The sequence below is a fragment of the Dermacentor variabilis genome, chromosome 3 (assembly GCF_050947875.1).
Source record: "Dermacentor variabilis isolate Ectoservices chromosome 3, ASM5094787v1, whole genome shotgun sequence".
In the NCBI taxonomy this organism is placed as follows: domain Eukaryota; kingdom Metazoa; phylum Arthropoda; class Arachnida; order Ixodida; family Ixodidae; genus Dermacentor; species Dermacentor variabilis.
Window position 1 is genome coordinate 157,297,068 of NC_134570.1, and position 144,179 is coordinate 157,441,246.

At 46.9% G+C, this 144,179-nt stretch overlaps 1 protein-coding gene and 3 pseudogenes across 2 annotated transcripts; 2 read left to right on the plus strand and 2 right to left on the minus strand.

Annotated features, from left to right (window-relative positions):
- Positions 1-23,646: 23,646 nt before the first annotated feature.
- On the minus strand, positions 23,647-80,284 carry dtn (transmembrane protein 132C dtn). Of its 2 annotated transcripts, XR_012826849.1 has the most exons (15): positions 80,064-80,284; positions 76,951-77,300; positions 72,131-72,309; positions 69,821-70,090; positions 65,795-65,941; positions 62,105-62,330; positions 61,228-61,371; positions 56,431-56,633; positions 55,782-55,869; positions 49,450-49,701; positions 45,139-45,330; positions 37,415-37,618; positions 34,562-34,888; positions 31,846-33,090; positions 23,647-31,503 (listed from the first exon to the last, which is right to left on the minus strand). XR_012826849.1 is itself a non-coding variant. In XM_075686594.1 (14 exons), exons 1-14 carry the CDS (start codon positions 80,101-80,103, stop codon positions 32,299-32,301), a joined length of 3,414 nt encoding a protein of 1,137 aa, XP_075542709.1. In that variant the 5' UTR covers positions 80,104-80,284; the 3' UTR covers positions 23,647-32,298. The 2 variants fall into 2 exon arrangements, 1 of the variants encoding a protein (XP_075542709.1); XM_075686594.1 differs by having other exon boundaries at positions 23,647-33,090.
- A 6,624-nt stretch (positions 80,285-86,908) lies between these two features.
- LOC142576860 (U5 spliceosomal RNA) lies at positions 86,909-87,037 on the plus strand (annotated as a pseudogene).
- A 9,022-nt stretch (positions 87,038-96,059) lies between these two features.
- Positions 96,060-96,189, minus strand: LOC142576855 (U5 spliceosomal RNA; annotated as a pseudogene).
- Positions 96,190-139,247: 43,058 nt separating this feature from the next.
- On the plus strand, positions 139,248-139,380 carry LOC142576908 (U5 spliceosomal RNA; annotated as a pseudogene).
- Positions 139,381-144,179: the final 4,799 nt, after the last annotated feature.

The window sequence follows — 144,179 nt, forward strand, 5'->3', positions numbered from 1 at the left end:
TTTGCGTTTGCGTACGCAAGGAGAAACACGTTATAGGTTAGCGGCCCCTAACGCAAGCTACAGTGAGGCCGCATGCGCTCGCAGCGCTATCAACGTCTGATTTTTGCTGCGTATAATCATTTTTTAAAACATGAAATCAAGCATATGAAGTGAAGCACATAAAACTATTCTTATTAAAAGCAGTTAGTAGAGAGGTTTAGCGTGTCCGGTATTCGGGTAAACGCAGGCTGGGGCGTTGGGGCGGAGCCATGAACGGGAGCGACCTGCACGGTGAGGCCACCTGCTGGCGCAAAGCTCGAACAGACAAAAACAGCTAATATTGCAGTAAACAAGTGTATTTTACTTCGCTGTGGGTATAAATTTTTGGCAGCAATACAATTACGCCAGTGCCGAAAATTTGCACCAGCAGCGAAGTAGAATATACTTGGTTACAGCAATATTAGCTGCTTTTTACCGTTTGAGCTTTGCGCCGCCAGGTGGATGCACCATGCAGGCCGCTCCCGTTCATGGCTCCGCCCCAACGCCCCAGCCTGCGTTTATCCGAGCACCGGACACGCGAAACCTCTCTAATATATATATATATATATATATATATATATATATATATATATATATATATATATATATATATATATATATATATATATATATATATATATATATATATATATATATATATATATATATATATATTTATATATATTTATATATATATATATATATATATATATGTGTGTGTGTGACGACGTCTGTCGACACTTGGCGAAAGATTTATTAGATTATCTACTCGCTAGCTACTCGCCAGTTCTCCTACACCGCGAGAGTCACGTGGGTAACGTGACCACTTAGGGGCAGCGATGTTTTCGGCCGGCCAGACAACCCAAGGACGCAAGTAGACGTAGCGGTCTGCGCATGCGCAGTACCGTCGCCCCTAGTTTCTGCGTACGCAAGCCGCTTGCGTCCCCTAAACTAAAGCTCTCTAATAACAGACTGCGGCAGCATCACTACAATGTGACAGAAACGAGAGGGGGGTTATTGGATGGCCACTGTAGAATTTGTATGCGTAATCAGGCTGACGCCACAAATACCGTCACGTGTTAAGAGGTTATAGTGCATGCTGAATTGTCAGAAAAAAATCTAATCAGTTAACCCGATACATCATCGAAGTGAAACTGATTGACAGGTGTGATGAGAGCTGTGTGTCAAAACCGTCTATAGCCCTTTCCAGTAAGAATTCTATCCTTCTTGCGTAGATATAGGAATTTTGTGCGGTCGGCGCACACGTGATGTGTCACAGATTCTGCTATATGTGTGGTCACTTCCTTCAAAATAAAACATTGTTGTAAGTGCGCGCTTGTGTGTCTCAGGCTCTCTTTGTCCTCGTCTTGTGCGCAAAAAGCTGCATTCCGGTATAGAACAACGCATAGCGCTATGCGTTGTTCTCTCTCTCTCTCTCTCTAGATATATATATATATATATATATATATATATATATATATATATATATATATATATATATATATATATATATATATATATGATATCGTTAAAGTGAGTGAGTGAGTGAGTGAACAAACATTTACTTGGTCCAGCAAAACGCGATAAAACGCGCAACCGGCTAATCCATGACGGGACTGACAGGTCTAGTCTGCCGGCCGGATCGCGGGCTCGCCGGACGGCCAGGATTTGGTCCTCAAAGACGGGACTTTGCAGGAGCGCGTCCCACTCTTCCTTGGTGAACTTCGGGCCCAGCGACCCGCACTCCCAGAGCATATGAGGCAATAGTAGCAACCTCACCACAGGCCACGCAAGAACAAGTCGGATAAATCTCAGGATATAGCTGTTAAGGGATGCCGGATTTGGATAGGAATTCGTTTGCAGGAGTCTGAGTGTGACCGCCTGCGGCCTGCTTAGCTTGGAGTGAGGCGGCAGGAAAACCCTTCTAAGTAAAATAATTTAGTAAGTTCATTGTGCGTTATAGGAGCGTCTCTGTGTCCGGGGAGAGAGTCGCCCGATCCGAGGGCCGCGCGGTCGGTAAAGCTACGCGCAGCCTCGTGGGCAGACTCGTTGAGGTTCAGAGGAACCCCCTCAATCGCCCCGACGTGGGCAGGGAACCAAAGGATGGAGTGTATGGAGGTGTCGTCGTGTTTTGCGCCTTTCAGAATTTGAATTGCCTGCCGGGCTACCCAGCCTTTCTGGAATGCACTGACGGCCACTTTTGAATCGCTATACACCCTTTCTCTCCGACCGTCTTGAATGGCCAGTGCAATGACCACTTGATCGGCCACCTCGGGATTCGTCGTCCGGACGGAAGCACAGTTGATGACTTTGCCCCGCGCGTCCACGACGGAAACAGCAAAAGCCTTGCCGTCTCGGTATGCAGCTGCGTCCACAAAACTTGCTTTGATCTTGTCCTTGTTTATTTGCTTCAGCATATTCAATGCTTTTGCCTTGCGACGACCCGCGTTGTGAACGGTATGAACGTTGCGGGCCAAAGGGGGGACCACGACCTTCTCCCCTATTTCTCTGGGTGTTTTCAGCCAAGTTCTTAGTGGGTGCGAGTCCGATCTCCTCGATGATACGCCTGCCAGCCGGCGTGGTGGACAGCCGAGTTAGCTGGGCCCATTCCTGAGCTTCGGCTATCTCCTCCATAGTGTTGTGTATGCCGAGCAGAAGGAGGTCCTCGGTATGCGTTAAGACGGGCAGCCCGAGGGCTCTCTTTACAAATTTTCTAATGAGGGCATGAAGCTTTTCCCGGTCGGCTCTGAGCCAGTTGTGCATGGCCACCGTGTAGGTGAAGTGACACATCACAAAGGCGTTGATGAGCCGAAGCAGGTTGTCCTCCTTGAGGCCACGATGTCTGTTCGTGACCCTTCGAACGAGGCGAAAAGCATTGTCGGTTTTCGCAATTATCTTGCGTAACGCAGTGCCGTTGCCGCCGCGTGATTCGATGAACATACCCAGGACTCTGATGGTGTCGACCCTGGGTATCGGGTCACCGCTCCTAGTGAACAAGTGAATGTCACTTTCCGAGACCGGTTTCCAGCCCTTAGGTCTGCGGCCTTTTCCTTTTCTATAAAGCAGAAGCTCAGATTTGGTCGGGGAGCATCCGAGTCCGGTGGGTAGCAGGTACTGCTCCGTGACGTCTACCGCCTCTTGCATGGCGCTTTCCACTTGCCCTTCGCTACTGCCGGTGCACCCGATCGTGATGTCGTCGGCGTAGATGGTGTGTTTGACACCTTCAACTCGGGCCAGATTGCTCGAGAGGCCGATCATGCAGATGTTGAAGAGAGCAGGCAAAATGACCGAGCCTTGCGGCGTGCCCCGTGGGCCCAGGAGCACCCCGTCGGAGACAAAGTCGCCGATCTGAAGCTTCGCTTTCCTCCCCGTCAGGAACAAACGGACGTAGTTATATAGTCTGGGGCCCAGCTCGGAGGTCTGCGACGGAGGCCAGGACGTATTCATGGAGAACGCTGTCAAACGCTTTCTCGAGGTCGAGTCCGAGCAGCGCCCTGGTGTCCCTGGTGCTGCCGTCGATGATCTGATGTTTGATCATCTTCATGGCGCCCTGCGACGAGAGGCCGGCACGGAAGCCAATCATGTTGTGAGTATAGATGTTCTCTTAGAGATTTCTGTTTAGTCTGTTGAGGACGACGTGCTCCGCCACTTTCCCGACGCAGGAGGTGAGAGAGATGGGTCGGAGGTTGTCCACGTTCGGAGCCTTGCCGGGTTTGGAGATCAGAACGACGTCGGCGGTCTTCCATTGCTCTGGGACGCTGCCGTTTTTCCACGTCTCGTTGATCTTCTCGGTGAGGTATCCGATCGAACGGTCGTCAAGGTTCCGCAGTATCTTGTTGGTGATTCTGTCGGCACCTGGCGCACACTTCCCCTTGAGCGCAAAAATTGCTTGTCTAATTTCCCCCACGGTGAAGTCTTCGCCCAATTCCGGACGGGCTGGGCCGAGGTAGTCGGGAAACCGGTCTTCCTCGTCTCCGTGCTTTACGGGAATGTACTTCTCCATGAGCTTGGCAGCCAGCTTCATCGGCCATCCCATGAAGCGCTGATAAAATAAAAGGCAAACGAGAAACGAAGCAGCAATTAACAACAGCGTGGAAACGCATTGCTGGCCTGGCGGGATTTCTGTAACCAGCGAAACCCAAACGGGCACACGGAAGGGCCATACAATGGGGGTGAGCTGTACGTGCGCATGTGTGCACCTCTGCAATAGTCACAGATAAAAGAAATGCCCGTCCGTAAGATGACGGGACATGCATGTATCGCAATTTCTATCTGGCGACGGCTAAACCGTACAGCATATTTCATTCTGGCGTCATAAATAGTACAAGTACAATACAAATACAATACAAATAGTAGTACAATTCTGCTTCGTTAGCTTCCTTAATTGCGATATGTATATTCCGTGCTAGAACCATGTCGTGGTTTAGTCGTAATCGTGTCGTCCCATTGGAAGTTCAAATGATGTGCGGCTTCCTTCAACCATCAACTGGACATGCCAGGAGGATTGGAGCTATTCTTTTGGCTGAATCATGGCGCCAAGTTAGGTTCTACCAGGAGTGTCTAAGGGTCCGTTGCGCGGCCCTGGGAGACGGTCGGCATTGGAACCGACCCTATGCCGAGTGGAATAAGTTAGCCGTGCAACACGCGGACTTCCTCTGGAGAATGAAACTTCCGGAGCTTCAACAAAGTAAGAGGAAACACCTTTCTAATATTTCACCATCTAATAACGTACTGGTTCTTGGAGACGCCATTGTAAGTGATAACTATAGAAAAACCCTTGTCTTAGGTCCTAAGCACTGTTTTAGGCCGGACATAAAACCCATTGACGTTTTAAGCATACCGCGCTGCATAACCAGGTTCGTCCCGGAAGAAGAGCGCTGTTACGTTTCGCCTACGACGCGCGGTTTAGCCGGCGCGGCTGCAACAAAGCGGCAGACATTTTGGCCCGTTCGGCGCCGCCGCTACGCCTCCCCGCCAAGCGCGTCCAGGCATGTTCCGATGCCACGTGTCTTCATGTGCGTGTGTGAGTGTATGTGCATATTGGTGCCCACGCTTGTCGAAGCGCGGCAGCCGGGGAGAGGAGCTCCCAACAACTGTGAAGCGAGGGGGTCTGACAGGCGGCGACACGACAGTGCGAGCCACCTTCTCCTCCCCATTGTGCCCGACCGGCGGCGACACGACAGTATGAGCCACCTTCTCCTCCCCATTGTGCCCGACCGGCGGCGACACGACAGTGTGAGCCACCTTCTCCTCCCCATTGTGCCCGACCGGCGGCGACACGACAGTGTGAGCCACCTTCTCCTCCCCATTGTGCCCGACCGGCGGCGACACGACAGTATGAGCCACCTTCTCCTCCCCATTGTGCCCGACCGGCGGCGACACGACAGTGTGAGCCACCTTCTCCTCCCCATTGTGCCCGACCGGCGGCGACACGACAGTGTGAGCCACCTTCTCCTCCCCATTGTGCCCGACCGGCGGCGACACGACAGTATGCGTCACCTTATCCCTTTGTGCCCGAGCGGCACAGTCACGTGCTCGTCTATAGAGGGGTTCCTTCTTGCCCTCAACTGCGAGAGTATAAAAGCAGCTGCCCCCGGAAGCCAAGAAGACGGCTCCGATTTCTTCTGTTGAGTAACGTGCACTCCCGTCTCTCTACTTCGGTCAACCTGACCGCCAACTCTTTGCGATGTTAGAATAAACAAGTTGTTTTGTTGTTACCTGTCGACTCATGCTTTGCCGGGACCTTCGGATGCTTCCAGTTGTACCCCAGGCCGCCAGGCCAACGCTACCCTTGGGGCTTGCGACCCAGGTGCAACAACGGGCGTCAGCGCCGAGTTCCCAACAAATCGCACCAGTGGCGCGACCACAACAACTGTCTGCCAGCGGTGAGATCGCGACAACGGAGGCCAGCAGCGAAGAGATGCAGTTGACTGTATGCTGAGCAGCTCAACGACCATCCGGGAGCAGTGCAACGAGCCCTGTGTGATGACTGGTTGCCTGCAGCGGAACGACTGCGCTGAATTATTGGCTGCGAGGTTTGGTGAGTGCGGGACTTTCTTCTTCTGAGCTTTGCCAGGCTTTTGTTAGTGTCAGAAACAGAGCTGGTAATTGTGGTTGTCGTTGCTGCCGGGTTAGTTTGCGGCAAGACAATAGTAGGCAGTAGAGAAAGCAGCATTCAGAGCAGCCATGGATTTGAAGTCGTTGCGCAAACCGAAATTGCTGGAGCTTGCAAGAGAGTTGGGTCTGGATGTCTCAGACAAACTCAGAAAACCAGAACTGCTAAAGGCTATTCTTGAGTTAGAGGCTGAGGATGACGAGCTGTCGGAATGCCTTGAGACTATTGAGGAGAGGTCAAAAAGACATGAGCGCGAACTTAGAGAGCAAAAAGAGAGACAGGAGCGCGAACTTAAAGAGCAGAAAGAAAAAGAAGAGCGCGAACACGCTTTGGAAATGAAGCGTCTCGAGGTAGAGATGGAACGCGCTCGTAATGGAAGTCAGGCACACGGTGCAGGAGAACGCGTATTGTTCAAAATGACTGACCTGATGCGGCCGTTTAAGCTTGGAGAGGACATTGGTTTGTTCCTGTTCAACTTTGAGCGAACGTGCGAGAAGCAGGGGTTCTCTCGGGAAACGTGGCCACAGCGCTTGCTCACTTTGTTACCCGGCGAGGCGGCCGACGTAGTCGCTCGCTTGGATAGAGAGGAGGCAGAGGATTTCGACAAAGTGAAATCGAGTCTGCTAAAGAAGTACAGGCTGTCAGCAGAGGCTTTCCGTCGGAAGTTTCGGGAAAATGAGAAAGGCAGAAGTGAGTCATACACAGAGTTTGCGTACAGGCTTATGTCAAACATGCAGGAGTGGCTCAAAGAAGAGAAAGCGTTTGGTGACCACGATAAAGTTCTGCAGTGCTTCGGGCTGGAACAGTTTTATAGTCGGTTACCTGAGAACGTGCGGTACTGGGTCTTGGATAGGCCTGACGTTTGTACGGTGGCTAAAGCCGCTGAGCTAGCCGAGGAGTTTGTGACGCGTCGGGCTCGCGGAGCTAAGGACGGTCAAAAGGGTGAATTTGGCTCGAAGTTTGAGAGGCCGAGGTTCACGCCCATGAGATTAAAGGGGGACACGCGTAGTGAGGATGCGAGTGAAAGCAGTCCGACCGAACCTAAGGAGACGGCGGCAGCCGAAGCCGAACGCAGAAAGCGGTTCGAGATGAGGCAAGCGCGCGTTTGTTATACGTGCCAGAAGCCGGGTCACTTTTCGGCGCAGTGTCCGGAAACAACACCAAAAGTTGTGTTTTTTTCATTATGCAGCACTGACGAGAACATGAAGCTTCTCGAGCCTTACATGCGAGACCTCCTCGTGAACGGGAAAGAGTGCCGAGTGCTTCGCGATTCCGCAGCTACAATGGATGTAGTTCACCCCTCTTACGTAGAACCCCATATGTTCACGGGCGAGTGCGCATGGATCAAGCAAGCCGTGGAAGCTCATAGCGTGTGTCTGCCGGTAGCAAAAGTGCTTATTGAAGGACCTTTCGGAGCACTTGAAACGGAGGCCGCAGTGTCATCTATGCTGCCCCCTCAGTACCCGTACCTATTTTCGAACAGGTCCGATCACCTCCTGCGCGAGAAGGGGCTTTTGTTTGGTGAGGCTAGCGTTCAGGCCTTAACCAGATCGAAGGTTCGGGAGCTCGCTGCAAAGGCGGTAGTTGCGGGGCCGACGTTATCAAACAATGAAAAAGGGTCAGAGGCGCAGCAAGCTGATATTCAGAGCACGCCCGAACTGAATAAAATTGAGTCTGTAGCGTTGAAGGCGCCAGATATTGGAGAGGAAATGCCCGACACGGGAAAGTTAGAAGAGCTATCTACAGATTTGCTCATCGCGCCTACGTCAGACGGACTTAATAGGTTGCTAAAAGTCAGCCGGTCGGCTTTGATAGCCGAGCAAAAAAAGGATGGCAGCCTAGAAAACATACGCTGCAATGTCAAGGAAGGTATCGCCAGGAAAAATGCGCGTTTTGTGGAAAGAGGTGGAGTCCTGTACCGGAAGTATCTAGACCGCAGGGGAGTGGAGTTCGATCAGCTGATCGTGCCTCAATGCTATCGTCAGGATCTGTTGCGCTTGTCGCACGGGGGTTCGTGGTCCGGACACCTAGGAGTTAAGAAAACTAAGGACCGTCTCTTGCAAGAGTACTATTGGCCAGGGTGTTTTCGGGACGCAGACCATTTCGTAAGGTCATGTGACACCTGTCAGCGGGTGGGCAAACCAGGGGACAAATCGAGGGCGCCGTTGAGATTGGTACCTATCATTACGGAGCCTTTTAGACGGCTCGTTATTGATACAGTGGGACCTCTGCCGGTAACAGCCACGGGGTACAGACACATTTTGACTGTGATCTGCCCAGCGACAAAGTTCCCTGAAGCAGTGCCGCTTAAAGAACTCAGCTCAGTTGAGATAGTCAATGCACTACTGTCCATATTTGCGCGAGTTGGTTTTCCTGCGGAAATCCAATCAGATCAGGGCACAGTGTTTACTAGCGCTTTGACGACAACTTTTCTCGAAAGGTGTGGGGTAAAGCTGTTACACAGCTCAGTGTACCACCCACAGTCGAATTCCGTTGAGAAGCTCCACTCCGTCATGAAGCGCGTGTTGAGAGCATTGTGTTTTGAACATCAAACTGACTGGGAGCTGTGTCTGCCTGGGGTGATGTTTGCATTACGGACCGCGCCGCATGCGGCTACGGGGTTTTCGCCAGCTGAGCTGGTGTACGGTCGCTCGCTTCGGTCTCCGCTTCGCATGCTTCGAGAATCGTGGGAAGGCAGGGGCGACGACCCAGTCGTGGTGGAGTACGTGCTTAAGCTCCTCGAACGCTTAAGAAGGGCACAGGAGTTGTCAGGTGAAGCAATGGCAAAGGCCCAGCAGAGGGCCAAGGTTTATTATGATCGGACCGCCAGGGCCCGTCGTTTTGAGGCGGGCGATGAGGTCATGATATTGCGCACATCGCTAAACAACAAACTAGACGTGCAGTGGGAGGGCCCTGCACGAATTGTTCAGAAACTGTCGGACGTTAACTACGTGGTGAGTCTGCCAGGAAAGCGGAAAGCACAGCAAGTTTACCACTGTAATCTGCTCAAACCTTATAAACAAAGGGAAGCAGTGGTGTGCATGATGGTAAACGTTCCTGAAGAGCTTCCGGTCGAGCTTCCGGGACTAGGCTCAGTGACGAACAGGGAAGACACCGGTCAAGTCATTAGTGACTTAATCAGTAAAGCATCGCTGTCGCCTGAGCAGAAAACCGAACTACACCAGCTTTTTCAAGAGTTTCAAGGTCTGTTCTCTGAGAGGCCTGGTAGGACTTCTGTCCTTACTCATGACATAGAACTTACCTCCCCAGAGCCAGTACGATCCAAGGCGTATCGGGTGTCACCCCGCCAGATCGATATTATGGAGGCTGAGGTAAAGAAAATGCTACAGCTCGGTGTTATTGAGGCAGGTGAGAGTGATTATACCTCCCCTTTGATTTTAGTTGAGGTACCGGGCAAGGAACCTCATCCTTGCGTCGACTACCGCAGGCTTAATTCCATCACTAAGGATCAAATTTATCCGATCCCTAACATCGAGGAGCGCCTTGAGAAAGTTAGTAGCGCTCAGTTTATTTCCACCCTAGATCTTGTCAGGGGTTATTGGCAGGTTCCACTTACAGAAGAGGCTAGTAGGTATGCGGCGTTCATTTCACCAATGGGAACATTCCGTCCTAAAGTGTTGAGTTTTGGTTTGAAGAACGCGCCATACTGTTTTTCAAGCCTCATGGATAAAGTGTTGCGGGGACAGCAAGAATTCGCTTTACCGTATCTAGACGACGTAGCGATATTCTCCGCATCCTGGTCTGAGCATATGGCACACTTGCGGGCAGTGCTAACCCGCCTGCGCGAAGCGGGCTTGACAGTCAAGGCTCCTAAGTGCCAGTTAGCACAGGCCGAGGTTGTCTACCTCGGTCACGTGATTGGTCAGGGTCGTCGCCGCCCCTCTGAAATAAAGGTGGCCGCTGTGCGAGACTTCCCGCAACCGCGCACGAAGACCGATATTCGGTCGTTCTTAGGTGTCGCCGGCTACTATCAGAGGTACATCCCCAGGTACTCTGATATCGCGGCTCCCCTGACGGATGCTCTAAGAAAAACAGAGCCTCAAACAGTCGTCTGGGACGAGACAAAGGAAAGAGCTTTTAGCGCCCTAAAGAGTGCCCTAACAAGCCAGGCTGTGCTACGATCGCCAGACTATACAAAAGGGTTCGTTGTTCAGTGCGATGCTAGTGAGCGAGGCATGGGCGTTGTACTGTGCCAACGGGAAAATGGAGAAGTAGAACACCCCGTCCTGTATGCTAGTCGTAAGCTGACCAGTCGTGAGCAGGCGTATAGCGCCACCGAGAAATAGTGTGCATGTCTCGTGTGGGCCGTTCAGAAATTGTCATGCTATTTAGCCGGCTCGAGGTTTATCATTGAGACGGATCACTGCCCTCTCCAATGGCTGCAGACCATCTCTCCCAAAAATGGCCGCCTCCTGCGCTGGAGCCTCGCTTTGCAATAATATTCCTTTGAGGTGCGTTACAAAAAGGGGAGTCTCAACGGTAACGCCGATGGCTTAAGTCGAAGCCCCTAACGTAGGAATCAGCCTCAAAATTGTTTGTTACTGATGTTTTTCTTCCTGAGGCAGGATTTTTAACATATTGCTTTTGTTTAGTGTTTCAAAGTGATGACATGCTTTCTAGTGCAATTTTCCAATTTGTGGACGCGTTCTAAGTGCTGCTAGACTACTGTAAGGAACTAGGCAGTGGTATAGAAGGGGAAAGAGCCTGGCAGGGCTTATTGAGGGTTGTGCCGTGCTTGCTGACTGAGCGGTTGAGTTTCAGCGTAGTTCTAACGCTTGCCGGGAACGAGAACAAAAATGTGAACTCTCCCGAAGTCACTTTGCAGTGTCCTGTGCGAACCTGAACGAGAGAACGAGGCCTTCTCTGTGCGCTGCGCTCAAGAAACGTCGAGGGACGCCCGACTTCGGTTATGAGCATCATCGAGCGACATCCCTCCGGACAGCGGATGCAGTCCCCTGACCATCGGGATCTCCTTCCCCCGGCGGGGCGGTCTGTTACGTTTCGCCTACGACGCGCGGTTTAGCCGGCGCGGCTGCAACAAAGCGGCAGACATTTTGGCCCGTTCGGCGCCGCCGCTACGCCTCCCCGCCAAGCGCGTCCAGGCATGTTCCGATGCCACGTGTCTTCATGTGCGTGTGTGAGTGTATGTGCATATTGGTGCCCACGCTTGTCGAAGCGCGGCAGCCGGGAGAGGAGCTCCCAACAACTGTGAAGCGAGGGGGTCTGACAGGCGGCGACACGACAGTGTGAGCCACCTTCTCCTCCCCGTTGTGCCCGACCGGCGGCGACACGACAGTATGAGCCACCTTCTCCTCCCCATTGTGCCCGACCGGCGGCGACACGACAGTGTGAGCCACCTTCTCCTCCCCATTGTGCCCGACCGGCGGCGACACGACAGTATGCGTCACCTTATCCCTTTGTGCCCGAGCGGCACAGTCACGTGCTCGTCTATAGAGGGGTTCCTTCTTGCCCTTAACTGCGAGAGTATAAAAGCAGCTGCCCCCGGACGCCAAAGAGGGGCTCCGATTTCTTCTGTTGAGTAAAGTGCACTCCCGTCTCTCTACTTCGGTCAACCTGACCGCCAACTCTTTGCGATGTTAGAATAAACAAGTTGTTTTATTGTTACCAGTCGACTCATGCTTTGCCGGGACCTTCGGATGCTTCCAGTTGTACCCCAGGCCGCCAGGCCAACGCTACCCTTGGGGCTTGCGACCCAGGTGCAACAACGGGCGTCAGCGCCGAGTTCCCAACAAATCGCACCAGCGGTGCGATTACAACAGCGCTCACGCTGTATTTCGGATTGCATTGCTAGCATTAAACAATCAAATGCTCATTTTAAGACGCCTGACCCTGTCCGACCGTTAGTTGATTACCTTGTCGAGCATAAACTTAGACCAGTAATATCTGACAAGGAAGGTTATTTCGCAATTATGTCAGATGACATGTTTTCAGAAAAAGCGATTTCTGCCATAGACAAGAATTTACAGCCAGTAAAACTCAAGCCTTCCGTAGTTAAGCAACGTGCGGTTGACCTCTTGTCAAGGCATAATCTTGATAGGCTTGTCTAATGTCAAGAAAGCTAAATCCCTCACCTTAGAACTGTTTTTCTCGGCCAAGACCCATAAACAAGAAATTCCTTTTCGTGCTATAGTGTCAGAGAAAGGGACGTGGCAGGTCTGTGTCGCCAGTTAACTACCGAACTGCTTAGCTTCACTAGTTTTTTCAGACCCCTTTTGCTTACGTAATTCTCAGGCACTAGTTCAGTATTTGAGAGAGGAAAATCCTGGTTATTGTACATCTTTTAGTGTGGATATCGAAGACCTGTATTATTCCTTGCCGCATGACGGGTTACTAAATTCCGTAAATGAGTGCATTAAAGAACAAGTGCAAGAATCGGCTTTTATTGACAGATGCGGTGTTTCCACGGCAGCTTTTCTAGAAATTCTTTCAATGTACTTGAAGTCGACGCTGATTGGATGGAGAGATGGCGTTTGTCTGCAGAAATCAGGCATTTGTATTGGCTCAAAGGTTGCCCCTATTCTTAGCAATATTTACCTGAGGAAGGTTGACAACTGCTTAGAGAAAGCCTTAGATGCTAGCGTTATCAAGATATTTCGGTACGTTGATGATTACCTGATTTTCTGCAATAGGGAAGAATTCGATTCCGCTGCTACCTCAGTAAGTGATCAATTTAAACTTTATGGGGGAGGATTAAAGTTTACCAAGGAATTTCCTCAGCGACGCGTAATTCAGTTTCTTGACATTTCCTTGATCTTCGAACAAAACCATGTTTCTTGGCAGTACTCCCCAAGATCTTCGAAGCCGTTGCTATAAACTTTCAATCCAAGCATTCTAAATTAGTAAAAAACGGAATTGCCATGTCGTGCCTTAAGTCTTCCCTCACCAGATCCTGCATGCATAAAATGAGCGCCAGTTTTAATGCGCAGGTCCGGCGCCTATTAGAAGCAGGTTATCCTAGTGTAGCGGTGGCCACTGTGGCTGAGCGCCTAAAGAAGTCGGTTTCGAGAGGGACGGACGTGGTTACGGAAAGCAGTAGTAGCAAAAAAAAAAGAGTAGTGGCTATTCCGTACATTCATTCAGTGTCGCACAGGCTTAAAAAAGTTGCAAGTAGATATGATGTTAATGTTGCTTTCATTGCTCCCAATAAGCTAGGTAAGATATGTGCTGCCGTACAGAATAAGAAGGAGCGGGTAAAAGGCAAAAAACGAACAGATATTTGTCCAGTGAAGCACAATAAGAACAACAGTTTTACTGACTGTCGTATGGGTGTGGTGTATAAAATTCCCCTTAGCTGTGGCCAGTTCTACGTAGGGCAAACGGGACGGTCTATCAATCGGAGGCTAATGGAACATAAAAGGTCGTTAACTGGTGGGTCGCCTTCTAATCTTTCGCTACATTGCCGAGATTGTAACCGCACGCCAGAGTTAGGTGAATGCGCGATATTGTACAGGCATAAGAATGAAGATACGCGTCTTATGGTAGAGGCATGGCATATCTTTAATGGTGGAAGTGCGTGCGTGAGTCAGCCTTCGATTACTTTACATAAGGAAGAGATTAAGTGTCTTAACAGTTATCTCTCACGTAGACCGGCACGTGTACCCGACTGACACGTGGTGTTACCATTCCTGAGCATGCGCAGATGAGTTTTGTGTCTTCTTTTTTCGCCTCAGTGCTCCCTTCAGTTGATAGTCGGCGTTCGTGTTGTCCACTTCTCTACTCTTGTGTCCTGTCTGCACGTCTCACTTCTTTTTTGCATAATACAACCGAGCCGTTCACCATCAAGCCAGGGAATCTAGAGATCATTTAATAACATATAATGACATTACCAAACATACTATTTAGGACGCAGGCAATTCCCATTGCCACATTCAAAACTGAACAGGGCTCAGGCAGTCTCACTGCGCTTATTGCAAACAGGTACATATCCCACACCGTACACCATTAATAAAATATATCCAGAGAGGGAGATTAAGATGGACTGCAACGATTGTAATGGCATCACTGGAATCAGACATATGTTGGCGGGGTGCCCCGCGATTCTCCCCAACCTCGTTGAAGAATGGACACAGTGGGAGAAAAGGATTCAAAGCCCATTGTTTCAGGACCAACTAAGGGCCGTCCAGAGGGCCCATGATGTCGCTGAAAGGCTTGGCCTGACAGTGCCAACGTGGGAGCGGCCCGCCTTGACTTAAGAAATCGAGCCTCCGGACCTCATTCCAATAAATGTTTTCACACACACACACACTGCTTTCACCAGAACTTCCCCACTTTTTGGTCCTAGTTCATTTATCAGCCTAACGGGAACCTCGTCTAGCCCTGTGGCTGTGCGCTTAGGAATTCTCTCTTCCGCTTTCGTCCAGTTGAAATTTGTCAGCACCAGCTCCTTTTTTCACTTGGGTCTCTTTCATGCTCTTTTTTTTTCTTCAAATACAAGCTCGTCATTGCCTTCTAAAGATTAGGCTGTTACTTTTTGGATGTAATTTATTGCCGCTTCCCCTTCCAGTCTGTTTTCATCTTCGTCTAGGATTTGTTGTTGTATTGTTGTTGACTTCCTGCCTAATAACTTTATGTGGTTCTGAAATATTCTAGGTGCGGCCTTCTTTTTCTCACGTATTTCTGACAACCAACGTTCACTTTCACGTTTTAATTTTGCTTGCACCAGTAGTTGAACCATAGACTTTTTCTCCCGGTATATTTCCCATTTACTGGTTACTTCATGCTGCGGCAACTGCACCTTTGCCTACCTGTGCTCTCAGGATGCTTTCTGTCGTTCGGCGATCGCTTCCTGTTCCACCAGCTTTTCGGTTTCTTTTTTCGTTTCCAACGAACATGTTGTTTTTCTTTCCGCATTTCTGTTGTTATTACACTGAGAAGCTCACTATATTCCCACCCCTTATTTGGCCATTTGCTAAGTACTGCCTCGACTCTAGTGACTATACGATGGTGCGCGTTAAACGCCCCCTTCACGCAGCATCTTTGGTATGAACGATCGATTCAAGTACATGGCAAGCCTGTAATTTATAAAAATTAAATTATGGGGTTTTATGCGCCAGAACCACGATCTGATTATGAGGCACGCCATAGTGGGCACTCCGTGAATCCGGACCACCTGAGCTAGGTTCTTTAACGTGCATATAAATCTAAGTACACGGGTGTTTTCCACTTTCGCCCCCCATCAAAATGCGGCTGCGGTCGCCGGAATTCGATCCCGCGACCTCGTGCTTAGCATCCCAACACCATAGCAGCCTGTAAACATATACAAAAATACCGTTTGTCTTACGATAAAGTAAATTCCCCATGGCTTATGGCACTGATAGGTTACTTATTCTGCTGGATTAGACGAAGACGCAGACGGTACTTACACTGAAAATCAAAATGGATAATTAACTCATTAACAAAAGTTCCATAAGCACATTTCGAATAAATGCTTTAGCGCACATGCTCCAATACACGAACCGAAGCGAGTGATCTCACAAGGCACATACACTTCGAGCAAATTTTGAAGCTAGCAGCAGTTCTGAGATGCGCGTTGTCACACTAGAAGTAAAAAGGCGCTGTTGTTCCGCTTATCTTTTTAAGAAAACCCATTTTATATGTAGAAGAAAAATAATTTACGGAACAGCAATGCATTTCTTTGAAAACACTGGGAACGCATATCTCTAAATTGGGTCATCCTCAGAACTCGTTTAAAGTGGATATTACATTCAGAGTGAAAAAAAAAAAAAGGAATCATGGGGTCTTATCAGGCAAAAACCACGGTCAGACTATGAGCCACGCCGTAGTGAGGCACTCCGGAAATTTCGACTACCTTGGGTTCTTTAACGTGCACCTACATCTAAAGTGCACGGGTGTTTCCGCCCCCATCGAAAAGTGGCTTTCGCGGTCTGGATTCGATCTTGCGACATCGTGCTTAGCAGCCCAGCACCATATCCCCTTAGCAACCACGGCTGGTAGCATTCAAGGACACCGGCTAGCACTTGTAAATTGCGACATGTGTCATAAGGTATGCTGCTTAAATTGTAATTAAAATGTTAATTAGTCAATATTTCGATTTCTCATACAAATAATGTCGGCCACAGAGTACCTGAGCTCAAGAAGCAGAATTGTGCTACATGCCGCAAGTGATTGAAAAAAAAAGAAAAGAAAGAATAGCACGCCGCATATTACGCACGAGAGCTCGCACGTCGGCACGGCACCATTAACACGCATTTCGTGAGAAGAAGCCGCTGTACAGAACAGCAGCCCTGTAACTGATCCTACTACGAGGTCGCCTATACGAGGTCGTCTAGAAGATGCAGGATCAAATTCCCGCCACGGCAACTGTATTCAGTGGGGGCGAAATGCGAAAACGCCCGTGTGCTGTGCATTAGGTGCACGTTAGAGAGCCCCAGGTGGTGAAAATGTCCCCCAATTATGCGTACCTTAAAATCATATCGTGATCCCGGCACGTGAAACCCCACATTTTCATTAACTACGAGTTCGCCTGAAGTTTCATTATATCATGAGCCCGCGAGATTGAGCAGATTAAGATTCATGACTTGCTGTACGAACGCCGATGCCGATTAACGTAGGCCAACCACGTTTAGCGGGCACAAATGGTGGCACCAAAAAAAAAAAAAATCATGGGCTAAGTGGCGTGCTCTCATCTTCCTCCCGAGAATGCAAACATGAGCAGAGAGAGTGAGAGAGAGAGAGAGAGAGAAACAACTTCATTGAGCCGAGCTCGACATTTTCTTAGACGCCGTCGATGGAAGTGGTTCCCTCTTCACGGGACCCATATGCTTCCCTAGCCGCCTGGCCCCTGGAGATCAGGACGAGCTCGTCTTCCAGGGCGGGGCTGGTTAGCAAGGTCCCCCATCGCTCGGCAAGGGTGGATGAGGGATGGGGTAGGGTAGTGGGGCAGGTGAGCAGTCAGCCACGAAGATCGCAATATTTTAGTAATGCTGACCAGTAGTAGATAGTGCGATGCCGGGCAGACCTGTGGCGGAGGTGAAGCAGGCGTGTCTTTGTTCCTGACTCGTAGCAGTTACCAGACGGTATTGAGAAGAGCTTCTTGTCTTTGCTGGAACTATATTGGCATACGAAGGCGCAGCAGGTTATGGTGATAGAGAATGCTTTGAAGCGACGTCGCACTTGCCAGAAAAGTTCAAGGCGTTCGCAAACCGAAACAACACAGAAGAGCAACGGCGCCGACATGCGCTCATCGCCACTCTGTAGACGTTTCTCAAGCGAAAATGGCGCTGAAGTGCGACTGTCAAAGGCAAAGCTGGCGCGAGGGCCCACTCGATGCCATTAGGCGAATAGCAACGTGGCGTCGGCCTCGGCCAGAGTGCGCGAGGAGGAGGCGGCATTCTTCAAAGCGTGGCAGTACCTTACTAAGGGGTTTTAACTTGCAGCCCATAAAGGGGTAGTGCAATTTAAGATCAACATAAAGAGCGAGTAAAAAATAAAATCTATTCTGTTCAAAAAACATGGTTTGCATGAAAGTTGATTTAAAGTGAATATATGTAAGCATCAGAAAAAATTAGACAGCTTTTTTTCAAGCGCACCGGCAGCAGCGAAGGTGGCGTCACATGCAACGGTGACGCTTCGCGTCATGGAGCGCTGCAATATGATAGTGCACAAGTGCAGTCACGTGGTTTTATTTTACATTTCGCCGGCTTCTTTAAACACTGAAAGAAATTGCCACACAGGATGTACGTTGCCACAAGAAATTGGATAAGTCATTTTCGTATGCCCGCTACGAAGTAACGAAACGCACCGAGCCCTAAAGTGAATATTAAAGAATTTTCATAATTGAGCTTATTTAACTAATTAACTAATTAAGTACAATATAAAAATACTATAAGAAGTGCCACAGGACAGCAAACCATATGCCGTTGGATTCATTAATTCATCTGTGGCTAACCACATTTTTAAAATTCTTGGTTCAAGTTACATGAAACACCCTGTATATGACACAGGAAGTTGTAACAGCCTAAGTTATATACACCTATTATTTACACTTCACAGAGTTTAGTGCTGGGATTTAGTTCCAATTCTTAGTGATGTATCACTGGCACAACAAGCTTTGTGTGGAGTGCAACACTTATAGGAAGGATAATCTCGCTTCAAAATTGAACTTCTTACAGTCCTTACAGTTTAACTTTTTCTTTTAAATGCAGGTGACATCATCAAATTCAATGCAGTGGTTGCAGAGAAAACAACTTCTCCTTTCACATGTATTAAGATAGGAGCGCCAAGCTAAAGCTTCCTCTTTAGAGTTAAAGTGTAGAATTAAGAGCAATTGCACCAATAGAGCATTAGTGCATAGGAAAATATATAAAAACACAATATCAAGTAAATGAAACTCTTAATTGTGCACTACTAGGTGTGAATTAAGCAGGCAGTACGGGCTGTGCGCGCCGGTAAAATTAGCGCTTTCAGGAATATTTCGGTTAGGTACAGGGAACAACTCAGCAAAAAAAAGTTATTTTCAACTTTGCATTAATAGGACCACCTGCCACTCATGACTTGTCTGTGGATTGTGGTGGGAGTGAGAAAATTGTTGTCACATTGACGGAAATGACAGGCGCTTGAAAATGAAACAGTGTAAACGAAACTGTAAGCTCGATCATGTGACCTAAAACTCGCAGGGAGAGTGATCTTACATAGATAGATACACTGATGCATTGGTTAAAATTGTATTTTATGTGCTTCTGCTAACTTTGCATCATATGGTCATTTCTTATTTTCAGGTAGCTTGCGTTGGAAAAGGGGCACTGCCTTCAAGCAGGCGAACACAGTGATGTATCAACGGGTCCTAAGTGCGCCTCCCTGACATGGTGATATGTGTCAGGCGCGCGTTGCATTATGGGAGTGGTGTGAAAGTTGCTTTCATATGCAGGATGTCGAAAATGCGTTCTGACATCAACACAACGCCAGTGTAGGCATTCCTTGCCACAATGTGCCTGCTGGATTGTCACACAAAAGGCTTGAATTTTGGCAGCAGTGCCAAACACAACTAGACTACACAGGTGTGCCTGTAAGAAACGTGAGATTTTAGTTGACTAACAAGAAGAGAGTGATTTAGGCAACTGATTGCATGCTGAGGAGGGCTATTAGGGTCACAACTGCGGTGTTTAACACAAAGTAACCATTCCTGCAGAAACCATACACACTTCCAGTTTCTTGCTTTTACCAGCATGGCATTGTCATCATGTTCAGTAATCAGTGTTAGGGACGACCATACATAGTTTTAAGGAGAGACTACACAGATCACAAAGTTATGTTTTAAAAATTTCTACTTGCTTTCTAAAAAAACCACTGCACATTCAGAACTTCATATGGTAGACTATTTTTCACTACAATATAGAACGTCCTTGAAAAACGGTAGACAGTCCTTTGTGTGTGCTGGAACTGTTGGCTTCAGCTCTGCAAGCTTTTCTGCTTTCCAGCCCTACACTCTTGCATTATTCAACATCGTGATTTTTGTTTTATAATGTTTGCTTTATCATGGGAACACTGTTCTGTTTACCTTATAACATTTCGATAGTGCACAGTTCATCAAGGTTGATTTAGCTTTTCTTGCTTTTACATACAAGCTGTCTTCTACTGTTGGTTTTTTAATGATACCTGTGAAAATAATGTGTCTCAATTATAATGTGCATATTTTCTAAATGAAGTGTATGTGCAATAAAGAATACATTTCAAAAGTGTAACTGTGGCACACTTTTAATGTGTAGTGCACTGCTCAACATTAAATTGGTGCCTTACACTTCCGAGAAATCCAAAAACACCAAAAATGTTTCGAAAAATTCATTTTTTGTCTATGCATTTCTAGACTTTATTCACCTTCAGGAAACTCCATTATATGCACTGCACTTGTCCCATCGCCTTTTCTATTACTCATTGCTGTTCTAGAATTGTTACAGGATGATGGCCTTAAGTGCACTTGTCATTTGTGTCTACCTGCTCCTCCTCCTGAAAGCATTTTCAAATTCTTGCTTCAGGCTTGGAATTGAATCATGGAGAGCAAGATTCATTGTTGCCTCATTTTAAGTTAGGAACTGCCAGAAACCCAGTGCTGTGTTAGGTAGCTGTGTGTTCCCGCCATCACAGCACTGTTTCCAGTGCTTCCAAGATTACGTAGATATACATATAAAGAGGAAAACGCTAGAAGCACTGAAGGCCACGAGCTTGTAGATGGGAAAATCCAGGAAGACAAGTGAATTGCATCTCGGGTAGAGCCTGTTAGGGTGATTAAACTTTGCAAATGAATGAAGAAATGTAAAAATTTTAAAAAGACAATTCTTTCGATCTATGGGTATGTGCCTTAAAATGCTGCATGCACCACTAATATCTTAAAAGAGTAGAATATGTAATGTCCAAATATGATCCCAGAATCTCCTGGAGAGGACATTTCATGTACACCTGGCCACAAAATATTACGAACCATCAAATCTGAGAAAAAGCTGAATATCTCCGCAACCTCACAACGCAGCCTGGGCCTCGACAAGAATATGATACCAACATTGTCGTATACAGTTTTACTAGCTACTACTACAGGCTGCTCGGGAATCGAATGTTTTCCGAGATGCCGTGGTGCGTAAACTCTTCTGCCTGGGTGTACACCCAGCGTATACAATTTTTCTTTCCTCATTTGGAAGGATTTGGGGATTTCTACATGACATTCCACACCTCCTAAGCGGGACATCCGAAGGATGTCAGTGCATTGTCTGGGGCCTTTTTATTAAAAAATCTGTTGTCTAAAAAAAAAAGAACACCCTGTGCCTTGGACCAGCGGTGATACACATGTCAAGTGGCCGGACTTTAGCTGTTTCGTTTGATGGCAGAAACAGTGTGATGCTTTTCAGTTCCAAACTCGCATCATGTGCCGACTACCCATCCAAACTCACATTATGTGCCGACTATCCAGAATTGGAGTTATAAATCTGCCAGAAGAAAAAGAGACTGCTTCAGAGTGGTCCGTCACATTCACAAAGTGCAAGCAATAAAAAAAAAAAAATTTGGAAGGCAATCAAAGACAATGTGTTCTTGAGTGAGATGGGAGTGAGAATTGGGTGGAATCACTGCGCACGGCACTCGATTGCGTCACCCCTCATGTGAGGCGAGTAGGAGGGGAGTCGGACTACTTAAATTGTTTTACTGCACTATCTTCGGGACCAGCCCACATTTTTATACTTTACTACATTCGAGATCTGTCCTCGAAAAAGGCTAGAAACTTGGACACCCGATAATGAAAAGCAGGAGTAACATGCTAAGGAAGACATTGTCTTCAAAAGGAAAAGAAAAACTATTGCTGAAGCATGTTTGCAAGCCAAAAAGACAGAAAAGGTAGTGATGTGCCATGCTTCAATGATTTACTGCATCGTATGGCATGTGCCGTCGAGGCTTCCTTGCTGATTCGCAAGATGCTGCCGTGCTACAGTTCATTCTGTTTGTTGTAAACTAAATGAACAGGCCACCAGCCCCCGGGTCGTTATAAGCGGTTGGGTCTCTCGTAGATTCTTTGCGAAATGTTTTGGTTGTCGACTGTTGGGAAGCTGTTTGTAAGAGCCAAAAGGTTTTACTAAGTGAGATGGTTATGCAGCCTTGAACTTAACGATACCACGAAATCGAGATGTCCGGCTATCTGAAGCAGCCCACTTAATTTACAGGGCAAGAGCTAGATCGACGGGCCTTTGCTTCGAAATTAGCTTTATAGATGCTTTGCGGTGCCATGGCATGGGCGCGTCCATATTGAATCATGTGATCATGCCCAAGCTTTATAAACGGTGGTCATGCCTGCATGAGTGGCTTTGTGTTTGGAAAAGCCAGCCACAGAACAACGCATGGCCACCAACACTGAGCCTTTTTGGAGGCTCCAGGGAATGGACGTTCCTTGCGTTGATGGCATATGCATCGATTAGGTACAAACATGCAGACATTTCGTTAATTATTTGTAATTCTATAAGGCTGACACCATTTATTAGCATGCTTGCACTACGTCATCTCGCATACAGTTAAATCTCAATATGACGAAGTTGGTAAAATCTGCAATTTGCTTCGTTATATCGAAATTTAATTGTATGAAATTCGACCTTTTATGCAAATTAGTAAAGTCGTCGATCTATTTTTCTTACACGGAAAGGGGCCGCAGAATTTTTCAAATTATCGGGCAATTGAAAAAAGCAAATTTGAAAGGGAAAACAATTTATTTTGATAAATTTGGGAGTCGGCCACTAACGATACGGTTTCATGCCACGTACGTCGACAATATCTTTTCAGTGGTAAGAATGAAATGAAGCCTGCCACGCTTTCATGTGCAGTCCGCCCCTGCGGCTGATAGCATCGCCCGCACTGGGATGACGCTATCGGGAAAAGCGCCGACAGCGGGGAGCGAATGCGTCATTTGCCTCACGCTCCAACGGGTCACCAAAACTCGAGATTACGCACCCTCCAATACTAAACGCGTGGTAAGACAGCTTACATGGTGCCACGCTGTTTCGGCCCACTCTTTACAGACGCGGCAGATGTCTGCGGCTGCGTATGCACTCAGCCGAGCTTACAGCCATGCGCAGCCATGGCCTAGATGCGTGCCAACTTACTCCCATTCCCCCCCAACCCCGCCCACTATTGATCGTGTTACTGCGAGTGAGCTCCCCTCTTTCCCTTTGCTCGCGCGGAAAGGGGGTACTCGTCAAGCCACCATCTTTCTTCTCTCACAATTGCACATTTTCAATCGCACCTAAAACACAATGTGCATGTGATAGCATCTTATCGCACTTGTACTTTATACGGAACATGATGCGGCTAGCTCTATTTCGGCGGTCACTCTTGTCGTGCTGTGTGCAATTAGATAGGTGTGCTTGCAAACAGCTGCTTGTAATTGAATCATTTGACCATCTGTGTCTGCGGAAGTTTCATTTACCGTCTCAGCATCCCTTTGTGGTGGCAGTGAAATTTCGTTATATTGAAATGGCGTACAAACACACTTTGCTATATTGAGGTTCTAAATACATGGTGTTCTATGGACAAGAGATTATTAAAAGTTAAATACTTTGTTATATTGAAAATTTCCTTATATTGAAGTTTGCTATATCGAGGTTTAACTGTATATGCATCCAAGCATTCCGTCAAGGTTAAGAGTACAGACTTTTGGGCTAGTTGGTTGGATACAATTGCTGTGACCATAGCACTAATGTGTCATTGATAAAATGGAATGGCAGGTATGGTGCACCATCACACTGGCCAACAAAGTTGCACCAAGGTTCTTGTGTTTAAAACACACCGCCTCTTAGCCAGAACCGTATAGTGTAATAGCATGACAACGCTAGAGCCATGTGCTATGTGGCTGGGGGTCAGCCAGATTTATCATTTATTTAAGCCCCACACACAAGAAATGGATGTTGAAGACCACCACACGAACACACAAACTTCCATGGTAGCTAGCAAATGTGCATGTACGAGAAACTGTACACATGAAGGCATCAAGGGGTTTCACATTTATTGGCTGGCTCAAAACAAGTACAAAAGAAACACTAAGGACATTAATGTTCCCCTCGTGACTAGAGGTGCCTACACGAGAGCTCTTCCTACCTATACAGCATCAAGGTCGTCTATATGCACTGCATGCAGCTGCTGGCTGCCGCAGCTGTCGAGTATAGTTTACGTGTACCATCGGCATAGTCACACAAACAATACCTTAAGTAGTGCATATATGTACACATTTCTGTATTATGCAAAGACTGTACAAACATGTAAAATAAATTAATGTCACCATCTGACTGAAACAGGAAGAAGGGGTGAAAGAGGGCGAGGAAGGCAACCGCGTTAGATGCAGCGCACAAGTGCTGGCGTATGAAATGTGGCTGAAATGGGAAACACTTCATGCAAAGGAGCATTTGTGTAGATGAAGAATATTGATAGTAAAAAAAAAAAGAAAAAGCAGGATAAATTTAAAAAATTTCCCTTTCCTTCAAGGCTGCCTGCAAAATTATACACACCTGCAGGTTTAGGTGTGGATCGCATGCACAAATGTTCAAGCGGACATCACTAAAAACAGCAGCAATATGAAGAAGTAGAGTGTGTGTCTGTCATTTGTGTAGGTGTTGCGAAGTATAGGCATATATGGTACAATGCACGGTGCATCTTGTTGTTGGTACGAGTAACACTCGAGTCACAGGGGCACGTTTCAAAGGCCCTTGAGTCAAGGGCCGTTGAAAGTGACAAACTCTGTTGGAACTTGAAGGAGTTGGGTTGCTGCCACACGGCAGCTTTCAATGGCCTTTGAGAGTTTCACTTGTTTCACATTATGATTGAGTGGCACAACGATTACCACACCAAAGCCACACAAAAAACAAAAAGAAAAACCAGAATGACTATGTATAGCACTATTGGCAATTATATAAATTATTTTGAACTCAATGCTGATAATCTTTGCTGATAGCGTTTAGAGAATGTTTTGGTGGCAGATATATACATATCTTTTTCGTGTTGGTTCGAAAACACTGCTAAGAGAGGGCCGCACGGCTGCCACTTGATGGCCTATGAAATTTCATGGGAGTTCCATGGAGCTCTTTGAATTCAGTGGACTTGTGACTCGACGACCATCGAATCTGCCTGTGTAGCAGCACCCAATTCGCCGTTGAGTTGCAAGACCATCAGTTTGAAGTGTCTGTGGTGACACTGGTATAACTGCTGCTCAGTCACATGCTGAACACAACGCAAGCATCAAAGGCATTTACAACTGCGGCACATGAACCAGCGCACACTGTCCGGCATGTCCACTGCACAGGTGATGACACGCAAAACATGACAAAAGCCACTTCTCATTCTCACTTCCTAGGTGTACACTTGCTGCTATCAGAGAGTTTGAGGTAACATTTACAGGCACGGAACAATCGCACTGCCCAGATAAAATCACAAGATCCAGTTACTGTGTGCTCAGAACGAGATAGCCAAGCAGTGCATTTCAAGTATTGCATTTCCATGCCAGATTGCCTGTGGCTATGCGTCCTTTTCCAATTAAACCTGCTCAACTGCTATCTTGCATCACCTGCCACCATATGAAACATGTTTTCGATATACCTGCTGCATGCCCAGCTTCACAGCCTCTAAACTTGGCATGAAGTGCTCAGAAACCTATGAAATGCACCCAGTGTTCCTCAGTTAACAATTTGTCATTCACTTGAAAGGAAATTCAGTTTAGTTACACTATGCAATGTATAACTGAGTAAATGCACATTTTTTTTAAACATGAAAAAGAAGCGACTTTCACTGGTTCACCAGCACATATCAAACCTGCACTGCCCTAATACAATTAGTGGCCCTTAATTAGTACAGCACACTTCGAACTCTAAGAAAATTAACATGCTAAGCAATGACAAAGATAGTAGTGTTGGAGCTATTTTTGTGTGAGCAGCATATCTAATTACGTACTGAACCAAGAAAACAATGCAGAATGCTTAGTTAAATAGAAGATGGACAAGGTTCATTCGGGCAGTTGAAGAGCACGAAGAAAGAATATCAGCGACTTTCTAAAAATAGCGCATTCTGAAAATCTCGGCTTAAGGTTTACAATAAGCTAACAATACACTTTGCTTAGTACACAAGCTGAGCAACAACGAATTTCATTTTTTTCACTTTAATTTGCAACAGACTGTTATGCTGAAGTTTTTGGAGCAGCAAGGAGACTTCATTGAAAGCACAATTTCATTAAATGTGGAGTGGAATAGGAAAGCTGCACCAGTAAAAAAAGCTATGCAGTTGAATTTTGTTAGGTTTGGTTAGATGCATATCAGTGACAATGTGCTGGCATTGTTTAAATGCCCAACCCCACATCCTGCCGTAGAAAAAAAGAATAGCTGGGATGGTTCTCACAAGCCAGCCATGTAAATTTTCAGGGGTCTTGCAAAGCTCCTAAAATTGTGTTTGACACCACTAAAATCTCGTTTTATACAAAACAAATAATGTTACAAGTATTCTATATCATTAAAATATCTCAATGTTGCTTGAACACCCATCACTCATGCTTTTACAATGTTTTCCCAGGGTAGCTGCTGCCTGCCTTATCTTTAACACAAGCTTGGTAGTCAACCCTAATGCCTGTGGTCGGTTCCCCACTCATACACATACAGTGAACAGGATATTTATTCAAACAACCTTAAAAGAACATCCTGCATTTGCCACTAATTTCTTCTCATTTAAATTAAGCGACACCATTGAATTGTTTGGTCCATATTGTTCAATGATGTATTTGGGATCTTGAGCTTGTCTGGTTTATCCGGAAAAATGAAATAATAAGAAAAAATACTGTTGTATATGTGCATATCACCACCAAAGGTTATCTGTTCTAGTTTAAAAATTATATTCCTGGGCAAATATAATTTTCCTGTCCATCACTCGCATTGTCCTTAGCTTCCCTGAGAATTAGGGCCTAAGAAGCATTAGTACATTAGATGAGGGATAGCTGCAGCTCTATCTGCCTTATGCAAATAAAATAAATCGAAACGAGAACCACCTGTGAGAGACTTTAGAATTTTGCTAATTATCTCTTTTAGTTAGCAGAGTAAACCATAGCCCCGTTAAAACGAAACCACCTTCACAACAAAGATTTACAGTACTTGACCACATTATGCTGACAAACCAGTGAACTAACTGGAAGGATGTGTGTGGCAGTTCACGTTTGCATAATGAGGACATGAACACTGCCAGTGAGAATATGCAGCAAGCAAAAATTAGTGCTTTATCATATGCAAATGTGATAACAACACTGCAGAAAGAAACCATGGAAGAATGCCAGATGAAATTTTAGCATCTCGCACACTCTTTAAGTAAACATGTAGGCATACCTATAATATTAGCCCGCCCGCAAAAAGACATTGCTCCTTAATAAACAGCTGCTATGATAGCCATGCTAACCTATACAGAACCTGACTACAGACAAATATGAGGTTAATAAGTGATGAGAAATGTATGCCTCTGCTAAATAACGATGCGTGATACTCAAGACCTTGCCTTTATAGCTGAGCAATGAATGATACAGAAGACCTATTGTTTCTGAGCCTTTGTTCAGCAAGCAAGAAATATAGTAGGCAAGCTAGAGTAACATGCTCTTTATGGATGTGTATTATGTCAAACTAATACAGAAATATAAAAAAAAGCTAATGTATTGTGCAAATATTTGAAATGGAGGTCCCCCGAGCAAATCTAGTAGCTGCTGCTTTTTCATAAGCAGATGAGATATAGTACTCGTACGACATGAAGACTGCTTTTGCAACTATGTGTGCTATCCTAAAATGACAGCAGAGAAAAGAGCCTGAAGCTTCTATGGAAAGGTAAATAAGAGTCAATAAATAATGAATTCAAGGATGTCAGCTGTGATATGCGCCACCATTCGGCATTGGTATCTACAAATAATGCAAAACCTAACTAGACAAACAACGTTTGATAAAACGACTGAGCAAATGTCAAGTGAGCAGACAAAAAGGTGCAACATTACAGCAAGAAAACACTTGGCAAAAAAGCTGATGCTCGCCACGTTGTTAGTTTTGCTAAGCAGCCCGTAACATGTATGTAAGAAAGGAAAGAAATAAATATACATGCACATTCCCAGAAAGTTATAACGCACTATACGGTCATGTGCTGGCACCATGCTGACACGTGTCTGCCAGCGGCATCACATGGATGAGTTACCAGTCTTTGTACTTGGTCTTTCAGAAAACTCCAGGATTCACTAAGTTCATTCATCCCTGCGAAGCTGGACACAGAAACTATGAAAAGTTTTCGCAACCTTTAAAAATTAAGGAACTCGAAACACTTCTCGACCCTGCATAATAAGTAAGTAATAATAAATAAAGCCGTCTCACAAGCAGTAACAGGTTTTCTTCCAACTTGAATTTGCCTTAGATGGTTTTGTTATTGACACTTGGTGAGATGCTAGGATGCAGAGATTTCTTTGGCATATATCACACGTCTCAAGCCTGTCATTTTCAATGCGGTAACTGCCATCTATCTCTGGAGCCCACTCCTTCAAGGACATTGCTCACACAAACTAAGAGGATGTCAGAGATATGCAAGGTCAGACTTGAAATGAAAGCAATGTATCAGAAAATATTTGTTCAGTGTTTCGTGTACATTGCAAAAATGGCAGTACAATGCAGCAAATGCCCAATGCTAATGTAAGATATTTCATACTCACCAAGAAGAATACAAAATAACAGTTTCATTTAGCTAAGTGGTAAAGTGAACAATGCTGAAATCACGGGTAGCTTTATCGATGTCGACAACTTTTTCATATCAGAATCTTGAGCTTGCGTTACTTGGTCGCTGCTGCAGCCCACGTAAGTGGTTCTGAAGAACAATTACAGGCTTGAAGAGCAAATATCTCACTATTGTATAGGCAATCAAAAGATCCCTTGGATAAGGTATGATGAAACAACTGCCTTCCCTTGGTATGAGGGATCATTCAGTGCTGCATCCTAATTAATACACAAGCAAAAACTGCCCTTGAACACACAACCACCAAGAGCATGCATGCTGCTGCCTTGGCAGTCAAGTTGGAGCAGGTGCAAAAGCGGGGCAACAACATGTTTTTTGCTTACTCGCAATGGAAAATTGTGTTTTATGAATGAGATTCCTATGACCATTACACGCTCTGTTCACTTTCAAAAGCAGCAGCTCGGACAATGTTTGACAGAGGAACCGGAAGAGTGAAACCAAGAGGTTTGGCTCAGTACATTGTATATACAGTTCAAAAAGCACCGCAAGCGGCAATATATATCTATATTGTACAATCTGGTTCAGGCTTATTTCAAATACTGAACATTTCAGGATGCAGCCGCCTGGGTGAAAGTGACATGTATGCGGCAAAAAGTTCTTCTGCTTGGAATTCTCAAAGTACAACCTTGGTCCGTAAACAAAAAAATTCCTCTCAAAAGATGGCAGAAAGCACAGATGCAATCATATGGTTAACAGAAATGCATCTCACAAAAGTAGGGCAGCCCGTAAAAAATTGCACAACTTGAGATGCAATGTTCTCAAGACTTCCCAAATTGTAATGACTACAAAGCTGCAACAGTGCTCTGCAAAACGTGCAAAACAATGATGAAGCAGCTGCTACAGTGGCATGGGACACAGTAGGGGAAGTGGGGTGCAGTTATGGGGAGGTGGTGAGGCAGTCACCCCTAGATTTCTAACTATACTTGCGGACAATGTTCTGTGGCAATGACGGGAGAGCTACAGGCATGGAGCTGATACATGTGTGTCACTACACCAAGCATACAGCAGGGTTTGACAGCGCTCTTGGTTTCTTAGAACAGATGCCGAATCAGCACAGCTTCTACACGTGACAGTTTTGCATTTGGCCAACGGCACAAGAAAAAGGCAGTAAAATAAGTCCAATTTAACAATCACTGGTGTCTTATTTTGCTGTTGTAAGTAAGATGTTTTATGTTTTCTCTTCCCTAGCCTTAGCTAATGCTGATGAGAGCGCAGGACTTCTATTAGGAGCACCCTTACTTGCGCATGCTTTGCCTCCGTAGCTTTTCCTTCATTGTCCCAGAAAGTTGTCCACAAGTGTACCACTGCAGATCACAGGCACGCGAAGGGTCTCACATGGGCGGGTGCCAAATATTTCCACAGTGCACCCCCCTTGGCATGTTCTCAACCATTTAACCCGAGAAAGCGCGAAGTATCATGTTTGATGCTAAGTTAAATACCTCAAAGCTCTGATTTAAGCATGGGGAACTTAATGCAAAGCCCATGGTAGCATTTTTGATATGCCGGAGCGAAGCTTCGGTTGTGGACAGTTCAGAAAACCAATTACTACTTAATTACAATACTAATTAATTTTAACTAAAATGACACGTGTTTTTGGGTATAAATGTAATCTCCATGGCCTGAAATAAAGGTAAACAAGTTATTTTAACTTTCCTTCACGTGGAATAGTGTTCGGGCTTAGCAGAACTAATGTTCATTCCATGCCAATTAGCTGTAAAACTGCCTAGCCTCCCAAACAGCAGCTGTATGCCACCTAATCAACCTGATGCAAGGCATATTTTGTGCTTGCAATTTGACGCTGTCAAATTCAACAATGCATATGAAACTCTTCCAAGTTATCTTTCACAGTTCTCTATGGGATATCGAAAGCTGTAGGGCAAACTTGTGCCCCAGCAGCCTAGGGAGTGCTATTGTCCCCCTTGCCCCCACTGAGCTGCTCACTGAAGAGAAGGTGACTGCTCTGCAATCCCCCACCCTTTCACACCCCTCCCCCCCTCCCTCCTGTCCTAATGCCAAGGACTTCCCATTGTTCTTTATCAGCTTATGCCTCAGGGGGAAGTGCAAATGCAGATGTCTTCCTGAGATCTTTGGTGCACAGATGTAAATAAGTGTGAAATATTTAAAAATGGTGCAAATAATCTAGTATACACTATAGACAACTATAAAACTAACATATGGCACATAATAAGAGATGCACTGGCCTTCGAAGTGCCTAAAACAAACAAAAATATTAACGTCCAAGCGTACAGGCATGGCTAGAAAACATGGCCAACGACAACACCTGCTGCAAGCACAACACATGGCAACTGGAATGAGCAGCAACACATTCTTCCCATTGTTGTGTTTGTACAAAAATATGCTTAAAGAAAGCATACTGACTATTGCCTTAAGCCACGAACGATTTCCGGTGTGTGCCAGCTCACATCTATGAGCCCACGCAGCAGCCATGCCTCCTGAGCAACGGTGGTTAGCATGTACAAAAGATGCACGCTCACTCCTGGCTAGGCGCCATGGTGGACGTTGTTTCAGATTGAGCTTAATTGATGGCGCTTCGAAAGGCTTCAATTCCGTCGAACATATTCATTTTCTTTCTTTTTTTTGTCAAATGAACGTAAATGGAAAAACGCTTCCTCACATTACATAATTTCAGCAGATGGAGGAGTAGGGTAGTCTGCACCACATCACAGCTGCTGTGATCACCTTACTGCTGCGTGCTTGGACAGCGTCTTCTGATTGGTCTCTATCTCTAGGTGCGTGGCAATGTGAGCCAGCACGGGCACCCATATTTGACTGGTGTAGATGTTTGTGCCTGCATGTAGATTAACATAGGCATGTAGACACGAGCTGGCACGCAACCAGCAAGCATACATGAAGCCTGGGCTTTGTATGTATGAAAAGCACGAGAACAATAGTCAGTTCCATATTTTTCTGGCATAATAACAACATGCTTTCAAATCATGATGAAAACTGACAAACATACCTTGCCACAGCTGTAGGATTTGGTCACAACAAGGATACTGCCCAGCATTCTATAGTTCCCCACGCATCAAAACTTCAGAGAGTTCCTGCAAATTGACTACATTTGTATATGCTTCAATCATTGTATACTGCTCTTATAACAGGGGCAATAGTCAGTACACAGCAGCAAGAGCGGCCACCAGCGAAAAAAAATCACTTTGAATGATACTGTGGGGCTCATACTGCTGCGATAATTAGTGTCACAACGCCTTGAACACCATGGCACTGCAATGCAGCGGCACTGCCAAACACAGTAAGCATAACGTACAGGCAGCGCATAGTACCCCAACTCAATCTCGCGCAAACCAGTGCAGCGGGGCACGTAAAAGAAAATATCTTGCAGAACCGAGGAGCAAGAAGATACAGAGGGCACTGCAGGCTTCACTCACCCGTTTGCGACTGCACGTGCTCAGAGCAGGAAGCTGACAGCACCCTGTCACACAGCAGCACACCTCCCTTTCCCCAGGCACAAACAAGGCAGCTGTCACAAAGGTGCTTGTCAGACAAGTCCACCGAAAACGGCCTGCAAGAACTACCCCCCACATCTGAGAAATGAGTGAGCCCACTGCTGCCGGCTGGCTGCATAAGAAGCGCTGACACTCGGCCAGAAAAGGAACCATACGGGAGGCAAAGGATGGTTGATTGTAGCTCCATGCAAAAAGCTGGTGGTGGCGTGGCGGCGAACAGAACACCAACCCGTCGCCAAAGCATGCAGAAGTAAGTCACTGCTCAGAGTTCACGCAGGCACTGCCTTGAGGCAACCTTTGCCAGCTCTAGCAAGGTTGCGTATCAGCTGGTGTGCATCGCACTCAGACGGCAGTCAAGGCTTCCTCCGCTGCTTTCTAGGCGCTCGACTCCTTCAGCGAGTCAAAATATTCAACCAGCTGGTCATAGTTCATGCCTTTGGTGACGTCTTCCCACTCCAAGGTGCTCCCTGCTACTGCCTTCCCGTTGGCCCGTGCTTTCACAACCTTGCAGATGGGTGGCAGAACACTCCTGTTGCTGGGAGACATAGACTTGGATTCGGGTGAGGTTGTCTTGGATCCACCCGGTGACGTGGACTTTGTGTCTGGCGATGTCCGAGATCCCGGAGACGTTGTCTTGGAGTCGGGTGAAGTAGTCTTCGATCCGGAAGAAGCCATCTTGGAGCCAGGTGACTGAATTCGAACGTGTGGAGACAATGCCCTCTGGTGGTGGATGTTGCCATTAACGTGACCCAGAAGTGGCACGTTCTGCAGTGAGTCGGTGGCGGGACTGGTGCGTGACGTGGTTCGGTGTGGAGGCACCGGGGGTGGTCTGGTGAACGTAAGCATGGGGTTGGTGCGAATGCGGGGCTGGGGTCCAGCCTTCTTGGCACCAGCGGTGTCATCGCCAGTGCTCTGCAGCGGGTTGTTGTCGACAGTTGTGATGCGGCCTGTGGTGGCAGGATAAGGCAGGGAGGTGGGAGGGCTCTTGGAGTGGTCCTCGGGGGCCACCAGCGCTTGGGAGCAGCGCGTGTTGACGGAGCTGCGTTCGAGCGTGGCCCGCCCCAGCCAGACCCAGTCATGGGCACTTGACACTGGGCGGCGAGGGTGCGAGGGGGGAGCAGCAGCAGCAGCAGCAGGTTGCACAGAGACAGTGGTGTTGTTCACGTCCTGTCGAGAAAAGCACCAGATCAGAGGTGCCAACCACAAGATGGCATTGAGAAAGCAGAGCTTGCTAATGAGATATTTCTTTCGAGAAGGACTTTGAATCCACCAGCAGCCCTTCCAGATTCCGTAAGAAGACAGAAATAGAAATTAGTTACTCAAGCTAGAACAAAACGAGCAAACAATGGGACTTGCCTCAAGAGTGGTAAAATGTGGTGCGAAAGTTAGCAAGTAGGTGTGGCTCCACCAAACCCAACATATCATTTTTCATACGCTAAGTTTGATACCTCAAAGTTTCAGTTACGAATCGCTCAGAAAACCATCACTACTAATTACTTTTTCCCTACTATCACTGCTAATAACTATCATATTTACTGATAATGGTCGCACTTTTCTGCCAAAAATATTGATGCAAATTCAGGGATGCGATCATTATGTGGGTTAACTTTTGAGCGAAAAGAAAAACAATTTTTTTTCATCCGGCGTTTGCTGCGGGATGACAACAGGTCAACAAACAAGCTGCTGCCGCTGGAACAGTGCAGGACACGAAAACAAGAATGGCGGCCAGAGGAGCAAGCCAAACGCGCTGAACGTGTTTTTCTTCTCCCGAGTACATTACTTTGAGGGGACAGAAACAGAGATGGGCGCGCTCAGCTGCCAGTGACATAGAAACACATGGAGGGCATGCTGCAAAAACTGCAGCATTTGTCTTCACTACTATCCTAATATGGCACGTTTCTGCTAAGGGCGGGTGAATGTTAGCTGTGTAACAAGCGTCAGCGCATGAATAGGGTACACTTTTAACGTATCAGTGCAAATGTGGCTACTATTGTTGCCGCTCGAGATTTGTTGTGTGCCCACGAGTGTGCTTCGAAAGGTGCCTTTTTTTATTGTTGTTGTTGACCACAACCATTATAAGGCCTACAAATAATAAAGCCAAGGCAAGTTTGGTTGTAGCTTTTCTTTTTTCATGGAAGTGTGGAAAGTGATGAAAGGAATGACATGAGGCCTCTGCTTAAGAACGTTTGGCATGTGCACACAGCTTGAAATGTCTTGAAGAGTCGTTTGCGTGGCATTCGACAGTTGGTAAGCTCTCGTGATCATCATTAGCTATACTTGGCACACTACACATCGCTGCGGCAAGTTCGGGGTGCAATCATTATACGAGAAATAAAAAAAATTGAATGTTGATGACAAAATTCAAGGGTGCGATCATTACGCAAGTAAGTACGGTACTTAATTACTGAACTATGTCTAACTAAAATACCATTTAAACGTTTTTTTGTACAAATATATTCTCCATGGCCAGAAACAAACGTGCACAATTTGTTCTAATTTTTCTTGATGTGGAATGGTGTTATGGCTTTGTGGGATCAAATTGCCTGTAACGCATCAATTACCACGTGACCGCCCACACTCCTAAAAAATTCTTGAGGCACAATAGGCCGGAGAGCAGACGACACGGTGGCACACTCACTGCATGCTTCTGGTATTTCACTGCGAGCACGGTGCAGCCCGTGACCATGACAGCGGCAGCCAGGCCCAGCACACCAAGAAGGGCATACAGGCCCAGCTCCAGCGGTGAGGCCATGAGTGAACGTGATCCATCGGCTGAGAGGGCGGCCCGGTTCTGGTGTGCCTGCACCGACGGCTCCAGGTGTCGTGCACCGTCCTGGTATGGCACTGCATCCAGGCTTCCACCGGCACCAGCCGAGCTGAACCGGGCATTGACCCTGGCACGTGCCCAGGCCAAAGGGGCACCTCGGCGCCGCCGCTGACAAGCTTCGCCCAGCTCCAGGCTCAGCTGATAGAGTGACAAGAAAATGCAAAGATGTGCAAATCATGCAGTGCAGAGGAACCCTGGTAAACAGCTGATGATTGGGTGAAAATGCTGGCTCGATAAAACAAGTCTTGAGATTCGGTCAGTCTACTATTCAGGCAACGCACATAGCTCAATAAAACACGTTGGCAAGTTGGTGCATGAATTTTTGCCAGAATTTTGACGCAGCAAAAGACCAGGGATGACAGAACCAACATGGAGAGGTGCAACAATGCAAATAGACTTCCAATCATCAAAACCTAATTTATCACACCTAAAATGAAGCTAGAATGAGAATGGATTGACAGCAATAGTCTAAGGTCATCATGGTATGGACCACTGTCTAGCTTGTTCAGTCTTTACACACCATATGACCACAGAGTTGCCCAGTCACTTTCTTTTGCACTTAATGATGCATCGGCTTGAAACATAAAGTGTGCTTACCTATAAACTGTTGAGTTCGTATTTTGACCACTGTCATTCTGTCACTACAGATAGGCAAAAATACAATCATGCATCATGCACTGAATCTCTATCCCCTGGCAACAGAGGTCGATCATGCTCTGGTAGCTGAATGATTGAGGGGTTTTTTCGTAACAGTCATCGTCCACCACTTTCCTCACTCATTTGTTGCAGACTTTCAGGGTGGAGCTGGTGTCACTTGAAGCTACCCGACGATTCTGAGCAACGAAAATTCGTAATGACAATAAATGAAGCTACCCAGGATTGGTACTATTCAACATGTGAAGAAAAAAAATGCTGGATGTGCGGAACTCGCATGACAAATCACAAATGCAGCCTCTACAATTTAGCCACTTGGCTTGGCGTGTCCTGTCGTTTGGTTGCGGATAGCAACTAGCGGATCGACTAAGTTTTGCTAGCTTCAGTTTTAGGGAGGTGCCAGTGACATGGCCAGCAATGTACCAAAACAAGGATATCGCTCTCTCTGCTTGACTCGGAGCCCAAATTAGCTCACAGTCGTGCAGGCGGTGTTCGAATTATTGAGCGGGATGCTGTAAGATGTCCGAAATTTCAGTTGTCCTTATACATTAAGTTTATGAGGCCAGTGGCGGTGTCATGAAGCTGTTCGAACAATCGAGCATGCCCGAGTTACTGACATTTTAACCCTTTGTATCCCATGCTCCTTGTAGTCAAAGAACTAGATATGTAGCAGTACTTGTAGCTGGGCTTCTTGGTACATATTCAGTAAATATAAAGAACATACTTTCTAGATACTTGTCTTTAGGCACGTGTCAGTTTCAGTTGGTCCCTTTGCGCATGAGTAGAGATGTATGTACATAAGCGGCCATCATCAAATAAATCTGGTTGACAGCACAGCGCTCGTCCCGTCCTCTTTCTTCATCTGTGTTCCAGGTTGCGCTCCTTTATGTTTACTTACGTGAATATTTGAGGGTTGACTTTGCATTAGACAGTGCCAGGTGATACAGAAAAAGAAAAGACAAACCTCCTTCAATGAACCTGAATTATTCAATAAAGTAAGTGTCCACATATGTACACACTAGGAATACAGGGTCACTCTTTGTGGAACCTTTCGAAGCAGTTTGTCGGCTCATTCTTCACTGCAGAGATACACCTTGCAGGTTTCGCACCGAAGCCTTGTTCTGCGTGTGCACCCACATGTATTTATGTAGTATAAATAATCCACACCTGCCAAATGATATCATGTTGCACTTATAACAAAAGCACGATTACATCTTGTTGCATATCGTTATACAGTGTGATGAAAAATGTACCTGGACAATGCTACCTGTGGAGTTTGGGAACCCTGCTCTCCTGAGAGTAACATGTATGTGGACGCAACATGATGCATGGGGCAAAAAAATACTTCTAGTTGTCTCTTCCCTAGAAGTTTTACGTAAAAATGATCCTTGTGTAATACTCCTTCATACAAGAAATATCACAAAGGAATAAACAAAAAATACATCACGACAGGTTGGAAGCAAGTTAAGGTATAAATTGAGTCGTGGTACGTCGAGGAGGATGCCATCTTTCTTTATCTTGCCGAGTGAGGACAGGTGGTGCAACCAGTTATGTATATTTTTAAATGTCGAAGTGCCACAAAAAAAAAAAAAGAAGAAAGAAAGTGGTATTTGAAAGTCCAGTGGCCTGCACATGACTCTCAGCATTACTTTACATTATGGCAACATCTGTTTACATAGGGATACAAAGGGTTAATATCATTTGGTGCCTGTATCACTATGTCATCACTTCATTCTCCTCTCAAATCCAAACAGAGATCACTGTGAATAATGCAAGAATGTTTCTGCAATTATTAACCTTAGTAGCATGGATACGGGGTTAAGACACATCAAAACAAAACAAAAAAGAAAGCAAAGAAAGAAAGACAACCACGAAGTTGATGTCGGGGGTCCTTCAAGCTTATAAACAGTTATGTTTATAGCTATCTACAGGGAAGAAACATTTCTCCTTAGCTAAATTGAGAAATTCACAAAACGGATTTTTTTTTAAAATCATGGTTTAGTGAAGTACCTGTAGTAAGCTTCCCTGCCCTTGGCCAATGGCCACGATACGTGGTCGTGCCGTCAGACCGCCCGACGAGGGCGCCACAGGTGCCAGAGCAACCACCCCCGGATCCAGGCTTTCCGTGACGAGGCTGAAGTCGGACTCCGGCACGTCTATCAGTGGAGTCCACGTGCCGTCCGAGAACCTCAGAGTCACATCCAGCAAGCCTTCCTGCTCAGGACCAAAAAAGAAAGAATAATAATAAATTACGGGGTTTCATGTGCCGAAACCAAGATCTGATTAAGATGCACGCCGTAGTGGAAGACTCCTGCAATTTGGACCACCTGGGGTTCTTTAACGTGCACCTAAGTCTAAGTGTGCGGGTGCTTTTGCGTTTAGCCCCCATCGAAATGCGGCCGTCATGGCCGGGATTCGATCCCACAACCTTGTGCACAGCAGCCCAACACCATGGCCAGTGAGCCACCACGGCGGGTTGCTCAGGACACAAGACATACCTTTTAATGCTTGAACATTAGGAGTGTCAAAGTGTAAAAAAAGTGTATGTGTGCGAAGTGTGGGAAGCCGGTCACATGGTAGAGTTAGAGGGAGGACGGAAGAGCTTAGAAGAGCGTCTTATGTGTGTATGTGAATATGTCTGCATGTGCATATGTGTGTGCATAAACGTGCGTGTGTGTGTGTGCAAAGCAACTGATGGTGACCTGCTCCGGACCATTGTACATCGCTCCTTGAAGAGGTAGGACATATGGAGCGAGCTCCTAAATGACACTTTGCAAAGTGGTGAATGTGGTTTAAATCGTGGATCTGGGACCTCAAAGGGGTGCGTCATAATGCCCCCAAATGCATTTCTCTCACATTTAGCGCCAAATTGCCACTGAATTTTCATATGCACCAGGCACTCTTCCTCCATCGAAAAGGTGAAAAAATCAACTGCCTCTGTCAGAAAGCACAATTCTGCCTCTCCAAGCGAATTCCTGTGTGACCTAGACATTACTTGCACAGATCAATTAGCAAAGCTGCAAAAAGTGTATGTGTGCGAAGTGTGGGAAGCCGGTCACATGGTAGAGTTAGAGGGAGGACGGAAGAGCTTAGAAGAGCATCTTATGTGTGTATGTGTGTGTGTTCACTAATTATTTCTCCAATTATTAATTTGAGGCAGACCTGTATGTAATGAATTACCATATTTACCCAATTCTAACGCGCACCCTTTTTCGAGGAAAATGGTCCAATAATCACATGCATGTTAGAATCGAGTACAAACCGAAAACTACCCCATGACTTCCCATCACCATCGCCATTACAAGGCGGTGGCGGTTTACTTGTTGCTGGTAACGGAAGGTTTCCTTGTCATTTTTCGCAGTTGCAGCAGCCATTTTTGATCGTGGAGTGCTGCCTTTGTTACAGCAAGTTGTACGTATCAGTGACATCTACTCGCATATTCACTCGGCAGGCTATCGTGCTTGATAAATTTCAGGCAAATGAATGCAGCTGCCATGAAGACGCGTTGTTTCCACTATGAAAATGACTTTAAGCGGAAAGTGATCCTACGCGCAGAGTAGAGCGGGAACAGAGCTGCAGCACGCAATTTCGGCATACGGGAGACTTGCGTTCGTGACTGCCAAAAACTGAAGAAATCCATTTGCAGCAGTAAAACACCAAGGAAAGGCCACCACGGTCCACGAACAGGGAGGTTCCCGGACCTTGAAGACGAGCTGGCCGACTTTGTCAGGAAGCTCCGAGTGGACATGCTTGTGACCATAGAGGCGCTAACTTGCGGCCCTTGAACTTGCCAGGAGTTGAGGCATTCCGAGAAGCCAGTTTAAAGCAAGCCGCAACTAGACTAGTAGATTTATAAAGCGCAAAGGATATTCTTTGTGAAGGCGGACTGGCATGGTGCTAGAAATCGCCACAAGAATTTGAAGATAAGCTGTTTTTTTTTTCAGCGGTATGTTTTATCATTGCGACACAGCAAAGCTTAGCAACATCAACTCGGCCAGATCGGTAATGCCGACCAGACTCTGATGTACTTTGATATGCCGGCCAACTCAACAATGGAGTTCACAAACAAATCCAATGCTGGCCTGTACAGCAGATGACCACAAGTTGGCACCCTTTCTTGTTTTTAAGTGCAAGACTCTCCCAAAGGCTGTAAACCTTCCCAGAGGTGTTGTAGCGCACACCAATGAAAGGTTGGATAGACACTGACCTCATCCTTGACTGGATAACTGTGTGTGGCACAAGAGGCCCGGCGCTAGCTTAAAAGCTCTGCTTGATGCTTGCGCATGATACCTTCAAGTTCCACCTGGACCAGTATGTCAAGGACAAGCTTGCAGCTTGCCGCACAGACCTGGTGGTATTACCGGGCAGGATGATTTTCCAGCTCCAGCCACTAGACGTGTGCATTAACAAGTCTGTCAAGGACTTCGTTCACGCACTTTATTATGAGTGGCTGATGAATGAAGCCCCAAATTCACAGCCAGCAATAGGCTGCAGCGTGCTTCAATCGAGGAAGTGGCAAGGGGCGTTGCAGAAGCTTGGATTGGGATACCATCAGCCATGATTGTGAAGTCCTTAAAAAAGAAAAAAATGCGGCATTTCGAATACTATGGACAGCACCGAAGACGAGATGCTGTAGCCCAACAGTGAAAGGGAGCGGAAATCGGGTGCACGTTAGAATCGGGTGCGCATTAGAATCGGGGGCGCGCTAGACTCAGGTAAATTCGGCACATGTAAATAATTACTTGTAATCAATTACGTTTTCTTTTGGAAATTTTGTAATTTAACAATTATTTTGTTTACTCGGTAATGTTCACTGCAATTGAATTATTTTTTCAGTTACCAATTATATGTAACCAGCTACATTGTTGACTAAACAAGTTCTGATAGGTGACGCAGCTTTGGCAGAAACTACAAAGTTGAAAGGAATAAAACATCTAAATGAGTTACTTCCCATCCACAGTCAGCACCCTGAAACTACAATTCAACCACTGGAACATGGTACGCTTACAGATTTGCACATTTCTTTTGAAAGTCCGACCTACGAGCTTTCCCCTTATACAGTGTAGACTGCTTATAGCACAGGTCACGAGAGTTGTGAAAATCTGCGCTATAAGTGGTACCGCGCTATAACCAACCCATGCACTTATCAGCTCTTGCGCATGCCAAATAGGCAACCTACCTTTCAAACACAATTTACTGCATATTTCACTCACACGAACAGACAAAGCAATCACAACTCAGCACAAAAATTAAGCTCACTTCAAAAGTATGTCATCAGCGGAAGAATGCTGTGATTTTCATCTAGCGATGTTTTTTCACTGCACTTTGAACAATTTCATTCTCTATGAAGCATAAACACTGAAGTGCTTTGTCGCTCAACCTGTTTTTTACGCAGTACATTTTTACTTTGCTCAGGTATTCGAGCGCACCTTTACGCGGGACATCTGACGTCGGGTAGACATCATCCTCTCCGTCCTACTCGTCTTCGGTTGCAAGCTTCGTACTACTGCACACTGCTGCGACAGTAGCATCGTCCATGCTAGCTTCCTCGCAGACAGAGAGCTCATCAACACATCCTTCAAAAGTGTCACTTCCGGAAACGAAGTAGCTGTCAACGAGGCCGGACCACACTTCGTCGGCACTGACTGTATGATCGGCAACAGTGTTGCTCTGCTTGTCGGCTCCAAGAGCTTCATGTACGCCTCATGTACGCCTTACACATGAAGCCTGCCTTTTTAAAGCACTTGTTTATGCCACCATGCCACCATGAAGTGACAACAATATTAAATGCGCCCCTTAAGTTTACCTTAAGGGGCTGCTGCTGCTGCTGTATATTCAGCAAAAATCTTTCGCAGATGTGCTTTTTGTACAGCACCTTTACAATTGTGATGATGCCCTGATCGAGGGGCTGACTTTTATCAATCAATTTTGCAGTGGTGTTGGCTGGCAAAAATTTTAAGTTGACTGCAGTCAACTTTGGCTGGATGTTATGCCCTGTGCAGTTTTTGAGAATAAGCACGACCCTTCGCTTATATGCCACCATATCTTTGTGAAACTTGCAAAGCCAGATCGTAAAAATTTCTTGCGTCGTCCACGCTTTGTTTGCTCACTCTGTATGCCACTGGCAGGCACTCTCGCTTTTTAAAGTCACATGGCTTTGCCAATTTGCCAATTATTGTAAATAATTGACACAGTTGTGTCAGATATGCTGTAATTAGCTCCCACTGACACTTTCTTCATCCCGCTTTCGACGTCTCTTATCACCTATTCCTTGGTCTCCAGCGATAATGCATGCCTCTTTTTGATGCCACTTGACGCTGCTGCATGGCGACAGAAGCCTGACAACAAGATAGCACAAGTGCAGAGAGGACAACTACGACGTAGACACACGAAACGCAACAAAGAGACTAAGAAAAAAAAAATATGATGACTGCATTACTGCTTCTACCTCACACTCCACTTTGCTCCAAGGCCAGCTGCTCCTCCTCCTTTTTTGTTTGCCTTTTCACCGCTGGTCATCTCTGCGCGCATCCGTGCTTTAGCGTATATACCTGGTAGCAAATCCGTACTACATGTGCGGATATCATTGTCGCGTGCTTCAAAAGGATGCACTATAATCGGTATTCTGCTTTGTGCACTTGCGAATTAAACAGTCCGCCTATACATTTTCTATGGGAGACATGCCAGTGGTATAAAAACCCGCGTTATAAACGGTCCTGTGCTAAAAGCAGTTACATTACAAGAGGTCTGTACTGTAGTAAACATGGAAGCGTTTAGGGGCAGGTTTCATGGGCGGTAAGAGCTACTGCTAAATTCTTCGCTTGGTGCAATCTGACTTCTCTGACATAGACAAGTTCTCGGCCATTCAACCCATATGTTTTTATCTGTCTTATATATTGTGATGCAGCAGTTATCCCGATATTTATTCCGCATCAAAGATGTATCCGCATCAAAGATGCGGTGAAGCGACCATGCCCACAGCACGGATCGCACTCATGAGCCAGCCCCACAAGCGATGACGAAGAAGAACCCCATATGAACCCCACATGATGATGATCATGTACAGATGACAAAGAATAGCTTATAAATTCCCACAATATACGTGACTCATGTACACCTGTTTTTGTATAGTACTGCATGAACAATATTTTTACGGCTGAATGGTATGCACCTTTATTTTAAATTGCACTACAACTTTGGCCACCTATTCAAGGAATGTGAATGAGCATCTGCTACAATTATTTGTTTATTTATAAATGGTATAAATAAATAGATTATACATGAATGAAAGGCACCAAGAGATGGTCCACCAGATGTTTGCCGGCAAATCAAAATGGCACTTCTATGGCGCGATAGCAATGGCAACTTTGGATGTTGGTGCCAGGGAATCACCTACAGTATATACACTTATTTAGTTTTTCACTGGCCCTGCTGGGAGCGCCTTCCCCTACCACAGCAACAATGATGCACTGTGCTTCATAGAGAACGAAGACACCAGCATTACAGCGATGAGTAACCACAATCTTGTGGGCAAGGTGTTTGTACGTTACAACACAGCCCTTCTCTCCAGCATGTGTGTCGAGCGAGTTTTTGATGTTAATGCAGATGTCTCCACATGAAAACAAGGGGAAGATTACCGAAGAAAATTTTGAAAAGCATTTATTAATGAAGATAAACAATGTGTGTATAGGGCTGCAGAGGATGTGCTGGAAGAGTCAGGCCAGCTCATTCTATTTAGTATATTTTTGCAATGTTAATAAAAGTAGGGACGAAAGTAACTTTAAGTAATCAATTACTTTTTAGTAATTGCTCAATACTTTCACGGGACAGTAATTGGTAACTGTAATCAATTCCATTTTTGAAAGAAGTAATTGCAATTTGTTACTTCTTTTCTGTAACGCATAAGTGTGATTTGAGGTAAGCATTCTACTGCAGAATTGTAACTAAATCAGAGTTACACTCTTTTCACAGAAGAGTATGTACATTGGTGTTGTAATTACAATAGAACCTCGTTCATATATTTAGGAAAAAAAACGCAAGAATAAATGTATTTGTAACTGGGAAAGCATACGACCGGAAGTCACTAAAACATTTGGCAGGTTCAACTGTAGTTAGCACGGCACGAATCATTGCAACATGAGACACCTATTCAGACCCCCGATTTTTCAGACATGCTGGCTATGTTGGGCACCTTCACGGCACCACCATAGAGCCAATGTATAAGGACGTCTGAAATTTCGGATGCTGGAACCCTTGGTCGTCTATTTTCTGGGCTTCTTGGCATGACTCAAGGTCGAAAACAGCATTAATCAAAGTCACCACCATCGCCATTTCGATCTGTAACAGCGCTTTCGTATGTCAATATGCTGGAAGCCACACTCAGCCTCAACCACCGTGGCCATTGTGTGCTCTGCAAGCTGCTTCGACATTTGTTACCAAGTTTCCGGTCATTCGGTGCCATGCTTTTCGTTGAACATATTTGCTGCTGTCAGCAATGGCACCGAGTTCACCATCATCATATTCGCCAGTGGCTTCGAAGCGCAGAAAGCACGACAGGGGCCTAAAACCCGTTGCATACTGCCAGTCTCCAAAAGTCACCTATGCCACGATACAGCAGCGCTACGCGGTCAAGCATATGCAATGTATTGCGGTGAAGGGTACTAGGTGTTTAAGAAGGCCACTGTCACTGGATATAGTAAGTGCTCCCTAATTATACAAGCATGCATCCACCATCTCCTGCCACAGTACAAGCACTGAGATGCCTAGTAAATGAACTGGAATGTCTAGAGCTATTTTGGACATTCCTGTGGCGATTTGAGCCCTTGAGGACAGTAAAAGGCATGCATTTGTTTTTTCGTACTGCCAGATTTTCCAGACATTGACAGTACATGCAAACAGTAATGAATTCAAATTTAAAGGATCTGTAAATGCCACATGCACGTGTTTACGAGATGCAATTGCGCCAACACCAGTAAACACAAGTACACACAAGTACAAAAACAGATATACAACAGCAACTTGTTGCATCAGAAACGCTGCACGATGGAGAACGGGCAGAGACTTCAGACGCTACATGACGAGTGAGCCCAACTCTCCTTCCACTGTCTAAACTTGCCAAGCCGCCGTCAGAGATGCTTGCTGTAGTCACAGGCACTGCACGCGTTTGGTGTGAACGCGGGAAAATGTGGACGGCGTCGGCGGTAGCTCTGTCCCATCTTTCGGTGCATTGCCTCGTTTGTGCTGCTACAGCTCTAATCTCGTCCCACCACTGAATCCGCTGCAGTCCTCAAGTGCGTTTTTCTTTCCTTGCACCCAATAGAGTACTGGTTATATGCTCACGGCACAGTACTCACCGTTAAATGCTTTATTGTCGTACACCAACAGCTAGCATCACACAAAAAAATTTTTATTCTGGGGTTTTATATGCCAAACCGATGATTTGATTACGAGGCCTGTCGTAGTGGGGGACTTCGGAATAATTTGGACCACCTGGGGTTCTTTAACGTGCACGCAATGCACGGTGCACCACTTTTGCATTTTGCCACCATCAATATGCAGCCGCTACGGCTGATGTTTGATCCTGTGACCTCATGCTTAGTAGCTCAAACCAGTAGCCACTAAGCCACCACAGTGGGCTACTATCATAAAGCCCACTCCTAATGTGTAAATACCGTTGAAGTGCAATAAGTAATTAAATACGTATTTCCATGCTGTATGGTGTGTAGCTTCCTTGCCTGGTAAAGTGAGGTGAGTGCCTGGCTGGTGGACGTCTTGGCCACGAACACCCCTGAGGCAGCATCGTCGGGAAGCACCTCAAGCGAGAGGCCTGTGACGAGCTGCACCTCGAGGCGCACCAGGCTCTCCTTGTCCGTGCTCACCCGCAGCTCACTAGCACCCAGAACCTTGCCTGTGATGGGTGACAGCACCTGCACAGCCAAGGGGCACGCACAATAAAAAAAAAAGAAAAAAAAGATACAGTGCCAATTGGCTATCACGCAATGTCTTCAGGGGTGTACCGATTCTTTTTTTTCTTTTTTACAATTTGATCATATCTTATGCACCAACCTTCCCACAAATGGAAACAAATAAATAAACATTAAATTGTTTGGTCTGGTGTCCCGAAGCCGCACAAGGGGCTATGAAGGACACTGTAGTCTTGCACTCCACATTGATTTTTACTATGCACAGTTTCTTCAAGAGCGCTGACACAATATTTCTCTGGTTTTTTTCTTTGCAGTTAGATATCCGCCAACTCCAATAGCTGCTAAAAACAATGTGAGGGCTCAGCTTCTCTGATATGGAACAAATCATGAATTATAAAATTTTTTAATATGACAAATTCAAAAAGTGGGCTACATTTCGTGGCGTACAAAGGGTTCCCTCGCACGCCACAAGAATCAGAGGGGATGGGAGTGCCACATGATATGACAGATGTGCGAGTTGGTGCACTAGTCAAAGCCACATTGCGACTGTCTTGTGAAAAGCTTCGTACGACTGCATAATAGGGGAGAGAAGGTGCACATTCTGACAAAAGTGACAGCAGAGAAATAGGCTTGCAGAATGCGGAGAAGTGAAAGGAAAGAACAGTTTATGCAGCATGGGTCCAGATTTTGGCAACATGGTCATTGTGTGGCTTATGACTACAATGCAGTCCATTTATAATGATATATAGGTTATAACAAAGAGTCGACTGAAGAATATCAACTTATGCATTAGGGCTATGAGAAAAAAAAAAAAACATATACAGTCAATGTCTGATTTTTCGTACTCCCTAGGGACTGCGAAAACAACTGAAAAATCAGACAGCCTGAAAAAGTGAATTCATGCCTTTTACTGCCCCCCCTCCCTAAGTGTTTAAATCGCCACAGGCATGTCTGAAATTGCTCTAAAGGCCTGCCAGTACACTTATTAGGCATACTGGTGCTCATACTGTGATAGGGAACGGCAGTTGCACACGTGTATAATTAAGGGAAACATACCACGTCCTGTGACAATTGCCCCTTCCCACTCTTAAGTGTGCTTCATGACTTAATACCACTGTATGCTATATTGAGGCGAACCTGACTTTCGGGAACCAGCATTAGGCAATGCGCCATGCTTTTCGAGCTTCAAAGCCATTGGTGAGGACTGCAAAGGCGGAGTCAGTGCCATGCAACAGTGGTGAATTGATTCAATAAAAAACACGGCACCGAACAGCAAGAAGCTTGACAGCGAATGTCAAAGGAGCTAAGCCTAGCACTGCTGCAGCCGTGCTTATGTCTGCCAGCGGATCTGCATGCGAGAGCGCTAGTTAGAGGCTGCGAGATAATAAAAATGGTGGCGGTGGCGGCTTTGACTAAAGCTGTTTCGGACCTGTAGTTATGGCAAAAAGTCAGAAAAGTCGGACAGCGAAAGTTTTTCACGTCTGAAATTTCAGCCATTTTTATACATTGATTCTATGGGGTACGTGGCGGTACCGCGAAGACGGCCGAATTATCGGGCACATCCGAAAAATCGGGCATTCGGAAAATCGGTTGTTGATCTTCTAAGTATGTGTTATTCAGTGCATATCTGATATAACGATCAAAATTTGGCCTTCTGGACGGCATTCTCCATGTAGAATAATCATGACATTTGTATTGCTAAGTTTCCGTTAAAGGAACAATGCTGAGACAGGGCAAAAAGCTTGCCTACGCGAGTTCGTATCTGCTGCCATTACAGCGCAGTGCATCCCACCTACATACTGATCACAAAAGCCACAGAGAGCACCGTGATTTGCCACAGTGCGTCGCAAGATGGTGCCAGCCACTTCACGTCCATGTCGCCCTCGATCGTGCTCCACGCGTCCAGGGAAAAGGAGAGAGAAAAGAAAGCAAACAGGCAAAGCGGCACCCGCCCTTTCTGCACTCTATCGCTCTCTCTGTCAGCGAGTGCAGAAATGCAACGTGGAAGCAGCCCCGAAGCAGCGGAGAAAAGAGACCAGTTAGTAGAAGATGGCACTGACAAAGCGCAAAGCTGTGTCGCTTGATACAAAGCAACAAATGTTGCAAGACTCAAATAAGTACGAGCTCGTGCAGTTGATGATATTGACGATTCTGAATACCGGGAGCACCGCGATGATGAAGGCTGGAACCTGTGGGCATGCCGATGAATGGAAAAGGCCGACTTTATGCACCAGGGTGAAGCCTCCTTGGGTAAAACCAACACAGCAGAAGCCGCTGACATTACCGAGCTCCGCAAGCATGTCACTACTGATGATGAAACAATCAGTGCTTTGGTGGAGGAGTTTCTGAGTGCAGATAGTGCTGCCTCATTCTGAAGTTGTATCCAACAGTGTGATTGTTGTTGCGACAGACGACAAGCATTGTTCGACGGAGGCGATGACAGCAGCGGCAGCGATGACAAGACTGACAATAGCCCGTCTTTGACACAGACACCGATTAAGTCGCTCATTGATTTCATGTAAGCTAAATTATTGCCACCAATGTTTGCGCAGCAGCTGGACATGATGCACACTGCAGTTGTGAACCTGAAACTCATGCGAGAGCAAGTGCAGATTTCTATTACATCATGCGCTTTACACGCTATTTAGAGGTACAAACAAAAATTTTATTTTTCACTGCCTAATGTCTTTTTTAGCGCAAGTGGTAGATTTAGTTTCAGACCTGCAAAGGCATGTTTGTCAGTTTTTTTTCTTTTTGCTTTTTGTAATGGCAGTCCAGATATATCGATGATCGGTTATAATGATAGGATTTTTCGTTTTTCTTGATATTGTTATAAGTTGACCGCACTGTTCTGGACCAGGCTGACTAGCGCAAGCATGAGCGGTTTGCGATACCACGTGACCACTACCTCCAATTCTTGCGACATGCAGGGGTGCCCTTGTAAACAAACCCTACGCCAAAGAGCCAAGCTCCATTTTGAAATGATCATATTAAAAGAGGATATAATTGGCGATTCTTCATGCATGTTCGAGGAATCCTGGCACGACACTGCATTTAAGGGCCGGCAGCTATCTAATAAAGCAGAAAAAGCAGGATACAAGACTTTTGTGTCAGTACCCTCGCACCTTAATCTAAGTACATGAGCATTGCGAATGCAGCCGCCGTGGCCAGGTATCAAACCTGCAACCTCGTGCTCGGCAGCTGAATAACATAGCTACTGAGCCAAAGTGGTGGGTAAAGAAAGAAATTTGAAATCTGCGCAATACCATACCAGTTAGTTCAAGGAAGACAGACTTTATGAGCAGCACTTTCAGTAATCTTCTGCATAAAAGCACGTACTGAAAGTACCACGTTAGCTCAAACTCAGTTGGCACGTTTGGGGAAGAACACTTCCTGCAAGCTAACAAAGCCTTCTGGTAGTACCCTGCCTTTTCCTCATGCTTTCCTTTTGACTTCTGGATCTAGGTGACACCCGAGATGGTCAAATTTAATTCATTAATGACTCAGCCAATTACAGACTTCGTCATTGCATTGGGTACCAGTCATGTGCTCGCCTAGAGCGAGTTCAGTCACACAAGGCGAGCGCAGTCACATTAAGCAGCTGCTGGGAAGGTTCGGCAACAATTCTGACGTATAACGAGTGATTACGTGCTGTGTCAGCAGCTTAGAGCAGCCGAATAGTCTATGTAATGCAGATGATGCCCCAGTGTGCCGTGACTCATTACATCACATGCTGCATATCAACATGGTGGATGCCGCCAGTGGCAGGAGCCTCAACTTATAGTTTGAGTCACTAATCCTAGATTATTAGAGCCTGCAGAGCCCTTAACCTTTTTGATTACGTGAACAGGCTCCTGCGCTTTTCATTGAGACATAAAATTCCAATTTGACAGTTGACCATATCGTAGACCCTCGAAATACACGATTTAGTGCCTTGTACAAGCCTAATGTGAAGCCGTGGCTCTGGTTACAATACAATGCACATTCTCAAGGTGGCAATAACACACACTCGAAATAACGGTACCATTACATTTGTGCAAATGATGCACACGGCTCGCGACACACTGTGCCCATCCTCAAAGCCCCACAGTGCAAGTGATGGATGCAACTTGGCGCAGTCACCTGGACCTCGGTGCGCCCTGCACGCAGCCCCCGGACGGTTGTGCCCCTCAGCAAGGCAAGGTGCGCGTCGGCCACGCGGAGGAAAGGTGCCACGAGCCTGGTGACGGCCACCTGGGTCCGACGCCCTAGTAGGTAGGCCTCCCTGCCGGAATTGTGGTCGACACTCTGGAAGCGCGTGAGCACCTCTACCCGTGCCTGCTGAAACCGCAGGCGACAGGACCCCGGGGAACCGCCCGATGATGGCCCATCGCCCTGCATGCGGGGGGAAATAAAAGGCTTCAATACTGCTGCTGCTTATTGCAAGACTTGAGAAAATTATGGTGAAGAGGAAGCCTTAGCTTGGGGGCTCCTAACTAAATAGATGGCGAAGGAGAAATAATGTTTCTTGGCAACCACCGCACAAATTTCATGAGGTTTGCTGCATTTAAAAGAAAAAGATAAAATTTAGTGACTGTTTTAAGTGGTTCTTTTATGTAGGCCGTCGGTTTTTAATAAGGATTGTTGAAAATTGCAAATTCCCAGAAAACAGAACTCAAGTATAGAACTCTGTAGCTTAGCAATGAGAAATGATGTCGAGATTCTGCAAACTGTATCTAATAGTACATCTAAGGCAGACAAAATTGATGTATTATACATGGTTCTCAAGTACACTACTAATATGCAAGTAGGTCTTTCGTGAAACCCTTGTAAACTGTGTAACAACACCATGCAAGATAAAAGTTATGATATCAAATTTGTCCACCTTGGATATTCCAAGGGGTGCAGTTCATAGAACTGTAATATATATTTTTGGTGCAAAGTTACGGATTTGTAAGTGTTGTGCTTCTATCTTTCTTAAACTTGCCAATTTCCAGCGATTAAAGGAAAAAACCTCATAATTAAAATTCCATTTTTAAACAGTCACTAGAATTTAGAGTTCTCTCTAAAATGCAAGAAATTTCATTAAAATCGGTCCAGTGGTTATGATTACTGGGGAGAGCGGTGGCACAAAGCAATAGAACTGGACGACATGACAAACAAGGTCCTTGTTTCTCCTGTCGTCCGGTTGTTTTTCTTTTTTTTTTTTTGCTTTGCGTTACTGCTCTGCCAAGTAATCACGACATACCAACTGGCCCAAACTGCTACACAGGAGTTATCTCAGAAAAGCATTTCTGCATTTCACAAGTTCATGAATATTCAGCATCAGAATTGAGCACAAGCTAAAGCTTCCTCGTAACTTGAATGGCCTAGAAAAAATGCTGAAACAGACATATGAAACTACAATGGCCAACAAACAGGAGACAATGAATGGGAAGATGGGGAACAGGGGGGCATGATTTTTGCCAGTCATGAGCATATTGACACAAGCTGCCTTCAAATTCGGCATGCCAGCCATTCGCTGCGCCCTCCCAGTTGTTAACGAATACATGTGAAAAAGAGCAACAGTGATGCGTGGAACTCGCGCTCGCAAAGACCGTGCTATCGCAGTAATGTGCGATCAGTGCAGGACACGAGAAGAAGGCGTATGGAATCCTTATGAAAAGACAGTGTACGTTGGAGTTGCAAGCCAGACTCTCACTTAGCTGTTCATTTGTCGGGCCCAACTTCACCCAATGTAAAGTAAATAAAGTATGTTCTTTCAACTGTGTGTTACAATGTGAAGCCAATAGATAATGAAGCCAAAGAAAGCATTGGGCAAATTATTCATTAAACTTTGAAAATTCTTGACTGTGAATGGGAGCCAATCATGGTCAAGAAAATAAATCTAGATTGGGCTCGATCACGATCGAAAAAGGCTGTGTGACAATAGTATAAATGTGAGATATTCAATGAAGGTAACCTTTATTGAGGTGCAAAGAAGGTAGTTGGCTGCATCTGCTGTGTGTGAGTAATGCCTATTCCAATCTGTTCAGGCACTGCATGAGGTCGTGGTTGCTGCCCGTGCACTCAACTTTGTTTTGCAGCAAACGGAGGCTCTATATCACGAGGTTGTTCATCCATTGCCTACTCATCCTCATCGGGGTCACCAAGAATTAAGTCTTATTTCGGCATCTGTAGCTGGGGCCACGACGGGAACATCAGCATCAGCCAACGCAAATGAGTCGGAGTTGCCTTCTGCCTCTTCACCAACAATTCTGTGCACAGATTTGTAGAGATCATTGCAAACCTGGTGATCATCAGCTGGCTCACCTAAGCATGGTTGGCAAACACCTGCATGCGCAAGACGGAGTTTGTGATCCTTGCAGCTCTCAGCTCTTTCATATGGCAGCAAGAAGGTCGATGTTGTAGCCTTTGTTGGGATCACATGCCCTGAGAGTGTGTTATAAAAGGCTTGCCGCATAGCTTTCACGAGGTCACAATAACGCCCTGAGCCATAGGCTGCAATATTGTGGTTGTGCTCGCTGACAGAAACTCCAGTGATAGCTTTGAGATTGTCAATCTTCTCATGGCTGGGGACCGCTGTCAACAACGAAAAGTACATAGCGATGCTTTGCCTTGATCCAGAAGGTGCACCCAGTCACTGACCGATAAATTGGACACCGATAATCCGGACATGCTCGGTAATTTGAACAGCTTCGCGGCATTGCCAATGGCCCCATATACTTAATGTGTAAACACGACTAACATTTCGGACAGCTGCCAGCTCTACATTCAACTACCTAGACTCTGACCGTGGCTGTAGCGTACACCGACTTTGCAGCCATTATCTCCTCTGGCAAGTACGGTCTCAGAGATTACACGCTAAACGTGTGAGGCCTTGCCTTGGTCGCTGCGCCTCAGAGATTTAACTGCAAATGCCGATCTTGGAGGCTTTGTCTGATTGTGAGGTCACATCAACATCGTGATCATCCCATACATTCTGGCACCACTGTGCATCGCCCACTGTTGTTTGCTGAATTTGCCCTCCCGACAGCGTTCTGCCATTCTGTGCTTGTTTGTTTGTTTAGTATGCATTCCAGACAGCACTCTGCTGGCTCCAGGAAGCCTTTCTTGTGAAGGTGAAGTTATCGACAGTCCGCTTCAAATGGCACTAACTGTGTCCTCATAGTCTGACTCCAAATGAGTGTTGAGTTGCAGTACGAATGAGTCCGACTCCGCAACTGAAGAGCCTGAACTGCCGCCTACCACAATGAGCTCAAATGCAGACATCACTGATGACCTGCTAAGCTGCGATGTGCCGATTCCTGCCACTGTTACATCTGAACACTTTGCAGATATTGACAGAGTGTTGTCATCGTGTGCTGAACTGAATGATGATGGAACAATTGAGCAAGTTCTCCCATAGTCAAACAGTGGCTTTAACTCTGATGATGACGATGTGGCATGTGTTCTGGAGCCTTCACATGAGGATCTGACTCGAGCCTTTGCAATTCTTGCATCGGCGTACAGAGACAACACAAAACTGGCATAAATGCAGGTGGACCTGGTTGCACTTAAGCAGAAGTGTGTACAGTAATGAATCGATCACTGCTTCTTTGCACAGGGGCCTTAAATCGTAAATAAAAGAATGCTTTTTTTAGGATACATTCATTTTTTTTGTACATTCGATAGTTCGGACTTATTGACGTTCTCCATGGAGCCTGAATTATCAGTCGTTGACTGTACAGCTGAAAAACAGCTAACAGTCATCCAAGCATATTTATTGTCTTTACATATGAAGTCCTTGGGCATCAATGCATTGCAGAAGCATCGCAGCTTTGCCTTCCACATTATCAACAAAGTAAGCTTGTGCTCAAATAAAAAAGTGACTCAAGGTAACTGATGTCCACACCAGCAAGTATGACCGGTGAGTCACTGCACCAAAATGTCTCGCGATATGCCATTCACGTCTGCTTGCAATGCCATTGCCTCATAGAATAAACGGCAGCATATACAGATGCCCTGTTGGTTCTGCAGTTTTGTGAATGCGGTTGCGTGACTGGCCCAAAATGTTTGCTTTTGGGGGAAAATATCCATTTGCAACCAACTTGGTTGCGCGACCACTGTCAGCCACTAGTGTGAATGAGCTTTAACACACTCTTTGCTTTGTTTGCCTCCCAATGAAGATCCTATTGTAATGTATGTGTGTTTCGGCAACAATTTGTAGAAGAATGCAGCCTCGTTTAGGTTGCAAATGTCTTCCTCTTTACATTACTGAAGTAGGGAGATTAGCCAATCCTTGCGCCATACCTCCACGGTGTCATGGTCCACGGCTGCACTTTCACCAACCATTGATCTTGAGGAAACACCATGCCGTCACTTGAAGTGTTCAAGCCAGCCATTGCTGCATTTAAAATCTTGCTTGCCCATTTAGAGAGTGAAAGCTTTGGCTTTTGCGGTCAGTGCAAGCCAATTCACGAGGAGGATCACACTTCTGGAGTTTTACAGCCACTCAGGAAGCCCACTCTCCACTTCAGGATACTTTGAATCACGGCTGCGCTTCTGCTTGGCTGAGAAGTTCCTCTCGAAGTTGTCCTGTAGGGCTTCCTTGTTCTTCAGTGCAGTTGACAATGTTGAACGCATTAGGTCATGATTTCCCATTTCTGCCGGTTGCCCTTTTCCAGCTCGCATACAAAATAACTTTTTGTTCTCGGCTCAGACACGTTCGTGTGGGGCCTGGCAGTGCCATTCCCAACTGAAGCCATGCGTTTACACAGCCTGCACCGGCTGATGCAAGCTTGCACGCAAGCACAGAGGAAGTAGCGTGTCTCGGTTCGGGTGACTTTGGACATGGAAGGCACGTGAAAGGTGGTGCAAAGTAACATTTGTTTCTTCTGTTGCACACTACTTCCATAGTGCTGCTCGCTGCTGATAACATGCAAACGCAACATGGAGGAAGAGGGTGCACGATGGAGAGCTGCGAAGAAGAGGCTGAGGATCGCTCGTGTGGAGTGATAGGTGCGGAGCGGCGGCATGGGTGCTGTGGGGGTTCCACTCTGCGTGCGGCTAGGGCTGAAGGCGAGCTCCGGATCTAGCCCCACGCAGTCGCTTAGTAGTACTCCCAACCCGTAGCGCGGGAATCGCGGCTACGCCGGGTTCGAACGAATAAGGCAACCAGCGGTGTCAAAGGCAATAACGTTTATTGCTATTAGCAATAGCGAACACCCGCAGAGGGACGACCTCTCAGTAATAGTAGTAAATAGGCTTGCCTCGTTGTCTGGGTGAGTCAGACAAACGAGGTCACTCACGGGATGCGGCAGGTGCTTTCGTCCAAGCGGTCCAGGTGTCGGCGTCCCAAGAGAGAGCGTCTCCCCCGGTGGCGCGCTTTTATGCCTTTTTACCTTTTTGCGAGGGAAGTCCTCTTTGCCCGCCGGATACATTTTCCTTTCCTGTGAGCCGCGTGGGGGGAGAGGGGTACGCGCGTCACAAGAGCGACGGAGAAAGGGAGGGCGCGTGGTGCCTCTCTCTCCCTTGTCTACGCCAGCCCGACCCGTTGGCCACGTGCGAACGGGACGGCGCGGGTATGCGGGAGGAAATGGAGGCGGGTGCTCCCCACAGTGCACACATGCCCCCGCTGATAATACATGGGCGCAGCATGGAGGAAAAGGGTGCGCACGCAGCTCAATGGCACAGTTAGTGACGGAGAAAAGTTGCTGGCTTTGTTCGGCTCGAAACGTGCAGAGCGCTGCTGTGAGCGTGCATGGACCCCTTGCCAGCTTGTTCTGAGCAGCGGAGCTTATCTGTATACTTCGAGTAACCCGGTTTTAGATGCATGTGTTTTGGTTGGGACTGGGAGAAATTTCAAATAAAGTGACAATTTGAGTAGCGGCTTTGTTATAATGAGCATTTACTGTACTTCCGTTTTGTCAAGGATGGAGACACGTAAGAGCCGTGCCACCTTTGCCCGAGGCTTGCGTGCATGTGTGAGTTGAGAGAGATAAATCTGTGGACTGCACCAGGGTAATAGAAAGGAGGACATGTTTTGCTCCGTTCATCCGTAGCTGATGGCAATGTGCAGTAGGTCAGAACTAGCACTTAACGTCCGTAAAACGGGATTACAGCGGCCTACAGAGTCCATAATGGCGAAGCATACAACACAATGAATTCACAGTCACAATGTGTCATTATTTATGGGTCTGCAACAGCTAAAGTGGCTGGGGAGAGCGGTGTGGAGGTCATTGCATCAACTTGCACTGCCTGAGGTTTTGTGATGAGCAGAGAAGTGGCAAAACACGAAGGAAGAGCAGTTACATGGTACTACGTGCTTCTCACGCGCAGTGCACTAAACATTAAAGTCTGGCATTAGTCCTCTCCATTCAGGCACAGAGAGATGGTACAGTGTGTACTAACTGGCCCAAACAAGCCCTCTGGCTTCTGAATAATTTTGAAAAAAAATTTAGAGAAACACATTCAACAAATGACAGTCTACGTACATCATCCCACTTCTCAAGGATGCGTCGCTTGTTGCGCAACCAATTGTTACGGCAGTCCACGGTCCCTTGGAGGAGTGGGTTCCGACACCTGGCGAGGCACAGAGAGTTCCAGAATTTTACACTTGCCACACTGTAATAACCACAGCATTTGAACTTCACAAACGAAACTGAATAAATCTGTAGGCAAAGCAGATCCATGTAGTATTATTGTTAACACCGCGAGGAGCACAAAAAGATGAAGAAAAGATGTGCTATCAGTTTAAAATGAAACACAAGTAACCTGTCAAATTACAAAATATTGCTTTAGTGTTTACATCCTAAATAACCTATACATGTGGCTCATTTGCTTAACACTACCGACATGAAGGGCCACAGCTTATCATACTGTCCTGTGGAAGCGATGGTTGAGCGATGATGGGCGACGAACAAAGAACATCAAGGATGCAAACGGTTTATCAGTAAAAGCTGTAACTACAAAATGAAAAGCACCACTTAGCCTGGGCATCAGGTGTTGAATTAAGACCTGAGGCAACTAGGAAAAATAAACAAAGTGGCACTAGACGGCACAGTGTGTGTGACAAGCGAGAGAACACGATAGAGCTGATAGAGGCCGTGGTGTGGAGGTCAGTGCACCGGGGCCAGGCCTTACCTCTTGTGCCTGTGCGGGGTGCGCCAAGCTCGGATCTGGCTCAGCTTTGTGTCTGAGAGCCGCAGGTCCAGGGGAAGCTCGGGCATCCACACTAGAAAGGCAGCCTGGCCCGTGTATGTTCCGTACTTGACTAGCACAGTTGCATTCTGTGAGCCCCGCACTTCTGAGCCGTCCAGGTACACTGACGTGCATGACGGTGAGACCTGCATGGATAAGGTCAGGCCACATAATTGGTACTTGTTAGGAACACATGCAAACCTCCCATGTTATTTTGGTTAAGTAGTTGGTCGAGTACTAGATGATAGTAAGGCACCACGCAAGCTTGAGCATCTCCATCCCACCTGCGGTGCGCTGGCATTTCTGTCTTCATTATCCATCTTAAAGATAAGCAAACCACCCACTGCGTTATCCCCATGGCAATGGCATTGCGCTGCAGAACTCGAGGTTGTGGGTTTGATCCCGGCTTTGCCATTCAATTACCACTAGCTCTATCATACAATTGTGCCTGGTTCAAACAAGCATTTGAAGAAAAAGAAATTATTGAAGGCCAACCAATGAAGAGCCCCAGTGCAATGATGTGTCGCTATGTTTACTTTGTTGCTATTTTTTAATGGTGGCACAGAGATAATGCTTCAATGACTTACACAATTAATTTTGTGAACTGGCTGTGAGCGAAGTGTACAAGTGCTACAGTTAATGTGTCCTTAGAGTTCGCTGAAGTACATCCCCATTGTTTACAAGATTGATGCATAGATATCCTTCAGTTAAAATCACTTTTGCATCTCGTTACCTTGGATTTGTGTTCAGGCCCTTTGGATCAGTTTAATATGATGATACTGCTTACAATATTCAACATGGGTTCTAGCCTTGGAATAATAGTCGCAGTACTGGGTTAAAACTAATGCTATTGAACAAGAATTTCTTGTCACTAGTGTGAGTGCTTTATGACTGTCACGAGTGATGAATAAACACTTGGAAAACCTCTGCGCATATACATGAAGCAACTTCCGAAGTTGTGCAACGTAACTAGTCCTGTGGAACAGCCTTTGAATGGACATATGGACATGGTGAGTGCTGACTGAACCCATGAGAGTTACTGCTGTGAATGATACACTTCTCAAGCATATAATTCTTAGAAAGGCTTAAATAAAAGCATAGATTTCATAATTATTCCGTTACTTGCCTTCTTAAACTTTAAGCAAGCACATTTCATACTCTGCAGTAGAATGAAACTTACCTCCACCTCCCTTGTTGAAGTATCATGTTTTTGTAAAAGTAGTTCACAAACTATTCTAGTTTAAAAGTTGACCTTTTGCGAGGTGTGGACTATCTATGTATACAGACTATACGTGATTTTATTTTTTAAGATGAAAGGCACACTTCTAGAAAACGAGGTCACAGTGTGCCTGCAAATATTTATTGTGCTATGTCACAGCAAAATCAGCTCCACAATAATTGTCACCGTGAACAAGCAACTTTTCCAGCTCATGGTGGCAGCTTCTGATACGCAAGTGGATGCTGCTCGCGATGCTTAAAGTGCCTGCTTCTCAGGGCTTTGGTTTGTGAGCTCGTGAACAAAACCTACTCGCAAAATGTGCACTGCACTTACACAAAACTTCATATATGCACAAAACACAAGGACCATTCTGATGGCACCAAATACTATATGCTCAATATAGTTGGCTTACATTCATTCAACCTTTGTGGGACAGCAAGATTTGGTCGAATTATCCTAAAGGTCGAATTAATTAAAATATTTCTTATTGCTTGAAGTAGTCTTTCATCATTGACAGGCTACTTCAGTCATCACCATCATCATCAGCCTGCAGTGTTTTATGTACACTGCAGGACGAAGGCCTCTCTTTGCGATCTCCAATTACCCCTGTCCTGTGCCAACCGATTCCAATCTAGCGCCCGCAAATTTTCTAATTTAATCACTACACCTTGTCTTCTGCTGTCCTCGACTGCGTTTCCCTTCTCTTGGTACCCATTCTGTAACCTTAATGGTTTAACGGTTATCTAACCGGCGTATTACATGACCTGCCCAGCTCTACTTTTTTCTTTTAATGTCAATTAGAATATCGGCTATACCCGTTTGCTCTATGATCAAAAACGCTCTCTTTCGGTCTCTTAACGTTATGCCTAGCAATCTTCATTCCATTGCTCTCGGTGCAGTCCTTAACTCGTTCTCAAGCTTCTTTGTCAGTCTCCAAGTCTGTGCCCCATATGCCAGCACTGGTAAAATGTAGTATTACAAAGTACTAAAAAAAAAAAGAAAATGGTTGCAGTTTCACCTGAAAGGTGAAGCATCAATTGCGATAGCAAATTACTAGACAGCTATATGAAGTAAGGACAGTAGTTTTATTGGCCGTATAAACTTGTAAACATTCGCTTACTAACTAAATTAAGCATAATGTCACACGCACACGGGCAAAAATTAACACATCACATTTGATGACTGCAGATACTCGCTGTCAAACAGCTGGTGTGAGGAAGAGCGGCAGCAAAAGCGAGCGAAGTGACCTTCGTGCTGGTTAGCGGTTCAGCGCAAATTCAGTGGCGAGAACATAGTGCACACGAACCTATCGGTACTCTGCACTCTGTCCCCACTGCAGATCACTTTCAAGATTCGGTCCGTACGGTTGCGCCGTACGCTGTTGCCGCTGAAGTAGAACACTGCCCCCCTTCCTCCTCTCCCTCTAGTGCCTTGCGTGCGACCGAAGACGGCACGCTTCCTCCCCGCTTTCCTCCCTTGTATGCGTGAGGTTGAGCCACCATCGTCAGCTCCCCTTCGCACGCTTTCACTCGCACATACAGCATATGGCACACAGCGACAATGTTATCACCCTTGGACTTCATACGGAACGTCACAGCGACGCCGAGAGCAGAACTACGCCTCCAGTGCCCATATAATTGCTATTGAAATAAAATTATGGCAGAACTTCATCTCACAGTGACTGTCCATGGCAATGCAATTAGCATTTGACCAATGTAGTGACACACCGTATATCTGAAGTCAAGTTCATTTACCATCTGTAGTTGCCATTCTGAGAGTTCCGTTGTGTCGGCTATATCTGACATAATCGGCTATCCTCCTGTCTTACTATTGCACTAGCTTTCCAAGGTCACCTTTGGGCATGGTGGCATGACGATGACTCTGACGTTGACACACTGATGGCGATGGAATAATGAACAAGGAATGATGTCCATGGAACGACAAAGGTGATGTGACAATGGCACGACGACAATGAGGTGACGACAAATGTACGACGACAATGGAGTGACAACAATGGTATGATGAAGCTGGAACGACGATGATGGCACGACCCCAATGACATGTTGATGATGGTATGACTATGGATGCATGATAGTGACTCTCTGACAACTACGCGATCGCAACAATGGTATGACAACGGTGGCACAATCACGAATGAATGACGACATCAATACAATAGAATGCTGAAAGAAAGAGCTTGACTAATCAATGAAGGTGGTGTGACGATGATGGAATGACAGTGGAATGATGTTACTGCATGACGACAATGGCATCACAATGATGGTATGACAAGGAATGCACGATGATGCAATCATGACAATGGCATGACGATGATGGCATGAAAACTGTATGAGGACAATGGGATAAAAATGAGTGTATGACGACAATGGTGCTATTACGACTGCATCACAAAGCCTGTGTGACAAGGATGGTTCGATGATGGTGGCATGACGAGAGTCAGATAATGAAGCTGGAGTGATGATGACTGTACGACCCTGACTGCATAAGAGCAACTGCCTGAAGACGGAACAATGACGATGGCATGACCACGGTGGCATAATCATGATTGAAAGATGACAGAATAATTACGATAGAATGACGAAAAAGGATCGACATCGATGAAAAAACAAAGGCAGTATGACATTGACGGCATGACGACAATGGGATGACGTTACTGAAGTGATGATGACAGTAAAACGGCACAGTGACGACGATGGGGCAATGACAATGGCATGACAAGAGGTGGCCGAATATATTTAACTTGGTCTACTGGGTTGCGTAGAAGGTGTGACAACAGTTAGATGACAAAGCAGGAATGTCGACTAAGGAACAACCATGGCAGCATCATGACCATGAGCAGATACTTCGTAGCTCAAGCTGGTTGACAACTTCGGTCACTGGGTTGGCGTAAGAGGATGAACAGATAGACCGACAAACAGACAAGACAGACAGGCTCAAAATGCCTGAAGTAGGCAAAGAATGCTAACTGTACTAAAACTATGCATGTTGTCGTTAATCAGTGGCCCACAGACAGCAGCACTGTCATCAGCGCTGCTGGTGACAGTGCTGATAGAGACATTGACCAGGGCATAGCACAAGTCGTAATCGTCATTGCAGGAAGGGTTGGTGCTATCACCGTTGTCGCCCAGGGAAGCAGTCGTGCCGTCTGCTTTTAGTAGTCCCTGCGCACTTGAGAGGGCACTGATGGTGGTCAAATTAACTGAAGCAGCATACTTTCACATTAAAACTAAACGAGTCTTCCTTCCATAACCTATGTATAGATTCTTACTGGGACTTTCTAATGCATTCGAATTAAGTGAAGAGTTGGATTAACTGAGGTCAAATTAATGGGAGTCTACAGCACTGTGTACAGTATACTGGCACCAAATAAAGTACGATACTGTGTCTACTGGTAGCAGACAAGCTGAAAATCTTATTTTGAGCCGAAGTTCATGCTTGCGGGCTACACAGCGGGTAAGGACTATGGTCTGGAAAACATGGCAATTGTTGCAACCACTTGCCTTGAGAACGGACTCGTCAGCTGAGTGGCATGAGGATTGCAGGGTCACATCTCCCAGGAGACCAGACTGGCTCACCACGAACACCTTCATGGGCTGCGACACCTGCTTGCCGGTCAGCACTGCTGTATTCAGCAGCTGGTTTGACTGCAAACAATTCCGAGCATGAATGTTTTAGAAATTATGTAACACTTCTATCCCAGAAACTATGTGAATGTAACAATTCCCCTCCAATAATATTCCTTTTTTGCATGTCATCAGTGCTTTGAGTGGCATTCTGTCCCTGGTTATTATTGGCGTCAGCTGGCAGTTAGCGGTGGAAGATAAGAAAGGAATACAATCGAGTGAAAGGAATTCAAAGGAATCCTATTAAAACCCACAAGATGAAGGTGCCCAATGTTGTTTGCTGAACAGTGCTGACATTCTCGTTCGGCTCTCTGGTTCATTGTTTTTGAATAAGTCTGCCTGGATATCAGTGGTGGTCTCATTTCACCACCACTCAAATTTATACTAAAAGATTGCCCGTAAACACTTTCATGCAAACGTGTTGCTTGGTATGATTGATGCATTGATGCTCGAGTCCTTTTCACATGTGCTGAATGCAATGTGTTCAAGACGCTTCCATGCTCTCTGTGCTTGATGGACACCAGACGCGAGGCTTACACATGTGGATGCGTTGTACTGCGTGTGCTGTGCTTGAGATGCACCCGACAACCACCAGGCGAATCCAGTCGGGCACCTAAAGAAAGCTTTGCCTTAAAGCGAGTGTTCCATGCTTTACTGAAGTTACGAGCACCACTGCAATGAGTCTCATGCAGCAGAGCCTGCATTCAAACAGCACTCTCTGAACTGCCCCGACTTGCCAAAAGTGCACGAGTACCTTTGCGACAAGAAGCACGGCTTGGACGTCGTCCTTGTGGATGTCCAACCGGGAGGTGAGCTTGATGCTGTCGTCAACCTCGCTGACACTAGCAGTGCTGCTCACAGTGGCTGTGCTGTCCAAGTTGGGGAGGTCTAGGTAGCGTAGGTGCCAGGTCACCTGACCTCCATCTTCATGGCCCAGACCTTCCTCCACTTCAAAGAGCCAGTTGAGTACTTCTTCCCCACTGCGTAGCAAGTGCAAGAGGGACCATGCAACCGCAATTTTCAACAAAAATTGCTAAACAAGAACATGATGTTAGTGTCCGTAGTAGTAGTACAGTTGTCCACCGATCACTCGGACTCGACGGGAACTGCCAAAACATCCCAAATAACTGGAAATCAGAAATAGATTCGCCCAAAAATAAGTTACTTTGTTCCACAAGTGACCAAGAAAGACGTGCAGTATTCTCAGATCGTCACTTTTGGAGATACCTTCGATTTCGTGTGACTATAGCAGAAAATACATTGGCATCTAGGAGAGCGACAGCATTCTTGGCACAGTGCCGGGAATGCTATCTTGTCACTGTGCAGAAATGCTGTTGCCCGTCAATGCGTCCAATGGTAGTTGCACAAAAATGAAACTCTCTCTCTAAAGTGATCGTTCAAGAATACAGTCGAAGTTTGTCAATGTGTGTTGATGTGCACACATGCACCCAGCCCTTGGCCTAGACGTTCTGTGGCCGCGATTTTTCTAGCAATGCCTTTTATGCTATTCCTTTTCGCACTTCTTGTGCTTCCTCAGTGGACAGGGCGATCCTCTGCATACGTTATCGACAGGATTAACCAGCTATGGATAGTAAATAATAATTAAGAGTGGCATAGAATCGAGTGGAAAGCCTCGCTACAAAATCGCGGCTCATATCTATCGTATCTAGACAAGTGTCATGCTGTCGCTACAGATAGATGAAAGTACAGTCAATGCATGCATGATATTCTCATCGGCGACTACTAGGTCAACTAGGCTTTGCTAGTTTCGGTTTCGTAGAGCGCTGGCAACATGATCAACGACCATGCCAGAGACATCTCAAAACAAGAATGGTGCTATTTCTGCTCGACTCGGTGGCGATATCAGCACATGCTCGTGCAGGCAGGGGCTGAATTGTTGCACAACATGCTGTAAGGTGTCCAGAATTTTTATTGTCTTTACACGTTAAGTCTATGGGGCTAGCGGAGGTGCCATGGGGCTCTCCAAATAATCCAGCATGTCCACATTATTGGTGTCCGAATAATCGGTCATTGACTGTAGTGTGCTTTGTAGGTAATAGTTGGCAAAGCAGTGGTGTAGCTAATGCCACTAACAGCACTAACACGCTACTAGAGGGCACCACCAGGAGGGTGCATTTGAGAGTATATATGTTGGGAGTAAATGGTGCACAATATCACATGGGCTCACTAGGATACATTGCAGAGCTGAAACAATTGCTTACGTGCAAAAATGTAATACAGTAAAACCTCGTTCATCCGTTTTGGAAAAAACAGCGAGAAAAAAACTTACTGTGGAAACATACAATTCGAAGTAACTAAAAAATTTGACAGACTCAATATTGTTCACATCTTACATAACGTGAAGCGTCGCACGGATCTTTGTAGCATGAGACGCCGACGCGAATCGAGATGGTGGTGCTCTGGTAAGCCTAGACGCGTTTTGTTGATTTTCCATTGTGTGGTGTTTTAAGAGGGCTATGGTAAACCGAGACGAAATCGAGCTGGTGGTCGACGGCGGAAGCCGCCGAAGCGAAACGTGATGCCCACATTGCGCCACCTGCACCAGGGAACAACGGCGTGTTTTGGTTATCGCCTAATAAAAGCGTGTGCTACACTTCCGACGGCACCATGTGCTGTGAAACAGCTAGATAGGCGAAGATGCTTATCGCAACAGGATTGGTGGTGATAGCTGTGAATGCCGTGTGTGACGACCCCGCAGAAGATTTGCTGGTAATGAAATGAGAAACTGAGAGCACACTGGCGTTCTCATGTGAGAGGGTGGGCGAGTATTGTGGTGAGGCTGCTGCGGCAGGCAGCTATATACTGGTCTCAATCGCGCGCGCCTCACACATTTTCTTGTTTACAAGGGATCTAGCGGCCTGAAAAGGTATCATACGACCACAGTTTGGCGATGTACTGAACGCTGGTGCCAAAAAATTGTATTTTCTAGGAAAGTATGAACCGGTAAAATATGAGCGTAACTCTATTGGGTCATTTTTTTGTGTTCTCGATTGCGAACGTTGGCACTGGAAAAATGTGCGTGACGGGAACGTATCAACGAGGTTCTACTGTATATGGTTGCCCTCATAATTAACAGCCCACATTTAAAACGACACTCAAGAGCAAGGCTCCAAGAAATCACCCCTCAGAAACTTGCTGAAGTACTTTTAATTTCATGCCCTAACATTGTGTTGATTACTGTAACATTGCAAACATTTAGCGGCGTTTTTATATAGCTAGGTCATTTTCGTGCAGGAAATCTGAATAGTAAGGCTGACATTTTGTTTATCTTACAACGCAATAGATTATCTTTTCCTTCTTAATGAGCAATTCACTAGCCTCAGCCAGGGGGCGTATTCCTGGACAGTCACTTTTGGAGATAGCTCACTTTCGCAAGATTTCCAGAGAATAGGCACCAGACGAGGGTAACGAGGGTTGAGCAAACACGCGAGAGAAGCTCTAGTTGGCTCTTGTGGGCTGACTCTTATGAAAGTGAGACTATCGCTGAAACTAATCACCTGAGAATACTACCTCTAATGTCACCAACATCTATGAGAACCATGGGTAGTTGATTGAGAAACTTCAATGCAGTCTTGCCACTTGTATCTTGCCAGTACATTGTTTTCTAACACACCAAGCCTTGCAGGCTAGGTAAATTCAGCCTATTTGCAGCCCCAGGGATGCAAGCCAGCAGCACAGCTTAACTTAATATTTATTTTTTAACATCTTTTTAAAGCCCTGAAACCTACAAATCAGGTATGGTTTCCTTCTGCAGACAGAGACATAACTCATGAAAGTGGCAATATTTAAGAACTGATAGACCTGTACCACTTGTCATTATTTACTTGTGTTACTAGCATTGAACCCATACATAGTGAAGGTAATGCCTCAAACAACAGTTGCTATTATCTCATCATTATCTTCAAATAATTAACTCTACAAGACTCTACAATTAACTCTACAAAGGCTAGCATCGCCCAAAGATTTAATTAAAACAAGTGTTACGGAAGAATGGGCACCTTTGGAACTTATGAAGGTTGAACAGAAAGATTGAATTTAACAATGCTGAATTATTGGAAGTCTACTGTATCATACATCTACAACTGCATGACTAGCAGATTTTGCTGCTAGTGTACACAGCACAGCCAACTCTCACATGAATCACCCTACTCCTTCATTTTTGTTTTGGTGAAATGTACAGTGGAACTTATATAGAGTGTGATCCTTTTAAACAGACAAACTCTTAGGGCTATTTAATTTAGTTTAAGTTGAGCTGTACGTCTGATAAGACAAACATATCTATACGGCCCCTTTGTGTTTGTCAGAAGTGCCTCCTGTGTATGTAAAACTCTAATGACATCACACGACTTGCACTAACACTGGAAATCATTGCTTGCTACTTTCCTCAAGGGTGCGTTGAAACATTTTGTGACACTTTTCAGACCTTTCTGGCAGCGCAGTATCCTCGCTGAGGCGAGTGACGGTCACAGTCGCAGATGTCTGCTTGGAGTTTGTGTCAACTGCAACATTCCACGACTGCTTAGCCGTAGGCTGCACCTGTAGAATCCTCAGCCCAGGCTTGACCTTGGCCCTGTCAGGAGAGAGCAAAGCATATGCCTGAAATCAGTGTCGTAGCTGCAGATTGTTACGTGCAACTGCCCTTCACATTATTAAATGTCAACTTCTTTGCAACAATTCAGTCTTTCAATCAATGTGTAGTTGGGTGACCTTTGACAGCAAATGCTAAGAGATGGGATGGGGCACACATAATGAAATGTCTTATACAGTCGATCCCAGATATATCAAACTCGAATATGTCGAATGATTGTGCAATATCGAACAGGTTTAAAATCTCCTTGAAAATCCCATGCAAGAGAATAGCGACGTACTATGCATACAGTGAACTGCCGTTCACCGCCACATTCAATACAGTGGAATCTCGATAAACGGAAATCGCTTAAACGGAACTGCCTCTTAAGCGGAACACCATCCTCATGGTTGGTCGGTTTTGTATTCATGCAACTGTATTCAGCTTTGTCTCTCAGAAAATGGAACTCCTGATAAATGAACCCAATGTGCCCGGTCCCTTGAGGTTTCATTTAAAGGGAGTCCACTGTATATCAAACGCTGCGCCCCTGCAAATGCACTTTGCCTAAAGGAGATCTGATCGCTTCTAGCACCATTGGAAATATTTAATGCCAACAAACTTAAAATGGCACTGTATTGGCAGATACTGTAAAACAAGAGATTGACTTTGAAGAGTAGTACATGCATGCCATGGAGCAAAAATAAGCAAAGTGTTTTCAGTTTCACTGGCTGCGCATATGGATGAATCCTGTGAACTGTGAATCAGATCACCACTCTGCTTCAATAACACGAAAGGTCTCCCAGTCCGATATGCATTCCAGAAGAAAGCGTGGATGACACGTAATCTTTTCACTAGGTGGCGCCAGGCATGGGATGCCGAAGTGGAGATGCGCCAGGTTTGTCTTCTTGCAAACAAAGGCTATCCATGAACAGCATTTTAGGATTCTGTGGGTGGCTAAAACGAATCCGACCCCAACCTCCACTTAGATGGATCTTTGCATCACAGTTTCAATTTAACGAAACCACCGCACGCCGCATACACACTTCACGGAAATACTCCATTGCGGCAGTGGACTCATTGCTGCGAGATTTGCAGGTCCGTGCTGAACGCATTTCGTTCGTGCTCGGAAGGTTAAACGTTGTTTGGTAATTCACTCGGATGTTCTGCAAGCTGAAAGCCACTTTCGAAACTAACAGTGTGTGTGTAGTGTCAGCAGTCACTGACGTAGGGGCGGGAGAAGGAAAGCCAAGAATGAAGGGACATGCCGGCTACGAGGAGTTGGAGCATTCAGCAGCACGCACGAAGAGCCTTGTGTTGAATATTTAGTGCAGGCAAGAAGCAAGGACAACTGGCTCCAGCAGGAAGTTGGTTTCTAAATTCTAATGAAGCTAATGCTATTTTTGACAAACATTACTAATGGTTTGTACTGGTATTTTTTCTTAAAAGAGATAAAGCTATGCAACAGTGTTGGTGCTTCATTTAAGGGGGGCCCCCACTGCGCGAGCATTAAGTTTACGAGCACCACACAAACAGACAAAGCTTTTGACGGGAAAAGCTGTGAGGCTGAAGCAAAAAGACAGACTGTGGCCCACCACTTACCTAAAACCCACAGCACAGGCAATGAGGGCAATGTGACTAAGCTTCAAAAAAAGAAAAAAAAAGAAAGAAAACAACATAAACCCAACTCGGTGAGCATAGAAAGCACAAGTTGGCGATACATAAGCTGGCTTGATGAAATGAACTAGATGGCACAGATATCCAAAGATGATGCTCTGCTCAGCACACATACTATGTTTAATGCTAGGTCTTACAAAGGCCAGATGGCTGAAGCTCTGTTTATGGCCCACAGTAATAACTAAAATTTTTTAACCATTTGCAAAGCAATTAGCCTTCAAGCTAGCCCACCTTTCTTATGTTTTAGTTGCTCTATGCACTAATAAAAATTATGTTTACTCAACCATACACACACAAAAAAGGAGGTGAAGCATGTATTTAGTTATCTAAAGAGGACTTTGTACATACTGAAAGCTTCCTTACAGCAGACTATTGCCAGCAACAGCTGTATCGCCTTTAATGTTTGAGTGTGCTTGCATTCTTAGGGTACTACACATACTTTCTGGATTGTGTGTGCATGTTGGTGTGCGTGCATGTCTATCTATCTATATCTACCTAACCGTTTTTCCCACCTGCCTAGGTGACTAGGTAGTCCAGGGTCAAATCAGTAGTGCATCAGGCTGCTGTGCTGAGGGAACAGGGTTCGAGACAAACCGTCGGACCAACTTGGGTCACTGAGTATGTGGCAATGTGTATATATGTGCCACTCCTTCGACGAACCTTTTCCATGCCGACACGGGGCACGGTAGATGTGGAACCGGGCGGGTACCGCTGTTAAATGAAACACTTTGACACTGACTTAGAGTACTGGGTATGTGCTGTGCTGGTGTTCAATGAACCCCTTTGATGCCAACTTAGGTCACTGGGTATGGGCCAGTAGGTGTGTGCCACTCTTCAATGAACATCTTTGATGCGAACATGATGTAACTAGGTACTGCATTTATTCGATTATAAGGTGAGGGTGCCAGTTGGAGGACCCAAGAAAAATACCTTAAGTACGCACACTAATATAAGGTGATATACAGTAGCCGACGGATTATTCAGACTCGGCAGGGATTACTCGAAATAAATTACTAACATAGCCAAAATGCAAAATGGGGAACACGAAATATGGGGAAAGGGAGCTCCAACATGTGGAGTGCAGTTTATATGTGATTTTTTTTCCCTAAAAGTGTTACTTCACGGCGGCGCGAATATCGCCTTATAGTGTGGCTTCACGGCATTGAAACGCGCGCTGCCGTGAAGCCACACCTAAAGGCAAAATTTCCATAAAAGGCATGGGGTAACTTGGAGGCTGAAGATTCTGGGGAAAAACCTTGCCTTATATTCGAATAAATAAGGTATGCGCCACTGGGAATGTGTCGCTCTACAATGACGCAAAAGATTTTTTAAAATTTATCCGATGCCGAGTTAAATCGAACCGAAGTCACACAGGTTCCTCAAGGACAGCAACCAGATGCTTTAGCAGGCGGCGCCACCAATGCATAGGTATGTGCCATTTTTCCGTTAACGTCTTTCATGCCAAAGCTTTAGTGAGCTGCACCACGAATGCGCTGGGTATGTGCGGCTCTTCTATGAACCTCTCTCCGACTTGGGTCACTGACTAGGCACTACTGGATGTGTGGCAAGCAGGGCAAGAATTCTCAATGTCTGCAGGCACTGGCACATCACGCTTCTCGTCTCGGAGGCCATGCTTGGACTTCTCAGCAGTGCTACTAGATGGTGCAGCAAGTCCAGAAAGGAGCGAGAGAAAAGCCTGCTTGCTGCACGATGCGCTTCTAAGCTTTCGCATGCACCAGTGTGCCATGCATTTCAGAGGCCACACGCAGGTGGCACTTGTCTCAATGCCAAGTGCATTAGCGCCGACATTCAATGTTGGATAGCTTCGGCCGAATATTTTTAATCGGATGCACACATCACGGCAAGCAGCAGGAAAAGTGTGAATAAAGTAGAAAATAATGTGCCAAGTGAACTTTAGAAATGGCGCACACAAGCAGGTTAGCAAGCCTGAAAAATAGTGCCAGTATGTTGTCGACAGTATTTATAAACTTTAGGTGCACAATTTCAAAACTTCCAGTTGCAGCATAGAAACAAGTGCAACTTAATCCTGAATGACTCACTGATAAATTATTTTACGGAACGATCGTGCACTCAACATATGCTCCGAACTAGCATTTAGTACAGTGTCTACACATAGAGCACAAGTGCTTCTTACATATTTAGCCCATCTGTACAAGAAAAATGTTTTGGGGTTGGTGTTACCCCTACCTTATCACGAACGAGTGGAGAGGATAGGCAGGATTGGGGCGCACAAGCAGGGGCACGTAGACCTTGGACCGCGGGTAGACCGGGCCCTGGGGCACCAGCAGGCACACCACGCCGTCGCCTCCACTCAGCTCCTCGTAGCTGCCATGTGCCACAGAGAGCGGAAGCCGCCCCAAGGAGAGGCCCGCACCGCTTCCCGGCACCGACGCTGCTGACAGTCGCAGTGACTGACCCTGACATTCCTGAGAGACGCTGCTCCGCACCAGTGCATACCTGAGTAAAAAATTAAAGCGAGAAAATAAGCGCGTGCCGCTGTGCCATGGCGATAAGCCCCTAATAAGAGATGGCATCGCCCGACTTCTTTGCTACAAAAAGAACCACTAGTGACTGGGATAAAAGGAATAGACTGGCCATTTATGGCAGGAATGAAAATTTAAAGTGCCATATTGTATGACATTCCTTTTTGTCCCTGTCTGTTCAGCAACTTATGCTGCTTTCTCTTGAAGACAATGTCTACCTTAGCGAGCTAATCCCGCTTCTGCATATCAGGTATCTGGGTTTTTAGACTTTTTCGAGGGCCTATTTAGAAGATTGTCAAGTCAAAAATATGTAAACAGTCCGACACTCCTCCTACTTCCCTCATGCGAGGTTTGTTGCGACAGAGTGCTGTGCACAGTGACTCTGCCCCATTCTCTTCCCCAACTTGCTCAGGAGGATGTTGTCTTTGATCGACTTAAACTACAGGTTGAATCGCATTTCAACTTTTTTTTTTTGACATGACACATCATTACCAACTCGACCAAATGACTACACCTCCTGCTCCAGTGCCTTCTTTTATGGTATCGTGCTTATCTTAAACTATATCAGTCTAAGCTACTTCATTTTTATTAGCAATTCATTTTTACATTTCCAAACTGCTTACAAATCACAAATGTGCGGTCTCATGAATGACCTGCACTTTTGTCAATGCTACACATCCAGACCTTTGCCCTTCACAAATTGTAGCACCGGCAAATGATGTCAAAATTTGAGGGCGAGTTTAAAATGCGGAATATTGAGTTCACAAGTAAGGCTTCTTTGACAGCATACACCTATCTCAAAGCTGTACAATGCATGAAATGTTTTCAGTTGTGTGTGCTGCTTTCTTCTATCAAAGGCCACTGAATTGTGTCAAAGTTACTGACTGCCACAAAAAACAGGCTCGACAAACTATTGTGCAGAGATCATAGCCAGTAACAACAATCTACCCGAGTTTTGCTCTCAAGAATCGCACTAGAGTGAAAAGTGGAAATAAAAGTGCAACTTGTAGAACTTACTAGGAAAACTTTTTATTTATTGATACTGCAATCCCGGTATCGGGATTATAGCAGGGTGGGGAAAAGAATTAAGCAGTTTCACAAAAATGGCAAAATCTAAACAAAAGAAATAAGGGTGCAGGTTGAAGCTCGAGCTGCAGCCAACTTCTTCATTCATGTAAACATACATATTTAGCTCCAAGGAGACAATAGATAAATTGAACTCATCATGTAGGTCTCCACTATGGTTACCTAATTCTTTATGGCCAACTTTCTTACAAGTGCCTTGTCACAAAAGAAACTTTGCTTCCCAACAGACATTTTCAATAAATTGCGAGGCATACTTCTAAGCTTTACGGAAAGCAAAAATACCTCTTCATTCATTCTTAATCCTTGAAGAAAGCACTCTGCTTCCCAGACCCCTGTTACCATTAGGTTTATAGAAAACTGGCTTTTCACGTAAGCTCCGAGCCGATATTACCATTGCAATGTCTCTCTTGTCTACTTTTAATTTTATGTGTGGCACATCACAGCTCTAGTTCCTCTTGCACTACAGAACTCACTTAACACATTTAAATGTGCATAGAAGAAGCTGCGTATACATAACATTTCTGATATCAGCCATGTGTAAAGTTTGTATGGGCAAAATGCAAAAGCACCCATGTACTTAGATTAGGTGCACGTTAAAGAATTCCAGGTGGTCAAAATTTTCAGAGTCCCCCACTACAGCGTGCCTCATAATCAGACTGTGGTTTTGGCACGTGGTCAGGTCTTGGTCGCGCTCCTGACGGGATGGCGAGAGCGCTTTACCATGTTCCAACCCGAAGCACAGTGCTGGGAATGAACCAGGTGAATCTGTTCCAAATGCCCGATTTCAATTGGCCAAAGGCTCCACCAGAGCACTCGAAAGCAACCAGTCGAATGCATGAACGCCGACACCACACACTGACGCACCATGTTGGTTAACCAAGCTGCCCATGAACAGTGGAAGCTGCACAAAACACGCATGGCCACTGACCGGAGGGCGATAGTGGGCCGGTGCGCCTTATGGGCAGTGGCCCACAGGGGGGGCCACCATGCGGCCGGTAGGGTGAGCTCGGCCAGGCAGGCCCCATCCCGGTTGGGCTGGCACACGCTCACCAGCTGCTCGGAGCCCAGTTGGGCATACAGGGCCACGCACACTGACGGCCCACCCACCTGCAGCACGCACAATATCCAACATGAGTGGCAAGGTCAATTCAATGTTCCTCTACCAAATGTTAACACAGCACAATGCTCAACTTTGTGCAGGTTTGTCCTGTGAGAAAACTACAATGTGCATTAATTTCAACCGTATTTACAGATAATATTGACCCTGTACTAATGCCCAACATATCATTTATGCTATGCCGAGTTTCATACCTCAAAATTCTGATTTAGTCATTGGAAACATAACACAAATTATATTGTGTTTTCGATATGATGGAGCAAGTTTTCAGTTGTAGATAACTGAGCAAACCAATTACTAATTATTTAATTACTATCGAATTAAGTTTTTACTCAAATGACATATCTTTTTTTTACGCTGAAGTACTTCCCACGGCTAGAAATAAAGGTGAACCGGTTGTAATTTTCCTTGATATGAAACTATGTTTGGGCATTACAAAATGAAGCTCTGACTTGTGCTTCTGCCTTTCTTTTTTTTTCTGCTATACGAACAATACTAATCAGAGTCAGTACCACTGTCAATGAAACATTCAATATTTTACACCTACGTCTCCCTTGCTACCAGGTGCTCACACACAAATGAAAACTTTGGCAAGATGTGCTTTCATGGAAAAATTATCAAACATTCTTGGACAGCCTAGGGCATGAACAACACGCAGGCTATTTTGCTGAAGCATACTTTCTTATAAAAGGCTTTCACAACACGCCACCTATTAACATAGTAAATATCACTGAATAGATTCGGAGGGAGCCTCAAGGAATATATTTTCTCTTGCGAGTAAAAGCACTATTAGTACGTCATAAAGTGGCACATATACTACCTTATGGAACATCACAGCGCTTTCCTAGGTTTTAAACATTAGGAAGTGTAAGACGAGAGAAACCATGCATATGCTCTGCTGATTTCTTGAAACATCTCATGGCCATGGGGCTATGCTGTTCCCGGCCACTGGCAATATGCGCTGTTCCTGCAGTATCACAAGTGGTCCTTGTGCATTCAATGTGCAGCTCCACTCCTTCCTCAAAGGATTCATAAACATGCCCCCACATCACTACAGTCACCCTTACGTATGGAAAAAAAAAAAAACACTGTTGCATTCCGCTGATGTAGCAGAACTGTATTATTGCGCTGAGCACGTCTTGCGAACACTGCTACAGGCTGCAAGGAAGGATGGATGGATGGCTGCTATGAGTGTCACCTTTGAAATGTGGTGGTGGGTTGTGTCACCAAGCTCCTGTTCTTATTTTGCCTAATGTCCTACTTACCTTTCTGAAAAAACAAAAAACATGAACATGAACACAAACAATTCTCAGCACAAACTTTCTGAACCACTACTCCATTGTTTGTGGTCTCCTTATTTTTCTGTCACCAAACGTCCAATCGCCTCTTACTAATCTCTACTGTGGATTTGTTTACTTTCCCCCTGCTATATCAGAACCCAAGATTTCCAACCGCCCCGCTACCGCCACGCCACCTGTACGCAGCATGGCAAATCGGGGACAAGGGAGATTCTTTGGTCTGTCCGGATCGATATGGGCTGATTTTACCTTTTATTCACGCGTTTTTATTCTGCGCTGTATATTGGGGTCTGCGTGTCGAATCTGCAACTATCGGCTAAGTCCTGTATTTGTTTCGTGTTCCATTAACATGAGACTGTAACCTGTGCTTGGTGCAGTTGATGCTTCTTGTTGCATTCTCCTCTGTATAGCTTGATATTTCTTGTTTCTGTCATAGATTTGTGCACTGTCATTAATTTCTGCACTGTCATAAATAATCAAATCAATTGATGAGGCCACTGTGACGAAATTAATGAATTGAGAGATCAATGATATGATGCTCCTTCGAACATGAGATCGCTTATAATCTTAAACAAGTGCTTTTGTTTCTACAGGTATGAAGTGGCATAGCTGTTGGTTGTTGACTCAGTCTTTAGAAAGTGCTGAAGGTGAAAATGAAAACTGCGTGACATATGCATCCAAGCCAGTTAATCGAATGAAGTTCTGGTGCTTTACGTGTCCAAACCATGATCCGAATAAGAGGCAGACCATATTGGGGAACTCCGAATTAAATTTTTGCCTTCCGCTCCCATTAGAATACGGCAGCCACGGGCAGAATTGAACTCGTGACCTCATGCTTAGCAGTGCAACACTGAGCTACTGCGGCGAGCCGATACGGCTATTTACAGCACGCAGGAAGTGGCTCTCACAAACAAATGTAAGGCTATGAATCCCACTTGCAATACAGCACATTGCTCAGCACAGACAAATTCCAGGGTGGTTGCAAGGACAGCGTCTTCTCTTATCGCATGCACTTCTCTAGATTATTGGATCACACTGTGGAGCCAGAACATTATAATTAGTACTTGTTCGCACCTTTCTTAAGTCTGTGGCTGTACGTTCTAACAATCTATTTAATTTCCCAATCTCCTTTCCTTATCCAGCATGCTGAGTATACTGTGCAGGTGATAACTGCGGGGCAGTCATTGTCCAAGCGCATAACGAGCGGCAAAATGAATCATCTGTGAAGTGCACCATGATTAAGACGCACACCATTGGACAACATGCCTGGAGCAAAACTAGCAATCTTACGTTACCAATGTTTGAAAAGTGTTGCTCTTCTGACGGGTTAGCAATTCTGTGCCCCCTATATCAGAAACAAAAGCACAGCCGCTGTTGCTATTTTGGGCGTGTAGGTTCATCACACAGGTACACAGCAAGCTCATTACAGCAACTAAATAATGCAGCAAGTCAATGCTGGGCAAGCGACATATTTTACTGATAGCTAGGCACTGCCAGACTGGTCTGCGGTAAGCACTAAGGGCATATGTGGACTGAATCATCGAATATAACAGCAACGTTGGCTACATGTCAGCTATTGTACAGTGCATTTTCTTTTCGAATGTTTTCACCACACAAATAATGATATTTTAGGTGCACAAAAAAAAAAAAAAACATCACAGCCCTGCACCCCTGTCATCCTTGCTGTAGTTGCTGGACAGCTGCCCCACTTGCCCCGTGCCTCATTCCCAAATACACCACTATGTCGCCTTCAGTGGTGCCCCTATAGGCAACACTCACCACATTTAGAATAGTTAACATTGAAGTACTGTTACTGTAAATAGTATTTTCTTTTTTTCAATTGTAATGTCCTATGTTTCCTACATATGTATGAGTCTACCACATTTATAGATATGTTGCAGAGCATGGTGCCAGCCAATCATAGCTGGTGAGACAGCTGTAACTGCTGGCAACGCAACTGCATTCTTTAGGCGCCATCACACTTCAGTGCTGTAGCACCACTGGAGTGGCTGAGAGGTAAAATGTTCAACTGACACACTATGCAGACATACTATGAAGACAATATACACAATAGTGCACCCGCGATTGCATGACTGCTTTGCAGTATGGGACACTGGTGCCATCAAAATGACCAGGGGAGTGAGCTCACAACAGCTACTGCCGTAAAATAACGAGTCAAATGACGGGCAACTTTTGATTCACTTAGCCATCCGTTACTTCAGTTCACTCAACAACAGTCCTGTAAGGCATGTTGTCGAAATAAAGTCAGAAGCGAGTTATTGAGTGCTTTGCTTGGTGCCAAGCATCAGCACTACTCGTGGCGAAAAAAAAAAAAAAAACCATGAGGGATGATGAAGGGCATGTACATATGAAAATATTTAAATCTTGCCACTGACCATCAAACTGCAATACTTGCTTTTATAGACCACGAAATACAGTCCAGGTGCCAAGCAGCAGGCTCAGACAGGATTTGATTAACATGAAGGACGCTCTGCCCCAGTGCAGGTTTCCTAGTATTATCTACACTTTTCAACACACCATGCAAAGATTGCAAATCATACTACACCAGTGAGGCCGGAACTCTATATTTTAGATGGTTAAAGCAACATCAGAATTACACCAAGGTGAGAAACACATTAACAAGCACCTTAGCAGAGCATGTGTGGATGTCTGAATGCGAAAGAAGAGGAACTGAAGGGCTCAATTTTTTTGTTGGAACCAACTACATAAAGCCAAGGACAGCATAAGCGAAATTACCTGTGGTTTTTATTGAAATTTAAAAAAAAAGATAACGTAAAGGGAAATGAAAATGAATAAAAAGAAACAACTTGCCACCAACAAGAGCCAAACCCACATCTTCCATATTACACATGTGATGCTCCATCAATCGAGCTACTTTGTGTACTGACTGATCCGATTTGTGTATATGGACAAGAGCCGACACACCATGGACTGGGATCACACAGGTATTTTGGCAACAGGCCTAAATGTGTGATCACGTCAAATAGCAGGTGCTTAAACGCAGCCGAATTTTAGAGTCTGCGGCTACATACTCGAGCTACCATGATTGCATTAGATAAGCATTTAGCTGTTTTCTGGTTAAAATTTTGCTTAGATATTATGACACATAAAATAGCCACGTCCAAGCATAGTGCCTCGAGCAAAACATAAAAGAGAAATACCCTTTTGTTTTTCTAGAAAGATGTAGTTTTCTTTAACTGTGTTCTTAACAAGCGTAAACACAGGAAACTAAACTGCCAAAATGTTTCAGCTTATCGTGGAAATAATCTCATTAGAGTTTTTACTAAAGCGAGCGTACTGTGTGCAACTCACCTCTGAACCAGTGTGGAACAGGATGCGTAATGTCGGCTGGTCCCTGCGAGGCGCCGGTGTCACGAGATGGGCCGTCACGTCACCCATGGGCTCGGGCCCATCCGAGGTGCTGCTCTGGTTCCCCACTGAGGCTAGCGGGCTGGCCGCGTACACAGTCTGACGCACTGAGAACGGCCCAAACTGTGCTACTACCGTCATGCGGCTCGAGAAAGTGAGTGCGAAGCGTCGCGAGGGCTCGGCTGACGATGCCTCCACGCCCCCTGGCTCATCTGGTGAGCTCAAGAAGAACGCCCCCGTCGCATCACCGGGGTCCAGCACCACCTCGACACTGGCTGCCCACAGGACCCGCACTGCGAGAAATGGTGTGGGAAGACGAGCCGTGCCATCAGCTACAAGCTCCAAATATATTTAGGAAACAATCATGATACGCATATACTCGAGGACAAACATGTCCAAGGAGATTCAAGGGCTTTATAAATGAATTTGCAAAGCCACTTGTTGAAGTTAGTGCTTATGTGTAGTCATTTGTGCCACATGGCAGTCTTTGGCGCAAATGGCTCAAAAAATCACCTTATGAACATTTGTTGAAGTTAATGCCCAAGTGTGTCCACTTCGTTTTGTTTGTGTCCTCTATTGCGCTTGAATGTCTCTTACAGACAAGGCTGAACCAATATGCTAGAATATGAAACTAAGCTAAAAAAGAAATAGATAAGAATGACATCACATGCAAGCAATATCAAAAACATTTTAGTAATCTTCCCTACCAAGAGCTAGGGAAGATTAACTTGGATGAATCAGTGTATTCCAGGTGAACTGTGTGTAATGGCGGATGTAATTAAAGACAACAAAGAAATCTATTCCTGAAATTAACAACATGCTTTGTGAAAGTGGCCTACTTCCCACTATGTCAAATAACTCACACACAAAGGTTAGAGTGCCAGTCAACCCACGTTGCCATCAGATTCTCCATAATTTAATCACATAAAGTAACCATCACATAAAATAGCTAGCTCTTCGAATGCTGGTTGTTATTTACCTAGTGGCACAGATAACAAATTTGTCCGATATGCAGACAGAAATATGAAAGAAAACAAGAAATGCATACGACACAAAATATTCTGAAGGCGACATAGATATATAGTTTATAAAGACGTAAAACATTTACTTTTCTGAGTACTTTTGTGGCATTCAGAGATTTAATTAAACCTATATTCAACAGACTTAAGAGAAAGGGCAGGGATAATATATCTTATTTATGTGTGGTATAGTTAAGTGGAGTTGGTAAAATGCTAGTGTGCAAGGTACGAACTATAGGATGATCTGTGTCACATATTTGTAATTTTTCTGTAGTAGGTGTTAAAAGCTCAAGACTAACTGCAATTGCAGGGTCCATCTGACCAATCGTTCTGTCCAACCTCTACGAAAGGCTACACTGAATGGATGCATAAAGTTAGGTAATGATGAAATAGTTCCACTGAACATGTTTGTATATGTGTGGCCGAAGACTGTGAGAGCACAATTGTCCATAATGGCTGGGTACTATATCTATGCTTTACACGAATACACCATTCTACATCTGTTGCAATGTAATTAAAGAGTAATCCTTGTATACTCTCAAATTTTTTGCAAGCACATCACGCATGATAAATTGCTGTGCCTGTCACTTAATTCCCCACATAATATTTCGATTCCTGCGGTGCGCATTACATATGAAGTGCGTGTTATGACTGTTGGACGGCCTCCAGGAATAACGAGCAGAAACAAACTGTTGCTGGACGGGTGATATGGGTCTGAACAATTAATTAACCAGCCGAAATGCACCCAGTTACTCCGACCTATCACACAAATTCTCTCTCGAGTGATTACATTCACGTATCATGAACATGCGTCACTTTATTGTAAGCGTACGGATCGAGTCACTGGAAGCTCATGCATACACACGTACCGCACCCACAGCGCAGGGCGACCAAAACGCACGGCTCGATCTCCTCTCAATCGCGTCGCGATTTCGAAGCGCATAGCTAATAGCCGCGGGATAGATCGCCTCTCTTCACAAAGGGCAACCGGACAGCTGCTCCAAATCGCTCTAGCCAGGGCCCACCAAGGCGAGCCGACGGGCCAGCGCAATAAAGCCATAAATCCTCTCTCATCGGAGACGCGCGCGCGCGCGAGTTGATGGTCCCGCAAACGGGCTCCGCCACTACGCACGTCCCCCTCTCCCTTCCCTTTAAAAATGGCCACCCTATTTTTGGGAACCCAAAGAAGGAAAAAACGCGTCGCGCTCGCCCCTCCGAACCACGTTGACAGGGTCGGCAGCGACGCCGGTCCGCGATGTCGACGAATGTCACGCACCGCGCCCAACCCAAAGACAGAGCTCGCCTGGCTACGTGTTTGCGTTGCAATCTCCCGGCGACTGCACGCGCGCGCACGATCCAAAGAGGGGTCACAGTCGCTTCCATCGCTGTCTCAGTCTGTAGCTTATCTTACATGCGAGACCACAAGTTGGCAGGAAGCAGACGGATACGGCAAGCTTGAAGCAAGAGCCGGTTGTTATGATCGTTAACGGGCGCGCATAGCGCGCGCGCCGGACTGCAATGGAAGGCCACGCGCGCGGCGAAAAAGCACATGTCAAAAGCAAAACACCGCTCGAAAATGGCAAGCCGCGATCGAAGGCGATCGTCTCCTACGCCGGCCTTGGATCGCCATGCATCAAGAATTAAGGAGTTGGAGCGAATACGGTGACTTGCGCGATGTCTTGAGAACGGGGTGTACACCTCGCAATAAAAGCACGCCGAAACGGCATGCCAGTCACGTCGTTGCGGCGCGGGCGCCGGAGAATCGGCACCTGCCGTCTCCGTACGTCAGACGTCTACACGTACGGGCGCCGCTTGCATGCGTAATATCTAGATTCTGGGTTTGCCGTTGTCGCTGGGTGCCCGTGACGTTCATCGTCGTTCTGCCGAACGAGGCAACGACGTTTCCTGCGCGCGCGCGCCTCGAGAAACGCCCATGCAAACAACGAACGCAGTGTCACGCAAAACAAGGCCGCACTGCCTCCCGCGTCAGTCTGGAGGCAACGCCAGAACGCTAATTAGCTCTCGGTCGGCACTCACCGGCACAGAACATCCACACCAGGTCTTTCCAGTGTTTCATGTCTGCAGGTTCTGTCGGCGAGCACCTTTGCTAGAGGTCCATTTCTAGCGTGAACATACAAAAGAGAGCCCTTTTATCGACTGGGCGTCCGCCATGGTGCGCAGATGAGCGTCTGCATCGGCTTTCCCACAATGCACTCGAGCATCCAGCAGCATCCTTCGGGTGAGTGCCGCTTCCGCGCGTCGCCCCTTCCCATTGCAACACACTCCGCTCGACCGACGCCGCGATGTCGATGTACGGTGGGACGAAACGGAACAAAATCGAGCAAACCGAGTAGTTCCAAGGCTCACCGCTATGCGCAAAATGACAAGATTACAGGGTAAAAGACTGGCGCTACTTGCCAACACAAGTATCATAAGCGTCGACAAGCAGCGCTTTACCTTGCCAAATTTGCTTGTAGTGGCGAGATTTAGAACTAAACGTTACTGCCGCGCTAGGTTGTTCCCTAATGGAAGCACACAAGCGTTCGTGGTTTTTGCTCTACTTTGTCTCGATTGGTCGCTTCTGGGTGGCGCCCTTTTTGATCTGGGCAGAGCGTCGGTCTGATTTTGTATCGATCAATTTAGGCTGGGAGCACTGTCGTCCTTTCCTAGAGGCTATAATGCTATAAAAATACTTACCGTTAGCGAAAGCCTCACCCTCCAGCGGAATACTGGCCTGAACCGGTAGGCGTTCTGTGCTGACCCGGGCCTTATGAAGACGAGTTAATTCTCCCAAGAGCGTAATTTTCGCTATTTTTTAATATAGCCTACAATTTTCGAAAAATCGGTCCCGCAAGCTATTCTTGGGAGCACTTTTTCAGCAACACTTTACTACAGTGGCTTTGCACTTCGAACATGTCTGTCCGCAAAGCGAGCATTCCAAAAAAAAAAAAAAAAAGAAAGAAAGCTTCCGAAATAACTATAATTACGGAATAAGATAGTAAAAAAAAAAAAAAAATTGAACTCGTCAGAAATCGTCATTGAAACCTGACCTCTGTACAACGTACCCAACCTGAAAAGACGCAGTTAAGCGCTTATACGCGGAGCGTTATAGGTGACACGTCTCGTAGTTTTACTCTTCGCTCGTGTTCGCGATCACCGAATTATGCGGTCGCTAGGCTCGAGACATGCCTGTGCGGTATCCGAAATTTCTTGACAGTTGTCGGGAATTCTGTGTAGCAAAGGAGGCTTTCCGATGAGATGGGTGCCCGTCGCAAATTGCAGCGAGCGACAACTTAATAACAGTGATAAAATAAACAGTGACAGCTAGCCCACTGAAAACGAACGCCGGCAAAAGCAAAGCAAGACGACGCGCGACACTATATTCCGAGAGTTATGAAAAATAAAATCGTTCAAAAAACTTGAATGTATGCAAACTCTTGGGGGCGTAATTCATGAACTGTACGTGTAAGCTCGTCCAGAAACGCTGAAGGCCCACAAAGATTTCCAGGTGGAATCTTTTGCTGATATTGAAGTCTTCGGAGAGGTAATTCATTTGTGCCGAGGTTTGCATGAAGACCGTCTACACCGACACGCATTCAGCGTTTCTACCGGCGTCAGGCTGACTGCGCCGAGCGACCCAGCGCCAGTGGATGTCCGAGGAAACGCCGAATGTAGGTCGGCCTTTATAGGAACATTGAGAGGGTTATGGCTATTGTTGGAAGACCGCCGGCACGCTCCTCTTCGAGAACTCCCTAAAAAAAAGTTCACGAGCGGATCCCTGGACTAAAGGAACCTTTCTGTGTGACTCCTTTGGATCAATATATTTTACAAGAACCATTGCATAACCTTTACTCATCAATTAATTAATTAATTAAAAAGATCAGTGTCCTCCCACTCTGTGAAAAAGGATGACCAGCGAAGCTGTGCTTGTTGGCCCATTAATGGCGAACTGCGCCTCCGCCGCGGGTTGGCCCGGCATTGTGCACTATCTTCGGTATCGACCCACGTATGGGGAGTGCTTAACGCCTGCTTCGCGTCCGCCGCGGGTCGGGCCGATATTGCACTATCTTCGGGATCGGTGTTTGTGCAACACGTGAAAACGGCTTCTCAATTTTCACGTGGTGCGTACCCAATTCGACGGAAGCTTTCTTAATAAGACTCATTATGTAGGTGCTTTTGACTGCCCAATTGCTTGCGGGTGATTATGCAAGTGCTTTGACGGCTGTTGATATGCTTAGCTCGTTCATGGTAAAAGGTATACGAACCGCACAGACTTCACCTTACTCTGAAAACACACATGCAACATCGCAGAGGGCAGGCGGATAAACACCTGCCTTATGTGCTGTTTAGTGTTGGGCTAAGCAGGTATTTTGGGGAACAGAAAAAGGCATTAATCTGAGAAGCTTGTATTCAGACCGCATCTTTCGCAAGTCAAACATGGGCTAATGAACCCTGAAATCTCTTCATATGACACGCTCTATTAGCTGCGCATCGCAATATGCTATAAAGTGCTAGTCATATCATTAACCAATGCTAACCTAAAGGACCGTAGCTTCAAGGATAACAAAGAGGCTTGAGAGGAATCTAAGGGCTGCCCAACGAGTGATAATAATGATATCTGGAATGTCAATGGACAGGAGCAACAGAGGTGTGTGGATGAGAGGGCAAGCTGAAATTCTAGTTGAGGTTGATAGGAAGAACTGAAGTCCTGGCGGGTCGTGTAATGTGGAGAAGGCAGTCAAGAATAGCAGATTTCAACGGTTGGTATCAGCGATTTCAATTCCAATGACACTATTGCTCTCGAGACAAGCATGTCACCATGGCTCTCAAAGAGCGCATTTCATGTGAAAGAGAAACAGAGAAGTACACCAAGCAAAAAACTCAGTGCCCTTCCACTCTGTGAATAAGGATGACCAGCGAAGCCGTGTGTGTGGACGCCTTAATGGCGGACTGCACCTCCGCCGCGGGTCGGCATGGCATTTCACTATCTTCGGGATCGGCCCACGTATAGGGAATGCTTAACGCCTGCTTTACCTACGCCGCGGGTGGGGCCGGTATTACACTATCTTCGGGATCGGCCCACGTATGGGAAGTGCTTAACGCCTGTTTCACCTCCACCGCGGGTCGGGCCGGTGTTGCACTATCTTCGGGATCGGCCCACGTATGGGGAGTTTTTTGCTTACCACACCAACGACGCGAAAATTTCCTTGGACGGTAGAGGTATATGGTTTCTCTGTAATAATTTGAATAATTAGACGAGCGGGACGAGCTCTTAACATGGCCTACAAACGGTACCAGAAGGACAAATAAGGAGACATAGAGACGACCACAAGTTGTATACTGCGCTTTAACTGTAAGTGCTGTTACACTCGCGGACAACTTTCTGCGGCAGTGAAGGGAAAGCTACAGAGGCAGAGCGCGCGCAAGTGAGAGCGCTTCTGAAGTCCCGTGTTTTCATCCGCATTAGTTTAAGCTGTGGAAGAGAAACATACACACCTAATTAGCAACAATTCAATAAGAAAAAACACACCACTGGATGAAAAAGTTTACTTATTTTGCGGCTTTTCCATTCCGCGTCTAGGCAAACGCGAAACTGCGTCGATTCAGCGTCTGTTCCGAGCAACCAAAAGCACTGTCAAACGCTGGCGGACAACTTGGCGCGGTAACACATGTGCAGAAGCTCCGTCCCCGTAGTTTTCCCTTCATTGCCACAGAAAGTTGTCCGCGAGTTTAGTTGTAGTTATAAGTGTGCCTTGTGGTCGTTTTTCATGTCTCCCCGTTTGTACGCCGTGTTGTTGTCTGGTGCCGTTTGCATACGTCATGACGAACCAACGAGCCCAACAACGCGTTTCTCAGCTCTAAACAACTGACAGTGCCACGTGCACGTGGACAGGCGAGAGGCAAAACCGACCACAGCCACAACCGGGAGTACTTGCCCCTCTTGGGTGAGCGTTGAGATAGTACTTACCGAAGATGGCGAGTAGATAGCGGAGGAGAAAAATCTTAACTGGACGGGGCAGGTTTTACCTTAATTATGTGTTAAGGTAGATGACGCTGTAAATGAAAGCCCCGCCTAATGGACTCACGATTGTAGACCGTTAAGTATTAGTGCGTAGGTTTCCTAAACGTACCAATTCCTTCGTTAACCCTTTACTTCCCGTTGATGAGTATCGTCTTCATGAAATATTGTACCAAAGTAACCAATGACGACTACAGTCGTCATAAACAAACATTTGTCACACAGTGAACCTCTGACGACGGTAATCGTCTTATTGCAGCTAGTTGCGATTCCTGACACTAGATGGCCCCACTTACTCCATGTTGTGCCATTTGTGTCTCCGTATTGCCGCCTCTGGCATACCCGCATAAAGCATGGCTGCCTCCTCGAAACGAGACAATGAAAGCGCGCGCAAAAGAAAGTATTTTGATGACTCCTCATTGGGCGACTGCTCTGTAGAGTTTTGCACAGAAACGAAAAGTGAAGTGTTCTCATCTGAGGAATCTGATGACGGCGGTTCTGTGGATGGACCGGAGGACTTTGCGGCTTCCCGTGAGTCTACCATACGAAGACGACCTAGTAATTGCTTTAGGAGCTGCGGAAAAGTAGCCACTACTCTTCTGCATGTTTTTGCATTTTTAGGCAATTTTTCCTTCGTATTCTGTTTTTTCATAGCACATCGAGCCCTTGAAAACGCTTTTTTTCGCAAGACAATAGGGCCACTATGCAGTGAAGCCTTCAAGCTCATGTTTTTACGCAATTTGTGAAATAAAGGAATACCACTGAATTCAAAGAATGGTACCGTTTTATTCAGAAAAAAAGTCCACAAACTGAAAAAGTTCCGGTAAATTTAGTAAACTTTTCTTCTTTTTTTCGCGGTAGGGAAAGGGTTAATTAAATTGAATTGACTTTATTTTCAATTCTCCGTTGGAACGAGCCGAAGGAGAAAAGTGCGCGAACGACTTGACGAGTCCGCCATCCCCTACACTGCGTTGCCGCATGATGAAAATGAAAAAAAAAAAGAACTTGCTCTCTGGGTATGCACAGAAATCAACGAACATGAAACTGAGTAACAGCACGAACGGTGTAAGACATTGCAATATTAGCGATGTAGTTAGCCAAAGGTAGAACAGTGTTCAATAGATCAGCAACAAATGCAAGAATGTCACGCAGTACTAAGTTGCTAACAAAACAAAGATAAATGGTTATATATGACCCTCCACTGCAGCCCTAGTACTATATGGCGTCGCGCTGCTGAGCTCGAGGTCGCGGGTTCGATTCCGGTTGTGGCGGCCGCATTCCGATTGGGGTGGTGCGCAAGAACGCTCGTGTCCCCAGCACTGGGTTCACATTAAAGAAGCCTCACTGGTAAAAATAAATCCGGAGCTACCCACCACGGCGTGCGTCATAATGAGACCACGGTATGGGCAAGCAGAAACACAGATTTTAGTGCCTGGATAAACAGTTACATGAACGATCTCACAAGGTGCCAGAGCTGCCAACTTCCGAAACCAATTTACCTCTAACTAGGTAAGAATTTCAAAAGATTCCCTTGATTATTGCAAGATGCGGTGGTTCCGTTTACAAATATGTTTCCTGTAAAAATAAATTCTTCTGATATGGAAGTAGACTGAACATTTTGGGTAATATTTAGAGCGCAGTTCTTAGGCGCCCAGTCTTGGGTTGAGCGTTGGCGTCGGCGTAATAGAGCGAACGCGCTCGTTCCAGCGCGTTCGTCGTGGTCTTCTTCAACAGCTGGCTCCGATGCCGCTCATCATGCCAGCGTTGCCCGATCCTCTGCGAACGCGCTGACGGCACAGGCTCACTGCCAGTCGGTGCGGCGTCGCAGCAGTGCTTTCTTCTTAGTGCCAAATTTCCCTAAATGCTTACAGTATTCCCAATTAACCTAAACTCTGCCTAAAATCACTTGACCTAGGAAAAATTTGCTAGAGTTGGCAACATTGCTGGACAACGACATATGTAGTGACGATTGCCTTGCACATACTGATGGCACATGCAGTGTAAGAAACCATTATGGTGCAAAGCCGTGAGCAAATTTTGTTTCATATAATGAAATAGTGCACCTTTCTTGTTAATCACGACACGGTAGAACTAAAATAAATGTCCAACTTTGTTGCACTTGCAGACTGGCCACTCCAGGCACTGACAGGGTCAGTCATTCCAGCTTCGGTGATAGCGTCGCTCATGCGCCCGCTCAGCTGAGTGGAGAATGAGGGTGCGTCCTCTTGGCTTCCTCGCTTTTGCAGCCAAATGCACTGCACGCTTTTCGAGTCACTGGAGGCACAAACTACGCGTGAGCCACGCGTGCGGTTCGATGCAGTGACAGCACAACGGCGCCGACACCAACGGCGACAGCGCTCATGCTAATGCCAGTATTTGAGTGATAAGTGTCGCATACGGTATCTACCACTCGAGGTATAAAGCCCGTGGATTCTGCATTCTTCGGTATAAATGCCAGAGATGTTTGGTCACCCGCGTAGGATGATACTCGAGATGCATTAAATCAAACCTCCATGCACGAAACGACCCATTCATACATATGTAAACACTGCCCTACATGCGACAGGAAAAAATAAAAATAAAGACCTTTCGGTAGCAGGACTGGCAATGCGAGCGTTGCTCCGAGCTCGAAGTTACGTGATGCCGCTCAGAGCGTTCTGCACAATTTCACTCCTAGCTCTAACTTGTTCAATAAGATTCATTTAAAGGCCTTACAGGCAGAGCTTGCTTCCTTCGGTTGGTTTAAACACAATTTCGCATTTCGGCATGCCTAACAAATAATTTTCGTCGAAAGAACAGCTAACTTTGTTACAGTGTGAGGGTCAGTGCAAATGCCCCACTCTGAAGAGCACACATGTCACTGTTGCTCAGGTCTCTCCTCATGACCCCACACGAATTAACCTTTCGCCTTTTACTAAAGGTTACCGTGGGGAGGGACACTCCAATGAGCCTATAGGCCAATTTTTGTGAGGCCCCACTTGTTTGGGTGGGGCCTAATAAGTAAACGCAAAAGATAGATCGTCTTGATACTTACGTGCGGTGTCATGTATTCTTTACGCGGTACGAATGACCCGGCTAACCATCGTTGGCAGCATTTGTTATGGCGTTATGTGTCGGCTTGAAACTGGACACGTCTGGGTTCGCTATCAGCACAGTTGATTGGCCAAAGTGACGTAGTCATTTGTCTTATTGGCGTCATGCCATCGTCGTTATGCGCCTATGTCGTTCAATCAGTATTGCTCCTTCTTCATTTCATCGTCACACAGTCGTCGTCATAGTTCCATGTTAATGGGCGGCCTTCGTGAGAGGGTGTCATAGCAAGAAGAAGAAGAAGAAACTTTATTAAGGACTAGTCCGGCAGTTTTTGTTGTGGATGCCTCAGGTCGAAGTCCTTGGACTCGGGCGGCATCTTCGGCTTGCCGGACGGCCCAGAGCTGGTCTGCCAGCGTAGTGGTGCGATATTGAAGCACGTGGCACATAGCCGACGCGACGAAAGTCTTAGGATCGCCACTACACGTGCTAAATAAACGTGGCTTCAGGAATATATGGTGTGTCGCTACATTGTTCGATTGCTATTCGCATTACCGTCGACAATCATCGTGAGATGAAATCTGCCGCAATTTTCTTTCTCGGTATGTAGCTATGTCACCACAGATATTGGCGCAACCCTACAGCGTTAGGAAAAACCTGGACATGAATATTACTAAAATCTGGAGTTAACACACAGAAATCGGGACACGTTCTGGAACAGTGCATGGCGCACCATTGCACCAAGCTTGTTTCAACTGGCATCAATATGTTTATCATGCTCTGTCCACAAAAACACATGCTGCTTTATACTCAACCATTGGAATAAGTTAAGAGGAAGCTTTAGCTATAGGATGCTCCTAGCTAAATGCACGTAAAAGGAGAATTCGTTTTTCTCGGCAACCACTTCACCAAATTTGACGAGGTTTGTTGCATTTAAAAGAAAAACATAAAATATAGTGGCTGGTGGTTACGAACTTTTGGTTTAAGTCGTCAATTATTTATTAAAATGTGGCAAAGATAGAAAATTTTCAGAAAACTACACTATCAAGTTTACATCTCTGTAACTCGGCAATGAAAACTGATAGTAATGAAAACCTAGTAGTACATCTAAAGTGGACAAAATTAATTTGTTACACATGAATCTAAAAAAAAAAAAGATTAGTAGTACGGAAATACATCTTTTGCAAAACCCTTGTACACAACGTAAGAAATTCACGTAAGGTACAATATGATGTACCAAATTTGTCCGCTTTCAATGATTTAGTGGATGCTGTTTACAGAACCACGATATTTGTTCTTGATGCAGAGCTATTAATTTGTAAACTTCGTGCTGCTATATTTTTCAAACTTTCGAATTTTTCAAATTCTTTAAAACAAAATTCAGGCTCTAAATCGAAATTATGCTTCCAACAGTCACTGCAATTTAACTTTCTCCTTCAAATGCAACAAATTTCATGAAAATTGGTGCAGGGGATATCTCAGAAAACGTTTTTGCGTTTTACATGTATTTCATTAGGCCGCGTTGAAGTTGGGCCCGAGCAAAAGCTTCCCTTAAAGAATATCTCAAGTGGCTGCTCGCTTAAACTCTACTTTCTCTAGGTCATTGTCAAATCTGGCTGGAAAACAATAGATCCGCCCCTGTACAACTGCACACTTATCAATGGTTCTCGAAGGCGGATCAATTTGTCCGCACATGTCAAAGACATATGAAGCTCGGAGGGAAAGAGCTGTGAAATCTGAACAGGACCCAAACAAATGCTGCTTTTGTTTCTTGCGTGAGCTCAGTAAGCGTACTTGTGGTACTTGATAGCCAGACCGACCGATAGGTTTTGAATGAGAGAGAGAGAGAGAGAGAGATGCAAATGAGAGAAAGGCAGGGAGGTTAACCAGACTGAAAACCTCCAGTTTGCTACCCTGCACTAGGGGAAAGGAAAGGGGAAGTAAAGACGGAAAGAAGAGCGGGGATAAACGGAAAGAGAGAAAAAAAAAAGGACGGGATCATTATAGTCTTTCATAAGAGTGGCTTGTTGGACTAGTTGGTACATGGTTATTCTAGGAGAATGCCAGCAAACTTGAAAGTTGAAAAAATCGAGATGCGGACATATAAAAAGCGACAGGAGGGTGGCTGGACTAAGAACTGAACTTCATTCATGAAAACGCCGTCCCCCGAGTCCGTACTACACACGCGCAAGGCACAACATAACAAAACACGGTCACCACCTTATCTATACACGTCTACACTGATCAAGAAATAAAAGTTCTTTCTTGGCAAGGAACACAGATGGCGCGCTTACACACTTCTCGGGGCCAAGTTTACAGATGCGATAGGCATCACTCAACTCTCTTTACTGCTAAGTCTTAGCCTTCCCCTAGGCTGAAACGTCACTGAAGATGGGATTACAACCAAACTCCTCACACGGTAGCGGAAGATTACCTCCTGTGCCTGTGGGCATTAAATTCGCATGCTCACGCATCCGATCATTCACACAGCGAACGGTTTGTCCTATGTAATCTCTACCACATTTCAAAGGAATACTGTACACTGCACATGTGTCGCACGTGCGGTACTTCGCGACATGCTTGGTATTGCACGTATTCTTTCGCGTACAGGGCTGCGAGACCCTCATGCAAAGTTTCGTAAGCTTACAAGCCGCAGAACAAACCAATCGGACGTCGTTTCTTGCCGCAACTTTTTTCAATCTGTGTGAAATGCCATGTACATACGGCATAACCACCAAGTTTTTTTTTTAATTTTGTCTCGCACTTCGCGATCCCCTCTATTTTTTCATTTTCAAACGCTTGTACACAGATTCAGCCACTGCAGAGATCAAAGTCTTTGGATAGCCTGCCGCTAACAGTCTCCTCTCTTGCTGGGCGGCACTGTCTTGCATTAGATGCGCACAGCTCTTTTCCACCGGAAACGGAAAGCGCTGTTCCGGAACAGAATGTAGACCTCGCACAGTTCTCCATATTTGAGATAGCGGTTTGCGGGGATCTAGCGACGCACAAAATTGCGACAACCGCTCTACCTCAAGTTTATCAATGCGGCGTTGTATCGTCTTTTGCATGTGCCGGGCTGTCCTTAGACCCTGAATTGACTTAGGGCGTCGATATCTTCTTTCAGCACGACAGCGAATCACTCGAAGCTACTCCAATTTCAGGTCGAATTCAGAATACCTTGGAGAACACGTGAGCGTGCGCGTGGCCGTCCGTGCCGTTTCCTTGATAGCTTGTTGAAGTCCACAAGAGAGGCCTTTGTGACAAGCGTCCTCGATCTCAGACTTAAATACAGTCCAATCTATTCTTCGTATCGCGGTGGACGTATACGTGTCCCCTTGATTTAAGTGGGTAAGTGGCGATGTGGTCGCTTTCATGCGTTTCAGTGTCCAAAAATCACTTAAAATGTGTGACGAAGTGGCGGGAGACGGAAGTCAAATTGAGGCAGCTGCCATACTTTATTCCCCACACAGACGTTGGAATCGCGTCATTCAGCAGGTAGGGACCATTGTTGGAAACTAATGAAGCTAGTCGTCGTCCCGTCGTGCTAACTTTTGAGCTTCCCGAAATGGTATGGTGTGCGTTGAAGTCCTCGGTGAGAATCCGCGGACCAGGTTGCGCTTTTAAGATGTCATCTGATCTTTTAATGTCAAACGGCTTAACGGGGACAGATGCACCCCTAAGAGTGCAAGGGTGACTTTTCTATTTTTAACAGTCATGCACACATACGGATTGTCGTCATGAAGTTGCACAGGCTGGACGATGTAAGTGAGCTTCGGCGAATAAACACGACGACCTTGCTACTTTTGCTGTCGTTTGATGATAATATTGTCTCGTAGCCGAATGGCCTTATTGGATGTTATAATCTTGGTTCACAGATGGAAATGATTGGAAATCGGTTAGTGAGAACAAACTGACGAAAATCGGCGATGCGAGATCTTAGACCTCAAGCGTTCCACTGAAGGATGGACGCTTCTCTGAGCTCCTTACGAAACGACTGGTGATTGTCAGCCATGGCTTCACTCAAGGCTTGCTAGGACGGAGCTCAGCGTGTACAGCACTTGTAGGCCATTTCGTGCAGACGGGGTGTAAATGCTTATCAGCATAGCCCTCGTGACATTCACAATGGATCGCAGCACCGTAGTCATTTGGCAGTCCACTGTTGAAGCCTCACCAACAGAAGCAGGCTTCGATGGGAGCATCAAGCGTGGATGCTCTTTAGCAGACTGAGCTTGCGAGCGCCGGCCACTCTTCCACGGGGGGAGCCTTTTCCGTTTGAGGCCTCCTTGTGTCTCTTGGGCGTTCTATTTGAAGATGATGGCGTTGGCACAAGCAGTGCACGAACTCCACCCTGTCTTGAGCGTTTCCGTCGATGATTACGTAGACGCCAGATTTTTTCTGACGCTTCTCTATGGGTTGAGTTATCCCTTGCAGCATTCTTTGGCTTTCTTTTGCATTCTTTAGATGTCGCTTCATGGTTGCCTTCACAGTTGCCACACCTAAAGTTTGTTGCCCGGCACACGTCTACCGTGTGCGACTCTGCGCACCGGGGGCACATTGTGGAGTTTGCGCAGACGCCGTTATCATGGCCGATCCTGAAGCACTTACGGCATTGAAGAGGCTTTGGAACAAACTGCCATACGACATGTCGGAAATGACAGACCTTTACGTGCGAAGGGGTGAAACCAACCTTGAACATTATCTTCACGCAACGGCTGTTTCCGAGGCGGCATACGTGCGTGATGATCATTCCTTCGTATGCCTGTATTAACAGAATTGGCAGGTCTGTGTTTGAAATCGCCCATTCAGTATGATGCATTATACCTGCAGTGCAGGCCCCATCCATGGGTATGACCGGTCGTACTTTTATGTTGCCCAAATCTGTTATCTGTCGTAGCTTCTCCAGCCTGGTTACATGGGTTGTGTCGACAGCTAGAACATTCTTTCGCGTGTTCAGCCGGACCTCCTTGATGTCGTTTGGCGCCTTTCCCTCAAGAAAAACAGATAGAGCTTGCCGGTTCAATACTCGAAGGCTGACCGAAGAATCAACTGGCATGAAGAGGATGGTGCGCGGCCAGCGTTTACTGCTTGCCTGCATGGTTGACGTATTCGCTGGTGATGACGCCTTGATGAGCCTCCTATTAGCCCTTCGGCTCCTCAACGACACGAAGCTGTCATCCTATGAGTCGCCGCCTGTGATTGAGTAGACCTCTGTATTTTCGCTGGTGCTGGACCAGCTAGGTGCCTCGTTTGCTTGAGGAGCTTGTCAATGTAGAGCTCTGGCCAGACGGGCCGGCAATAGGCTCAGCATCCACGGCCACGAGAGTAGGAGCCTCTCTTGAGCCTTCACTGGTGGTTGGCTAGGTGCGTTAAGTCATAGAAGAGCTTGCGGTCGCAGATTTCTGGCCGCACGAGCCTGCGGAACGTTCCGCGTCCTAGCCGGAGGCGATGGACGCGGAAAGCGCCCCAGAGACTGATGAAAATTTGACAAAAACTGGCTAGCCGGGACAGACGTGTTCTAGCACTGAGTAACTTCGTCGTCGTTCGTCGCTCTTTAATGACAATATATTATGTCTTTAGTAGCACGCTGTTCAGTATACAGCGCAGAAAACACGACGCTGTACTGCGTGCCAAGATGCAATAGTTGGGTGGATTTGCAGCAAACCTTTAACGTTTCTTAAGTGGGTGTTTGGAGTGAAAACCAAACTTGGCTGTTGCGATAAGGCCCACTTTCCGCTTTAAAAACTGTCCAGAAAGTGGACGCACACCTGTCATGAAACACTGGTAATAACGGCAGAACTGACAGTTGGGCGAGTTGGTACGAACTCATGGTAAAATATTTAGCCCGCACAATGAACTGGTAATAACACCTGATGCGTAAATGTGGTATTCTAATAATAATAATAATATTTGGGGTTTTACGTGCCAAAACCACTTTCTGATTATGAGGCACGCCGTAGTGGAGGACTCCGGAAATTTCGACCACCTGGGGTTCTTTAACGTGCACCTAAATCTAAGCACACGGGTGTTTTCGCATTTCGCCCCCATCGAAATGCGGCCGCCGTGGCCGGGATTCGATCCCGCGACCTCGTGCTCAGCAGCCCAACACCATAGCCACTGAGCAACCACGGCGGGTGAATGTGGTATTCTCGCAGATCTTGAAGATTTGAAGGAATGGAAGAATGAAAGGCTTCGACATACGCAGACAAACCACTTGTGATCCCTGAAAACAGTAAAATATTATCCGCAGTTCAATGTCAGTGTGAGCAGAAGTACGTCTGTACCCGCGCACAACTTTCTGCGGCCATGCAGGGAAGCAGAGAGGCCGAGTGCGCACAGGCGAGAGCACTTCTGAAAAGAGTCCCGTGTTTTCATCCACGTTTGTTTAGGCTGGGGAAGACAAAACATAAGCACCTTATTAGCAACAGTTAAATAAGACAAAACACACCACTGAATGTAAAAGCTAACTTATTTTGCGGCTTTTCCCTTCCACGTCTGAGCAAACGCGAAACCGTCGCACGTGGAAGCTGCGCCGATTCAGCGTCTGTTCCGAACGACCAAAAGCACTGTCAAACGCTGGTGGACTACTTGGCGCGGTAACGCTTATGCAGACGCTCCGCCCCCGTAGCTTTCCCTTCATTGCCACAGAAAGTTGTCCGCGAGTTTAGTTGGAGTTATGAGTGGGCCTTGTGGTTGTTTTTCATGTCTCCCTATTTGTCCGCCGTGTTGTTGTCCGCCGCGGGTCTGCTCAGCATTGCACTATCTTCGGGATCGGCCCACGTATGGGGACTGCTTCACGCCTGCTTCACCTCCGTCGCGGGTTGGGCCGGTATTGCACTATCTCCGGGATCGGCACACGTATGGGGAGTTTTTTTGCTTACCACGCCGACGACACGAAAATTTTCTTGGATGGTAGAGGAATACAGCTTCGCTGTAAAATTATGCGGATCCCATGCACTGTGGGAATCGATGTAATTGAATTTTTCTGTGCTGTTTGCTTTGATTGACGATATCTTACGGTGACGTTGACGGCGAATGTTAAATTTCTGCAGCGTTTAGTCCAACAATAGTGTGGCGAGTTCATGTTAAACATTACCTTGCGAGCAAAACTGTTGTTTGCGTGCGTAGTATACAGAAAGCACAGCAAGACGCGTTTCTTTGAGCCGTTGTTGTGCGCCAGTGTTCATAACTTCCGAGAACGTCAGCATTGTCATTGCCTCACGTGGTACATCGCATCGTGGCAGAAGTGAAACATTATGCTCTATCTGCCGAAACCACAATCGGATAATGAGGCGTGCCGTAGTGGAGGACTCCGGATGACTTTCGAACCCATGGGGTTCTTTACGTGCACCACACGAGCGTTTTTTGTGTTTCGCCCCCCCCCTCGATATGCGGCTGCCGCGGTCGGAATCGAACCCGCAACCTCGAGCAATGGCACAGCCGGACATCTATCGCGGTGGGCTGTTGATTTGACGTGCGACCCCTCTCGCGTCTAGTAGTAGTGCTTCATTGCACTTTGACGTCGTGTTTTACCTCTCCCCCCTCCCCCCATGTATGGGAACTGCGAGCGATGAGTGGCAGGGCTGTCGCCCACTCTTTTCTTGACTGCGTCGATTCTGCCCGTTCTCTGCCTCCATTCGCTGTAGGGAAGCGCTGCAGTTTCCGCAATGCTTTTGCGCGGGCTCACCGATTATTACAGCTATCAAGAGGGTATTGTGGTGACGGCCAGGGATCTTGAGAGAGCGTTGTGCACGTGCGACGCGATGGAAGGATGCAAACGAGTTTCTCGCATCGCCTTTTCTCTCGGCCACGCTTCTGCCATGTATATGCACACTCTGAAACACCTCCGCGCGTCCTGCAGGGCAGCAGCAGCAGCAGTGGAAAAGTGGTAAGAAAAGGCAAAGCACGCTTCGCTTTAAAACTGGCCTGACAGTGGCCTGACAGAACGCTGTTCGCGTGGACAACATGTGCCCTCTCCCGCGGTGTGATTTATGCATCATTTACCGCGTGGTCACCATGCTGTGACAAAACTGACACTACGTCACTTTTACAAATCAACTGTGTTGATAGCGAACCAAGGCTTGTGCAGTGTAAAGTCGACACATGACATAACAAACGCTGCCAACAAGGGTTAGCAGGGACATGCGTACTGCGTCAAGAATACACAGGGTGGTCAGTTTTAAGTTTAATGTAATTTACAATTAGGCAGTTGCAGATAACATAATTCATGTCGTTGAGCTTGATAATTCATAGAGGTAGACATATTACTTGTACGAGAAATCAAAAACAGACATTCGACAAATTGACAAAAATGCTGTAATTATCTTTTGAATTAATTACTGTATGGCACATCTCGCAATTTACGAATTGTAGCCAGTGAGCGGGCAAGGCATATCGACTTGGAATGAAATTACAAATGACGCCAGTTTGGAGATATGCGCCATCAGACTTGCCCTAGAAATGCAGTGCTGTTCCACTTAGTTTTTTGAAAAAGTGCTCTTTTATGGAATGGAGCACAAAAGTAACTGTAACGCCCATCCATTTCGTTCCAAACTTTGTGAAATAATAACTCGATACTGTTATGGTAAAACCTTATTCAGGTCCTTCGGAACGCGTGTCAGCACGTAGCGGGCCGCTCCCACGCCGGTACAGAAAAGCCGAGCCTCTCTGCTGCGGTGTCCTCGTGGAAATTCATTTCAAGTGGATGCGTCTTGCAAGCTCACCGGCTACAATTCGCAAATTGCATTATGTGCCGAAAAGCAACTAATTCGGAAGTTAATTTGTGGGTTTTTGTGAATTAGTTCAATACGTGTTTCGATTTCTGGTGATAGTTATGTACGCCTCTTCGAATATTCCAGCTGAAGGACAAGAATTTTGGCAGGTGCAACAGGGGATTTCTTAAATTTTCCACAGTACTTAAACATGATCACCCGGTAAGGTGGCGCACACATGTATCAAGGCAATCTGATTTTGGGTTGACGTATTAGGCCCCACTCAAACAAGTGGGGCCTCACAAAAATTGGCCCATAGGCTCATTGGAGTGTCCCTCCCCACGGTAACCTTTAGTAAAAGGCGAAAGGTTAGTTCGTGTCGGGTCCTGAGGAGAGACCTGAGCAATAATTACCTGTACACTGTGCGGAGCGGGGGATTCGAACGGACTCTCACAGTGTAACAGCTTTAGCTGTTTGTTGGAAGTAAATTATGTATTAGTCATGCCGAAATGCGAAATTGTATTTTAGCCAACGGATACAAGTAAGCTCTGCCTGTGGGGCCTTTAATTGAATCTTATCGAAAACTTGTCGCTAAGAGCGTAATTGTGCAGAACGCTCTGAGCGGCATATGTAATTCGACCTGGAAGAAAGGGTATTGTGGCGACAGCTAGGGAGCTTCAGAGCGCATTGTGCCCATGCGACGCGATGGTAAAGCCCAAACGACGTTCTTGCGTCGCCTATCCTCTCTGCCACGCTCCTTCTATGTATATGCACGCTGTGAACCTCTTGCCGACACGTCGTGTAAGGCAGCAGTTGCAGCAGCAGTGTAAAGGTCGAAGCAAGAGGGAAAGAACGCTTCGCTTTAAAACTGGACAACTGGGACAATTGCGCGGGCCACCCAACGTAATTTTGAGACAACAATGTTGCTGATGGTGGTGGTGATGATAAAGTTTATTGGAAGGGGGAGGGGGCGGGCTCAAGGAAGGCCCTGGGCCTGCGTGGCCTTCTCCGCCAAGTCCACCGGCTCAAGCTGTCGGTCTTCGTCTCCGGCCCTGAGCCAGGCGGTCCAGTCAGTCTCGCTGCTGACCGAAGAAGCGAGGTGCATTCCCACATTAATAATGTGTGTGAGTGTCCCTGTTTGTGAACACACTCTACGCAGGTCCCTTTCCTTGCCCCCTGTGATTTTGTTAATGTACTTTGGGTGTGGGTATGCGTTTGTTTGCAGTCGCATAGACGCGACCGCTTGCGTTTTATCGAGTTGCTTGGTCGGTGATGGGAGCGTGCGACGCCTGAATCGATGGGGCTATTTCGTGATACGTCTCGCAGGGTTCCTCGTGTCTCACCTCCTCGTTCACGCCGTCCACATCCGCGGACGAGGCTCGGCGCGTGATATCTCGAGCCAAACCGTGAGCCGACGCGTTGCTGAAAACCAGGTGCAAGCATCCTGATAGAGGCATGCGCGTGGTGGACACGTACGTCTTTGACACGAACTTGCGTATGTGCCACTGGGCATGTGCGCTCTGTGATGAACCACTTTGACACCAACTTGGGTCACTGTGCATGAGACAGTGGGCCCGCCCGGACCTCACAGTGGCGCCGCCAGAAGGCGCAGCGTGTCCAGTGGAAAGCGCGAGAAAAGATTCGGGCTCGCCTCTCACACGTGAGTGACGCGTTTCGGCTATTCGCATACTCGGATTGTCATCGTAGGTGAGTTCTGCACGAGTTCTGTAGATGTGTTCCTTTACTGACTCGTCCACGGGGCCTTGCTTCTTGCACCCGTTTATTCCTTTATGCTAACGCCTCCTTTCACGCCCCATTGTCATAGGGCGAAGTAAAATAGAATTTGACCCATTTCATTTATCGCGCCTGATATGTTACAAGATCTAGCAAAAAGGCTTATGCACATATACAGCGCCATTTCACCCACGCAATGGTGCCAGTGACCGTAGGTCTGTTCTGTGCGACTAGACAATAAATCATGACATAATAACGGCATTATACCGCGTGTCCCGCAAGAAAACCCGTGTCTCGCGCATTGTGGGCACGTTAAAGGTCCCCTGGTGGTCGAAATAATTCTGAGACCCCCCCTACGGCATGACTCGCAACGTAATCGTGGTTCTGGGATGTGAAACCGCGGAACTGAATTCAATTATACCGTGTGCTTCAGCTACATTAGGCAAGCATTTCGAAGAAGAAAAGAAACATTAAGAATTCACGGTGCAAAATATACCTATTGGACGTATACGGTGTTCGGTCTCAGACCCGTGGCGACCAAAGAACTCTTTAAGTCTTACAATAGTATGTTGCATCATGACTTTGGAAGCTTCTTTTCTTTGAACAGCTTGGCTAACGTAAGCTGGGGCACCCTATATATACATACTATAGTAGGCTCATCAGTTTCTCCGAAGAGCAATGACCTGCTTAAAAACGGTGCATGATATTCAGTGGTTTTAAATGTTGACGGGAGCACCTAGTTGTTTCGTCACACCAGACGCCACTGAAATGCCAGCTGCTGTAAACGAATGCGGGCAGAACGCGCAATGTGTAGCCAAATAAGTGCTCGAATTTGAACTTCACCTACCAGCGATGTCTAAAAGAATAAAAATGCTCTGCACTGCTATGCGCGCCCGCGGGCGCGCATAAGTGTGCAGAAGAGGTAGCTGATCTTGCTGTGCGGGCGTTCTGCCCGGCGCATGTGTCACAGAACCTCTGCTGTAAACTTAACATTCATTACAGCAAATAATATGCAAAAGGCATGGGGACCCACACATGGATATGTGCCACTGGGTATGTGACGGTGACGCTCTCCAATGAACCTCTTTGATGCCAACTTTGGTCGCAGTATACATGTGTGACTGGGTAAAGTGACAGCTCCAGAGGTGTAGTGATTCCGGGATCATTTCACATTTTCAGACACCCGGAATAACATGGGAATGGAACGGTGGCACTAAGCGGGCATATGGAATGGGAACGGAATCAGAGCTCGCGATTAGTTGAAGTTGCTGGTAGGCCTTGTGATCCTCCTGATGTCTCCTTATTTGTCCGTCCGGTGGTTCCCTGCTGCCGTTTGCTTATGCCATGAAGAACTGAGGAGCTCAACAACGCGTTTTCACCTCTTAAAGAAGTGACGCTGCCGGATCTACGTGGGCCGGCGAGAGGGAAAACGGACGAGACACATATCCAGGACTGCGCTCTTATATAGGCGAGCGTCGAGATTGCTTTCCGAAGATGGCGAGTAGCTGGCGGAGGAGGAAAATCTAAACTGGATGAGACAGGTTTTTCCTAATATATATTAAAATAGATGACGCTGTAAAAGAAAGCCGCGGCGTATGGACTGTCCATTGGAGACCGATAATTGGTTAAATGAAAGGCCTTACAAAAGAGAAGAGCTATCAGCTTCCGAAACCAGTTTACCCATAACTTGGAATTTAAAAATATTTCCCAAATTTTTGCACGATTCGATTGTTCCGTTCATCAATAAAGTTCGAGGAAAAAAAGAGTTCTTGTGGTGTGGAAATAGACTGCAAATTTTAAGTATAACTTTTTTCTAAGCTACATTTGATATACTTAAATAAGCTGTTACTAACTCATGAGCTGTTGTGATGTCGTAGTGCGAGTTTATTGCGTGCCGTGCACTGGCGTAGCAATGCCATGCTTACGCGCACTGGTTGGCCTTCCTGCCTTTCCTCTCTTTGCTATCTCTCGCTCTTTCTCACACTATTTGCAGGGAAGCACGCAGATGAGGAGGCCGATTTCTTGTTTCCTTCTTCCGAAATCTTGTCCAAACACGTCACTACTGAGACATGCAAAGGTTGCTCTGGTTGCGCTGGCTGTGGGCGGTTCCCGGTAAATTTTAGCATACACGCGCATACAGTCAGCTGCTCAGCGTCGCGGACGCCTTGTTGTGCTCGGTGGTTGCTGTGTTCATGTATACGCCGAGATCTGCCTTACTGAATGCGTTGTCCACGGTTGTGGCATACGTTTGTTTCGCCAGTTACAGATGATAATTTTCTCCGAAGTGGACAGCAATTCACGGCAGAATGACAGCAGCGCAATATCAGTTCTTCGTTAGCCAGCCCAGGACATCCACACCCTGTCGTTTGTTTGGAGCAGCGCGTTCAGTACACTGCAGTACAATCACAAGTCGTTTTATAGCCTGGTAATGCGAAGGTAATTTGCGGTTACTGAAATCGAAACACGGGCCTCCGTGGCAGCAGTTCCACGTATCGGTCTTTCTCGCTTCGCAGCAATGCTTTCTTTTTAGTGCAAATTTTTTCTATATGCTGACAATATTCTCAATTTACCTAAGGAGTGCCTAAAATTTCTTGATCTAGGGAATTTTTTCTAGAGTGGGCAGCACAGCACAAGGACATTTACAGGGTGTTTGACGTAACTTGTGACAATGATTAAAAAGAAAAGCGCTTAACCGCAGCTGAATGAAACCAATCGGCGTATGGTTTGTCGTCATGTAGTTTTCCTTAGACTATTTTTTATATTCCACTTAATTTGATAACTAATGAAGATGAAGTATGCAATATTTAAAATATTCACTTTAGGGCCAAGTACGTTTCGTTATGTTGTAGAGGGGGTTCAGTAATGACCGGGCCAATTTTTGTGGCAACGTACATGATGCGGTGTGTGGTTTTTCGACGTTTTCAAAGAAAGCCCGCGGAATGTGAAATAAAACCACGTGACCGCGCTCGTGCGCTATCGTATTGCAGCGCTCTCAAACGCCACTCGTGCGAAAGAACCGTGGGCGCGGACCGTGGTGAAGTGGGTGGCCGTGGCTCTAGGCATCGGCTTCACAGGGCGAATGCATCTATGGCGGTGCCACACGGAAAGGAAGCGTCGTCGTCCCTGATAAGCGATAGGCTCGACGCACGGTTTAGCGCGCTGCAATAAGATAGCGCACGAGCGCAGTCACGTGGTTTTATTTGATATTTCGCGGGCTTTCTCTATACGCTGAAAAAAAAAAATCGCCACGCAGCATGTACATAGCCACACACACAAAAAAAGAAAAAAAGAACAAATAAATTGGATCGGTCGTTTCTGAACCCCCTCTACAACGCGACGAAGCGCACTTGGCCCTAAATAGAATATTAAAAATTTTGCATAGTTAATCTTAACTATTTAGAGGGAACATGAAAAGATACTCCAACGAGCGCCATGTGACGGCGAACCACATGCCGTTGGTTTCGTTAGGCTGGGGCTAACCAATGTGTTAAAATTATTGGCACAAGTTACGTGAAGCACCCTGTATAGTGACGATGGCATTGCATATACTGATAATAAATACAGTGTAAGAAATCAACATGGTGCAATGCCGTGAACGAACTCAATTCATAAAAGAAATACTGCACCTTTCTCTTTAATCACGGCATTCTAGAACTAAAATAAATGCTCAACTTTGTTGCATTTGCAGACTGGCGACTTCTTGCACTGACAGGTTCACTCATGCCAGTTTCGGTGATAGTGTCAGTCACGAGCCCGCTCAGCTGAGTGGAAAATGAGGGGTGTCCTCTTGGCTTCCTAGCTCTTTGCCGCCTAATGCAATGCCCGTTTCTCGAGTCTCCGGAGACCTATACAGAATGCATGGGCCACGCGTGCGGTTCGACGCAGTGACAGCACGACGGCGCCGACACCAACGGCAGCATCGCAAATGCGCCTCGACCGTCACCTTATTGGCATCGCAACAAAAGTTCACGCTCGCATTCGAGCCAGAAGCGTCGAATACGCAATATATAAGAACCACTCGAGGTATATAAGCACGTTTGTTCTGCATTCTTCGTTATGGATGCCCGAGATATTTGGCCACCCGCGTAGGATGACACTCGATATGCATTAAATCAAACCTCCTTGCTTGAAATTACCCGTTAATGCATAAGAAGGCACTGCATTACATGCGACAGAAAATAACCTCTTGGTAGCAGCACTAATAATGCCAGCGTTTCTCCGTGTTGAATTACGTGATGCCGCTCAGGGCGCTGGGCCCAATTGCGCTCTTAACTCTAAGTTTTCAATAAGATTCGATTAAAGGCCCTGCAGGCAGAGCTTATCTTCATCGGTTGGTTTAAATGAAATTTCTCATTTCGGCATGCCTAACAAAGAATTTTCGTCGAACGAACAGCTAACTTTGTTACAGTGTGAGCGTCAGTTCGAATGCTCCACTCTGAAGAGCGCCCGTGTACCTGATGCTCAGGTCTCTCTTGAGGTCATTCGTATCTGCTCTTTTCGGCACCTGGGACCTCCCCTGGTCCCACGTGTGCCCGCCCGAGCGTGTACGAGTCCTGTTCCTGCCACCTGGCCCTGCCTGGCTCGGTTTTGCACCGCCTCCGGGACTGGCCCCCTTGGATCCGGACCCGGCTCGCTGTTGCACTACCTCCAGGACCGGCCCACCCGGATCTGGCCCTGGCTCGCCGGAACACCATCCTCAGGTGCGTCCGTCTTGAGCTGCCCTTGGGCTCCACCGGTTCGGAGCCAGCCTTCCTTGGGTTGCTGCTGGGCCACCATCAGCGACCCGGCGGACCCCCGATGACCCTGGCGCCTGCAAGGACCCCTTCGCGGACCTCTGCAAGTACCGGAGTCTACCGAGGCGCCAGCAGCTCCTGCTGAGCCCTGACGCTACCAGTTGTACCACCAGTTCAAGTTCACCAGTAAGCCCTACCCCGGGAGGTGCTGCAGCCAGCGACCTGGGAGAATGGCATCGGAATCAGAAGCACTCCGTGAGATCCCCTTGAGGGAAAACTGTTTTTTGTTTAACGCTCCGGATGGAGACGTGTCCATAGACGATCTGATAGATGCTGTAGAACTAACGGCTGGAGAGGATAGTGTATTGGGGCTTCAGCACATGGGAGGCTCTCGATTTCTCGTTTGTACCAGAAACGCTGCGCAGGCCACAAGGCTCATTGTAGCTGAGGGGTTCTCAGTTAAAAATGTTAAAGTGCCTGTTGATGCTGTTGGACCCCCCTTAATATTCGTGAATGTGTATCGATTCCCATTGTACCTGACTGATGACGCTCTCCTGTCTGCTTTGCAACAATTTGGCAAGGTAAAGGGCGTGTCCCACGTGGGAGTCGCTAACAGACAGAACAAGTTAAATGGTGTGCGGGTCGTCCACATCGAAATGAGTAGGCCCGTGCCCAAATTTATGACGATACAGGGGCAAAAAGTGATGATGGAGTACCGTGGGATGCGGAGGGTTTGCGCGAGGTGTGGGGATGATGGCCACATGGCCACGGCTTGCGCTACACCCTATTGCAAGCGTTGCGGCCTGTTCGGCCATGAAACAGACGGGTGTGAAGAGGAGTGCAAGCGGTGTGGCGGGAGCCATGGCACAAGAGATTGCTTTCGGAAGAAATCATATGTAGCTGGCGTCCGTGGCGCTCCACCAGCCACCTCAGTTACTATGAGGCCGTCCACTTCGCCGAAGGTGACGACCACTAAATCTACCATGCAGGTGCTGAAACCGCGTGCACAGCGCTCGCCCCCGCTTGCCTCCTCGTCGGAAAGTGAACCGTGCCATGCCGTTAGCAGTAACTCTTTCTCGAAAGAGTCATCCACCTCTTGTTCGGTTTCCTCGGAGAGCAACTCTCTATCGAAAGAGTCAACAACCGCTCACTCAGTCTCCTCGGAGACTGAACCCTCTGCGGGCTCTGTCTCTGGGGAGGTCGCTTCTGGGGCGGCCTCCTCCGAGGCTGGGCTGCGCGAGGGCTCCGATCTCCACCAGTCTAAGCCGGGCACGCCACAAGAGCCCCATTCTGAGCATAGTGCTGTACAGGCGCTACAACATAACAATGATTCGCTTAGCCAAGCCATGTTCGCGAGTGATTCCAGACCAATTGTATCTAGTGGGCACTGTACCATACCCGATGAAGGGGAGGATAAGCCTTCCACATGTTCAGAGGCTAATTCGGGAGTTCACGATACAAAGGAACCCTCGAAAACCCCTACTGATGATCGGAGTAAGGTGTATAAGCCGAGGCACAGATCTCGCTCACATAGGCGAAACAAAGAGGGTAAGCAAAGCCCGGATAGATCTCACCCCTTGCCCAATGACCATGATATCGCCAATCCGATACGACGGCCTAAGGACGAGAACAGCAGTGACAGCGATGCAGTTCGCCGCATGAAATCCAAAAAAGCACGCAAACATTCGCCTAAGCTGCATGAGCGCTCATCACTAAGTGATGGCGACATGCAGGATTAATTCTTCTTTAGAACTCCCTGCCCCTCATCATTTGCTCACATGTCTACCAACCTATAGTCATGGTTATGGTTGCACTTAGCTCGTCTTGCACTAAGTGTGCGCCCTCTCGCTTCAGTTGCTCTTATGCTATCAAGATCAAAGCCTCATGAGTGCCTTCAGATTTGCCACCTTTAACGTTAGAGGATTCAGGGACAGACAAAAACAACGTCATGTCCTCGAGTTGGCAAGAGACCTTGGTGTTGATGTCCTCTTCTTACAGGAGACGAACTTTCGCACCCCACTCGAGGTAGCCTCATTCCAACGTGAGCAGAATGTCTGTGCTTTCTTTTCATTGACAAACGCGAAATCGTGTGGAGTAGGCACCATCTTCCTCTCCACAAAATTCCGGGAAAAAGCTCATTGCACATCTGGGGCGAGTGGACGCACGCTTATCACTGACTTGTACATAGACGGGAAAAAAATTAGATTTGTGAATATTTACGCGCCAGTAACTAGATCATTGACCAATCAATTCTTCAAAAACTTACACCCACTGCTTCTGGAGCCCATCCCTCATGTCTTGCTTGGAGATTTCAACTGTGTTGTGGATTCTAATAGGGACATCATAGGCCCAGGGCAGGGTGGCTCGATTTATAATGCCAGAGAGCTCATTAACATACTTCGACATCTCCAGCTATCAGATGCGTGGGTCTCTCTTCACCAGGACCGCTTTGGAGCCACGCGATTCGGCTACCGCACAGAAAGTAGAATTGACCGGGTATATTTACCCGACTTGTTACTGCCCACACTACTTAGGTGCGAAAATATATCCCTCCCAGCTACCCTCAAGCGCAAAACGGATCATTGGCCTGTGGTTGTGACAGTGAGAGGTAGTGCCGGTCGCAACATGACACAGGATAGATGGCGGCTAGATCCCGCAGTCCTTCAAGATGTCGACTGTATTGAAAACATCAATAACGCACTTAAAGCGAGCCTCCAAACCCTCTCAATGATGTCCCCATCCAATTGGGACTCCTTGAAGGAGGCTTGGAAACAAATCCCACAAGATGAGGGGAAGGCGAGACACAGGAGAATTACCAAACAGCTCAACGAACTCACGCGTCGAATGCAAATAGTAAAGTGGGCAGACACATTAACATGTTGCACCAAGGAGTACCTTGAGGTTTTAGAGGCAGAACATGAACGACTGGTAAAGAAAAGCTTCATTCTTGAGGGTGCAGACCAGGAATATATGAGCGTTACGAGCACCGGCACCTCCGTTCTCGGAAATGCGAGGGTGCACATCTCAGAAATTAGACGGCCCGATGGGTCACTCGCGACTAATCCATCCGACATTGAGTCAGATATTCGTGATCACTTCGTGGACCTCTTTGGTGCCGATGATATCAAGGAACCTCCAGATATTGAATCTAGAATCCGTGAGCTGTGTCGTGTTATATCGCCCCTAGCAGAGGAAGACCTCTCGTGTATTACTGATGACTTAACCATAGACTCAGTCAAAGAAGCCCTGAATGTCATGAGCACAAAAACAGCGCCCGGTTGTGATGGCCTAACAACCACTTTTTATAGGACCTTCTTTGAGGCACTTGGGGAGGTGTTACTCCAAATGGTTAAAATGGTGATTGGGGAGGGGACAAAGCCTGCCTCCTTCAGTAGAGGACGCATCACACTCCTGCTGAAGGAGGGAGCTCCCCCGACAGACATAAGATCATGGCGTCCTATAACATTGTTAAACACTGATTACAAACTTGTTGCCACATTACTGCAAATACGCCTTGCCAAATGGTTACCTTCAATAATCTCCCCATGCCAATCTTGCGCAGTACCGGGACGATCTATTTACACGAATCTCATGATCACCCGTGACGTGTTCGAGTATGCTCAGATGAAGAATGTGCGCGGGGTGTATATATCAGTAGATCAAGAAAAGGCCTTCGACCGTGTCAGGCATAAGTACATCTTTTTAATTTTAGAATTACTGAACCTACCCCCTAACTTTATACGCAGCGTTCGGCTCCTCTACGACGACATCACTAGTGAAATTTTAGTGAACGGATCTATTACACCTGCCTTTCCTGTTCGCAGAGGGGTCCGGCAAGGTTGCCCTCTTAGCCCTTCACTGTTCATCCTTTCGCTGGACCCGTTAATTAGAAACATAATTACTGCACAGCAAATCCGAGGTTTTCCAATGACTGGCCAGCAGGAAATTAGAGTCAGTGCGTACGCTGACGACATTTCTTTGTTTTTAAGAGACGATCAGAGTTTTCGAACATTTAAAGACATTTTCGCTGAGTATTCGGCTTTATCTGGTGCCCGAATTAACGAGACAAAAAGTAAAGCGTTATTATTCGGCTCTTTGCCCTCCAGTGCGATACCCAACATTCCCATAGTCAACTCTGTGAAAGTGTTGGGAATTATCTTCACTAACAAGGGAGTAGCGGACGCCTCATGGCAATTAGCGATCCAAAGGTCCAACGCCGCAATCATCTCCCTTAACCAAAGATGCCTATCGTTTCGACTAAGAGCTCTAGCAATAACAACAACCGTGTGCGCTTATGCGAATTATATAGCTAGACTTGGCGTAATGCCCAGAAAAGTAGGCATCCAACTTAACAAACTCATAACCGCCTTTCTCTGGAATAGAAAACCCCCGGCAGTGAAAAGGCACCTGCTACAACTCCCGCTAAAATCAGGGGGACTTGGCTTAGCTCATGTAATGAATACCGGTAGGATTCTGGCATTAAAAACAGTCATGTCCCTATACATGCTCCCTGAATACATGGGAAAAAATTTAATGGTATATCTGACCAGCACGTTTCAGAAGGCACTTACTGGGAAACGAGAATCTGGTCCACTAGCCGAAAACCCATCACCATATTATAGAGCCGCTCACAACACCAAGAAGATGATTCTTGCGGAATGCCCCAACACAGATATCGTCCAAGACAAGGTTTCTAGCATTATTCAAAACATAACATATAGGCAGTTAAGCCAGGATGAACTTCAGAAGACATCTGAAAAGAAATGGCGCGATTGGTTCCGTCCTTGGTTACCTCACGAAATTTTGGAGTTTGACTGGAAGCGAAGATGGCAAGTTCTGCCGACACGTGAGCGGCTCTATAAAATGGGCATTGTACCGAGTGCAGCATGCCCGAATTGTAGCGCTACTGAATCGATTGAGCATACGTTGTTTCAATGTCCGCCAGCTAGGATAACCTGGAAACTGGTTAAGCGCACCTTCAAAGTAGATGGCCAAAAAAAGCCTCGGAAAACATACGGACCATTCGAACACTTGATACTGATTTGCACAATGTTCGTTATTTGGAAAAGGCGTAGTCTGGCGGAAGCCCGGAGGCGCCCTGTCAGGGCTGCCTACCCTGCGATGCAACGATTAAGGCTTTTAGTGTGGAAAACACTCGCAGAGGATCTGGAACTCAACGGGGAGGACGCTTTCCTCCGACGATGGCATACGAGGTTCTTCTATGTTACAAATGGCACGCTTCACTATCCGAATGTCCCCTATTAGGGGCCGATACTCCTAAACGATCCATGTGACGACCTATGTGATTGTAAAGCTTCATATAAACATTGTATAAAAGTGTATAGAAGACCTGTACAGGAATTGTATAAAGTTGTACAGATCTGTATAGGAATTGTATGGACTTGTGTACCTTCACAAGATGCTTGTTCTTGGACACACATAATATGGCACATGTACTTGCTGGCCTACACACGTAGGAACTAGCCACTGTATAAGGTACACGTAAACTTAGTAGTCCTGTACGCATGTTTTACAGTACGTTTTGTTCAATAAAATTCCCTTTGTGTAGAGAGGAACAGCGCCCGGCAGTGATGGCTTAACAACCAATTTTTATAAGACTTTCTTTGAGGCACTAGGGGAGGTGTTACTCCAAATGGTTAACATGGTAATCGAGGAGGGGAAGAAGCCTGCCTCCTTCAGCAGAGGATGCATTACACTTATGCTGAAGGAGGGAGCTCCCCCGACAGACATAAAATCATGGCGGCCCATAACATTGCTAAACACTGATTACAAGCTGGTTGCTACATTACTGCAAATACGCCTTGCCAAGTTGCTGCCTTCAATAATCTCCCCATATCAATCTTGCGCAGTACCGGGGCGATCTATTTACACGAATCTCATGATCACCCGTGATGTGTTCGAATATGCACAGATTAAGGAAGTGCGTGGGGTGTATATATCAGTAGATCAAGAAAAAGCCTTCGACCGAGTCAGGCATAAGTACATCTTTTCAATTCTAGAATTACTGAATCTACCCCGAAACTTTATACGCAGCATTCGGCTGCTCTACGAAAATATCACTAGTGAAATTTTAGTGAACGGAACAATTACACCTAGTTTTCCTGTTCGTAGAGGAGTCCGGCAAGGTTGCCCGCTTAGCCCTTCACTGTTCATGCTTTCGCTGGATCCGTTAATAAGAAACATAATTACAGCAAAGCAAATCCGAGGCTTTCCTATGACTGGCCAAGAGGAAATTAGAGTCAGTGCGTATGCCGACGACATTTCTTTGTTTCTAAGAGATGAGCAGAGTTTTCGAACATTCAAATACATCTTTGCTGAGTATTCTGCCTTATCTGGCGCCCGTATTAACGAGGAAAAAAGTAAAGCGTTATTATTCGGCTCTTTCCCCCCCAGTTCGATACCCAACATTCCCATAGTGAACTCAGTGAAAGTATTAGGAATTATCTTTACTAACAAGGGAGTAGCGGACGCCTCATGGCAATTAGCGGTCCACAGATCCAATACCGCAATTACCTCCCTTAACCATAGATGCCTATCGTTTCGACTAAAATCTCTAGCAATAACAACAACTGTGTGTGCTTATGCGAACTATGTAGCTTGAATTGGCGTAATGCCCAGGAAAATTGCCACCCAACTTAACAAACTAATAACAGTCTTTCTCTGGAATAGCAAACCTCCGTCAGTGAAAAGGCATCTGCTGCAACTCCCGCTAAAATCAGGAGGACTTGGATTACCACACATAATGAATACCGGCAGGATCTTGGCATTAAAAACTGTCATGTCCCTATGCATGATCCCCGAATACATGGGAAAAAACTTATTGGCATATCTGGCCAGCACCTGTCACATAGCACTTACAGGTAAACGAGAATCCGGCCCACTGGCCGAAAATCCATCGCCATATTATAGAACCGCTCACAGCACCCAAAAGATGATCCTAGCAGAATGCCACAACACAAACATTGTCCAGGATAAGGTTTCCAGCATTATTCAAAACATAATAACACATAGACAGTTAAGCCCGGATGAAACTCAGAAGACATCGGATAACATATGGCGCGATTGGTCCCGTTCTTGGTTACCGCACAAAATTCTAGAGTTCGACTGGAAACGCAGATGGCAGGTTCTGCCGACACGTGAGCGGCTACATAAAATGGGCATTGTTCCGAGTGCAGCTTGCCCGAATTGTAGCGCAAAGGAATCGATTCAGCACGCTTTATTTCAATGTCCACCAGCTAAGATAACCTGGAAACTGGTTAAGCGCACTTTTAAAATAGATGGCCTTAAAGCACCAAGGAAAAAATACGGACCATTCGAACACCTAATACTGATTAGCACATTGTTTGTAATCTGGAAAAGACGTAGTCTAGCAGAAGCCCGTAGGCGCCCAGTTAGAGCAGCCTACCCTGCGATGCAACGAATAAGGTTTTTAGTGTGGGAAACACTCGCAGAGGATTTGGAAGTCAGCGGAGAGGAAGCCTTCCTCCGAAGATGGCACACTCGATTCTTTTATGTAAAAAATGGCACGCTTCACTACCCGATTGTCCCCTATTAGGGGTCGAGACTTCTAAACGCTATAGACTGTCGGTGACATATGCTGGATGTGATTGTATAGTCTCATATAAATGTTTGTATAAACAATTGTATACACGACCTGTATAGAAATTGTATAAAGATATATAGATCTGTATAGGAATTGTATGGAGTTGTGTACCTAAAATAAGACGCTTGTTCTCGTAAACACCAAACATGACATATGAAGTTGCTTGCCTACACATGTGGGAACTAGCAAATGTATAAGGTACATGTACACTTGGTAGTTTTGTACTCCTGTGCTTCAGTACGACCTGTCCAATAAATTCCCTTTGTGTAGTATTCGCTTCTCGGCCTTTTGGCTAAGATCACAGTGTAGTCGAGCGGCGGTGGACTATCTCGGCCACCCGTAGCTGTTGGCCGGGTTCATCTCCAGTGCAGGCGCTCTTCGGCTGGCGAACGTCGTCGCCACCATGGCAAGCCAACCGCCCCCGAAGGCTTATGCCTTCGATGTTGTGGTCCCTGAGGGGACAAGTCCCAAAGACTTCGTCGACGCGACGGCTTCGATAGTATCCTTGGAGGAAGTGTATTGCGTCTAACACTTCGGCGGACGCAATTATCAAGTCACCCTGAAGAGCGAAGCCGCCATGGCTAAAATCGTCGACGCTGCCAGCCTCGTCGTCGGGGATGAACGCGTCTCCATCGTTCCCCTGAGCCCGCAAGTCACGCAAGTGACCGTCATGTTTCTACCGTGCCGCGTTTCCCACGAAACGCTGGCTCAAGCGCTGTCGCCGTACGGCAAAGTACTGCACATCAGCCGAGGTGTGATGGGCTCGCGTCCCACTGTCACCACTGGAACGCGCTACGTCCGTATTGAGATGAAGCCCGGAACACCAGTCCCCAACTACCTGAAAGTGGGAGGCCACCGCGTGACCTGCGACTACAAAGGTATGCAGCGCGTCTGTCGGCGTTGTGGGTCTTCGGGCCATTTCCGTGTGCAGTGCACAGCGCCCTTCTGCGCAAGGTGCGGCATCTATGGCCACATCGGTAAGGGCTGCATTTTGCCGTGTCGCCGCTGCGGGGATCCACATGCAACAGTCGCCTGCTCCCTGCGCCGAAACTACTCGGAGGCGGCTCGAAGAACTTTCCGCCGCTCCAGTCGAGTACGCACGCACCTGATCCACCGACCGATTCGCCAGCCGCGTTGACTTCCGCCCAGGAAGATGCGCTACAAGCGGCACCAGCTGAAACGCCGACAACGTGCCCCGCGAGCCCCGAACAGGAGAACGGGGAGAGCGTTCCGGAACCGGTCATATCTCTGTGCACCCAGGAGATGGCCGGAGAACACTGCGTCGAACCCCTAACATCGCGAGCGCCCACAGAGGACAACGCTCCAGAGGCTGTGTTGGCGCCTTGTCTGTCTGTAGACTCGGTGGCGTGCAGCCTTGTGATCGATGAGACGCCTGGCGAGGAGGACGACGCGGCGTTCCTGGGCGACGCATCTATCAGTTCCTCGAGTGCGTCGTCGTCTACAAGAATTGAAGACGACTGTACTGCTAGTGACGTAAGCGGCAGCAGCCCGGACATTCTCGTGCCACCCTCCCTTCCCACCACTGGCACGAAAAGGCACCGCGGCACTTTACCCCAACCTTTCCTTCCCATACTCAAGAATCTCCTTCTCTCTCGACCACCGACTCGGACATCCCGTCGCGTGACAGGAGCCCATTGAGGGCTTCCTCTCGACCCCGGAAGCCTCGCGCTTCTGCCGGGTCGCCAGCGCGAAAGAAGTGAGACTTTCTGCGCCGATTTCGGCGCAATCGAACTCGCCCCCGACAGTTGAAGGTACCCCACCCTTTATCTATCAATATGGATCTACTCAGAGTGATGACTTTTAATGTGCGTGGGTTCTGTAACGCTCAAAAGCAGGCAGAGGTGGTCGCTTTTGCCCGTTCGTCGGCTTGCGACCTCCTCTTCCTGCAAGAAACAAATTTCTTTAAATTAAGCGATGTCTTGATGTTCAAGCGCGCTTTGAATATTGACTGCTTCTTCTCGTACGCCACCACGGGTTCGAGCGGCGTTGGAGTGCTTGTTCTTAACCGTAATCTGTTGCGCGACCATCACGTAACCTTCGACGCGCTCGGACGCGTGCTGGCGTTCGACTGCACATTCCACTCTGCACGTATTCGATTTCTATGTATCCATGGTCCGGCGCAATCTGCGAATTCTAACACGTTTTTCCAATCATTGGATGTATATTTCCTAGATTCGCGTCCGGTTATTCTTTTGGGCGATTTAAATTGTGTGCTGGATTCGGACGCATATGTCCAGGGCCCTGGCAGGGGCAGGCCTAACAACAACGCCAAGGAGCTAGGTCGGCTGGTGCAGCAGTTTGCGCTCCTCGACGCGTATGAACTGCTTCACGGGAGTACGTACGTTTGGACGTGGCGTCGCGGGGCATCGTCGAGTAGACTAGACAGAGCCTATGTACCGCGGCGTCTTACCAGCTACGTCCATGTCGCCGAGGTGCGCTCACTGCCTACGTCGCCAGTATATGTAAGCGACCACCGCCCCTTCGAGCTCGTACTAGAGCTGCCCTCAGGGTCTCCGGCAGCTCGAGGCCCATGGCGTCTCGACTGCCGCGTCCTGCACGACGTTGATTCCAAAGCTGGTTTACTGCGAGCTGTTAGGGCGTCCCTTATCGGAGCGGACCCAGACGACTGGGATGCGTTAAAAGAGCAGTGGCGTCACCACTGCAGTGCGTCGGGCCGAGCCCTCCGGTCTCGCGTCTCCGGGGAAATGACGGCGTTGGTGACGAAGATGCGCATCGCACAGCGCAGCCCGCTTCCGACGGCAGTTATGTGCGCGTGGAAGAATGAGCTTGTCGAGCGCTACCAGCGGCTAGTGCGCGCTTCCTCGCTGTCGGCTGCCGCTTGGCGCTGTAGGCGTGCGCCGTGTGCGCACCCCGAAGTCCTCAGGTACGCTCGCCGCGCATTTATTCGTCCGGCGGGATTACCGGCCCATTCTTTGGATTCGGACGCCCCCCCCCCCCCCCCCCCCCGCCTGATGCCGGTTCCCGCGACTTTTACGACTTCGTCGCGCACTTCAGAAACGTGGCACAAAAGACTCTTTCCATCGACGCTGCCAGAGCGTCCGCTCATCCCCAGCTGGGCGCACTGCCACGCGTTGACAGCCAATCGTGTGAAGCGCTCCTTGCTCCGCCATCCAGTGTCGAGATTAAGGGAACGCTGGATACAATGAAACGTGAGTCGGCCCCAGGCCTCGACGGTCTCCCTGTGGAGTTTTATTCGGAGTTCTGGGACGCCATTGGACCATTGCTGACGCGAGTATTAGGACGGTGCTTTGAAGATGGCACCTTGCCGCTTTCCTTTGGTAAAGGTCGCATTTCACTGATCCCCAAGAAAGAACCCACATCAACGCACCCCGATGATTGGCGTCCCAACACTCTGCTAAACGTTGATTACAAAATTTTAGCCTGTGTAATTGTTCGCCGACTTAGAAATCTCCTCCCGTCGCTTATCGCGTGGCACCAGGCCTGCTCAATACTGGGCCGCGAAATACATACTCACTCGTGTGTTACACGCGACATAATTCAGTATACGATTGGTCGCCATAGTCAAGGCTTGTTAGTCTCTCTGGACCAGGAAAAAGCATTCGACTACTTAGAACACGAATATATATTTGGAACATTAGACGCTTTCGGTTTCCCCCCAAGTTTTATTCATCTGATCCGAACAATGTACAGCAAAATAGAAAGCACATTGTCCTTAGACTCACGCGAAAGTAGGCCCTTTCTTGTTACGAGGGTTGCCCTCTTTCTCCAGTTTTGTTTATTTTATCCTTAGAACCCTACCTAATAGCCTTAGAACGTCATCCGCACATTAGAGGCCTGCCGCTACCCGGTAGCTCATCCGTAAAAGTAACGGCATATGCGGATGACATTACACTGTATGTCCACAACGAACAGTCGCTTCTTTATGCCCTGAACACATTTCAGGACTGCAGTTCAATATCTGGTGCAAGGCTAAATTATTCCAAAAGCAAATATTTTTTCATTGGTTCCCCAAACGCACGTCTCCATATTGCCTCGCCATTACAGTGGCATCCTAAAATAAAGATTTTGGGTTTGTGTTTCGATCCATCAGGCATTTGGGAGGGCATGTGGATTCCCGTCATAAGTACACTAAAGAACAACGTTCAGGCAGCCCGTGATTTCGACTTACCTCTTCTCGAACGGCGTTACCTTGTGCAGTATATCTTCTTAGGGAATTTTTGGTACTTGTGCCACGTTGTTAAGCCCCCCCCTTCGTGTCTTGAGGAGTGTACAAAGCAGTGCCAACTCGTTTTTTTGGGCGGGTGGCACTGAGCTTTTGGCACGACCGGCGTTAGCCCAGCCCCGCGATCGCGGCGGTTTATCCTTCCCGAATGTTTCAGTGACAGCCTCCATACTATTACTGCGGACTCTAATGCGGACCCTGGCCAATGATGTCTCCCCCGCGCAGACCCTTGCAAGGTACTTCCTTGGCACCTCACTGCGGGTTTTACTTCCTACGAGCCCCGTGAATCGTGGACCGCAGTCGGCGGAAGTGCCTGCAGTGTACCGCACAAGCGTAGCCTTCCGCAGACATCTGTCAGCCACGTGTCCGGACGTCGACCTCTGCTCTGACAGGGTCGTAGAAATAATGGGCGCTGTCATACTTCCCTTGGTGCCCCCTGACCGACGTTCCATAGCGCACCGTCTTCAGTGGAAGCGCATTGCCATGGTTACGCTGCCTGGCCACCTTCGCGATTTTATTTGGAGACTCGGCTGGGGACTGCTCCCAACCCGGGATAGATTAGAGCACTGGGGCGTGGTGCGTGTCTCCACATGTCCAAACTGCACGTCGGTGGAGACAAACAGACACGCAACAACCGAGTGCGTTGTCGCACGTGTATTTTGGCACGCCGTCCATGCGCGGTTTCGAGGCCAGGGCGTCCGGGATTTTGTATCGAGCGGAAGGTTTCCGCGCGGGCGTTTCGCCGGCCTTCTTCTCGTTGCAGCCCTGTTCAGTCTTTGGCGTAACCGCTGTGAAGCAGTGGCAGGAAACTGTCGCCGATGAGCACTGTGGCCTATAATGGGCCGCTTGAGGCGAGGGGTGCTCGCTTTCCTCTCGGACGAACTGTTCTTCCTCGGGGAACAGGAGTTTCTCCGCCGCTGGTCGTGCCCGTTTGTTTATGTTCGAAACGGCCGAGTGCAACTAGTCTTCCGTCCGGAGTGGCGATAAAGATGCCACTCCAATTGCAACTTCATGTTATTATTTTCAATTTCATTTCCTTGTATTATATACAATGTTCCTTATCATCATACATGTAAAGTGTCTGTTTCACAGTGTATAGTTCTGTATTGTCATTGTACATAGTGTTGATTGTATGATTGCTTTTATACTGTCTTGTAAATAGTGTAAATAAACTTTTTCTAAACAGTATTCGCTTCTCGGCCTTTTGGCTAAGATCAAAGTGTGAGTATTATACTATCTGCTCTTTCGGCACCTGGGACCTCTCCTGGTCCCAAGTGTGCCCGCCCGAGCGTCTACAAGTCCTGCTCCCTGGACCTGGACCGAACCCTGGACCTGCCTGGCTCGTTTTTGCACTACCTCCGGGATCTGGCCGTGGCTTCCAGGACTGGTCCACTCGGATCTGGACCCGGCTCGCAGCTGCACTACCTCCAGAACCGGCCCTCCCGGATCTGGCCCCGGCCCCAGGTAGCACTACCTCCAGGACCGACCCACCTGGATCTAGCTCTGGCTCTCGGGAGCACCGTCTCCAGGACCGACCCGCTTGAGCAGTCCCTGGGCTCCGCTGGTTCGGAGCCTCTCTTCCTTGGGTTGCCGCCGGGCCACCATCGGCGACCCGTCGGGCTACCGATGATCCCAGCGCCTGCAAGGACCTCTTCGCGGCCCTCTGCAAGCATCCAAGTCAACCGAGGCATCAGCAGTTCCTGCTGAACCTCGACCCTACCAGCCGGCACCACCAGTACAAGTCTACCAGTGAGCCTACCCCGGGTGGAGCAGTAACCTGCGACTCTGGGAGAATGGCATCAGACACAGAGACATTCCGTGAGATCCCCTTGAGGGAAAACTGCTTCTTGTTCAATGCTCTGGGTGGAGACGTCTCCATAGATGATTTAATTGACGCAGTCGAGCTAACGGCCGGGGAAGATAGTGTCCTGGGGCTACAACAGATGGGTGGCTCCAAATTTCTAGTTTGCACCAGAAACGCGGAGTAGGCCACCAAGCTCATTGTTGCCGAGGGGTTTTCGGTTAAAAACGTTATTAAAGTCCCCGTTGATGCAGTAGGCCCCCCCTTGACTTTTGTGAACGTGTACAGGTTCCCATTGTATCTTGCCGACGACGCACTCCTCTCTGCCTTACAATAGTTTGGCAAAGTGAAGGGCGTGTCCCACGCTGCTGTGGCCAACAGACAAAACAAGTTGAATGGTGTGCGGGTTGTCCGCATTGAAATGAGCAGGCCCGTACCTAATTTCATGACAATACAGGGGCGTAAAGTCATGATGGAGTATCGTGGAATGAGGCGGGTGTGTGCAAGGTGTGGAGATGGCGGCCACATGGCCACGGCTTGCACATCCCCGTATTGCAAACGCTGCGGCCTGTTTGGCCATGAGAGAGAGGGATGTGAAGAGGAGTGCAAGCGGTGTGGCGGGAGCCATGGCACACGAGATTGTTTCAGGAAAAAGTCATATGTAGCCGCAGTCCGTGGCTCTCCGCCTTCCGGCTCAGTTACCATGAGATCATCCCCACTGCCGAAGATGACGGCCCCTAAGACTAACTTACAAGTCCTAAAACCGCTTGCTGAGCGCTCGTCCCCACTTGCCTCCTCGTCGGATAGTGAAACGTGCCATACCGTTAGTGGTAGTTCTCTCACGAAGGAGTCAACAACCCCTCGCTCAGTTCCCTCGGAGGCTGAACCCTCTGCAAGCTCTGCCTCTGTAGACGTCACTTCTGAATCAGTCTCCTCTGAAACTGAGCCGCACAAGAGTTCGGTGCTTAATCAGACCAAGCCGGACACGGCACAAGTGTCCCAATCGGAGCATAGTGTCGAGCAAGTGCAACGTCATAACAATGACTCACTTAGCCAATCCGTGACCGCAAATGACTCAAGGCCGATAGTAGCTAGTGGGCGCTGTGCCATACCTGAAGAGGGAATGGATGAACCCTCCATGAGCTCGGGAGGTCATTCAGGAATTCCTGACACAAAGGAGCCCTTGAAAACGCCTCCCGACGATCGAAGTAAAATGAATATGCCGAGGCACCGGTCCCGTTCGCACAGAAGGAATAAAGAGGGAAAGCATAGCCCGGATAGGAGTAGCCCAATGCCCAATGACCATGACGCCTCCACCCAAATGCGACGGCCTAGGGATGAGAATAGCAGTGATAGCGACGCATTTCGCCGCATTAAATCGAAATAGGCTCGTAAACACTCACCGAAACTGCATGAGAGATCATCACTCGGTGATGGCGACATGCTGGAATAAATACTTCTAGGGACCTCCCCTCCCCTCACGGTGTAACCATATGTCTAATAACTAATTGTCATGTTTTTCGTTGCACTTTGCACGACTTGCACCGAGTGTGTGTCCTCTCGCTCCAGTTGTACTTGTATTATGAAGTCCAGGCTCTCATGAGTGTCTTCAGATTTGCATCCTTTAACGTTAGAGGATTCAGGGACAGGCAGAAACAAAGTTACGTCCTCGACTTGGGCAGACAACTTGGTGTCGATGTTCTCTTCTTACAAGAGACCAACGTTCGAACCCCGCTTGAGGTGACCTCATTTCAACGGGAACATAACGTCTCTGCTTACTTTTCACTAACAAACGCGAAATCATGTGGAGTGGGCACCATCTTCCTCACCAGAAAATGCCGGAAAAAAGCCCATTGTATGTTTGGGGCGAGTGGACGCACACTCATTACGTATATCTACATAGACGGACGGAAAATTAGATCTGTAAACATTTACGCGCCAGTCACTAGATCTTTAACCAACCAATTCTACAAAAACCTACATCCATTGCTTCTAGAACCAATCCCTCACGTCTGACTTGGGGACTTCAACTGTGTCGTGGATTCAAATAGGGACATCAGAGGCCCCGGGCAGGGTGCTTCCACCTACAATGCCAAGGAGCTCGTTAACATACTTCGCCATCTCCTACTATCAGATGCGTGGATCTCTCTCCACCATGACCGCTTTGGAACCACGAGATACGGTTTTCGCACAAATAGTAGAATCGACCGGGTGTATCTACCTGATTCGTTACTACCCACGCTACTTCGATGCGAGATCACACCCCTCCCCGACACTCTCCGGCGCAAAACAGATCATTGCCTTGTAGTAGTAACGTTAAGTGGTAGTGCCGGCCGCAACCTGTCTTATGATAGATGGCGTTTAGATCCCGCAGTCCTCCAAGATGATAAATGTATTGAAAACATCAACGCCGCCGTTACAGCAACTGTTCAAAATCTCAAAACGATGTCCCCATCAAGTTGGGACTCCTTGAAAGAAGTTTGGAAACAAATCTTACAGGATGAGGGGAAGGCGAGACATAGAATTATTACCAAACAACTAAACGAACTAACGCGCCGAATGCAAATCATTAAATGGGCAGATACGTTAACGAGCTGTACCAAGGAATACCTGGAGGTTTTGGAAACAAAACAGGACCGCCTTGTACGAAAAAAATTCATTTTCGATGATGAAGAACAGCAACATGTGAGCACTAAGGACACTGGCACCTGCGTTATAGGTAACGCCAGGGTGCGCATTTCAGAAATCAGACTGCCAGACGGATCCCTCACGACTGACCCCTCAAAAATCGAGTCATGCATTCGTGAACATTTCATAGACCTCTTTGGAACCGACGATTTTAGTGAACCTCTAGATATCAGAACAAGAGTTCGCGATCTGTGTTGCGACATATCATCCCTTGAAGAAGAAGGCCTTGCATGTATTACAGAAGACATAACCCTAGACTCCATCAAACAGGCCCTGAACTCCATGAGTACAGGAACAGCACCCGGCTGTGATGGATTAACCACAAACTTTTACAAGACTTTCTTTGGAGCAATCGGCGATAAGTTACTCAAAATGGATAAAATGGTTATCGAGGAGGGGAAGAAGCCCGCCTCCTTCAGCAGAGGACACATTACACTCATTCTAAAGGACGGAGCCTCCCCCCCCCCCCGACTGACATTAAATAATGGCGTCCGATAACTTTGCTAAACACCGATTATAAACTAGTTCCTAGTTTACTTCAAATACGACTTGCAAAACTACTGCCTTCTATAATCTCCCCCCCTATCAATCTTGTGCGGTCCCGGGGAGATCCATTTACACGAATCTAATGATAACCCGTGACGTGTTCGAATATGCGCAGTCTAAGGAAGTGCGCGGAGTATTCATATCAGTAGACCAGGAAAAAGCTTTCGGCAGGGTCAGACATAAGTACCTTTTTTTAATCCTAGATTTACTAAATCTGCCCCCCAACTTCATACGCAGCATTAGGCTCCTGTACGAAAATATCACAAGTGAAATTTTAGTGAACGGAACAATTTCACCTAACTTTCCCGTCCATAGAGGTGTGCGGCAAGGTTGCCCACTGAGCCCTTCCCTTTTTATTCTTTCGCTAGATCCGTTACTCAGAAACATAATTAAAACCAAACTAATTCGAGGCGTTCCTATGACTGGGGAAGAGGAAATTAGAGTCAGTGCATATGCTGACGATATTTCTTTGTTTCTTAGAGATGATCGGAGCTTTCGGGAATTCAAAGACATTTTTATTGAGTATTCTGCATTATCGGGTGCCCGCATCAACGAGGAGAAAAGTAAAGCGTTGCTATTCGGTTCTTTTCCTCCCAGTTCCATACCTAATATTCCTATAGTTAACTCAGTGAAAGTATTAGGAATCATCTTCACCAGCAGTGGGGTAGCAGACGCCTCATGGCAACTAGCAGTCCAAAGATCCAATGCCGCAATTAGCTCCCTGAACCATAGATGCCTATCGCTTCGACAAAAATCACTGGCAATCAAAACGACTGTGTGTGCTTATGCGAACTATGTAGCTAGAATTGGCCTTGTGCCCAGGAAAATTGGCACCCAACTTAACAAGTTAATATCAGCCTTTCTCTGGAATAGCAAACCTCCTTCATTGAAAAGACATCTGCTGCAACTCCCGCAAAAATCAGGTGGCCTTGGATTACCACACATAATGAATACTGGCAAGATCCTAGCATTAAAAACAGTCCTGTCCCTATGCATGATCCCCGAATACATGGGTAAAAATCTGATGGCGTATCTGGCTAGCACATGCCATATAGCACTTACAGGTAAACGAGAAACTGGACCGCTCGCAGAAAATCCATCACCATATTATAGAGCCGCTCACAGCACCCAAAAGATGATTCTAGCAGAATGTCCCAATACAAACATTGTCCAGGAGAAGTTACAAACATTATTCAAAACATCACATATAGACAATTAAGCCCTGAAGAAATTCAGAAGACATCGGATAAAATATGGCACGATTGGCCTCGTTCTTGCTGTGGCTTCCTATGTACATTCCTGACGAGGCCCTACTGTTCGCTTTGCAACCGTATGGTAAAGTAAAATGAGTGTCACACTCAAGCGTTTTTAGCCACCATAACAAGTTCAGCGGTGTTCGAGTGGCCCGAATGGTAATGAGTAGGCCAGTGCCCAACTTCATGACCATTCAGGGCCACCGAGTTGTGTTTGAGTATTGCGGTATGCGCCGAGTTTGTGCTAGGTGTGGAAGCGATGGGCACATGGCAACTGCTTGCACATCACCTTATTGCAAGCGTTGCAGCACATTCGGACGTGACACTGAAACTTGCGTGGACGAATGTAAGCGGTGTGGCGGACACCATGCCACTAAATCCTGTTTCCGGAAAAAGTCATACGTTGCAGCTGCCCGTGGAACACCATCCACTAACTTTATGGGTTCCATTCGTGAACCTATGAGATCTCCTACCCTGCACAAACTCGAGCCTGTCAGGTCCACACTAGAAGTATTGAAACGACGCACCACGCAAACGCCAACACCTTCATCCAATTATTGGGACGAGTGTGATGGAAGTGAAAATGACAAAACAAACCACCATTCTAGTAGTGGCTCATCAGAAAGCGTCGAAGAGTCAGGCGATACGACTTCAACAGAGACTGAAGTGACTCCGACGATACAAACGGACGAAAACTCATCAGACGTCTCGACATCGACATCCCAGTCTCTGTCTTCACAGTCTAGTGACAACCAAGGGGAATCAAAAGGACTACCACACTGCAAGAAATCGAACATTTCTAAAAACAGCGATGACCGGCCAATAACGGCCAGTGGAACATATGCAATCCCCGAGACAACTCCAGCCAAAGAAAAATCAGCAAAAAGTGAAAAATCTACCTTGAATACCACACCAAGCACTGACCGGCCAATAACGGCCAGCGGCGACTATGCAATCCCCGAGACGACTCCAGCTAAGGAAAAACCAGCAAAAAGTGAGAAAACTACCTTGAGGACCACACCAGACACTTGCGGAGTGCACGATGAACGACAAAAACAAAAGAAAGAACGGCGCCGCTCGAGATCGAATAGAAGAAGAAAAGAGGGAAAACACAGCTTGGACAAAGAGAAGGCAAGCGATGTGGATTCTCATCATCCAAATACATCACGTCGCATCAAAGCTGACACGAGTAGTGACAGCGATACAATTCGCAGATTACACTCAAAAAAACCTCGGACGCTTTCACCCAAACAGGCTGAAGGGTCATCCTCAAGCGACGACGACATGAGAGAATAACAGCATGGTTGACTATGGCATAAGTTGGTGCTATAGCAACCTACGTTCTCTCCCCTCCTCTTTGTAAATTGGCTTGTTTATAATTAAAAAAAATGGAACGCGTACCACGAAACTTTGGAAAGTGAGCGTAAATGCAAATGGCCAATCTCCACTGTATGTCATTTAACGTTAGAGGCATCCGTAATATAGATAAACAAAAACTATTACTAAAATTTGCTCAGGAACAACAAATTGATATCCTATTCCTTCAAGAAACAAACTTCCGAACAATACAGGATGTGAGTGCATTCAAAGAACTACATGGCATAGACGGTTTTTTTCACTAACGAATAGCAGAGCTTGTGGTACAGGCATTATTTTCATTTCGAACAGATATCGTAGTCATGCATTTTGCACATGCGATAAAAAAGGGCGAATTGTATATGTCGACCTTTTTTGAGGAGGTAGGAAGACTCGGATAATCAATGTATATGCCCCGGTAACAAGAAGCTTAACAAATGAATTCTTCCACAACCTATGGGATTACATGCCCAATAATTCCCCATGTATATTAGTCGGAGATTTTAATTGCGTCCTCGATAGCAATAGAGACATACGAGGCCCAGGACGTGGTCGATCAACGTATCATGCAAGAGAACTTCAAAATATGCTTAAGCACCATAATATGTCAGATGCATGGGTTTGGTCCTACGGAGATAGGTTTGAAAGTACAAGAACCTGTGGTCGCACCGAAAGCCGTTTGGACAGAATATATATATCACCTCGTTTATTAAATGACCTCATAGATATTAAAACGATACAAGGACCAACTGGATGTAAACCTTTCAGCGACCACAATCCGGTCACATTCAAACTCCGAGGAATAGAAGGGCAACCACACAACACAGGATTGTGGCGCATGGACCCAATACTGCTACGCGATCAAGAAGAAATTGAATGGATACGACTGAGACTGAAAGCAAGCTTGGAAAAGAATAAGAACGAAAATTGGGATGATTTAAAAGAAGAATGGAAAAAAATACTTATTGAGGCTGAACAAAATAGGAAAAAAAGACACACCAAAGATCTTAACGAAATCCTAAGAAAAATAAGAATAATAGAGAGAGGGGGTGAAATGACATGCTGTATGCAAGAATATGTGGACTGCCTGCGATACAGATACAAAGAACGTCTGAAAAAAACCAAAGAAATCGAGAGAAAGTAAGTCGACAATCACAGCGTTGAACCAACTGATTTGGGACATAGAGCACGAGATCCAAACCGTGACAGGAACCAAACAAGAATAGAGAAAATAAGATTAAACAACGGCGAAATCGCAACAGACGAAGAATCCATTAATGAGGAATTTCTGGAGCATTTTAAAAAAATTTTACAGGAAGAACATACAACACCATCGGCCTATTAGACAACCTTCCCCAAATAAGTACAGAAAATAAGGAACAACTATGCGCCCCAACAACAACACAGGAAGTATTAAATATAATCAAGAAAATGACGCATGAATCGGCACCTGGACCGGATGGAATTTTGACCGGATTCTAGTGAAAACCCTAAATAACCTCATTCAAAACAAGGAAAAACCACCGTCGTTCGCTAAGGGACGGATTATACTGTTAACCAAACCAAACCGTGATCCATTAGATGTCAACGGATGGAGACCCATAACACTACTTAATACTGATTATCAAGTGGCGACAACTTTACTTGCACACAGGCTTAGCATTATACTACCCGAGATAATATCTGATTTTCAAGCTGCAGCGGTTCCCGGAAGATCAATTTACGCCTCATTAATAACTACCAGGGACACCTTTGCATATGCAAAACAAAAAGAATGTAAAGGCATTTTCATCTCACTAGATAAAAAAAAAGCATACGACCGAGTTAAACATAACTACATATACAATACTATGGAAAAATTTGGATTTCCAGCAACATTCGTAGACATCATTAAAACATTATACCATGGAATGACAAGTGAAAAACAAATCAATAACTTCGTAACAGAGAGTTTTGCAGTCACTAGAGGGGTACGACAAGGGTGCAGTCTGTCACCAGGACTCTTTGTCGTGTCCCTAGATCCCTTGTTAAGAGCTGTCGAGCACAATGACATAATTAGGGGTTTTCCCCTACCAGGAAAACAGGAAATTAAAATCGCAGCCTTTGCAGACGACATTTCATTGCTCACGAAAAACGCAGATAGCTATCAAGCCTTTCTACAGATTTTCGAAGATTATGCGACAGCATCTGGTGCCAAAATAAATCATCAAAGAAGCAAAGCACTTTGTTTTGGTCCACCGGGAAGTATTGCATTACGCGATGGACACATTGTGCAAGTTGTTAAAGTTCTTGGCATCTGGTTTGAGGCAGGCGATATCGCAACAAAAAGCTGGGAAGAACCACTAAGGAAAGCAGCCCACTTCGTGGACCAAACATTGAACCAGCGGGCGAGTCTACTTGAAAGAGCAGAAACAATCAAATCGAAAGTGTCTGCCCCAGCATTTTATGTGGCGAGAGTTACGACCATGCCTAGGCTTGTCACCAATAAACTAACAACCCTCATAGGACGTTATCTCTGGAGCGACAAACCAGCTCCAGTAACACAGAATATCATCTGGTTTCCAGTATCAAGAGGAGGCTTGGGAATACCCCCAAACGTAGCTCTAATAGCAAACACTCTAGCTGCGAAAACGGTTGTGGCATTGGCTAATGCACCACAATACAGAGGAGTGTCAGTACTACGGTACTGGCTAAGCACGCTTGATCAATACATCACAGACAAGAAATGGAACGGCCCAAAATCGGAAATACCATCAAAATTCTACAAAACGGCGATCAACACAATAGGAGCAATAGAAGAAATCTGTCCGGAAACTACCATCGAAGAAATCAAGCCATAGACGCGAGCACCGCGATGGCCATTAGAGAACTGAAATCCCAAGATATCAACAAAACCAATATCCAAAAATGGAAGTTCTGGAAAGGTTCCAATCTCTCATACGAAATACAAGACTTCGAATGGAAAAGAAAGTGGGGTGTCTTACCAACAAAAGCACGTCTAGCTAAATTTGGAATCACGCAAACGGACCGATGCCCCAACTGCACAGCATCAGAGACTCAAGGACATGTATTCAAAGGTTGCCCCCTCTGCCAAAATAATTTGGAGATTAGCCTCTAACGATTTCAAAACAAAATTAGGTAAACCATATAGAAACAAAAACAACTTCGAAAAATTGATGACAATAAAAATTATGTTTTGCTTATGGAAAAGAAGAGGAAAAGCAGAAATAACACGAAAACACCAGAAAGCCGCATTTCCTGTATTAAAGAAAATAAGGACTGTTATGTGCAATTTTTCAAACCAGGATTTCGAAAGCAACGGCATGGAGGAATTCCTAAAAGAATGGCACACACGCTTTTGGTTGGCAAGGAAGGACAAGGTGACAATTCCTATCATCGGATGCTGACTTTCGAGCCCTTCTTAATGGCTCAATTTGTAAAACGCCAAAGCATGCAAAAGGGAAGGTAATACAAAAATAAACACACAAAAACAAGACAAACCTAGCAATTGTATAAGTCTGCTAAACATGCTTATATATGATTGTTTATATAAAAATGTATAGATCACGTCGATATTGTACTCATTGTACTAATTGCATTGCATGTATTCATGGAAGTATCCTTGTATGTATATATATATTTTGAATTATCCTTGTAATGTAGGAACAAACTGGAAACTAGATCACGCTGCAGTCCATAATATCTACTTGATTGTATAGAAAACTTTCATTTGTACTGAAGCATACTTGTATCGTGACATCAAAATGGAAAATGTATTCAAGCAAGTAAAACTTCTCTTTGTGTAGTATTCATTTAATGCACATAAAATGCAGGTGCCCGTGATTTCTGTGTGTGTGTACTCTCGTATACATGATCATTTTTGTATATACACATCTCGTGCACACCACTTCAAAATTGTGTAAAGTGTTCTATCACATCATCATTGTACATAACCATTGTGTACACTGTATATATTGAAAATAATTTTGTACACGTGGCATTTAGTTTATGTGTAACTGTGCCTTTCCGTGGGTATACGTGTTTATAGGTTGGTGCGTGAGGACTGGGACATTACTTACGTTGAAAACGTGCTGTGTTTCGCTTCTTACATGTTATCGTCCCAGTGGAATTGTGCCGTGATTATGACTCAGTGTTCCTATCGCGTCTTGTCGAAATAAACTTTTTCTAAACACAGTTCGCTGTTTCTGCTGACGTCCCTGCGTGTTTCACCTCAGGGGCGTCCACCTCTCACGCCATGACACCTACAGTTCTGTGGACTCCTTAGAAGGCCTAGGTTTTCGACGTTGCTGTCCCTGCGGGGAATGATCCTGAGAGAATCGTTGACGCGACGGCCTCAATAGTTGGTCTCTATGAGGTCTATTGCGTTCAGCACATGGGAAGCTTCAACTTCCAAGTCGCCGTCAAGACTATGGCTTCCGTGACTCCAATCGTCGATGCTGGCTGCCTTGTCATCGGTGGCGAGCATTGCCCTGTCGTTACCATCGGCCCGCAGGTAACCAACGTAACCTGCCTCTTCTTGCAATCCTTCGTTCGGAATGAAGTCCTCGTCCAGGCACAATTACCATACGGCAAGGTTCTGTCTGTCAACGCTTGTCTTATGAGCGGACGACATGGCGTGCTCACGGGCAGCCGCTTCGTTCGAATGGAAACGAGCACCTCAACCCCTGTCCCCAATTATCTGCGAGCCTCTGGTCATCGTGCAACGTTTGACCACCGTGGCTTGCAACGCGTGTGTCGTAGGTACGGCGCTAGCGACCACTACAGTGCACAGTGCACCGCAGCGTTCTGTGGCCGTTGTGGTATCCATGGCCACGAAAGCCCCGGATGTGGCCATCCTTGTCGGTGTTGCGGGGTTGGGCACCCTACAGTCATGTGGCCTTGCTGCAGAGTGAAAACTAAAACGAAGACAGAGAAAACCGCTTTCGCAGTGGCGCGAGATCGACGTCATCGCACGTGTCGGAGCGGCTTGAGAACGTCTGAACAAAGGGCTGTCACTGAATAAACGGGCGCAGTGTTCCCGTTCTTGTGTGGGCGTTATTATGCTTCTGACCGTCCGGCCGGATGCCGTTCCCTCCCGGTAGCAGTCATAACAGTTGAGTTATAACTGTGGCGACGAGCAACGAACCAGCACCTTGATGAAGGCGAACACTCCTGCCATGGTGTACCAAGTGCCACAGTTCGACGACGCCAAGGACAAGTGGTCGTCGTACTACATCAGAGTCGAGTCTTACTTCAAGGTAACGACATCATCGACGACGCTAAAAAAAGGACGCTTCTCATCTCGGCACTGGGCTGGAAGCCTATCGACGTATTGAGTGGGCGTTGTTCCCCGCGGAAGGTGAGCGAGTTAACCTACGCGCGAAGTGGTTACCATTCTCGAAGAATTTTACGCACCCCCGCCAAATGAGATAGCTGCAAGCTTCAAGTTCTTCACCCGCATTCAAAAGGAAGAAGAATCAGCAAATAGAAGTGAGGCGTGGCAGGTCTGTGTCGCTAGTTACCTACAAAACTGCCTAGGTTCACTAGTTTTTTCAGGCCCCTTTTGCCTACGTAATTCTCAGGCACTAGTTCAGTATTTGAGAGAGGAAAATCCTGGTGATTGTACAGCTTTTAGTATGGATATCGAAGACCTGTATCATTCCTTGCCGCATGACGGGTTGCTAAATTCCGTAAATGAGTGCATTAAAGAACAAGTGCAAGAGTCGGCTTTTATTGACAGATGCGGTGTTCTTTTCTAGAAATTCTTTCAATGTACTTGAAGTCGACGATGATAGGGTGGAGAGATGGCATTTTTCTGCAAAAATGGGGCATTTATATTGGCTCAAAGGTTGCCCCCTATTCTTAGCAACATTTGCCTGAGTAAGGTTGACAACTGCTTAGAGAAAGCATTAGGTGATAACGTTATCAAGATATATCGTTACGTTGATGGTTACCTGATTTTCTGCAATGGGGAAGAATTCGATTCCGCTGCTACCTCAGTAAGTGAGCAATTTAAACTTTATGGGGGAGGATTAAAGTTTACCAAGGAATTTCCTCAGCGACGCGTAATTCCGTTTGTTGACATTTCCTTGATCTTCGAACAAAATCATGTTTGTTGGCAGTACTCCCCAAGATCTTCGAAGCCGTTGCTAAACTTTCAATCCAAGCATTCTAAATTAGTAAAAAAACGGAATTGCCATGGCGTGCCTTAAGTCTTCCCTCACCAGATTCTGCATGCACAAAATGAGCGCCAGTTTTAATGCGCAGATCCGGCGCCTATTAGAAGCAGGTTATCCTAGTGTAGCGGTGGCCACTGTGGCTGAGCGCCTAAAGAAGTCGGTTTCGAGAGGGACGGACGTGATTACAGAAAGCAGTAATAGCAAAAAAAGAGTAGTGGCTATTCCGTGTATTCATGCAGTGTGGCACAGGCTTAAGAAAGTTGCTAGTAGATGTTAATGTTGCTTTCACTGCTCCTAATAAGCTAGGTAAGATATGCGTTGCCGTACAGAATAAAGAGGAGCGGGTAAAAGAAAAAAAAACGAACAGATATTTGTCCAGTAAAGCACAATAAGAACAACAGTTTTACTGACTCGTATGGGTGTGGTTTATAATATTCCCCTTAGCTGTGGCCAGTTCTACGCAGGGCAAACGGGACGGTGTATCAATCAGAGGCTAATGGAACATAAAAGGTCGTTAACCGGTGGATCGCCTTCTGATCTTTCGCTACATTGCCCGAGATTGTAACTGCACGGCAGAGTTAAATGAATGCGCGATATTGTACAGGCATAAGAATGAAGATACGCGTCTTATGGTAGAGGCATGGCATATCTATAACGGGGGAAGTGCGTGCGTGAGTCAGCCTTCGATTACTTTACATAAGGAAGAGATTAAGTGCCTTAACAGTTCTCTCTCACGTAGACCGGCACGTGTACCCAATTGACACGTGGTGTTACCATTCCTGAGCATGCGCAGAGGAGTTTTGTGTCTTCTTTCTTCTTTAGCCTCAGTGCTGCCTTCAGTTGATAGTCGGCGTTCGTGTTGTCCACTTCTATACTCTTGTGTACTGTCTGCACGCCTCACTTCTATTTGCATAATGAATCCTTACCAACTAGCTCAGCTTTCTGTCGTTCTAGGAATCAGCCCAATAGTTTATCGTGGAGCTTCGACGTCTGGCTGATAAATGCGACTTCGGGTCCATGTTGAACCGCCTGCTTCGAGACAGGATCGTGTGCGGAATTCGTAGCAGTGGCGTGCAGAAGGCACTGCTTTCTCACCCGAAACTGACATTGCAGGGGGCAGAAAACATCGTGCTTGCAGCAGAGGCTGCACGACAGGGTGTTCAGCTTATGAAGCAGACGGACACGAAAGAAGAGCCCGAGCTTCACACACTAGCGGGCGATACACTGCAGCGACAGGCAGGAAAAACGTGCAGTCAGGCGAGTGGATCGTCTAAAGGTTGTCATCGGTGTGGAAGCCGTGAGCACGGTGAGGTGACTTGTGCCTTGAAACACGCCAAATGTTTCAACTGTAGGGAATAAGGGCACCTATCTGCCGTGCGTCGATCTAAGGAAAAGCGACCGCACCAGAGCTAGGCGCTGAGCAGCGGCTCAATGGAAAATGCCGAAGACGAGCTCTCCGCACAGTTGTATACACTAAAGCCGCAACCGACCGCAGACAACGGAATCGTCAGCCCGGTACGACGCAATTTTTGCTGGGGCGGAGCCGACATCGTGATGGAAAGTGGCACCGGCTCACCCGTGTGCGTAGTGTCCAGGGGCGTCTACTGCCAACATTGCACAAGCTGGTCCTGCCTTGAAAAATCCAGCTTGAAGTTGTCATGCTACTTGGGTCCGTTGCCTATAGCCGGGAAGCTAACGCTCGCAGTTTCATACTGCGGCACGACTGTTACGGCGTCAGTGACCGTTGTTCGCGTCTCCGGACCGAGCCTGTGTGGGCGGGATCTCATCCAGGCGCTGAACAACGAAGGGGCTGCGGTTTTGAGCGTGTCCAGCATTAAGGAGCAAGGGCTAAACTTGCAAGCGATCCTATGTGAGTATGAGGACGTGTTTGCACCTGAACTGGGTCTGTTCAAGGTTCCGCCCGCTCATCTATACATGAAGGAGGATGCAGTTCCAAAGTTCTTCAAAGCCAGGCCACTTCCCTATGCAATGCGAGAAAAGGTTTCTAACGAGCTGGACAGGTTTGTTAACTCCTGAGTCCTGTCCCCGGTGGCTCACTCGGAGAGGGCGACGCCGATAGTTCCGGTAATGAGAAAGACGGAACAGTTCGATTGTGTGGCGATTACAAGCTAACGGTAAATGCCAGCTGTGTGACGGAGCAGTACCCACTCCCGGAAATCAATGACCTTTTTGCTGCACTGCACGAGGGTGACGTTTACAGCACATTGGACCTTAGAGACGCCTATAACCAGGTTCCCCTGAATGAGCAGTCAAAGAAGCTGATGGTCATTAACACAACTCGGGGATTATTCTGCTTTAATCGCCTGCCATTTGGTGCGTCCTCTGCCCCAGCTATCTTTCAGCCAATAATGGACAGCGTCCTGAACGGTTTCCCGGCAGTCCAGGCGTACTTGGACGACGTACTGGTTGCCGAGAAGGGGAATGACGGTGGAAAGAACCTCAAGGCAGTTCTCCAGCGCTTTCGAGAGTGCGGCGTCAAGGTAAAGAAGGACAAGTGCACTTTCAGGATGCCTCAGGTTTCGTATCTTGGCCACAAGGTCAGTACTGGAGGGCTGCAACCTCTGGAGAAGACCATGGATGCTATCATGAAGGCGCCAACACCCAAGAACGTGAGCGAACTGCGTTCCTACTTGGGTCTTTTCATGTATTACGGCAAGTTCCTTCCCAATATGGTCAACCTGCTATCACCACTCTACGATCTGATAACCAAAGAACGTCGCTGGAATTGGGGCTGTCAACAACGCGAAGCGTTTCATAAGTCAAAAAACGCTTTATGCAATGCCAAAATGCTCACTCACTTCGATCCTTCACTACCGCTGCGCTTGGAGTGCGATGCGTCACCTGACGGAATCGGAGCGGTACGGTCCCATCGCATTGACAACGTTGACAAGCCTGTAGGTTTTCGTTCTCGGAGGCTTACCAAAGCGGAAAGGAATTATTCCCAACTGGAGCGTGAAGCGTTGGCCCTATTGTTCGGGGTATCAGAGTTGCGGGACTACCTACTGGGAAGAACATTCACCTTGATCAAAGAATACGAGCCGCTGGTGGGTCTATTTCGCGACGATCGTCCCACGCCCATCAAGGCTGCCGCAAGAATTCAGCGTTATTCCTCGCTGCTGGGAGCATACCAGTACAAGATAGAGTACAAACCTGGCTCGGACAACCTGAATGCAGACGCACTCAGTCGGCTTCCTCTAGAAACCACCGAGGACCCATCAGAGGAGCTACACGAGTACGTGCACTCGCTGCAGCAGCTGGATGACACGCCCCTTTCGTCGCAAGCAATGAAACAGTTGACCGAGAAATATCAAGTACTTGGAAATGTCAAGTCCTACGTGCTTCATGGTTGGCCAAAGGAGTGCAAAGCACCCGATTCGTGGTTGGACCCATACTTCGCACGAAAAAGTGAGCTAACCGTTTACAAAGGTCTCATTTACTGGGGTCGCAGAGTCGTGATTCCCGAGGTTGCTCGTGGTGACATGCTGCAATTCCTGCACGAGACGCACCCGGGAATGTCTGCAATGAAGGCATTGTCCCGTACTGTCGTGTGGTGGCCCGGCATCGACGGAGCTATCGAACAAATCAGTAGGAATTGTACTACATGCATACAGGCAAGCGCAATGCCACGGGCGAAAATACCAGTAAGCTGGCCACTAACGCACGAGAATTGGTCACCTGTCCATTTGGATTATGCTGGTCCAGTGAATAACACCATGGTCCTAGTGGCCATAGATACTTTCAAAATGGATCGAAGCAGTTCCTGTGCGTCATGCCACAGCACAATCGACAGTTACATCCTTGCGTGAAATCTTCAGCAGGCTGGGTATACCAAGAACCATTGTGACAGACAACCGAACTCAATTCACGTCAGATACTTTCACGAAGTTTCAGACAGGAAATAACATAACGCACTTTCGTACGACACCATATCACCCCCAATCGAACGGGCTTGCTGAACGCGCCGTGCGGACGCTGAAAGATGGCCTCAAGAAGGTTAGGTCAGGTGACTTGTCTGAGCGATTGGCTACATCTGCTCTTTAGCTATTCTACGGTAGCTCAACAACTTTTGGGATACCAGATCCGTTCTCGGCTGGACACATGCCTTCCACCACCCGTAACCTTTCCTATCTCTCCACGGGCAGATCAACAAAACAAGCTGAGCCCGGGCACTCCTGTTTGGACTCGTAACTTCGGAGAGGGAGAAAGGTGGCTGCCAGCCACAGTGAAAGAAACAAGGGGATCCAGAATGATCACCGTTGAAACGACAGAAGGTGAGCTTCAGCGTGACATGGATCAAGTCCGTCCTCAATACAGTCCTGTGCCGGCACAACCTTCGCAAGATCAACCAGTTGGTGTACCGAAGCTACCAGAAGAGGCTCAACCAGCTGTGCTTCGTAGATCGACCCGTATAAGAAAATCCGTACCGCGGTATTCACCTTAATAACGGAAGAGTGCTGCAAAGTGAAAATGACAACGAAGACAGAGAAAACCTCGTTCGCCGTGGCGTGGGACTGACGTCATCGCACACACCGGATTGGCTTGAGAACGCCTGAACAAACGGCTGTCACCGAATAAACAAAAAGCTGTCACTGAAATAATGCCACTGAATCACTGAATGTCACTGAAGGGCTGTCACTCAAGTGCGCCTGTTCTTGTGTGGGCGTTATTATACTCCTGGTCGTCCGGCCGGATGCTGTTCCCGCCCGGTAGCAGTCATGACAGTTGAGTTATAACAGCCTTGTGCGGCGTTCCTACTCAGACGCTACTGCTGGTGCTTTTCCCTCCTTACCGCCGGCGTCAGCTGCGGTCGCGACGGCGCGTGGCACCGTAACCAGAGAGATTGCCTTGACACCGCATCAACCAGCGTCGGCAAATGACAGAGAAGAAGCATGCAGCTCGAGCATTCAAAACACGCCATGTTCGCCGGCCTCGTCATTCGAAAGGGAGGACCGTGCTATTAGTGGCGTGGCCGATCGTAGCACACCATGTTCCCCGGCCTCCCAGGCAGTGAGGGACATGCGTGTTCTGGCCGGTGGCACCTCCACTGCGCCTGCTGCCATAAGTCCTGATCGCACCGAAGTTTTCGACACGGCTAAAACACTTGGCCCGGCGATATCTGCGATCGCTACACCAACGAAGCCTGCGGTGCCTTCATCCGCCTCAGTTGCGTCGCTTGCAACGCCACACCCGATTTGTGACTTCTGCAAAAGCCACTGCGCCGTTGCATCTGAATGAGCCCCCGGCTGCAGAAGTTGTCGGCGGCGATGTTATCGATCCCACAGCTCACCCGCTTCCATCATCATCATCATCATCATCATCATCATCTGAATATAGCTTCAGCCTTGGAGTTGATAGTAGCGTTGAACTTTCACCAAGCCTGGATGGACTCGACGTAGAAAAGCGCGCCGAGGCGTCATCCTCTGGCTCGGACTGTGCCCCGGATCGCCGCGCCGAGTTACAACGGCCAAAGAAACCTCCGCCTTCTTCGAGAGTGTCGAAGAACTGACGTGTGTACTGCATGTCCCCTCGAATTGTTCCTGGGGCGCTGACTTGAACAACAGAACTAGGTCAGTTAGGCGACACATTTAATTAGATATGGCTGAGACCCTGAAAATTAGTTCATTAAATGCACAGGGAATTCGAAGTCTTGTAAAACAAGCCGAAATTATCAGCGTAGCCCGCGCTACAAATTGGGACCATTCTGTGTTTGCAAGAAACAAATTTTTTCACTATTGGGCATGTTCTTACTTTCAAGCGCACTTTCAACCTAGATTGTTTTTTTCTCTTTCGCGACGTCACGCTGTAGTGGAGTCGGTATTATTATTTTCAACAGAACTCTGTTGCGAGATCATCATGTCTTTTATGGTGGGATAGGGCGAATATTGGCATTTGATTGTGTACTATCTTCATTTAGGTTACGGATTTTGTGCATCTACGGGCCTGCGAAAGCCACTAAGTCCTATGATTTTTTTTTCGTGACCTGGACGTGTATTCTCTGGATGGTCGTCACGTAGTTCTTGTTGGGGATTTTAATTGCGTTTTAGACACGTGAGCAGATGTACAAGGCCCGGGCTGGGGTCACCCTAAGTGGAACGCACGGGAGTTGCGTCACCTCGTCCAACACTTTTCGTTGCTGGATCCATACATATCGACTTTTAAAGCGAAAGCTTTACTGACCGCGAACTTGCGATTTCGCCGTGGCGGTGCTTCGACGAGGCACACGACGTCAGAATGCGCTCCCCGCCGCGGATATCTCTCTCTCTCTCTCTCGCTCCCTAGTCACTACTGCGCATGCGCCACTAGTAGCACCGAGCCACAGGTGTTCCGCCGGTGCGCAGCGTCGCGCCTTTCCGCATCCGCCGTTTGGTATGACGTCACACCGCGTTCGTCGTCGTTGCGCTCGCCTCCGCTCGCTTCGCCAACTGCGTCGCATGCCTGATAACATGTCGGAGGATTGAAAAGAGCTCGTGTGCGCCGCAACGACAGTTGAAGCTGCAGTATGGACGGCGACAATTCTGATAAGTAGGAGGAGGCCTGGAATCGACATCGGAACGATATGAAGAGGAAGCGAATCGCCCAGGAAACAGACGAACAGCGCGCCGAACGACCGGCTAAACGCCGCAACATAGCTAGACAACCAGAATAACCTTGACTTGCAATCAAGATTAACCAGGCTAACCATGCTATGCCTTAGCTTTCGCTACGTATATCCTGGCATAGCCGAGCTAAGTCCATACCAGTTTCTCATGGTTCATTTGTCTGGACGTAGCGACGCGGCACGTCGTCAAGCAGATTACACCGTGCCTATGGGCCAACCAATTTAGCTCAGTATGTTTCGCAATCTGATGTAATAACTTTACCTTTAGCTCCTGCTTATATTTCCAATCACCGGCCAATGCTTGAAGTTCGCTTCTCTACGGCTTCATTAGTAAGACCTTGGCGCCTCGACATCCGCGTTCTACATGACGTGCACTCGCGCTCTTGTTTGTCACGAGTCTTGCAAACCTCTGTTTCTAGTTCCGACCTAGGGTCATGGGACGCGCTCAAGGTGCAGTGGCGTCTGCATTGTTCAGACGAAGGCCGTGCACTCAGGCGATGCACGTCAGAAGGACTGGCGGATACTGCCACGAAGCTCCGTATTGCCCTTCGGTCAATCAACCGACTCCGCTGATTCGGTAATGGCAGCGCGAGCTACGCAGGCGTATCCAACGCCTCATCGCAGCGTCGTCTTTGCCAGCGTCGGCTTGGCGATGCAGACGTAATCCGTGTGCACACCTTGAAGTTCTGCGCTTTGCAAGAAACTCGCTTTCAAGACTGCCGAATGCATTCGATTCTGTGGCCCCTAGAGCACCTGCTCCTGTTATGTCGCCTCCCATGCGTGATTATTTGCTCTTTGTATCGCATTTTAAAAACATGGCGCGTACGAATATGCGAATGGGTCATGATAACGTCGAAATGATTAGTGTGCTGCCTCAGGTTCCACCTGAAGTCACTGAACGTCTTTGTGCACAACCGTCAGCTGACTAGGTAAAAGCAGCATTGTCTTCCATGAAGCGTGGCTCGGCCCCAGGACCTGACGGGTTGCCCATGGAGTTTTATCTAACATTCTGGGAAGATATTGGTGCCAATTTCGTGTGTGTTATCAGCCGCTGCTTTGAGAACTTTGAATTCCAGTCTAGTTTTCGCGATGGTTGTATTGTGCTGATACCTAAGCACGATCCATCATGAGTTGATCCAGAAGAATGAAAGCCAATCACGCTTCTAAAAGTTGACTACAAAACCTTTACGGTTTTTCTCCCCCGACGCTTGGGAAGCCTAATGCCTTCCTTAATAGAACACCATCAGGCATGCTGAGTCCCTGGCAGAGAGACACAGCCTTTCGTTCGTTACGCGTGACATAATGACATACACGCTGACCAGGTCAGCGCGTGTTCTCTTAGTTTCCCTAGGTCAAGAAAAGGCATTCGATCGCCTTGAACACAGCTACATATTAAATGTACTGACCTTGTTTGGCTTTTCGTCAAATTTCGTTTAGCTTATTAGGGCTGCCTATTCAAATATCCGAAGTACATTGTTTCTTGATGGTCGGGAAAGTACTTGTGGTGTTCGTCAAGGGTGTCCTCTATCCCCAGTGCTCTTTGTGCTCAGCCGTGCGCCATTTCTACGCGCAGTACTGAGAGATCCTCACGTGTGCGGTCTCACACTGCCGGGTAGCGGTGTTGTGAAGGTGACAGCCTTCGCCGATGACATCACATTGTATCTCAGGAATGAAGATAGCTTATCCCGTTGCCTTCGAATTTTCCCTGTGTACGGGAATATTTCAGGCGCTGCGCTAAATTTTTTAAAATGTCGTTATGTGTTCATTGGTTCACCACAGACACGCCTAAATCCTATTTCCCGTCTTCAAAAGAGCGACTCTATTCGTATTTTAGGCATTGATTACACCTATGATGGCATATCAGACTCTGTGTGGCTCTCAATTCTTGAAGATATAAGGCGAAATATTCAAGAGGTTCGAGCGTATGATGTACCTCTATATTAGAAAGAAGGTACTTAGCACAGTCGGTATTTTGCGGCCGAGTGTGGTACGTTTGTCACGTTGTACAGCCACCATTACGAGCTACTAGGTCCCAGCAGTTCCTTCATGGTTGCTTCTTATGGTCGGGAAGTACAGAACTGGTCTGTGGCGCGGCGCTTGGCCAACCACGCACTCACGGTTGTTTCGCGTTCCCATCCGTGTCTGTCGGCTTCCGGCTGCCGGCTGCTTGCTCTTCGATTTCTGCTCCATCTGTTACAGCGTGATCCGTGTACTGCGCGTGTACTCGCCTGCTATTTCCTTGGCACAAAAATTCGTTACATGTTACTGAGCGTGCACTTAAATCACGGACCACAAGTGTTAAACGCATTTGCATTTTACTCTACGGCGGTGGCCTATTGTCGCCACATACGACAGGTATGTCCTGATGTAGACGTTTTTGAAAACCGTGTTGTGAATACAGTGTCAGCCTAACTTCTTCCTCTAGTTCCTCCAGCGCGCCGCGCACGTTCCAATAATGTGTCGTGGGATGCAATAACGGCATCAGTTCTGTATGGCCAAATACGCGACTTCATGTGGCGTCTAGAGTGGCAAGTGCTTCCAACTCGTGACAGGTTAGAGTGGTGGGGCGTAGTTCCATCTTCGCTGTGTCAAAATTGCCCCCTTCAGGAATGCAACAAACATGTGCTGCTGCAATGCGTCATTGCCAGGGTATTTTGGAGGCCCTTGCATACTGGTTTCCGTGGTCTTTGAGTTCACCTGTTTATTACACCTGGTCGCTGCTCCCGTGGCCGCTTTGCGCGACTTTTAATTGCTGCGGGGGCCTTTTGTCTATGGCGTAACCGGTGCGGGGCAGTTGCCGCAGGACATCGTCGCGGTGCTCTGTTTCCACTTGTGCGGAGGCTCCACTTTGAGCTACTGTTGTTTCTCTCAGAGGAGTGGCTATCCCTTGGGGAAGAAGAGTTCCTTTCCACAGTGGTCGTGCCGTTTCCTGTCGGTGTCTGATAGACGTGTACGGCTTAATTTTCGACTAGCCTGGTTCTTGTAGCCAGGCCATCAGATGGGTAAACTGAATGTGCACAGAATGTACGTGCATGTGACTTCTGTATGTGCGTGATCTCGTATACCTGATCATTTTTGAATATAGCCATCTCATAGCAACACCTCAAAATTATTTAAGATGTCTCTCTGACTTCATCATTGTACATAACCTTAGTGTACACTGTATATATCAACATCATTTTATATAATGTGACAATTAGTTTCTATGTAACTGTGTGTGGCGTGGGTCTATGTAGTTATGTGTTAATGAGTGAGGACTCGGACACTTCTTTGACAACGTGCCATGCATACAGTGCTTCGTACTTTGTATATGTCATTGTCCTGGTGGAATTGTGTCGTGATTGTGACTCAGCGTTCGTATCGTCTCTTGTTGAATAAACTTTTCCTAAACACAACCTTTCGCCTTTTACTAAAGGTAACCGTGGGGAACGAGCCTACAGGCAAATTTTTGTGAGGACCCATTGTTTGAGTGGAGCCAAATATGTCAACCCAAAACCAGATTGTCTCGATACATGTGTGTGCCGCCATGCCGGGTGATCATTTTTAGGTATTACGGAAATTTTAAAAATCGCCTGCTTCAGCTACGACAATCAAAATCTACAAATTAACTTCTTTTTTAGTTACTTTATGGCTCATATTGTAATTCAGTAATTGTAGCCGGTGAGCTTGCAAAACGTATCCACTTGCAATGAATTTCCAGGATGACACCAGTTTCGAGATATTATTTCACAAAGTATGGAATGAAATACATGGGCGTTCCAATTACTTTTCTGGTTCAATGCAGAAATGATGGTTTCTTCAAAAAAGTATGTGGAACACTAGTGCATTTCTAGGGCGAGTTTGATGGCGCATATCTTCAAACTGACAGTCATTCTGGAAAATAATTCCAAGTGGATACGCCTTGCAAACTTACCGGCTACAAATGGTAAATTGCAAAATGTGCCTTAAGGTAATGAATTAAGATGGTAATTTGTATTTGTAATGTCTATTGTTAATTTGTCGGGCCTGTATATTCTTGACGCACTACGTATGTCCCGGCTAAGCCTTGTTGGCAGCTTTTGTTATGCCGTCATCTGTCGACTTTAATCTGGACAAGTCTGGGTTCGCTATCAACACAGTTGATTTGTAAAAGTGACGTACTGTCAATTGTGTAATAACATGGTGATCACTTGGCAAATGAACAAATCACCGCGTGAGGCGACACATGTTAACGAGAACAGCATTCATAGCACTGTCAGACGAGTTTTAATGCCAAGTTTATTTGGCTCGTCCTACGACTTTTACCCTTCTACTGCTGCTGCTGCTGTTGTTTTGCACGACGTGTCTGGAGGAGGGTCAGAGCGTGTATATAATATGACAGGAGCGTAGAAGAGTGGATAGGCTACGCGAGAATGTCCTTTGTACCTTTCCATGGCGTCGCACGTGGGCAATACCCTCTGGAGATCGCTGGCCGTTATCACAGTACCCTTTCTGCGAGGTCGAATTGCATGTCGCCGCTTAGAGCGTTCTGCACAATTACGCTCATAGCTCTAAGTTTTCAATAAGATCTAATTAAAGGCTCTACAGGCAAAACTTGTATGTGTTCGCTGAAATACAATCTCATTTCGGCATGCCTAATAAATGATTTACGTCGAACAAACAGCTAAAGCTGTTACAGTGTGAGGGTAAGTTCGAATACCCCGCTCCAAACAGTGGACAGGTAATTATTGCTCAGGTCTCTCCTCAGGACCCCACACGAGCTAACCTTTCGCCTTTTACTAAAGGTTACCGTGTGGGGGGGGGGCACTCCAATGAGCCTATAGGTCAATTATTGTGAGGCCACACTTGTTTGAGTGGGGCCTTAAATGTCAAGCCAAAACCAGATTGTCCTGATACATTATGGAATTTTTAATAGAGATACAATGTATTAAGATGGCAAAGAGGTTGGCCAGAGCTAGCATGCTCTGGCGGGCTACTTTGCACAGGGGATAAAAGAAACGGGACCAGAAAAGTGATGAATGATGAGGAGAGGAAGAAAGAATACATATATATGCAATGGTTTCCTTAAAGTCTTGTGCGGTCATCAAGTAGTTCAGATCAGCCCTTGTAGCTATTGACATTACGGTATGGTTGCACACTGCCGACCAAATAGTATTTTCAGACAAGGTTTGCGTGCTAATGTCTGCTAGCGCAGAATCGAGCGGCCTCTGCTGTGATGCGTAGAGGGCAGTCGCAAAACAGATGCTGGGACGTCTGAGGCACATGGCAGCATTCACAGTTCGGGCTGTCCGCATGGCCGATGAGATGTGGATAGTGTCGAGTGCAGGCGACGCCCATGCGAGTCTGACGAAGCATATTTCGTTGGGATCACTAGACTATAGCCGGTAAGCGGGAAGTCCTGTCAGAGTCTTTTTCACGCAGGCGCCTGTTCCGATGGTCTGGTTGAGCGCAATAATGTGCTGTACAGTCTCGCATAAGTGCAGTCAACAACGATTTTACATCGCTTAGCGAGTATGGGTCTTTACGTTGACGGCTTTAGAAATAGCGGTTCTTGCTTCCGCATCAGCTAGCTCGTTGTCGAGCAAGCCACAGTGACCACCTACCCATCGGAAGGCAATTGAGAGCCCGTTACTCTGAGCAAGATCAAATATCTGTAGGATGTCTAGCTTATGCTAGCATGTCATGGTGGCCTCTCCTCGAAAGAGAAACGATGGCTTGCAGCGCTGATTTTGCGTCAGAAAGTATAGTCTGTGTACGTGGTGACAGACAGGAGACAAAAAGGACAGCTTCCCGTAATGCAACAAGTTCTGCAGCTGCTGAAGACGATTTGGGGTTCAATTCGTATTGGCGGGATGTGTCCAGGTGAGGGATCACAAAGGCCGCGGTCGATGCGCATGAAGTGACGGACCCGTCTGTGTTTATGTGCACAGAGCCATCGTATAGTCAAGCCAAATGGGCCAAAGTGAGTTGCTTTAGGCCAGCGGAAGGGATACGCGACTTCTTCGAAATCCCATTTGTGTGAAGGCGCAGCTGTGGCCTTTTCAGTGTCCATGGTGGCACTTCAGAGATAACGGTAGGTGCGAAGTCTGAGAGAATGATATGTCTGCGAGTAGTGAGACATCTTGAGTAGGTGCAGCTTGGGTGGCTTCGTTGAATTGAACACAAGAGATGGTATGTGTGTCTAGTCAGAAGTCGGAGGTGAACTTGAAGTGGTTCCCAAGACATGTAAATTTCAATTGGATAGGTCCATGATTCTTCTATGGTGCCGGAAATCTATGTACACCGTGGCAGGTCTAGGTATGTTCGCAGAGTTTGGGCCTGAAGGCTTTCCAGTGACCGGGGACAAGTTCAACGTATTTTGAAAAGCACCGGCATGCCGTATCGTAGGAAGCCCACAAAAAACGTCTGATATAGCTGTATAAGACTTCGTTCAGCGGGGCCCCATCTTTGTGCAGCTACAACCCGAAGAACGTGTATAAAACTTCATAGTTTGGTCCGCAGTGCACTGGGGCTTAGACCAAGATAGGCTGCAGTCAGTAACGACACCTAAGTATCTATGATGCGTGACAGCCGGTATCACTGCGCCGGCAACGAATACAGGATACCGCTTCATTTATTTCCTTGCGACTGTCATTGTAGCACATCTTACTGTGGAAAGTTGCGGGCCTGACGGCGCAAGTATTTCGACATGGCGGTTGTGGCTCGTTGTAGTCTTGCACTCATTTGCGGGCGCGTTACTCGAGATGCCCATATGCATATATCGTCCGCGTATGCGCTGATGTTAACATTGCTTGGGAGTTCAGCTTCAAGGCCAATAAGCGTGATGTTGAACAAGAAAGGACTGAGGACCGCACCTTGTGGCTCCCCACTTAACGGACACAAAAATAGTACGTCCGCTAAGGTAGCTGAAGATCCACACAGAGAGTCGGCCGCCTATGCCAAGGTCTTCACTGCAAGCGCATAAATAATGGTCTCATGAAGGACGTAATCATAAACGCCTTTTATGTAAAAAAAAAAAAACTGCACCCACTAATCGCCGACGTTGTTTTTCCTGTTCTACGCATGAGACGAGGTCGATAACGCCGTCTATAGATGACCGCCCTCTGCAGAATTCATAATGTCTGGCAAGCTGGCATTTTCTCCAAGAGCCATTCCAGTATTGTCAGCACCTCCGCTCCATGTGTTCCATTACTTTGCCGACGCAGCTGGCTAAAGCGATACGCCTATAAGTAGAAAGCTCGTATGTGCACTTTCCTGGTTTCAAAATAGCCACTACACGGCTGCACTTCCGGCTGTCCGGAACTGTCGCCGTGTGCCACGTGTAATTGTAGAATCACAGAAGGACTTTCCGTGCTTCCTGGATCAAATAGAGAGGGCACAGTAGGCGATGCCATCAGGCACTGAGGCGGACGGCCGGGGGTCGCGATGCAGAAATCGCAGTGTCCAGCTCATGCACAGTGAACAGCAGATAGAGGCGATCGTCACAAGGTGGCGGTGAGCCACAATGCGAAAGTGGTTTCGGTGAGGTTGATGCCGCTACGAGTAATTGGCACTAATCTTCAGCCACTTCCACTTCACTCCCACCATGCCACAGCTCGGAGAGGATGTGATTGTTGCGTAGGTGATTGTACGAAGCCTGATGGCTCCGTAAAACCTGCCGTATTCTATAGATACACGTTTATTGGGGTCTAGGGAGCCGGAAAATGTTCTCGAGCGTTGCTTATCAAGTTTGTCAGGGTGCCGAAGTACATGACGTTTGGCTCGGCGAGAAGTAGATAAGTCTTACGGCGACTTCGTTCTCCTGCACCAACGTTGGAGCGGTGACGGATTCCGCGGAGGTGCTCGTACTGCGCGTAGATCTGCGATCTGGGTCTGTTCACGATGACATGCCTTGATTTTGCAGATAGGGCTGATGCAATAACATTATCTATTTCCGAAAAAGATTGGATGCCGCCGCACTGAGCATTCACAGAGGCTTCGAAAGCTTGCCAGTCTATACAGCGCACAGCAAGAGCAGCTGGACGACGGAACCAGTTTAGCTGTTTGTACGTCTGCAGATCGTTACTTCCGTGTGTTTTTATGTCTACACACCAACACGCAGTAGAAGAAACGCTTCTCGAAACGAAATAAACGTCCAGGCAAACGTGCGTACGATGCACCGCGAAGGAAAGTAGGGGACCCATTGTTGATGGACTCGAAGCCCTGATTCAGTATAAAATCAGCCATGTACCTGCCGCGGCCGTTCATCGTAGCAGAGCCCCGCATTGAATGGTGGGTATTAAAATCGCCTATTAATACGTACGGACGTGGGCAAGTTTGAATAACAGACAAGAGATGAGAGCAGTGTATGCGGCTTCTGCGGAAGGGGGGGGGGGGCATGTAACCAGTGATGACCGAGGTGAAACGTTGTTTTTGTTTTAAAGTTAGACATATATATTCATTAGAGGTATGAACAGCCACGTCATGTCTCGGCACTTCTCGTAATTTTTAAAAATCTCCTCTAGCAGATGGGACAATTCTTGTCCTTGAGCTGGATTATTCGAAGAGGCGGTCATTGCTAGAACGAAAAATCAAACACGCATTCAAGTAATTAACAAAAATTCAATAATTACCTTCTTGGGTATTCACAGAGAGAAAATTCGGCCTGAATAGGCGAGGAAAAACTATACCACTAGACAGTACAACGGTTGCGGACAAACGGGATACATTTGAGTTCAAGGTACGGTAAGACACGCTTCTCTACTTCTGCAAAGCAAACACCATGCAAATTTGTCAAGCGGATAACTCACGCAGGGCGTGCAGACTCAAAGTCGCACTGTTTAAGCACCGTAGCATCTAAGCCGCACAGCGGACGCGCCCGCACGTCAGATCAACACTTCTGTGCCCGCCGTGGTAGCTTTGCGGCTATGGCGTTACTCGAAGTCGTTTGTTCGATCCCAGTGGCGGCAGCTACATTTCGACGATGGAGAATACAGAAAAGCAGCACTAATTTTTATGATGGCCAGAGCATGATACATTTCGATGCCAGTGGCAACAAGCTTAACGCAATGGTGCGCCGGGCAAAGTCCCGGAATGTGTGCGGATTTCTTGGTGTTTAATGTCCAGATTTTAGCGATATTCTTGTTCAGGTTTGTCCCAACTCTAGAGGGTTGCGTCCATATTCTTGGGCGTATAGCTTTATACTGGGAAAGCAAATTATGGTCGAACTAATCTCACGTTTTGTCGATTCCAGTGCAAATAGTAATCGAGCAATGTAGCGAAACACCATATTCCTGAAGTCACGCTTATTTAACATTTGTTGTGACAATTGTAAGGCTTTCGTCACGTCGGCTATATGCCTCATATGCCATTATCGTACCACTTTGCTATAACAGTCACTTGCGAAGGTTGCCATTGAACATGGAAGCATGACGCCGACTTTATGACGCCGACGCAGTGACGAAATGACCAAGAAGGAATGATATTGATTGCACGAGAAAGGCGTGTAATGACGACGACATGACGACAATAAGATTTGGATTAGTAAGATATGACGCTGGTGTAACGACGACGATGTTGTGACGACGACAGGAGAACAATGAGATGATGACGTCTCTATGACGACCATGACCTGACGGAATTGGTGTAGCCATGGGGCGTTAGGGGTCGAACTCAACCCC

Excerpts from the sequence above, each read along its gene's own strand:
- dtn (XM_075686594.1), bottom strand. The coding sequence starts at position 80,103 with ATGAAACACTGGAAAGACCTGGTGTGGATGTTCTGTGCCG. Across the intron at positions 70,091-72,130 it reads CGGCCCACTATCGCCCTCCG|GTATGCACTGGTGCGGAGCA; the intron begins GTCAGTGGCCAT and ends TTTTTTACTCAG. Across the intron at positions 62,331-65,794 it reads GATACTGCGCTGCCAGAAAG|TGGGGAAGAAGTACTCAACT; the intron begins GTCTGAAAAGTG and ends CTTGCTACGCAG.